Here is a 144179-nt window from a genome sequence, read left to right as displayed (position 1 = left end):
GTGGCTCGGTCAGTAGGCAGCCGGTTGGCCAGGCAGCAGACTCAGACCTGGCAGGCCCTCCTGAAGTCGTTCCTTTGACAGTTTATGATTTGGCACATTTGCTTGTTTGGGGCAGCAGTGCCTAGGGCATAGTGATCTCCAAAAGCCACTTTGGCTGTTGAGGGAAACAAGTCGGTCTCCTCTACCCTTCTCTTCGTGCATTTCTTCTTCACCTGGGATGTGTGCGGGGCTCGTGTTTTCGCTCAAGGAACTCTTCCTACAACGAGCTTTAGAAAAAAGAAATCTTCAGTTCAAACTGAAGCGACTGATCCCAGGGAAATACCTGCAGGGAGGGGAAAGTAGGGCAGGTAACTTCTTAAGAAGGGTGCCTCGAGGCTGAGTCGTCATCCGGTTTGGGCCGGTGCAGGTGGGCTTCATTAGTTACTTCAAAGGTGAAGGCACTTTCCTTTCAAAGAGCATCTTATGCTTCTGGATTGACTCTCAGAGATTGTCAATCTAATCTTAACTGGCCACACCAGCATGGAAAGTATAGGCCTCCATTCATTTTTTTTTTTTTTGTAAGTTTATTTATTTAGTTTGAGAGAGAAAGAGAGAGCGTGAGCAGGGAAGGGGCAGAGAGAGGGGGAGAGAGAGAATCCTGTCAGCACAGAGCCCAACGCAGGGCTGGAGCCCGTGAACTGTGAGATCATGACCTGAGCCAAAGTCAGACGCCCAACCGCCTGAGCCACCCAGGTGCCCTTCGAGGTCCGCATTTAAATGTGCATATATAAAAATATTTCTGAGTTACTAATTATTAATACGGTGTCATTTACCAGTCAGCTTCCTCTTCTAGACTTCTTTGCAGTCCGGATAATTTCTGTACGTTCAATTCCTCTCTTGGTGCCAGGCACATAAGCAAAGGGCACTCAAATCACTGCCGAATAAATAAATAAACTTCTAAAACTTACTTAGACTTCAATAAAGTCTTCAAAATTTTGGGTGACTAGCAACCTTTGACAAGAGTAACTTCAAAAATAGTTACAAGCGAACCACTGGACATTTCTGCAAATCTGCCCCTGCCAGCATTTAAACAGGAAGCGCTCGCCATAGGAGGCCCTGGTAAGAAGCCCTTACCTCATTCTCCCCAGTGACTAGAAGCACCAGGAAGAAATTCCGTGAGTTCTCCCTCCTGGACCCTAGTTTCAAACAAACAAACAAAACAAATAAAAACCTATAAAGTCACCAAGCAGCATGTGAAGTAAATGATGTAACCATTTTACATGTTTTATTTTTTTTTATTTACTTTTGAGAGAGAGAGTGAGAGAGAGAGACAAAGAGAGCAGAGAGAGCGCACACAAGCGAGGGAGGGGCAGAGAGAGAAAAGGAGACACAGAATCCCAAGCAGGCTCCGGGCTTTGAGCTGTCAGCACAGAGCCCAATGCAGGGCTCGAACCCACGAACTGCGAATTCATGACCTCACGAACTGCGAGATCATGACCTCACGAACTGCGAGATCGTGACCTGAGCCAAAGTCAGACCCTTAAACTACTGAGCCACCCGGGGAATCCCCATTGTATATATTTTCAAAGGACTTAATGGATTTTAATTTTATTTCAGAAAATGCAACAATTGAATGAAAGAAGGGAATCTAGGGGCGCCTGGGTGGCGCAGTCGGTTAAGCGTCCGACTTCAGCCAGGTCACGATCTCACGGTCTGTGAGTTCGAGCCCCGCGTCGGGCTCTGGGCTGATGGCTCAGAGCCTGGAGCCTGTTTCTGATTCTGTGTCTCCCTCTCTCTCTGCCCCTCCCCCGTTCATGCCCTGTCTCTCTGTGTCCCAAAAATAAATAAACGTTGAAAAAAAAAATTTAAAAAAAAAGAAGGGAATCTAACAAAATTTACTGCTTAGGCCTAATTCTGAAATCATTAGTTTAAATAAGCTCACCTGTGTTTCTCAGTCCCTTAACAGAGTTTCTCGGTACAATAAAAGAGGTGATGTGCATGATCGCCTCCACCTTCCCTCACACCCCCACAGACGGAAAAGAGTAAATAAACGCAGTCAGCAAGAAGTCACTTGCCCTAGTTATTAATAGAAATCATTTGTTAATAGTTAGATCATTTTCACTGAAAATTTGTTTGCTGCACCTAGAAAAGTGGAATGAATAGTCGCCAGGTGAAATAAGCTATTGCCTGTGCATTACATATGTTAAAATTCAATACCATTTTTTGTACTCATTGTCACCAACTTAAACATATATTGCCAAAGAGCCATTCTTTGTGAATAAAGCAGCTGACAGCTATAAGGTGTGTTTGCAAGGGCTTTCATGATTTACTTGAGACATGTGCTGAATACACATCACCTCCGCGCCCCTCCCAGCCCCCCCATTTCCTGGAGTTTAATGCAAGAGAAAGGAACTCCACTAAAGTGAAAAATCAATCATTTTGGAGGCAAAAAGTAACTTTCGTTGAGAGTATAAATAAATACTGCTCAGCACTCAAATGTGATGAAAAATCATTGTTCAGAATCAATGGCCATCTTTGTGGAGAATTATAGAAGCTTTGTAACTTGTTAATAGACCTGAAAGTCTACAGAAGTTTAAATTCCCCCTAATCACCATTTCTATAAACCTATGGAAATTACTAGCATGCGATTACTTTTCTCGGGTGTCTCTGGACTTCTTATGATCACTTATTCAGATTCTTTGGGCTTGTACAGATTTCAACCCTTCTTGAACATCAGAAATACTTACGGAATTTACTGAAAATGTACAGGTGCAGGTTCCATAGGAAGAAATGAATTCAGTAAGTCTGGTTTGAGGTCCTGTCTGTGAGCTGTAATTTTTTAATTTTTATTTTAAATTTCATTTATTTATTTTGAGAGCGAAAGTGAGGGCGCATGAATGGGGGAAAGGCAGAGAGAGAGAGAATCCCAAGCAGGCTCTGTGCTGTCAGTGTGGAGCTCAATGCAGGGCTTGAACTCACAAACCATGAGATTATGATCACTTCACGATAGGTACATATATCAAATCATTATGTTACACAACTAAAACCAATACAGTGTTACATGTCATTTATATCTCATTTTTTTAGAGATGGTAGGAATAAATAACTGAATTAAGGAATTAAAATAATAAGAAAAAAATTAAAGAGTAAAACTGAGAAGACGCTTGATTACTTACCGAGAAAAGTGTCTAGAGAAATTTGTTAAGAAGTGATAAATACAGTGAAGGAATGTAAAGCATTAAACAAAAAATTAGAGCTATTGTTAATAAAAAACTAAGCCAAAGGATCAAACTACGTAATAATTTAAGAAGAAGCTAAGCCCATCTTTTCGTCTTGACTGTATACTTGTCAATAGCAAGGACCAAGTTTCATTTATAGAAACTTGTGTAGAGCCAGGGCACCTGGGTGGCTCTGTTGGTTGCACATCTTACGCTTGATTTCGGTTCAGGTCATGATCCCAGGGTCTTGGGATCCAGCCCTGTGCCAGGCTCCATGCTGAGTGTGATGCCTGTTTAAGATTCTCTCTCTCTCTCTCTCTCTCTCTCTCTCTCTCTCTCTCATTCTAAAATAAAAAAAAAGAAAGAAAAAAATAGGGGCGCCTGGGTGGCTCAGTCGGTTGAGCATCCAACTTCGGCTCAGGTCATGATCTCGCGGTCCATGAGTTCAAGCCCTGCATTGGGCTCTGTGCTGACAGCTCAGAGCCTGGAGCCTCTTTCGGATTCTGTGTCTCCCTCTCTCTCAGCCCCTCCCCTGCTCACGCTCTGCCTCTCTGTCTCTGAGAAATGAATAAACCTTAAAAAAATTTTTTTTAAAAGAAAAAAATAAAGAAACTTGTGTAGAGCCTAGCATAGAGCCTGGCCATATGTTGGTGGATGGGTGGAAGCATGAACAAATGAATGAATTACTGATAGATGAATTACTGATAGAGGACTTGGTTGGACCGCTTTTTTAATATACTGACTTCTTGCCTGCTGACATGACTTCAACGATTTGTTTTAAAGGACATGGTACACTCAAAATAATTTTGTCATCTTGCTTACTCCACTGCCAACACTGTTATTGTATGTTCAAAAGAGAAAAATTGTGGTGTGTGTGTGCGTGCGTGTGTGTGTGTGTGTGTGTGTGTGTTACTGGAAAGCCATATATCACCTATCACCTTACAAAAAAATCGCATTTACGTTCAATAATATAACCTCAAACTTCTTGGCACTTATGAATGTTGTATAAAGCCTAGGAAAATAAGATAATAGCAATATCATAAATAAGACCCGGGCTATTCAAATATAGTCAAATCTGTATCATTTTCACAAATGGATTCAAATTACTAATACATGTTTGCATGTGGTCTTTCAAGCACACAATAAAATGTTAGTATAAATACCACACTAATTTTAATAAATACAATTAGTTTAGATTCTGGATTATGTTATAAAATCAGTAAGAATTTGTTGAGCTAATTAAAATTATAAACTAGAATTGAATGCACTTAAATTGTCCATGTAAAAGTGTTAGTATCTGCTTTCAACAAAGCGAAATGTGAATTCTTTATTCTGAAGATATATCATCAAATATAATTTGAGTATAGATGCAATGCTTTGCACCTTCCAGGATTCAAATTACTAATTTTAGTTTTAATGTTCCTGTGATTCAGGAACTATATCCTTGCACAAATAACTAGATATGCTAGAATATTATTGCTATAGTCCCCTATGAAGTTAGGGTTATCTTTGACCTAATGTGATTAAATGTCAATCTCTTCACTTTCAGGTGCACGATAACACAGTATTCTAAAATCATAATAGGCTCACCCTGCTTGGAGCCCCCGGTTCTATTCCTACTAATGTTCAATTTTAAAATGATCCTTGTTCTGAACCTTTACTCACCAAGGACTCTTTGGATAAGATTTGGCTTTCCTTTACACCAGTCTGCTTTCTAACAAACTCTAATTTGTAAGTTACAATAACAATGGTAAATGTCACAAGGATCAGCATGTCTGTATCTGCACAACTCTTACTGATACGTATTTTAGTAGGTGTGACAGTTCTAGGTTTAATTGTCCACTGGTGAATTGGCATTCTGCTTTTCAAAAAATAAATTACTTTCTCCTTTGCCTTTGTTCATCTTGCCGTGAAACCACCTGGAGCGAGGATCATCTTGCAGCAAGCGATAGCGACATTGTTCCTTGCGGGCAGGGGCAATTAAGGACACGGATAAAAATTAGGTGGCTGGGGGCAAGCAAAATAGGAGCAATTAAGGTGTTGGAAGACACTCCCATCGGGAAACAATGAAAGACAGCATGGTTCTCACCATTCTGAAGAACCCAGGAGAGCTAACTCCAAATCAAACTCCAAAGTCAAGTAATCTTCAAACACAAAACAAAAAACCCGATTCCCCAAGACTTCCTCAATGGCTCCTTTTCACAGTCATTTCTTTGCTTCGGTTTATCCACAGCAAACCTTGCTTTCGAGTTTCTGACAGCGGTGCCGAAAGGACAAGTTCTCCTCTACCCTCTTAGGGTCTCTGGCTGGACCTAAGAATTAAACTGATGAAAGACGGAGTGATCGGAAGAAAGCATAGAGACTTCATTAAATTTTTACATGTCGATGAGAGCTTTCACAAGAGAATGAGGCCAGGAAGAAGTGACCAGAGCAGGCAGCGTTCACCTTTTAGACAAGGAAACGATACATCTGTCAAGAATTGACAAGCAAGAGCACAGGGTTGGGCTGGAGACAATAAATAGTGGGGAAGTGACTGGGAGACATGCGGGGGCAGGACAACTAGTGAAGATAAGGGTTCTTTTAGTAAACGTACAGATCCATTTCAGCATCGCTTTCCAGTCTGGTGATAAGGATGTTCTCTTCCTGGGCACAGGGAGGGCACCTCTCCCATGGGAAGAATTTATGGCCTGTTTTAAGGTAGAAAAGGGTAGGTCAGAGAGTCCTGCCCGCATCTGTTGCTCCTAAACACCTGCCGTTTCGGCTCAAAATGATCAACATGCCCAAGTGTCATGTTTGGGGGTGACAAGTCCTGAACTTCAGTAGCAGCAGAGATGTTATTAAGATTGACAGCTCTCCTAGCTGTAGTTTACAGACTGTCAAATCCCTTCGAAAACACAAGTGCTACCTACCTCTATTTAAAGATACACTGGAGGGGCACCTGGGTGGCTCAGTCGGTTAAGCGTCTGACTTCAGCTCAGGTCATGATCTCGCGGTCCGTGAGTTCGAGCCCCGTATAGGGCTCTGTGCTGACAGCTCAGAGCCTGGAGCCTGTTTCAGATTCTGTGTCTCCCTCTCTCTGACCCTCTCCTGTTCATGCTCTCTCTGTCTCAAAAATAAATAAACGTTAAAAAAAATTTTTTTATAAAAATAAAGAGAGGCTCGCCGCAATTAAGTCTGGGTGGGCTCGGTCAATTAAGCCTCTGCCCCTTGATTTCGGCGCAGGTCCTGATCTCACAGTCATGAGATTGAGCCCCGAGTCTGGCTCCACATGCGTGGAGCCTGCTTAAGATTCTCTGTCTCTCCCTCTCTGGCCCTCTTCCCCCCATGTTCATTCTCTCCCTCTCTCAAAATAAATAAATAAACATTTTAAAAAAGAAAAATTAAAAAGAAAAGTAATAAAGAAAGACTGGAAAAAGTTCTTTATATCAGTCAAAAAGGGCAATCACTTTCTAGGATGGAGAAGGATGCAGTGACTTGGCAGAAATACTGGCCAGCTTTTGCATTCACCAGAATCAGCTCCCGATCACTTGGAATGGATTCCTAATACTTCAAACACTGTCCCACTCAAATATCAACGCATTATCAAAACAATCGCCTAGGCCAAAAGTAGTTTAAATTGTTATTCATGTTTCCAATCTTCTCTAGTAAGAAAACAACCAACCACTATTGTTCCCACACAATCTCTCACGTAGGTTGTGAGCTCGAGGTAGTGCCATGTAGCAGGAAGGATGGGATACTGATCATAATCATAGCTGTGGAGGTCAACATTTATTAAATGCCTGTGTTTTATTATTATTTCCTCATTTTACAAAAGATGAAACAGAGGGAAAAAGATTACAGAACTTGTGCCAGGTCACAACAATGTAAGGTGAGTGGCGAAGGTAGGATTTGAACCCAGGCTGTTTACAGGTTTGTGCTCTGAATTATCGTGCTACACATACTAAAATGAAAAAATAAAGGAAGGGGGTTTGCGGACACCTGGGTGGCTCAATCGGTTCAACAGTCGACTTCGGCTCAAGTCACGATCTCGCGATTCACGGGTTCGAGCCTAGTGTCAGACTCCGTGCTGACAACTCAGAGCCCGGAGCCTGCTTCGGATTCTGTGTCTCCCTCTCTCTCTGTCTCTGTCTCTGTCTCTCAAAAATAAATAAATATTAAAACATGTTTTTAATTTAAAAGAAGCAAGGGGGGTTGGGAGGGAATGAGAGGTACAGAAATACTAATCCTCATTCTTCTGGCTTCTGTGACTTTGGACAAGCACTTCAGTTCTTTAGGCTCTTAATATACGGTTTTGCCAACAGCAGTACGTGCATCACGTGGGAGCTTGCTAGAACCACAGAATCATCATCTGCATGTTAACAAGATACGACTGCTAAATTTTGAGAAGCACAGCTCTAGGCCTTCTCAGTAAAATTTGCAAGTTGGCCTGGATGGCATTAGCTGTCTCTTTCACCCTAAAAGTCTAACCTAAAACCTAACTTTTCAACCTAAAAGTCTGTACCGTACAGGTACACGTGACTTCAAATACACAGGTGTTTACCATGCTCAAAATCAGATGCCGGATGTTGTCCACAGTGAGGAGAGAGAAGTTGCAAACCCATCATAGTTTCCTGGTTCACGGTTTGTCAGGGTTGGATTACATGTCCTGTGCTGATGGAAGCTACTAATTTTAAAACAAGTGAAAAGGTATTTGAAGTTTGAAGTCTGAATTTTATGTTGATGGTTTTTCAGAGACTCCGATTCAACCAACATTTCAAAGTTGACTACAACTGTAATTCACTCATAAGTAGAACTTAAATAATTGTCTCTAAAAGGAGCATTAGCAAAATGTTGACTCATTTCTGAATTGTTTTTTCTATTGAAGACTTTAATTGGTATTCTCGTCTTTCAGTAAAATATACAGTCAATGCCCCATTTTGTTCTTTCTTCAACCCATTAATCACATATGTTTTTCCATTTTGCACTAATGACAATTAACTTCTGGAGGTTATCGAATTTTAAAAATGACCACGAGGAAATAAACAACTAGGCGATAACATCACTATCCATTCTGATATTTTAATAAGTAGATGTATTTTAATTATTTATGATACTTCATAACATGCCAGTAAATGCTTTCTAATGCTTTTTGTAAAGGCAGTGAAGTCTCGATAATTTTATATCCGACTATCATTCTTTACTATTAGATTGTTCACTGGAAATGTAAGGAGATACTGTTGATGGGATTATAAAAATTAGATTTGGGGATTAGGGTAGTTTGAGCCATGGCATGGCTACAATTTCTGTAATTAATTATCCCAGAAAGAACTTCCTTTTGTTATATGCTGATGTCACTGCTTTTACATCGCTCCTTGGAATGACTTCGGTGAACATGTTGATCATCAGTAAAAACCAATCGCCTATTTTTATGTCTGTCCAATAACTGGTTCATTCGGAAGAAATACTCTCAATCTACCAGTGACCACTTGTGTGACTTTGGACAACTGATGGCAATCTTCTAGGCTCTTGTTATGCAAATTCTTATCCACTTCTAGGTTCTTGCTTGCGTCTGGTACCAAGTCCCCAAACCGCCGAATGCCCCGAGAACAGCTGGCCTTCCTGACTCCCCGTCTGACCATAAAGATCCCTGTGATTGTGGATTTCCTCCGTGTTCATCCGGGTGTCCCTGGCTTGTACTCCTGGATCTATCACTGGACTCTCTGCCTCTTTGGATTAATGCGCTTACATGCCGTGCCCATTGTTAAGTTCATTTTCTCTGCTGGGCCCTGCCTACCTCATCAGCCTTTTCAGTCTCACACACTCCTCCGGGCTTCTGCTTTGTGTGTGGGAGGAGGATCAGATGGAAAATAATCTTTGGATTGTATTTGATTTATTCTTTACCGTCTTAGTCCCTTTGGCCTGCTATAACAGAATACCATACACTGCATGTCTTATAAACAACAGAAATCTATTTCTCATGATTCTGGAGGCAGGGAAGTCCAAGATTAAAGAGCCACCAAATTTGATGTCTAGTGGGAGCCCACTTCCTGGTTCACAGACAGTGGTTTCCTTTCTGTGTCCTCACTCGACGGAAAGGGTTACGGATCTCTCCGGGGTCTCTTTTATAAGAACACTAATCTCATTCATGAAAGCCCCACTCTCGTGACCTAATCACCACCCAAAGGCCCCACCTCCTAACACCATGACATTGGAGATTAGGTTTTAACATATGAATTTTGGAGGGCACACACACATTCCGTCTATGGCATTTACATTCGAGTATAAGACTTTTAAAACTTTATACTGACAAGTAAAAATAAAATACAAAAAGACCACAAAAGGGAGACTCCTAAGCATTTTTTAAACAGCTAGTACTTCATTAAATTTAAATTAATTAAAATGAAATGAAATTTAAAATTCAGTTTCTTGGTTGTCCTAGCAACTTCCCAAGTGCTTAATAACCATATGAGGCTAGCGTCTACCACATTGGTCAGAGCAGATAGAACATTTACATCGTCAAAGAGAGTTCCACACTGCACACTGACCAGGAGTGTTCTCGGTATTTTATATAACTTTTTCATTTACTCCAAAAAGCAATCTTATGAGGTAAAACATTATCCTGACGTTTATAGGCGAGGACTCAGAGATTCGGAGGGACTCAGGAGGCTCAGCCAGCCATTAAGTGAAAGAGACAAAGAATGGAATCAGAATTTAAGTCTTTCATACTCAAGATTTAAGTACAGATCTGTCTGACTCTCACTTTCTACTCTACTAGATTCTAGACTCCTGACTGTGTGTGGCCTGAGCATGCAGCTTAGATATAATTTTGTAATTAATTACCTGTTTCAATCTCTTGCTTTATAGTCCCAATACCAGTAAATGAAAAAGTCCTAATATTTCACAATATTGCTTCCCATAGCGCAACATCTCCCCTTACTTGGACCTAATCTGATGATAAAATGGTAGGGAAAACAAGAGAATAGGAAGTAATATTTACCGAGTCTTAACCTCTGCTAAATACTGTGTTGGTTCTGGAATGCTGTGAAGTAGGTATTACCCTCATTTTGCAAATAAGGAAACAAGCATAGGGACTATGTCATAGATTAATTCCCTTCAATGACTTATATTTTGAGCAGTGATTTGCCCTATCATCAGGATCGGTTATTTTGAACTTGATCCTACTTCCTTTGTCATCATTTTCCTACATGTGTTTACTGAATCCCTTATACTCTGCCTTGATTTCTTGCATAGTATGACAGTGGGCTAATCCCTACAACATCTACAGTCTTATCATTTTTAGTGTTATCCAAAAGAAGGTGGCTTTTTATAGAGGTGACATTGACCTTATGATTTAGCTGTCATCATAATCCCTGGCAATACTGAGACGCCATTTTGAGGGATGCAACATACACATACTCTAGGCTTGCAACCTAAACGTATTGCCATTTCTTTAATGGTTAGAATATAAGGAATCTGGAAAACCATCTGGGCAGGTGGAAATGGTGCTTCTCATGAATATATGTAATGATTCACTTGCAAAGTCACTGATTTCTGGCTGCGATTTTAAACTGTATTGATTTAAGAGTTTGGTACTCCAAAGAGGAGTACATCTTTCTAGAAGACAAATAAGGATTCTATTTATTAGGGTAGGAGGAGAGAGGCAGATCATGGTTTTTGCTGGGTTATTTTTTATAGCAGGGGGGGAAATAAGGTTGCTGCTTTCTCATGGGATGTAGGAGACTAGATGTAGGATATAGAAGCTAAGGAACCCCGACAGGGCATCTCCATCAACTATGATGCCAATGGTAAAGATTTAGAAGACCACAATGATCTTAGACATGCAGAATCAAAAGGAATTTTAGGGAATGAACTTTCCTCTGGTTCCAGTCTCCCTTTCTCTAAATTGAGAGGGGGAGAAATGGGTCAGGGAGGGAGGAGATAGGTTTCAGTAGACCAGTAGTTCTCAAACTTAGGCCATGGTCAGGATCACCTGAAGGGGTCATTAAAACACAGATTGCTGAGCTTGATCACAGTTCCTGATTCAGCAAATCTGGAATAGGGTCTGATAATTTGCATTTCCACCAAGTTCCCAGGTGATACTGATCACTGCTAATCCTGGGACTGTAATAACCACTGCTTTAGGACCACCTCCTCCAAAAATTCAAAATATGAACATAAAAAGATCCATTCTACCCTCATCATCCTAGCCAATCGATATGAAGCCTCCCTTTTTCTGGATTTTGGTCTGAGAGAAGAAAAGCTAGGCAACTCATGTTTCATCCCATGTTTTCCTCGAATATGTCTGTCTCCCTCACAATACCTGCGGCCAAAAAGAGCATTTAAATCCCCCCTCCCCAGCTGTGGTAGGCTTGTCCTCTATATTATAGAAGAAATTCTAAGACTTAGAGGCTACTATGCTATTGATATGCTGATGGTAGATAAAGGAATCTAGAAATCTCTACTGTCTCTCTGTAGTGCCTAGTCTCTGGATTACTATCTAGATGGAAAGGTCAATCAAATCAGTTTTCCGACACAAATCCAATCTGTGATTCTGGTTGGCACCCAAATCCACCTTGCCTTTGGGCAGTTAGGTTCTGCTTGGCCTTGACTTAAGATTTAAGAGAGAAGTTAGAAAAATCAGCTTAATTCTCACATAATATCATGCCATTTATATCCGAAAGTAGGAGACGGTTGAGTGTGCTTGTGTGAGTACACATATGCACAAGCAAGTGCAGATACATCGGCAGCTAAGGGGTGGAATGTGGTGAACAGTTCAGGGCCCGGCACCTCCTCTGGGAGTAAACTGCATATTACACACATAGTGGGGCCTCAGTAGCTATGTCATCGGCAGGTATATGTCCTTCTGGTCCAAGCTGATTGATCTACACCTGACCCAAGACACATTCATTGGAGTCTCTCCCTTGAGAACTTAAACATAGCAGACGGACAACTGCTGAAACTGAATGTCTTTCATGTAGCTTCTTAGAGAAAATAGTCACGGAATCCTACTGCTGAAAACCTCAGCATGCCCTCGTATGTTCCCTGCCCAACAAGTTAGTAATACCTTCAATTCTGAAGGAGACAGACAGAAACGGTTAAGAATCTGATTTTATCTAAAGCAAGCCAGAAGTAGTTTCTTTTCTTACAACCAAAAATATATTAGCCAATATACAGGCCCTATGCCAAATACTTTAGAATAATTAGTACACGAAATCTTGACTTAACAATTCCCCGTGATGCAGGAATCACCCTCTTTTCATAAATGGGGACATAAACAAAGTTCTCAAATTTATATAGCTAGAGAATAAGCAGCCAACAGAGATTTGGCCTCAGGTTTGATAGACTTCAACGTTCATTTTTTTTTGACTACCTTACTCCTGAAGGAAGTGGAGCTGGGACCACAATGCCATCTAGGTGTCGAATTTGAAGACACCTGATAGCCAGGTGAATGAGCATATGTGTAAGGTCAGTCAGAACACTGGAACAGGTTCCGAAAGACCTTTAAGAGTCCGTGCCTCTTCACAGTGCTTAAAGTATCATGGGGAAATGATTTTTTAAAAGAGAAAAAGAAAGAAAACACACCAACACCGAAATAGTATCTCACACTGTATTAGAGGTCAATCAACTTGCATAATTTCTGAATTGTAAACTTTTTAGTGAAGTAGTGTCATGTCCAAGTACATATTAGAATTTGAATGAGGCCAAGAAACAATGCTTGGAAAAGCTCATAGTCTACTCGTGAGTAGAAAAATTTATAATAGCAAAAAGAGTATTCAAAGGGAAAATCTCTCATTACATGCAATTACTCTGTAAAAAGTAAACTAGATGCTTCTAAAATTGCTAAAAATAGTTTGTTCTCGTACATAATTAAGGAACTTATGTTACAGCTTTATTTACTAAATCTTTTCTAAGTCCTTAAGTAACATGCTGGTAACCATCGACCCAGGGCCTGATCAAATTATTATAAATTCCAGATTAATCTGATTTGAGGAGGCTTTATTATAAGTTCAGCTTTTCCTTAGCTGGCTCTTCGCAGACATCTCTGGACACTAACACTTGAAGTCCTTGAAATTTATTACCACATCGTAACTATCTTCTGATCTTCAGCCCAGCAATCCTGAAATGAAGCGAACAGAGAGAAACCAAGAACACAAAATCATCTTCAAAATGTGTAAGAAGTCGAAACAAAAATGTGTAAGTTGTCTGCAAGGACACAGAGATGTTCTCCAAGTGCTATCTGAATGCCCTGTGTTGTCGATAAGTTGAAGACATGCACAGATAAAATTTGGAGCTACAAGATCACAATAAACAAACCATTATCATTGCTGTTTGGTTAAACATATGCCACATGATTAAAATATTTCCCTCTTCTAATTACAATTCATTTTAAATTTAATTTTGAAGCCTTATGCCGTTCTCTAATTGTTTCATCTGTTTTTGGTTTTCTGTAAGTAGATTATAAGCTCTTTAAAGAATTATGTTTCATACTCATGTTTCCCTGTAATACCTTGAACAATGTTGAGTAAATAACAGATTAGGGATGACAAATAAGTCTTATTTCCTATCTCCACATTAGTGGTAGTGTCTGCTTCGGGAAGCACACTGGGAAAGATTATGAATTCACGACTGCACTCCACCAAGAGAGACTGCAGATGATTGATTAGTAATGTCTGCTCTGAGCTTAAGAGGGGGAAGTAGCAGCATGCATGCCATCTATTTTTCCATTTCACCAGTAGACATTCATTTCATACTAGTTAAATGAATTAAAATGTAAACAGGAAGAAAAGGATGATGCCACTTAAATTTTCCCATTGAGTGTTCATTCACCTTCAGCAAAAATTATACCATATGTAAGTTCGTTATTAAGCATGAAATCAATACATTTTGAAATTTAAAGGAAAGGCAACTAGTTTAAAATAGCATGGGAGATATTTTGTGTTCATATCGGATCTATACTTTCAGATTTTTTATTTAAAACTAACTCGTTTAACGTCTTCTCACCTCTATCTAGAAACTAAAAGCCAAGGATTCTCAGAGTTAAATACGTATACACAGAAGTGTACACACTGAGGCCAGATCAAGGATAAAACACTTGTGCATCTGGACACAGGGTGGCATCACCGTAACCAAAAGCTATTCCAGTGGTACTGCCTTGAAAAGGCAGAGACTGGGATAATGTTTCCCAGCCTCAAACAAGCTTTGGAGTCCTTCTTGCCTCAGTAGCTGGTGGTAGTTCTAGTAATTACACATATCCCCCACCACACACACCATACACACATTTACCCTGACTTGTACACCCCTAAGCCACATCCGTGTAAACCTGCCTATCTCTGTGATGTATAGAAGTTTCGAGAAAAGTCAAGTTTCCCATTATTAGTAGCTCTTTGAATATCCTATTTAATAAGATAAGGTGGAACTAGATATTGCCCTTGTTTGCATTACATATTATGGAGAAGGGGAATTCGGGACTTAGTATTTGAGGCAACTTTTCACTTAAAACAGCTTAGCAAAAATGTTTATCCATCCAGTAGCAGCTTTCAAATAAGGGAAAGTTTTAGGAGCTCCTAATCCTACATTGTAGTCCACTTCAACATCTCACAAAACCCTAATACTCACACAAGTGGTAAAGGGTTCTATCTAGTGAGGTGTATTTAAATTCAAATAGTAGGTAGAAGCAAGTAGGGATTAATTATCCTAGTGATAGTGATATAAAACTCTCATGGTGTTTAGGCTAAGAAATACAGCAAGTTAAAAAAAAAAAAAGGATGGATGTCTCTTTCAGAAAATGATTAAAAAACATGAGTTTGGTTCTAGCTGCCCATCCATAGCACCTGCTACCTGACACCCTAAGCGAGGTGGGTGGCCAAAAGCATCCACAAGGCCATTGGGTTTGACCCCAATTATCTTTTATTGTAAATAGGCCATATGTCAAATTCCAAGATAAATTGGAAACATTTGATCTATCTCCTGCTCCTAGATTAATTTTAAAGATTCATTTTCTATTCTTACAGATCCTTTATTTGAGCCACTTTGCTCTTCTGTTTTAAAGAAAAGACGTCTTATATTTGCCTTTCTAGATTCAAGAGGATTCTATGTTTAAGGATATTTTTGGAAGCAGGGATTTTAATAGTCGGAACATGATTGAGAGGAAAATGGCAGGAAATAAGCCTGCTCAAAATGTGAGATATGACCAATACTATCCACTGAATTTCTTCATAGGAATTCATGTTCACTAAGGAGAAGAAGAAAACTAAGAAAACATTCATTACCATGCTTAACAGAGATGAATGCTTTAACAAATCTCCTCATTTCCCCACGCAAATCATTGCTATAGCCATGCAAACCAACACAAACAAATATATCACACATGAAAAGTAATAGTCCTATGAGCCTTTGAGGTTTATGTGGAACAATGCTGCCTTAAGACAGACTATTAACCACTGAAAAGATCCTGATTTATTCAGAAATGAAAATAATATTAATGTAAACCAACATGACCTACATCCAAATAGATTCTGCATGAGTGAGTCAGGACAATGTGATTTTCATAAAGCAATTTGGCATTAAAACTAAACAGCACTAAAAAAAAGCATTAAAAAAAAAACTAAACAGCATAGCAAAATAGAATCCACATTCCCCACCCCCCTCCCAAATACTCACAGTCCTGAACAACTTAATATATACTTCTGAATTTTGCACACAAATAACCTGCTGGAGGAAGAAGTTCTGTAGGAACCAGTGTTTTTCTCCTCAAATTGATCAGAACAGAATGAGATTTTTAACGAGTCTAATTTTGAATGGTGTGTCTATTTCGTAAAACATCCCTGACATTAGAGAATTTATTGGTAGAAAGTACGTTTATTCTGTTCTTTTTCTTTCCTTTCCTTTCTTTTCTCTTCCTTTGAAAGATTATTCCATGGGTGTTTGCCTGTCAGATTAATTGCCCTTCAAACCATGGATATAGCCACTTTTGTGCTCACTCGTATGTGACCAGGGTTCCAGTTCTAAAATCAGAGTTATTGTGTCCGCTCCACAGACAACACAAACAATAGCTTGAAGCAATGGAAAGATGAAATGGAGCTGAAAAGGGGAAGAGCAAAGGAAAGCAATAAAGGGCTGAGTGAAGGAAAGAAGATCTTACTGTGATGGAAAGAAAACAGCATCCTCTTCTCATCCTGTTTGACCTTGGTTGCTACTTAATTTTGAATTTTTTGTAATGATACTGAAGAAGTGACGAGAGGTCACCGGTGAGGTAATGGCCTCACATGGCCCTCGGGTTGCTCTCAGGTCTCACCCACATATCCACTGGGCATCCCTTCTCACTGTCCCCTGCCCCTTTCCCGCCCATGACCCAAGGCTCCCCTCTCGCGGTTCAGTTTCTCTACCCAACACCATCATTTATTCCTTTTACGTCTACAAAACAGCACCTTTGTATGTTGAGAAAACAGCTTAGAAAGAAAATTTATCAACATTGCGCTTAGTCTTAAAAAAATACACACACACACACACACACACACACGTACATATGATCTAATGAACTTTCCACCCTTCCACAATAAAGCATTAATAAGAACGAAGTGAGATCCTCACGGTATCAGTGGTCATTAATGATGCATTCATTACCAATAAGTGTTAGTATCACATCGATGATGCATCTATATAGACACCTAATTATAATATTAAATGGCCAGCATGCATGATTAATTTATTTTCCCAAGCAAGTGTACACTTTTATTAAGAACTTGTTTCAAGACAACTTTTCATAAGTCTCTTCTTGTTACACTAATCGACAGGCTGTAGCCTGTTCATCATACACCTTACATTAATCTTTAAAAAAGAAAAGATATTCCAAATATTTACTGTTCTTAAGATAACTGAGAAGAACCGACCATCCTCAGGAGATAGAAAAAAACAAAGGATCGCTAGACTTCTATTTATGTATTCAGCCAAGCTTCAGTTTTTCCATATATTCTGAATACTATAATGTATGAGAGGTGGTTCTCCGGATCTTCAGGGCGAGCACAGGCTCTGAGGGCAAAGTCACTCTGCTTCCATCGTCAACGTGTGAGCTCAGAGAAAAAAGTAAGAACGTGGGCATTCGGGGTGATCTAACTTGGGCAGCAGAAGGATGCACGTCATGCGTGGTCTTTGATGAGCTCTCTCCATTCTGGGCTTAAACCAGACTATTCAGGGAAGCGTCATTTGGAGAGCTACCCTGACTCAGAGTTAGAAATTACTGCCCACCCAGGTACCTGTCTGTGACACTCCAGCAATGCCACCAGATACACACGGGACTGTGGATAAGTCACTCAATTTCATGGGTCACTTTTTGCGCAACCACAAAATGAAGAGCTCTAATATTCCTGACTTCTAAAGAAATATTCCTGGGGCGCCTGGGTGGCTCAGTCGGTTAAGCGTCCGACTTCGGCTCAGGTCATGATCTCACAGTCCGTGAGTTTGAGCCCCGCGTCGGGCTCTGTGCTGACAGCTCGGAGCCTGGAGCCTGCTTCAGATTCTGTGTCTCCCTTGCTCTCTGACCCTCCCCCATTCATGCTCTGCCTCTCTGTCTTAAAAAAATAAATAAAAACATTTAAAAAAAATTTTTAAAGAAATATTCCTCAATGGAAATTAGGAAAATTAGTCAAAACATTTTTTAAAATGTAAGCTAATGTTAATAATCAACTTGACCAGTATCTGAATGTCCAGTTTTTATCATACTGATGATCTTTGTTTCTGCCATGATTTCGAATGGTCTTTTATAATTGTATATTTACCTCGCCCTAAGGGGAGAAGAGATTAAATTCTGAAACACTACATTCCACCATTCGAACTCCTACAATGTTTAATGTACAAGAGCAGTTGAAGCTAAATGTTCTAACATGAGATTTGGAGATTCAGCACTCCCCTTCTCTGTGTTTTTGCCTCATCTATTGGAGGACATTTAAAATTTTATTTGCAAATATTGCATTTCTTAAGTGATCAAAGCACATATCAAGCATGATCTAATCAATAATTTTGACTTCCTCATAAAAGAAACAGAGTAGATGTCTATATATTGCAGTTTAAAAAAAGAAAACTGAATGATTAGAGTAACAACACATTCCAGAGTAATACATTCCTTCAACGGTTCATGTTTCCCTACAAATGTGTTCAAATCTATAAAGGTATTTAAAACAAGAAAAAAATTATTAGAAACTGAAGGTTCTACTTTATTTTTACCCGAGCTTTGAGGTAAAACCTTTCCTTCACTCTGATGAGGGACATATGCCCTCATAGTATCTTTCAAAACCCATTTTTAAATGTTAATGAGTCTGGGGATGCTTGGGTGGCTCCGTTGGCTGAGCCTCTGACTTCCAGCTCAGGTCATGATCTGATTCCGTGATTCGTGGGTTCCAGCCCCGTATCAGGCTCTGTGCTGACAGCTTGGAGCCTGGAGTCTGCTTTGGATTCTGTAGCTCCTTCTCTGTCTGCACCTCCCCTGCTCGTGCTCTATCTCTGTCTTTCAAAAATAAATAAATGTTAAATAAATAAATAAATAAATAAATAAATAAATAAATGTTAATCAGTCTGTAAAAAGAACTTCTAAAACTTTTACTTTTTTCATTGCTGTTTTTTATGTCTTAAAAAAACAAACAAAAACAAAAAAGACTGTATTATCCATCCACTATGACACAGCTATTTCCATCTTAGCTTAAAACACAAATGGACTTGTTGAGTGTTGAGTGCCTATGGCGCTCTGAGAAGTAATCCAGGCACCATGCAGTTTACAGAGGCGAACCACTTTTAAAATTTTTTTTAATGTTTTTATTTATTTTTGAGAGCGAGGGAAACAGAGTGTGAGTTGGGGAGGGGCAGAGAGAAAGGGAGACACAGAATCTGAAGCAGGTTCCAGGCTCCGGGCTGTCAGCACAGAGACCAACCCGGGGCTCAAACTCATGTACTGCAAGATCATGACCTGAGCCAAAGTCAGACACTTAGCTGACTGAGCCACCTGGGCGCCCCCAGAGATGAACCATTTAATCCGAGAGAAACACAGCACGCAGTTGATTTTGAAGGGAGCATTGGGTGCACGAAATATCATGGTGGAAGAAAAGAGGGAAAAGTAGGCTGGGGCTAAAGCCTGAAAGAACTTAGAATTTGTGAAAATAAGTTGGAAATTTTATGAGAAAAAGGAGAATTATCAAAGGGGTGTGTGTGTATGTGTGTGTACGTGTGGTTTTGCTGTGGCTGTTTGCCTAGGAGAAGCATGATTAGATCTGAGCAGCAGGGGGATGGGTTGGACATCCCCACAGAGGAGGAAATGAAAGTAGGAGTGAGTGATGGTAGAGAGGACAGTTGAGGCATACTGAAGGCACAAACTAAGACAATAGCAGCATAAATGGGGAGGAAGGGAACCAGAGTGAAGCCAGTCTTGGAAATATAATCTTCTGAACTCGGCTGTGGTTTGGATGTGGGGGTGATAAAGGAGGCACTGAAAATAACACCTTGGTTTTGAGCTCCGGGGAGCAGGTAAAGGCGAATACCTTAGCTGAGATAGGGGTTTTTTCTGGGAAAATGGATTGGGGAACAACCGAAGAGTTCCAATTAAACATGTTGAACTTAAGGTTTCTGGGGCATTCTAGTACAGATGTGAGGCGGGAATCTGGAAATGAAAAGCCGGAGCTCAGGAGAGATAGAAACTAGAAATGCCATTCAAAGTCCTAAAATTGACATAAATGAGTTAATGGTGAATTATTAGAGGGAGAAATATGAGAAGAAATAGGGGTAGGGAAATTAAAGATAGCTTGGATGTCCTGTTAATCATACACATGGAAGTCAACTTATTCCAAAGCCCACTGATCCTTCTTTCCTCTTCCTCACCCTATTTAATTATCCTTCTTCACCCCCAAATGTATGCTTCCTTCTGCCACCTCTTATACTGGCCTCCTTATTTATATTCTCAGCCAAGAAAGAACTCTTGTAAGTAACCTTTGGCTTTCCTTGTTCCTCAAATCCGATGGATCCTTCTCCTTGGAAATCTCTTCTGTCTGGCACTCTTTTTGCCAATCAGTTCATGAATTTGGGGTCCTCCTTATGTCTGACATAAGTCCCTCCCTGTTCTGGTCCATTCTCCAAATTACCTCTGCGAAGTGTCTTTCTAAGAGAGCAAATTGATTACATCCCCACCTTATGTTGAAACCTCTGTTGGCCTCCTTTGTACAGAATGACATCAGTATTGGTGTGGCTTACAACGCCCCTGTCTACCTGTGGCTTACAATGCCCATCTCTACCTGTAGAAAGGCTGATGGACAGATACCAGCTCTTCTGTGACTTTTCCTATTTGGCCCCTTCCTTAGCACTCTGCAGAACTCTCGATGAAACACATGAACAGTTTTTGTGCTATCTGCTATAGTCACAGCCACTGTGAAGGAGTAATGAGAGAGGTGAAGGAATCATAAGGTCAGTGCTTGAGAACAATCAATGAAATGGATGTTAGGGTCCTTGAGAATAATGGTGAGACTGGACAATGGTAACCCAATATGATAAAGGCCAAGATCCTCAGGGTGGCTCCAAAGGCTTGATAACCTCACCTCAGCCCACCTCTTCAGACTCATCTCAAACCATTCCCCTTGCTTTCTGCAGTCAGATCTCATGGGTCTTTTTCCAACATGACCAAGGTCCCCTTTTATGTCCTGCTCTCTCCGGCAGAACCACTTTTGCTTGTCTCTGACCCGCTGACCTAGGTCCAATCTCTATTCCCGTTTCATTCACACAGGGATTGGGGACTGACTCCCAGACTAAGTCAGCTGCCTTGTCTATGTTCTTCTTAAGCCCTGGAATTTTCCTTCACAAACACACCTCATTCTGGCAGATCTTAATAGTCAAAGTATTATCACATCTAGTTCATCTCTGTGTGTTATTAAAAACATGACTAACCATTTCATTCTGAAATGCGGTCCTTAAAAAGCCCAAAGATGGACAGAACCACGTATTATCTATGACCAAGTACAGCTTTCGGAAGGTAAACGCAGATTTTCAAACGTGTGCCGCTCTACAGACTCAAAAATCCACATAGTTCTTACAAACAGTCAAGACCTGTCATTGTCAACACTTACACATTAAATCTGTTTCTCACCATCAGGGAACACTTGCGTGTGCACAGGCTGGGGTGATCATGGGAAGGTCATGACCCGCTGAATCCAGGAGAGAGAATGCAGATACGGACGAGTGAACAATAGACACTGCTGACTCATAGAGCAGGGGGTGCGACCACCATCTTTTCTCTGGCCCTATCACAGCAGACCTGCAAAAAATATTTGTTAAATGAAAGAAGGGGCTAACGTCCTTGAGAAATGAGCACGGCTTAGCCTTTGGCAGATGAGATGTATGGGAAAAAGTGTGGCACAACTGCACGGCGTAGACTTCCCAGGATCACCATGAGCAATTGTGGTCAAACAATAGTCTGGAAACCAGAGTGGGGAGAAGGAAGATTTCAACAGTAGGGAGCAGCACTGTTGAGCCCGTTAAGAATAAGACAGGAAGAGGTCGAGTTGTGTTTCGATGGGAAACTGAGGTTGAATCTGGAGGGCGGGGCTAAGCCTCCCTCCTTTTCTTTCAACCCAGAGGTAGACAGAGGCTTCAAGTTTTCCACAGTGACATGAGGGTGCTGTACATGTGTCCCTAACATTGGGAGACCTTCAAGATACTATTTACACCACGGTTCGTTCATTTTGCCCCCAGAGAACAGCCAACGCTGTGAAGGATTGCCGAGATTACTTGGCAGACCTATTACCACCTAAATCTTCCAGTGTGACCAGTTGAGCATGGCTCATTTTCTGAAAAGTGCCATTGAGTTGATGTCTAGCAGGAGCTTAACATCTATTAGGTCTTTAGACATGCCTGAGTGAAAGGCGCTATATACTAAAATGATTGACTTTCACCATATGCTCCCAGTTGCTCACAGAGGTGAGAAACAGCTGGTTCATCTTGGAGAGGCAAAAACTCAAGTCCCCTGAACGAACAGCTTTTAGACGTTATATTACCAGTTGCGGAATCCATTTCTGATTCGTACTCGCAGTAGCCGTTTAGTCTAGATATTTACTTATCCACACATAACTATTTCATTCTCTAATTGCATCTAAATTCTTTGGGGGGGGGCGGAAACTGTTATAAAACATGCCCTTGTTACATAAGGGAGCTATATACATACAGCTTGATGGCATACTAATTTATCAATATCCAGAATTATTATAAAGAAGCTGTTTGAAAGTACCAGAACAGTACCAAAGTTTCATTCATTCATGAAATGATTGATTGCATATACTCTGTAGAAATGGATTCATATTTCTGAATACATGTTACTTTATATCCCTCAAAGAGAAAAATACATTTGCACTCAATATGCATTTATAGGATAATATGACACAGGTGTGGTGATATTAGAAAAGAGAAAGCCAACTATAAAGAAGAAAAATAAAAGCTTTACTGGGGAAGAAACTCAGATTTCAGAATGGAGCTGCAGATTTGGAAACAGGAAAATAGCCAAACGTGAAAGATGTTTTTCATATTACAGGGAAGCTCAGTCAACCGAAAATCTCACCAGCAAAGGTCTTAGGAGGGCACGTTATAAGACAAAATCAAGTTTATGACAACTGAGATGTTGATTTAAGCCACCGAGGCCCTGAAGACGGGCTGCGCGGGACCTTGCTACCCAGCATGGAGCTAACATGAAAAAGCCGTGCAGGAGAGACAACATAAAGTAGTCTGACACCCACCCCCTGCAGGGTTTCATGTTGCTGCTGTGTTAAGTGACGTGCTCCTGTTGTTGAAGAAGCATTCAGCACTGATACACAATTTTAAATGTGTCAGTCTTGATGGTGAGCGCTCCCTTTTACATAGCGGCACATGTATGCACCTTCTTATTGCCAACTCCATTTCACATTAATTTTGTAAACTGGTTTCATACATTCTCAAGATCTATTCATCCTTAGTCCTAATTTTAGGAATTTATGACATGAAAAAAAAATAAGTTGTGCCAGACATTAAATTTTTACAATTGACTGGAACGGCTCTTTCATGACGCGGCTTAGAAATGATACATATCAAAGGACCTGTTACTGAAGAGCCTCGTGGTCAGGAAGGCCAGAGAGAAATTTTTGAATTAGGGACAACTGCATACTTCTGAATGGACCTCATGAGGATTTAAAGCAAAAGATAATCTGGAGTCTGCGTATTTTAAATACACTCTAGCAGCCAAGTTAAAAGTTAAATAATCATAATGGTGATAATAATGATAATAACAACAACAACTCATCTGCTAGTTAAGTGCCAAGCACAGTGGCTTTAAATAAATCACCCCATTTAAAAGACAACGTCATTTACATGGATTTTCTATTTAATCACCATCACAAACCCACCAGGTAGATACACTGAGACATTTGTTCGGAGAAGTTAGCTTTGTGGTTAAACGGTGAAGAGTGTAGACACAGGAGGGAACCTGGGCTGGTACCGGCTACAGGCCGAATTAACTGCACGACCTCAAGGGAGTTACTAACTTCTCGGTGATTTGTGATCCTCATCAAAGAAATAGGAAGGCTAATGAAAACCCACTGCAATATTAAAGAGTCCAGATACATATTAAAAGCCCCCAAAGGGTAACTGTTATGATTATCCCCGTTTTAAAGATGAGTAAACTGAGGCCAAGACGGTCAGAAACTTGCAAAAGCCACATAGCTAATAAGCGGCAGATCTAGGATTTGAACTCCAGGAGCGTGACTTCAGAGCACAACCTTTTAGCCATATGCCATCATGGACACAAAATTTTGAGTATCATTGACAAAGAAAGAATTTGACGTTTGGATTTTATAGAAGGTACATGTGTTAAAATTATTCTTAAATTCCTATCCATATTAGCATATGGTTATATAATTACGATCTATATTTAGAATGCAGTCATCCCTTTCCTTCAATTAGTCATAGAGCCTCGCTAGAATTTTAACCCATTCTTAGTTCACACGACTAGTTCCCATTGTCCTGTATTTAAGTCTCCCAGTTTAAACACACCTTGTTTTTTTACTAAGACAAAATTAAGAAGGGAAGATATTGTATGAACTGATACGAATTTTGTAAATCATAAACACGGATTTTTAAGTATTTTTAAGATAAAACTTTAAAATCACAAATCTAATTCAAATTTGCATCCTTTTAAAATTTCAACTTAAAGTTTTAAATACCAAAGACTTAAAATTTCACGAAAACTAATACTGAGGATATTTAAAGACTTTAGTAAGTAAGGGTAGTATGAGTTTTGAAACACTTTCTTTGTTTTCTCTGGCCTATTTTTTTTAATCACCAAATCCTAAAGAGTCTCGAAAGAACTTAAAATCACTAGAGTGTACTTGGTATCGTTTCAACGTACTGGCCTTTAGATATTTGGATGCAATATACCACAAGACAGAAAAATTATGGCTTTGCAAGCGTTTGAGAACATTAATTGTAAGAAAATACCTTGCAAACGACAATGCAGAATCACTTCTCAGGGCTAAATAGACACCTAAGAGAAGAATAGGTCGCCCCAAGTTAGGGACAACTGGCAAACAAATGGCTTGTGGACTGGCCACCCGAAAAATTGTTCCCACTCGGGGTAACTGCTTATCCCCCTTTAGCCTGCTGATTCCCGCCTCACCCACATGGCCCAAATTCAACCCAGGTGAGTCTCCAGGGAATAAGCTGGAAAAACAAAATCCTGAAAGGTTAAATACTGAATCATTCCATTTCTATGACATTTTCAAATGACAAAATTGTATTAACAGGAATGCACTGGTGATTAAAGGGTCCTCCCTCCGAGGGATATACAATAATGACAGTAGGGGTTTTTGATGATGGAAATGTCCGGTATCTTGATTGTGGTGTCGGATATACAAACCTACACATGTGATAAGTCACACGGAACTGAACGCACACCCGCCACCATCACCACACACAAATGAGATTAGGTAAAATGGGAGATCTGAATAAGACCAGTGGAGCATTTCAATGTCAATCGCCCGGGGGGATGCTACACTATGGTTTTGCAAAATGTTAGCACGGGGGAAGCTGGGTAAAGTATTCATGAGATCTCCGTCTTATTTCTTACAACTGCAGGTAAATCTGCACTAATTCCATCACAAGTTTATTGAAATTGAAAGAACAAACGAGGTCTGCAGTGGCAGAAAATGAAAGCGAAAATGAGTGGGGAAAGGTGAAGGAAAGGAAGGCCCAAGGCCACCCGTCTCTCCCCACCTGAGTCGGGCTAACTTTGCTCAGCCCCTCTGTTTCTGGACATGAGCGCATTTGGCTCTCTGCTCTGCTTTCCAATCCCCGCAAGTCTCCCTGTCTTCTAACCTACAGACTCCCGGCCTCCCCGCCCACCTCAGGGGAAGGAGCGGCCACGAACCCTGCCGTCCGTGGCGCCAGAGCAACCACGTGGAGCTCCCTCTGCAGTCCTTCTCCAAACACCTAGTCCTGAGCTAGGGACGTAATCCCCAGCAGCCTTCGATGGGCCTTTTTCATCTATAAAATGTGGCTACTCACTGCCTTTGGGGCTGTTGAGGACTAACAACAATAGATTTCAGGCACCGAGAAATAGACCGCTACTCACACATGTCCAACATCTGTGTGTGGAGATTGTATTTCCCTCGGTAGGTCTTCATGGAAAAAGAGAAGATTCAGGCAGCCCAGAGGGGACTCTACCAGGCCCCGGGTTGGTAACTCAGAGCAGAACCCCTGAGAAGGTCTGTGAGCAGGTTCCGGGCCGAGAAAGTGGTAGAGAAGCAATGGGATGCGTTCGATAGAAAGTGGGCGGAAGCGGAGGCAGGTGGACAGAAAAGAGGTTGGCTCACAAACAGGAAATGGAGTCGTCTTCCAGAAAGTGTTGGGGCACGAAGGACCAGCGAGGAGGGAGAGTCCAAAATCTAATAAGAAACAACCCCCGGTTTTCAGAAGAGCTTACAGCCTCAGGTTTGGGCGTGGGGTGGGACAGGGGTAGGAAACCTACAAACACTACTGTCAGCTCAAAAGGGCGGAGATGGACGTATAGAGCGCACATGTGAAAGGAACGCAGATACACAGCTGAATCCGGCCGGAGGGAGGCAGGAAGACTTCCCGGGGAGGTGGCTTTCGAACTGCCCTCTAAAGGAATAATAGGAAGACAGGGAAGATGGGGACGGAGGAAGCAGGAAGAGGCGACAGCACAGCACAAGGAGGGCGCTTAGGTGTGAAATGTCCTGACGTAAGTCACATGGTGGAGCAGGCCTTGAACGGGGGGTGGGAAGATGGGGGACGCCAGACCATGAGGTGAGAGTGGATCAAAAGGCCCTCCAGGAAGGGCCCACAAGGAACTTCATCCTAAAGGACAAATGGAGCCCATCGCGGGATTTTAAGTAGGTGGATTCATCATCAGATCTGTGTTTTAGAAAGGTCAGCCTGCTGCTAAGAAATGAGGACAAACTGATGGTCACGAGAATTTTTTAACTGAGTTCTCTTCATTCAATTCTATATTTTTGAAAACCTGTATGCTCTGAGAAACACAATCACTGAACAGGGGAGGGAGCCTTCTTGGGACTGTTTTAGAAAAGCCCATGTGAGGATGCCACGGAATCCCTGCCTTCCATGCACTTCCTGAACTGAATCTGAGTCCCTTTCCCACGGCCCCTTTGCAAATCTCAGTGCCCACAATCTCTGCTTACGGCAAGTCTCTCTGGGACAATGTCTGAGGTGTCCTAAATACATTCAGCAAACTCCATCCCCTTTTAGCGGCACAGGGAACCCTCCCACCCCCACCTCGTGGCCTACAGGGTGGGTTCCTATGGCCGAGGGACTCTGGGCTACAGAGGGCTGAAGGAAACAGCTGTTGTGTGAGGCAAGGGGATAGGGAACAAGGAGCTACAGAGTGTAGGGTGCTGCCTTCTGCATTCGCTCCCAGGGCTAGTGCTGGGTTCTAGGTTGTTTGGGGTTAGGTCACCGCCTTTCCAAGCCTTTGGACCACTCCGGATGCTGTGCTGAGACTCACAAAGGAGGGACACGGGGGCCAAATTTGCCTGCAACAGACCTATGTCATTTGGCAAACAGGTGTTCTAATATCAAGGAACTGATTGCCAACATGTAACCATTGGGGGACTTCACATAAATATGCACATCTCAAGATCCTTTTGTAGTTTGGGGGCGGGGAGGGAATGGAAGATCTGGCAAAAATGGGCTCTCCCTAAGGCAATAATATGGAGTGTTGCCCAGCAACTTGTGAGGATACTGACATTGGAGGCACGGATTTAGAATATCAATTTTCTAAAATACAGGGTTTAAGTGGACAACAGAGTGGCTGCTCATTCTTAGCAGTGACTTGAACAGCTCTGCTCCCTTTGTGTGGGAGGCCCTCTCTGGTCTCTCACCACATTCCCTCTAGTGACAGGCTGTACATATTTCCGGTATCACCTCCCATGGGAAGGACTGTTGGTTCCCTCCAGAGCACTCTGTTTTGCCACCAACACACTGGCTTCCCATTATAGCACAGAGACCCACAGCTCAGAACTGCATGAGAGAATTGCTCTCCCTCTAGACAGAGCTTGCTGAGCACAAATACCATTTTCTATTCATTATTGTACCAGAAGCATCTTACATGGTACCTAGTAAATAGTAGACAAACGATGAGGAGGAGGAGGAGGAGAAGGATGGTGGTGGTAGTAGTGGTGGTGGTGGTGGTGGGGGGGATATAATATAAGGAAAAGAGCAGTGTATGGGCCTTGAAGTTAGACTTTGCTTCAGATTTCAGCTCTTCTTCACTATTACAGGCAAATGACTTAATCTCTCTGAGCTTTGTTCTTTTCCTATAAAATGGGCATACATGATTAATGTGAGAATTAAATCACACAATGAAATAATTCTAACATGACACCTAGATTAATGAGGTCAACAGATATGAGTTACCTCACTCTTTGCATGCTGGTGGGATAAATATCTATGTAAATAGACAGCAGCCCATCATGTTTATTACCTAAAGGTTTCTATAAGGGTTTTGACCTAGGAGCATTTTTCTGAGGAGCGTGGATATCTGGGGGAGAGAGCATTTCAAGTAGAGACTAGAGTGAATTCAAGGCCCCGAGGCCAGATTGTCCCTGGAATGTTTGAGGAAGCACAAGAGAAAAGTGAGGAAGGGACAGGAAGGGAAAGAGTGGTAGGAGATGAGGAGAGAAAAATAAGGGTACAGGGAGGCAGGTCATGGAGACCTGTAGGGAAGTCCTTGCCTCTTTATCTTTGTAAATCTCCAAGTGAGATAGAAAACCATTGAAGAGTTTTGAGCAGAGGAGTGAAAACATCTGACACCATGTAGCAGGATCACTTTGGACGCTGTGCTGGGAACAGACTGAAACAGGACAGGGGTGGGACCTGGAGGAGCAGGAGGGTGATCTCCATCTCCAGAGAGGCAGGGAGGTGGCTTGGACCTGGGTGGAAACAGGGGCGGCGGGGAGAAATGGCTGGGTTCTGGATTATTTAGAAAGCAGAGCCAACATAATTTACTAATGGATTAGATATAGGGCGTGGGGGGAAAGAGGAGTGGAAAATGACTACAAAGTTTGTAACTTGAGCAACTGGAAGAATGGAGTTGCTATTTCCTGAGAGTATAGGCGTGGGGGTTGCAAAAATCTCTCCAGGCCACTTGGAAGCCACTGGCAAGCTGCAAAGCTCAAATGGTGGAGAATTCAAATTCAAAGTGTCCAATGCAAAAATCATGGCCCTTTCCCTCCTGTCCTGCTATGTCCATCACAATATGTTGTAGAGGCAGAATAGATCATTCTGTCTGGGGTATTAAGACAGACTTCAGGAAAGGTGCAGTATCTGAGCAAGGGACAGAGCGGGGAGACCACAGGGCCATTTTGACATGAACAAGAGCAACAACAAAGGTTGGGAGACCTGAAGGTGTTTGCCATGTATTCTGGTGTGTCCTCAACTGTACATAAGGTACATACAGAGTATAGTGTGGGAGAGAAACCTAAAAGGATATGTCACATAATGGAAGATATTGAACGCCATGCTTGGGAGCTAAAATTTAACCATTTGGGCAATGAGAAGCTGTCGAAAAGAAGTAAGAAGTGAGACGGCTTGGGGGCGCCTGGGTGGCTCAGGCAGTTAAGCGTCTGACTCCCGATTTTGGCTCAGGTCATGATCTCATGGTTCCTGAGACTGAGCCCCACCTCAGGCTCTGCACTGACAGCATGGAGCCTGCTTGGGCTTCTCCCTCTGCCCCTCCCCCACCCCCACCCCCACTCATGCACTCGTTCTCTCCCTCCCTCTCTCAAAAAGAAATAAACTTAAAAAAATATAAGTGAGAGGGCGCGGATTATGTTTTAAGAAAATAACTTTCGAATCAATAAAAATGATTTGGGGAAGCAAGAAATTAGAATCTAGGAGACTAATGTATAATCCAAACCCTCATTACAGTAATGCTATAAAAACAGAAAAGGTATAATTTAAGACACACTTGGTTGTGAACTTGACAATACTTTGGATTGATCAGGTGAGAGTGAAGGTGGGGAACACGTCAAAGAGATGCAGCTTCTCCAGCTGTAAGATCGATGTAATTAACAAAGATGAGGAGGGGCGCCTGGGTGGCGCAGTCGGTTAAGCGTCCGACTTCAGCCAGGTCACGATCTCGCGGTCCGTGAGTTCGAGCCCCGCGTCGGGCTCTGGGCTGATGGCTCAGAGCCTGGAGCCTGTTTCCGATTCTGTGTCTCCCTCTCTCTCTGCCCCTCCCCTGTTCATGCTCTGTCTCTCTCTGTCCCAAAAATAAATAAACGTTGAAAAAATAAATAAATAAATAAATAAATAAATAAATAAATAAAAACAAAGATGAGGAATGCAGGCAAAGAAGCACATTTAGGTGGGAATATAAATTGGGAGGATAAATTGCATGTAGGTGCCGCCGAGTTCACAGAGCCCACGTGCATAGCCACATGCAGATTTTTTTCAATAGTCTTCAGTCATCAGTAGAGAAACGAGGGCTAGAAATTCAGATTTGGGAGTCATTAGCTTAGACGCGATATCAAGAGATTTGGATTTAAATGACACGACCCAGGAGAAAATATTGTCTAACAGGAAGATCAGTCACAGAACCTTGAGAAACCCTTGCCTTTGAGGGGCAAATGGGAGAGGAGCCCGGAGAAGTCGCTAAAGGACAAGAGGACAAGAGGACAAGAGGTAAGAGGAGGGCGTCAACCATGTCAGGTTTAATACGAAGTCAATTAACATGAGAAAGAAACTGCAACAGTATTTGATCATAGGAAGCCCCTGGTAACCTTCAGGAGAGCAGTTTTTCTAGAAGAAAGCAGGATTTAGTGGAAGAAGTAACACCTTAGAAATATGTAGCCTCGTCTCATAAGAAGTCTGGACATCCAAGAAATCAGAAATGACCACAGCACGCCTAGGAAGATTTTTCCTTGTGGCTGTTTGCTTGTTTTGTTTGTTTTTAATCTTTGTTTTGATTAAAACATGAGGAAACAAGATGTTTATAAACAGAAGGAAAGGATAAGCCAGGGGTGGGGCTGGGGAGGGAAGCATTGCTGATACAAAAAAGGGAAATTTGATGGTGCTGGGGAATACAGCGACATCTGGAAATGTCACGGAGGAGAGCGGGGTCACAAGCACCCTACGCAGCAAGTCAGATTTCAGAGACAACAGGGGAGCCGAAGGAGAGGGGGAAAGGCATCACGGGAGAAAAACAGAGGCGAGGAAGAATGGAGCTGGGTCCATCCAGTGTTCGTGCCGAAAGAAAGAGCATTTAAGCTCTGATCCTTTGGGGGATGTCATGGGAAGGCACTGAACGGAACAGTCACAAAATCACTTTTTATCTAGATCCATTCCCCCCAGATCAAGAACAGGAGGAGCTGAGATTGCTTCCCGGGGTGAGGCTCCTGGCGAAACAGGAACTGCACATCTGCTTTGACTCCCTTCAAACTCAGCATGATTTAAAATGAAAAGCTGATACGGTATTTACTTGAGGGGCCAAAGTCAGATGGAAAAATTCTCAATTATGAAATTCCAGCCAAGCCAGAAGAAATCAAAGCCCTGAGGACGACCATAAAGGCCAGTCCAGGCCCACAGTAAGACCGGGATAAAATGGGGATGTGGTTCCTAGTTTAGTTTGTATGTCTTTCCACGTTTCTGCAACAAATAATTTGGGAAGGAAAAAAGTAGGTCTTTCCTTAAGAGAAAAAAAAAAAAAAAGTGTTCTTTTGAAGGCAGCCAAGACCAGGGCAATATGTCCATAAAACCAGATTTGCCTTATTTTAGGGTTGAAGGTGTTAGGAGGTAACACAGAATGGTGGATTTATAGATCCATTGACATTAGTAACATCTCCAGGAAAACATCAATTTTCCCTCCAGAGAGATACACTAATCTTCAGAAATCTGGGCACTCAGGGGTGTGGTGTTTTGCTTTATTTTGTTCGTTGAAGTGTAGTTGACACATAACGTTATGTTAATTTCAAGTGTACAACGTAGTAAGTCCCCAAGTCTATACATTATGCCACCATCTGTGACTGTACAGCACTATTACAATACCATTGACTATAGTCCCCATGCTGTAGATTTTGTCCCCTTGACTTATTCATTCCGTACCTGGAAGCCTGTATCTCCCACGCCCCTTCACCTATTTTGCCCATCACCACCCCCCCCCAACAACCCCCCCAACAACCAACAATGCATTCATTCTCTTTCTCCTTTCTGTTTGTCCATTTGATTGTTCATTTGGTTTTTGGATCCCAAGTGTTCAGTAAAAAAGCTGTAGCTTCTTGCATCAGAAATCCCATTTGCCTCCCGGGACAAAGTCTGTGGTGTCTCAGTTCACTGTTTTCTGTTCTGTTATATGCTAAAGTGATTGAGGGGTGAGTTCATCCAGAATTGTTTTTGCAACGGCAGGGTATGGTTTTATTTCAGACCTACTTGCCTCTTACCTGTTTTACTGATACCTAACACTTTATCTTCTACCCACAAGGAAGGAGTTGTTCTTTGCAAAACTATCTCCACTCACCATCCCTGGATTTAACATTGCCTTCCTTGGAATCTCCATGGCACTTCGCTGTTATATCTCTTAACGGCATGTCTCTCCAAGCGCTTTGTATAGTAGTTATCAGCGCCCTTGGGATATGCCCTTCAGTGCCCTCCCACAAGATCTGGGCACAGAGGTGGGAAGCCCTTACTCACCTTTGCATTCCCTGAAGCACCTGGCCCCTTTGTAATCAATCAGTACTGAAGTGATGAAATTAGGAACGAAACCAGAGTAACAGTAGACAGCATGAGTTCACCATCACGTATGGCTTACGGGCAACTGGATGTGCCCTTTACCCTGGAACCGGGATCATCTTATGCATGAAATGACATCTCAGGAGTATACAAGGATGCTAATAATTTTATAGTTACTGCCAATCATACCCCGAGAACTTCTCTGCCTATTTTTCCAAATACCAAATAGAAGGTCCTGAACAAAACAGGTCTAGAGTGCCAGTCTGTGTAGTCCAAATGTGTAGAGTAATGAGACCCTGTAAAACCCTGCTTCATCTGGTGCCAAGACATCTGACCAGCGTGCACCATTATTAAAAGGCTTCCCACCATCCTCAGTCACAATTCAGAGACTTAAATTTCACAAGTAGAACTGCAGCCTGGGAAAGGCATTCTTTACTGCTAAGGCAACCAGTTTTAGCTCAGCTAGGCAGAGTCTGAGATGACATGGGAGATTCTTGTGTGTTGAGTTTATTTTTTTAATGGGCATTTATAATAGTTTTGTTTAAAGCACATATCACAGGGGCACCTGAGTGGCTCAGTCGGTTAAGCATCTGACTCTCCATCTTGGCTCAGGTCATGGGCTCGTGGTTCGGGAGTTCGAGCCCCTTGTTGGGCTCTGCGCTGACAGTACAGAGCCTGCTTGGGATTCTCTCTCTCTCTCTCTCTCTCTCTCTCTCTCTCTCTCTCTGTCTCAAAATAAATAAGTAAACTTTTGAAAAATAAAAAATTTAAATTAAAAAAATTAAAAATAAAAAAACATGTATCCCAGAAATGAAAAGAATAGCTTCTGAAATACATTCTGTTCATGACCCAGGGAGAGTGGATTCACCCAGAGGATCACGGAACTAAGGGAAAGATGTTCTCTGTAAAGCACACCTGTAACTCAGTTTGGACAGCTGAACTATACAGGATTATACCAAAGCCCTGCCAGGAGATAATGGAAATTACTAATTATTGTAATAATTTATCCAGTGCCAGTGCCTGCTCTTGGCCAGACACTGTGTTAGATACCTTGTGTATCTAATGTTGACTTTATCTCTACAAGATGAGCACTTTCCTCTCAACCCAAAAGGTGAGGACACGAAGGCTTAATGAGGTTCAGTAACTTGCCCCAGATTTCTACCCCTATCAAATGCACTAGCTGGGATTTGAAGACAATCTCATTTCGGAGTCCCGTGGACTTTACCCTCTACACGTCATCGAATTTCCTCTGTGAAACACAGATTCTGAAACGGGAAGGGTCATCTTGAGAAAACATGACATTCATTCATTAAAACAAAGTCCACAAAATGTAAGCATACACAATTACCTGACATTGGGTGATCATAAGTATGCATGTAGCAGAGAAGCCCCGAAATACTCTCCAGCTCCATCACATAGTGAGGAACCGGAATTCTGAGTCAGGCCAAACCCAAGTCGCAGTGCCACGCTTTATTAGCTGTGCCAGGCAAGCACATCGCTTAAGTCTATTCTTCAAGTCACATCACTCTAAGAACTGAATGACGTAATCCATATAAAGCAGTAGACTGGGTTTTGGTGCAGAGTGAGTTCTTCATGATTTTATTAATCTCTAGTCACCCATAAACTAGTGCTGCTTCTTTCATCCCCAGGGAAATCGGTTCCCTGACCTGGTGAGCAAAGTCCTTTCAGATCAGGTGTGTGGCCTTCAGCAGCCACATTTATTGACTCTCTAAATGTAGCTCAAACCACCCGGAACAACCTCCTGTCTTTCTCCACCCCAACATTCTAGTCTACAGTCCTCCGCTCTACCAGCTGAGTTATCGAAGGGTGCACTCTCCACCCCAACATTCTAGATCCATGTAACCCACCCCCGGGGAAAAGTACTCAAATCTCGCCTCCTTCCAGAGGTGGCTCTGTTCAGGCATCTGCAATAGTACCATTGGCAGCCTCCTGTGGATACCTTTGTCAAGGGTTATCTTTCAGCAGAAAAATGTCGTCGGACATTCGGACGAGAAGTCACCCTAAATTCTCACCTCACCATGAGGCTCCAGCACAGGTCAGCTGAACCTCAGCTGCCTCGGGTGGTGACACCAGGACAGTCTATTTGAGAATGACATCCTGCACCCCACCCACCACATTTGCCTGCCCCACCCACCATTCCCTGGTGCGGAAAGTACATTTCTGTTTTCAAATAAATTAGTGCCATAGCTGACTGGATCCAAGTGGTTCTTCAGGGAATATCTGGGGGGGCAATTCTGTTGCTTTTGTTAATAGCCAAACGTTCTGATTCTCAGAAGGCAAATGTCTTTCTTTTGAGTCTTCTCAGCTGTGGGAAGATAGAGGGTATAGTATGAGAGAGACATAGGGAATAAAAGTGAGAACTCGGGCAGGACGGCCACACGAGAGAGGCAACAGTTGTACCGAATGTTAGAAAGTGAACGGTAGCTCAAGAAAATAACTTGCAGAGGGATTTCACTCAGTTCTGGACGGCTTCGTTATATGAGACGTGGACAGTTAGGAAAGATGTAAGGTGAGATCACAGCCTTTGGTCACCACGTCAAGTCTGGTATCATTGTGTTGTTCACCCCCCCTGGAGTGAGCCACACATAACCCCTTGTGTCCCTTGTGAAAAGCAAGAGTAGAGTAAACTATCTTGATCCTGGTCAACCTGCATTGTGGCTTCTCTCCCACAAAGTCCCCAGGCTAGTGAAGTATTGAGGATCACTCTTTCGTTACCTCCCAGCATCCAGTACAGTGTCCCTGGAACAGATTAGGTGTTTAATAAATATGGATTGGGTTGATCCAGACCACTGCTGAGTCACTTCAGGAATCCTAAGGCAGCTGGAGGCCACCCTCCAAAATTCCAAACAGGTATCATCAGACTGACATTCATATTAACCACTGCTTTTTAACATTTCACTTTATGGTGCCAGAAGGCATCAATTCCTTACAAACACTTTAATTTTTATACATACTTAAATTTGAGTATTGCTGGATTTTACTGGTCCTAAGTGGGATTCACCAAGAGAAGTTGAACTTAGCAATTGTATGACTACTTCGAAGCTCACAGCCTTACAGTGGCAGCGGTAAGAAGCATATTACAAGCCCCTTCCCTGAAGATAAGACAGCATTCTTAACGAGGTCACTGTGTCAGCAGCACTGGAGTACTTGAATGGGTATTAATAACTACCCATTTGCATAGTAAGAGCAAAGAAGAAGAGGGTATCCAGGCTGCGCGTGCAGGCTGATCAAATCACAAGTGAATCTATTTTACAGGATACCCAACAGCAGATGTCCCTAAATATGGTGATGAAGAGATACCCACAAAAGCAACCACATAAGGATGCCCAAGCTGTTCCCAAGGCATGCGTCCACGGAATCATCTGTTTATGAAGCACGCTGGTCAGAGAAATAGGATCGTCATTCCAGACAGTAGTTATGCTTCCCAGAGCACATTCAGGAGGTGGTCACATGAACACTCTGGCTGGAAGCCATGTCTGGGGCCTAAAATTAGCTCTGATATTAGAAAGGGAACTTAGCATAGGCCTGGATATTGGGCCAAAAGAGGCAAAGACACCTACTTATCTATGAGAATGGACCAAGAAGCTGTGGCTAGGAAGCCCTTCCCGTTATAGAACTACTCTAGAGGATAAACCTGTCAATCCTGGAAGGCTCCCCTTCAAAACACCTTGACTTCAAACACACTGACACAGATGTCATACTGACCCAAAAGATCTGTCACTTATTTTGTTTGTTCCCTTTTGGGCTTGTGTGCTCTGAAAGCACACTTCTCTAAGTCTGGTCTTCCAGTTAGCGTGCCCATGCCCACTAAAGCTACATTCTTCTTTGTAGCACTCAATAGAACTTTCAGTGGGCAGCGAACTTGTCAATTAGAATGTAAGCCCTATGAGGGCAAGGGCCAGGTTCATCTCGTTCACCACCACATCCCCAGGACCCAAAAGCCTGCCTGGAGTCAGACCCCCAATAGAAGTTTGTCGAAGGAGTGTGGGCACATAAGAACACGCAGCACCCGCCATGTGCTGAGAACTACGCTAAGTGTCAATTCGACAAACAAAAAGAAGTCAGAAGCCATCAGAGCCACGCTCGCTAGATCGGTTAGGAGCAATATCTACCCACTGGATTAAAGAGCTGAAAAACTCTAAAACAAACAAGAGCTAAGTCTGGATGCCTCTTTTCTCTCCTCCCCTTCCCAAGCCACATTTCATACCACAGTTACAGTCCGGCCCCTGGCAGAGTTTTGCCAATTCAGTTGTTGTCACAGGGGCCAGGGTAGTGTGAAGTGCAGAGAGCAGTTGGTCAGCCATGTGCCATGTCGCCGTGGCAAGGAGCGTCAGTAAAGTTGTTTTCAGGCTAAGGAACGACCACGGGGTTGATGAAATACATTCTCTACGACCACCAGGTGCTGGCTCTTTAGAGGCACCTCCCAAAGATTCATCACATTCTCCAAGCCAAGAGCACGTAGTAACTGGGGAGGCTCAGTCGCCTGTCCGGGCCTGTTGGTCACTCACGAGTATAAAGGACATCCCCACAGAGACGGAGTCTGGTTGGGTAAAAGCTGGCTGTCTCCTATAACGGTGTGGTGTGGGGGCTGCTGCGTCACCTATGGTGTCGTTAAAAACATTCCATCTCAGGGGCGCCTGGGTGGCTCAGTCGGTTAAGCGTCCGACTTCAGCTCAGGTCACGATCTCGCGGTCCGCCAGTTCGAGCCCTGCGTCGGGCTCTGGGCTGATGGCTCAGAGCCTTGAGCCTGCTTCCGATTCTGTGTCTCCCTCTCTCTCTGCCCCTCCCCCGTTCATGCTGTGTCTCTCTCTCTGTCTCAAAAATAAATAAACATTAAAAAAAAATTAAAAAAAAAAACAAAAAAAAAACCATTCCGTCTCCATCCTGGATCTTCAGAATGAGACTTCATCGAGGAGAGCCCATCAATCTTTATTTTTTCACGATACTCTGATTTTTAAATGCATTCTATTTGAATGCCATGGTTTCTCATGATTTTGTAGGGAACTAGCATAGAGAAGTTTCTCTAGCAATAAGGGGCTGTGCTATAGAGGGTCTGTGAATCCCTTGTTTGTGTGACTTTGGCCTAAGAAACATGCCTGCAGAAGCCTGAAAAAAAAAAAAAAAGAAGAAGAAGAAGAAGCTGGGGAGTGTGGGGATAAATTTAAAAACAAGGGTATCTTCACCCAGCAGTCAAACAGTAAAAAGAAGTACAGGTCTGTAGAAGAAAACAAGTAGGTCATGTTATTCAAATACATAGAGCACATCATGAATTTGGCTTCTGCCAGCTTCCCAGCACTTTTAGGCTGAAGTCTTGGGCTAATTATTTTCTATAACTAATTATAGTTAATTTAATTATTGACCGATGATCTTACCTCTTACAGGAGCCCCCACATTAAAACTTTTAAAACATCCAGCTCTGATTAGGGCATGGAGAATTGGGGGCTCCCATACACTCTTAGGGGAAATCAAACATTGAAGTAGGCTTTTTGGAGAAGAAGTTGCTAGTAATTACCAACTAAAAAATTCATTTTCCTTTTAACTCAGCAGTTTCACTACTAAGCATTAACCCTTATTACACCAGCCATATTACACCTGTCAATACGTGCCAGTAATATGCGTACTGCTAACGTCAAGACCCCCTACTAAGAAACGTGGTAGCACTCATCTCATTTGCTTTTCGTTCTTTATAAATTTAGTGTACTACTTGTGTAATATAATATTAATAATGTACTATATGTAATAATATCATAATTACTAACAACATAATATAACATCACTAGCATCAAGAAGGCAATTAACACTCAATGAGTCCCGACCGTGCCAAGCATTTTCCTGGGACTTGAGCATAACCTCTTCAACAAGCCTACAATTTGGATACGATTTTTCCCCCCATTTTTCCGGAAAACTAAGCCTCAAAGGGGGTAGGCAACTGGTGCAGGGTCATGGCTGATAAATGCAGAATCAAACTCCGAGACTTTTCCTCGAAACCAGCTCTCTTTTAGACTACACCGCCAGGAAAAAGAACATCCAAGAGCGTTAATACTTCGAGAAACATCAGCACTATAGGGTTTCTGAATAAACTTACCTCGCTTCAATGTAACACTTTTAAAAATCAAGAAAGATCAGGAACTCTTATGTAGAAGGAGCCATTAGAACCAAAAAAAAATCACTTTCAATATTTTAAGCCAATTTTAATGACTTAAAAGAGTGGAAAAACACTCATGATGCTTTTTCTACCTCTTTTCAGCTGCTTTCCTCTTGGCTCACAAACTCCCATCACTGTCTCACAGCAGTGGAAGAATTATTTTTATCTCACAGAGGACTTGGAGATTTCTTCCTAATAGCTCTGTTCAATTCTTGGGTAAATAGGAATAATTCCACTGCCTCTTTAAAACTTTGTCGCTTGTGTGCATTATACGGGATGCTGGGGAATGTGTGGAAATGTGCGGCTGGGCTCAGATTCACAGCCTGAGGTTACAAGGCTCCACGCCAAGTTTTCACCTACATGGAATCATTCGGCAGGCTTAACCACTCTGCCTCTACCCTAAGGAAAATACTAACATGATTTAACTGCAGTTAAGAATTCCAGTAGGTACTTACTAAATGTGGCATAATCTTTTCCATGCGTAGAGAAAAGGAAATCATTTTGCTAATCTTTGCCTCACTCAAAACAATCACGTTTCAGAGCTCAATTCTCCATCAAAGCTGGAACAATTTAATAAACTTCCAATGGATTTGGTATAAAAGATGTCATTATGGGAAATCCAACAAATTCGTGGGTACAAGAGCTTTACAAAAAAGGTGTACGTGGCTAAAATACATCTAAAACATTAAATGGTTTTCTTTGATACAATCGCTTTCACCCTCTGCTCGGAACTTCTCTTAGCACTATTCTCTTCATTATTTAAGATCGTTTTGGGGATGTGATGTGGGTGCAGGGGAATACACTAGTCAGTCACATGGAGAGAAGGGAGAAATTCACAATGCAAATGATAGGAGAGTGAACCTCCCAGAGAGGAGAACTACATGAAAGGGGATAGCATCTGGAAGAGAAAGTATTTCTGGCCAAACCTGTGGGACCGCAGGCAATGTGGTTATACCTCTGTTTGTAGTTTCCCTGTGATCTCTTGCCAAGGGCAGATAATTTAGCAACGGTAAGAATAAAGGAATGATTTACCTTATAGCTGATGTGGCAGGAAAATCACTTTAGAGTATTTTTTCACAGGCAATGGGATAGTAAAGACAACAGCCCGGGTTTACAATGAAAAGGTAGCACCATCTATAATGAAAAGCCAGTTCAGAGACCCTTCTAAGGAGTGAAGACCACAAATTTGAAATGAAAATCCAAGTCAAAAGCCAGGTCCATGTTCAAATACGTTTATTTAGAAATTCACAGGCAAATATTTCAGTTAAAAGGACGAACTTAGCTGTTGCTGCTTCTACCAAGATGGCTTAGCAATTTGTGACTTTCTATGGGCACAGCAGTGGTCTAGAGGCTTCATAAAGATCTGGTGGGGGTGGTGGAACAGGTGGCTGTGATCAGTTTGATTGCCTCTTGGGGAGGACGGTGTAAACCATGTTGCAAGCTAAAGAGTAAACCATATGAGTAATTTTAAGGAGGTGTTTAATGCCCAAGGTTGTTAGATGAGATATTTTACCAGTAGGAATGAGTTTAAACACAAATGGCCCTAGCGAAGAGAAATGTGTCAGAAATAGCTGGGGCTAGGGGCACCTGGGTGGCTCAGTCGGTTAAGCGTCCAACTTTGGCTCAGGTGGTGATCTCACGATTTGTGAGTTCGAGCCCTGTGTGGGGCTCTGTGCTGACAGCTCAGAGCCTGGAGCCCGCTTAGGATTCTGTGTCTCCCTTTCTCTACTCCCTCCTCCCCTGCTCACGCTCTGTCTCTCTCTCTCTCCTTCAAAAATAATAAACGTTCAAAAAAATTAAGAAAGAAAGAAAGAAAGAAAGAAAGATAGAAAGAAAGAAAGAAAGAAATAGCTGGGGCTACACAAAACTGAAGAGTTTATGGTGAGACCTCCTAGTCCCATAGAAACATGTTCTTCAGTGAAGACGGAAGAAAAGACAAATGAAAAACTTCTTCCTGAAGTTTAGGAGTTGATGCTATCTTATAAGGTATTTCTCTAATTGGGGAATTTCGATATTTGTTATGATAGATAAGGACAGTGCAGAGCTACTAATAGCTCTCCAATGGCCAATTTATTCTCCCCTTCCAGGAGAACCCCATTTTTTTTCAGGACTGCAATGTACTCATTTACAAAGAACTAAAGAAATGACTGTGTTTTCCAGCCTCCTTTAGTTAGGAGCGCTCACAACTGTAGTTCAAGAAATGAAGTGGAAGCAAAAGGGACTGGACAGCCTTTAAAAAATTGTCAAAGGCTATTGACGCAACTGGGACATGCTCCTTCTGCCCTTTTCCTTCTTCCCCCTGATATGTGCACAGGTTGGCTTGGACTCAGATGCCATCTTAGGAGCATAATGACAAGAGACACATCCTGAGAGTGGCAAAGGGGAAGCCCAAATTCTTGATTTGCCAGGAAGCTGCCACCTCAGACCTGAACTACCTAACTCCATTCTTCCTTTGCATTAGCTAAAAATGACCCCTAATTTATTTAAGCATTGGGGGGTTTTGAGGAGGAGAGGATAAAGGGTGGGGTGGGGGGGGGGGTCCCTATTACTTACAGCAATGCCACAACTCACTTACAGAGACTAAGATGCATATTAGACATTTTCTGTCCCGTTCGACTGCTAGAGAACCATTCCTCTGGTCTACCAAGCTCAGATGTTTCAAATGCAAAATTTCCATCTTAACTTATCTAGAAGTAAATTACTGTCTGGTCCCTTTACTCCCAACACTAACCGTTTATCCAGTGGAAGGGATGAGAATTCTAACTTTAAGAGCACTGTGGGGGTGCCTGGGTGGCTTAGTTGGTTAAGCGACTCTCGATTTCAGCTCAGGTCATGATCTTGCGGTCGTGAGATTGAGCTTCATGCTAGGCATGGAGGCTGCTTGAGATTCTCTCTCTCCCTCTCCCTCTGCCCCTCCCTGCTCGCTCGCTCTCTCTCTCTCTCAAAAAAAAAAAAAAACAAAAACAAAAAAAACCAAAGAGCACGGTGGAGGTCATTCCACAGTGAGGCTAAGTAGAGGTGACGGGGCACGCTGGGGCATGCACATCATTTCCCACCACTCAGAGATTTCTACTAATCTTTTTGATTGCCGCTCAAAACTCCATCCAATGTTTTAGAGAAATCAACCAACTAAAAATCTAACTCTTTCCAATATCTCTACCTTCCTTATAATCACATTCAGAAAAAAGTAAAATTATGTTTAAAAATAGCTGTAGATAGACAAAACTGAAGAGTTTACTGTTAGTGCTCCCAACCCCACGGAACCATGTTCTGTAATCGGAATAGATAGAAGAAAAGAGAAATGGACAACATTTTTTGTTGGGACTTTAGGAGTATCTTAAGGCTTTAAGGAGCATTTAAAAAATTTTTTAGGTTTATTTATTTTGAGAGTGAGAGCAGGGGAGTGGCAGAAAGGGAGGTACAGAGAGAATCCCAAGCAGACTCTGCACTGTCAGCACAGAGTTCGATGTGGGGCTCGAACTCACAAACTGTGAGATCATGACCTGAGCCAAAATCAAGAGATGCTTAACTGGCTGAGCCACCCAGGTGCCCCTCAAGGACATTTTAAGCATGAATTTCCAGGCAGACTTCAAATAAGAGAACTTAAAATGAAAAGTGATTGTAAAATAATTAAATGATTTTTTTTAATTCCCCAAGTTTCCATTTTGAGAATCATTTACCTCTAGAAATGAGGAAGATAGAGGCAGCTGTAATTCACTGTTCTAGGTATCTCAGACCATCTGCAGACTCAAAATGTAAATAATGAATTGGTTGGGGTTGGCCAAATCTGCTCTATCCAGCTTACGGTGCCACTGACAGACGGGTGTAGGAGGACCTTCCAGTTCAAGAAAGACCAGGATGTACAGGAGAGATGGGCTGGGGTGGAGGAAAGAGCCCACCTACTGCCTTGCTCCTCCTCTTCCGACCCCACCCACTCTGTGGAACCCTTCAAGGATCTTGACAACAGAAAGCAAATCCAGCCCTTTAATGGTGACCATGACGGTGAGACGCAGGGGCTTGTTCTTTGTCCAGCATGGATCGATCGGCTTGTGTATGAATCCAATGTTAGCCCCACACAGTGGGGGACACCATCCTCCCCACTCGAAGACCTGGAGGTTAAGTGGACAGTTAGGGCCAGTTATAGCGGAAGGTAGAGATTTTTACAGCAGTGATGGGTCTCCAGAGGCCAAGTTCCACGTGGCTTCATCCTACAACCTCTTAGGGATGAGCTTCCTATTTTAAAATGTGGATGAAAAGAAGGAAAGGGAAGTGTAAAGCAGCTCGTGTTTATTCTCAAAATGGAGAGCGGTGACATATGCAGATGAGATAGAGGGTGACTTTGGAAGCAAATGTAGCACAAACTCTGGGGTGACAGACCTGGGTTTAAATTCCAGACTTACGATTACATGAAAAGTGGAGGTGATAGGAGGCACTCTTACTGTCCAGTGACCTACTTTCCAAGAAACCAGTCCCAACTTCCCTTAAAGAACGGTTTGCAAGGAGTTGGAATCACATACTGAGCACCAGCTACCCTGAACGAAACATGCTCCAGGACTCCCAGAAAAGCTTCCTGGTTGGAGTCTTGAGTTTGTAAACATACACTTTTGCTTTAGACTTTGTTACTTTGATAAAAATAGCCACATTTTCTTTTTAATTTTTTTTAATGTTTATTTATTTTTGAGAGAGACAGAAATGGAGTGTGAGCAGGGAAGGGGCAGAGAACAAGGGAGACAGAATCCAGAACAGGCTCCAGGCTCTGAGCTGTCAGCACAGAGCCCGACGCGGGGCCCGAACTCACGAACCGTGAGATCATGACCCTAGCCGTAGTAGGACGCTTAACGACTGAGCCACCCAGGCGCCCCTAAAATAGCCAAGTTTTCTAAAGATGAGTCCATGTGCAAGTTTTGATAATATTAAGAGACACCGTATCTTATCGTATCATACTAATCCCATATCTTATTATAAGAGAAACAGTAATGATGTCAAAAAAAAATTTTTTTTTACTGCTACTGTTATTACTGTATGACTTGGAGGCAGCAGGAGAGTTTGGGGGAGCTTCCTGGTGCTTCCACTGGGAAGGAGGAGGACCGTCCTGCTTTAGAAGACGTAAGAGCTTTTACTGCTGTGGTGAAACAGGGGCCTTGCCCCATGTTGGGAAAGTGGGAGCTCAGGTGAAGAAAGGGCCAGTGATGTGAGCTGCCGAGGCAGAGATGGGCCCCTGGCTGCCTCGGGAGAGCATCCGAGGTGGGCAAAGAGAGAGGGGGGCTGCCCCAGACCCTGGCAGGGAGAGCTTGAGAGGCCAGTGGTCCCTCGGTGGGGATTCAGATCAGAACGCGGTGGGGTGATGCAGTCAGGGCCGCGCATGCCCGAACATGCGGTGGGCGGATGGCTGTGAAAGTTGGGGAAGCGAGGGTTGGTGGCACAATATATGTTTTGAATTTATTTCCCGATTTCTGTGCCAGAGGCTTTTTTTTTTCCACATGGCTTTTTTTTTTTTTTTTTCAGACTTATGGTCAAGTTTTCCATCAGGTTCCATCCTAGCGACCACAAACGAGACTTACATTTCTGGGTTTGGAGTTGCTCGTGTGGGCAAAACCCAGCACTTGTACAAGCAGAAGTGTACGTGAAGAAGGAGTTCTCAGTCCCACTTCGCTGTGGAAAAACCCAGCCCACACCACCGACATCCACACAGCAGTCGACGCTGGTACTGAAGGGTCTGCGCCATATTGCCTCGGGCCACAGGCCAAGAGCAGGTGCTGTTTCCCTCAAAAGCATGCTAGTGCATTCTGGAGCCAGAACTGGACCTCTAAAGAATTGTCTCAGGCAACATCTCAAACTACATGTATGTGGGAGGCGGCCCCAAGTGGGACTACAGTCTCAGGTGACTGCCCTGTCCCTACTTCAAGCTAGCTGCTAATAATCCCAAAAAATGAGAACGGCGCTTTTAGCAGAAAAAGCATTCTCTAACTGCCAAAATATATTTTTCTCTCAAAAGGGAAACAATCCGGCGCAAGAAAACCTTTTAGCTGCTTGTTGACCTGACGTCATCCTCTACAGCTCTATGCTAATTACCTCTCTGTTAATTAAAATCTAGAGTACTCATAACACCTGTAGCCCAGCTTGGACACACTTGTGATTCATGACCTTCAACTTCAAAAATCAATTTCAAAAAGATACTCCTACAATTTTTCTTGCCTGGTGGGACCCCAGGAGTCTCTCCACAAAAATCCTTGATTTGTTTCCAGAACTTACCTCATGACTCCCGTTGTCTCTGGGAAGTGGTATCGTTCTAATGGGATCTCAGCGAACTGTTAGATCAGCCAGTTCAGCCCGATTCCCAAGCCAGGAAACAGCCCTTAGCAACCTTCAGTATGTCTGCATCCTTTGAAATGGATATTTTAAAGGTAAAGATAAATTATTTCTGAGTCTGAAGAAGACTTTAGATATTGTCAAAGGAACCCTTTTTCCTGCATGTGAACATTTTTCTAGAAGTTGAAGAAGCCACGCTTCCCACAAGTGTATCTTTAGAAAGCTGCATTCACTGTAATTATACGTGACTTATAAAGCACATTAGGCAACTGTGTGTGTAAGTAAATGAGGATCCTCAGCTGTGTGACTCCCAAAGTGCCTGGTAAAGATTACAAAGTTCCAAATAGGTAATAAGCACTTTGTGGAGGGCAAAATAACAGAGTTCAGTTTTCATATTAGCAGGGTGAGTCTCAGATTTGTGAGAAATGAGGGCGTTTTGCAAACTGTAGCAACACTACTGTTCCAGTTCAGGCCACTTATACCAATGTGACTTGTTACCCTTTCTGACAGGGCTTGCTCACAGGCTCTTAGTCTACTTCATCATCATTAGAAACAATGAGTTGTACTCTGAAACTTCAGAATTCCCAAGCAAGATGCAGTATATTAAACTCTTGTAGCCATCTGTGTTACGAACCATTTCATACACACATGCATGCATACACATGTGTATAGACCTACGTTCGTATACACATATGTATCAACATACAAATATATATATATATATGTATACACATACTTATACATATCATCATTTTGCACTCTGAGAAGAGATCTCTCTTGTGCTACAGGATGATCCTCATTGACTTTAAAAATGATCAGGGATGGGGCGCCTGGGTGGCTCGGTTGGTTAAGCGTCGGACTCTTGATTTCAGCTCAGGTCATGATCTCGCGGTTCATGAGTTCGAGCCCACATCCAGCTCTGCACTGACAATGCAAAGCCCTGCTTGGGATTCCCTCTCTCTTCCTCTCTCTGTGCCCCTCCCACATGCTCTCTCTCTCTCTCTCAAAATAAAGTTTAAAAAAATGATCAGGGAGGGTGATAATCTTAGATATGGCAGGTCTTTTCTCATACAGATCCCTATTTATTGGGGATTAAAGAGAGTCACTTATTACTACTAGGAAAATGGCTCTCCTCAGAAAATCCTATGGATTTTATGGGGCAACTGGGTGGCTCAGTCAGTTAAGCCTCCGGCTCTTGGTTTCGGCTCAGGTCATGATCTCACGGTTTCATGAGTTCGAGCCCTGTGTCAGGCTCTGCGCTGGCAACATGGATCCTGCTTGGGATTCTCTCTCTCCCTCGCTCTCTGCCCCTCCCCCACTTGCACTGTCTCTGTCTCTCTCAAAATAAATAAACTTAAAAAAGAAAGAAAGAAAATCCTATGGATTTTAATGTGCTGTTGAGTATTTTCCACAGGCACTTTTTTCATCCTTCTCACAGAGCCTCATCATCTCCTAAACTAGTTCTCCCACAGGGGCGATTTCTGCCCCCAGCGGACATTTGGCAATGTGTGAAAACATTTTTGGTTGTCACAATTGGTGTGGGGGGGGGGGTTGGAGGGGGAAATGCTGCTGGAACCCAGTGAGTAGAGGCCAGAGATGCCTGCTGAGCCCCCTGCAAAGCACAGGACAGCCCCCACAACACCTGCACAATAACGAGTCACCAGGCCCAAAATATCAGTAGTGCCGGAGCAGAAAAATTCCATTCATTAAAAGTCCCTCCCTCACTCAGCATTTATGCTGCCCTTCCAACTTTCAAAACTGAGTTAACTCTGATTACCTAGAAGACTCCTCTCAATAATCAACCAAAAGCATGTTGACGTGCTGATAACTATTCACCCTTGAACGCCAGAATCATTCATAGCCCAGGTACTTAGCTCTAGAAATACACCTGTCCTCTCTCAGATGCAAAAGTTGGTTAAATCTAGTTAATGTATCCATCGGGACATGGTATATAATGAAAGTTAGGGGTAAAAAAAGAGTATGTGTACGAGCTTCCTAGGGCCGCTACAACAAATTACCACAAACTGGGGGAGGGAGGAGTGCTTAAAACAGTTTATTCTCTCAGAGCTTTGGAGGCCAGAAGTATGAAATCAAGGGGTCAGCAGGGCTGTGCTCCCTCTGCCATCTCCGGGGGACAATCCTCCCTGTTTTTTCTGGTTTCTGGTGGCTCCAGGTATTCTTTGGCTTGTGGCCCCATCATTCCAGTCTCTGCCTCTGTTGTCACATGGCCTTCTGTCCTGTGTCTTCTCGTTTGTGTCTTATAAGAAACTTGTCACTGGATGTAGGGACCACCTGGGCAATCAATTAATTATATCTGCAAGGGCCATTTTCCTAAATAAGGTCACATTCACAGCTTCCAGGTAGATAGATCTTTTGAGGATCTATCTCCCAAGATATCAACCCAAGACAGGGTGTGTGTATTTACACAAAATTACAGTGACAAGGCTGTGCTCACAATAAGCAAAACGTTTTCTCAAAGTGTAAAACAAGGTTTAGCATATTTTTACTTGGATCAATAGTCTCCCTACAACTTCTGTCTTTTGAATTTAAAACTCCATCATCTCGGTCTATAAACTACATCAATTGTTTACAATAAAGACCAGGTATCAGAAAACCTGGTGGCTGGAGAGAACCTCAGAGAGAAAGTAGCAGGCTTACTTCTGGATACGTAGGATGTAGGACACAAAGCAGAAGAGGTGCAGCTTTAGAAGGTACACACTTCCACAATCCTTCTAAGTAGCTCTCCAGTGATTCATGGTTTCATCGGGAAAAGGCAAAAACAGAAGATCATGGAACGCAAAGGAACCTCTAAGAGAAAAAAGAAAGACCTTGAAAGACATTTTGTTAAAATCTCTTTATTTTAGACATTAGGAAACTAAGATCCCAAAGACTTTCATCTTTGGTTGCTTGCTCTCCCATGTCTTAACTGACGCAAGATTAGAAACTCAATTAGAAGCTCATCATTCTTGACCAATGTTCATTCTCTACATGATATCTAACCTACTCTCTTCCTACTATAAAGTAAACCCATTCTTCTGATCTTCTTTTAGTTGAAAGAGAGAGGAGGCCCCCATCCATAAGATGTATTCTCTTCTTACACTCTGTATAGTCAGGTCAGGCTACCATAACAAAATACCCTAGACCATATGTCTTAAACAACAGAAATCTATTTTCTTGCAGTTCTGGAAGGTGGAGGTGTGAGATCAGGATATCATCATGGTTGGGTTTTTGTGAGAGTGCTCTTCCTGGCTCACAGGTGACCGCCAACTCACTGGGACCTCACATGCCTTTCCTTCATGTTTGTGCAGAGAGAGAGAGAGAGAGAGAGAGAGAGAGAGAGATAAGGCCACTAATCCTATCAAATTAGGACCCCACCTTATCAACTCATTTGCCCTTAATTACTTCCAAATACAATCACATTGGGGGTTAGGTCCTCAATGTATGAATTTTGAGAGGACGATTCAGTCCATAGCACAGATCCTATCACCTTATGTCAATAAAAAGTATTATACTTGCAAAAAAAATTTTTCTATAACTTTGTGATTTGCTCCATTTAACAAATTGAGAAACTGAGGCTCAGAGAAGTCAATCGGTTGGCCCAAGTTCATACAGTGAATAAGATGCAATCCAGAACACAGCACATCTTTTATCTGGATTCTGGAGCTCTTTCCCAGTGTTCGGGATGACCTTGTGTACTGGTCACCTGTTAGTAGTTGTCCTTATAAAGCATCTACAAGCACTGTGAAAACAAATGGCTTCTAACAAGGCCCTTGGAGAGACCTATGGAAATCTAACATTGTAATTCTTGTACATGACCATCTGACACATTAGTGACTTAAACCCCGTAGAATGGAAACAGTTTAATATGTCATCTGTTCTCATGCGCACCAGGACTATGGCTCGAGAGAGGATTCAGCTGTTCCCACAGTAAGCCAACAACTCCTACAAAAAAAATTAAAAAAAAAATAGTAAAGGCATAAATGATTATTCACGGTGACAAAAGCACAAGTATTTCGAACAAGAAAACATTATGTTAAAGAATGTAAGAGGGGAAAAAACCACCCTGACACAGATTCATTCACTGAGTTTTTCAATGTAACTTCTAAGATGAAACACACAAGAAACGTTTTATGCCACTATATAGTATGAAGGTTTTACCAAATATAAACAGCAAAAATACCATCTGTTGATAGTGATACGTATTTCTAGATGATTCGGGGTATAAACATAGAAACGTAACATGTAAGATATTTTCAGGTAAAGTTAAAAAAAGCTTTTCCCACTTATGTTTGCTAGTAAAAATTATTAATTTTTATAGGTATGATGACACCGTTGTTACAGAAGAATTACTGTAGAGATTCAAATGGAAGTAAATATTGAGAAATGGAATGGGATAGGTTTTAGGTCTGTAATGAACTTTCAAATTAAAAAATGAAGCAAATAATGTATTAAATCTCATTTATGTATATGGTAGCTCATTACACTATTCTTTGAACTTTTATCTCTGATTTTATGTTTTGAGAGATTGTCTAAAAATTTACAGTAAGAACAAAAAGAATGAAGTTACCAAAATCTTAGAAGCAAAATATAAATAGTGTATTATTTAATAGAATATGACTACTCGGTATTGTATGAATGGCTCACATAAGAGGAACCCAAGAGAAAAGATGCATACACACACACACACACACACACACACACACACACACACACACACACCTGTTCAGAGAAACATACACATTTTTCCAATGTCTGTTACTAGGAGGACACATTGATCGGTAGATTTGAAGCAACCATAACTATTTTTAGAATTAAAGAAAATAATAATTTCATTTTGAGTAGGCTAGGCCTGTTTGAATTTTTTGACATACAAAAAAAAAAACTGTACACAATTAATGTATACAACTTGATGATTTGGGAGGTGAGGGTACACCCATGAAACCATGACCATCATCTATTCCATAGGCCTTTCCACCATCTCCCAAACTTTCCTCCCACCCTCTTATTTATTGTTATTTTTTGTGATAAGGACCCAACCTAAGACATACCCTCTTAGTAAACCTTTAAGTACACAATACAATATCATCAACACCAGGCACAATGCTATCCAGTGGACAGTTTGACCTTGATAGCCAGAATTCTTCATTTTCTGATCCGAAACAAATACAAAGACGCACCTTCAGGAGAACTGAATCCACACGCACCTACTATTAAAAGCAGAGTTTGTGTGGAAAGCACTCATGAGCACACACACATTCTCTTTAAGCTTCGATTTGAAAGACTTTTTGAAAGGTTAGAAACCTTCCCCCCTAGGGTATTCAAAAAGCCAGAAGTAGCTTTTTGTCACTTGCTCTGAATTTTTTCCCCCAAGACGAAATACAGGAAGCCAACTCAGAGTAGCTAGTAAATTCAGTCATTTTAAGGGCTCCATACTTCCCCCTCTTCTCTCCCTCTCAGACTCCATTCTTGCCCCTCCCCAGAAGTGCAGCGGCCAGATAGCAGACAGAGAGCACCTTGAGTGCAAGTGGAGCCTCCGGCCTACCTGAGGGGCTTTCATTCAAATAAAGCTTCCCATTTTGCCTCTCTCATGAATGGTGTATGTGTGAGAGCAGGAGGTAAATACGCCAGGAAGACAAATCTGGTCACACGCTCAGAGTCTCCTCACTCCCGTCTTTGGAGAGCACCATCTTGCCCCTGGAAGCCATTAGTCCCCATCACCTCCCAGTTTGCAGCTACCATAGTAAATTCATTATTTTATTTGACAAACAACTCTGCGTTTGACCTCACATGACTAGAGAATGTGGGAACGCGTGGGGTTAGGAAAGATGCTTAGCCAAGTTACAGGAAAGAAGACGAAACCTCACCTCATAGGAGGAAGACAAATGAAGTGTGCATAAGTGCAAAACACATCTGTGAGCCCTCGCACAACTTAGCCCTGGGAGTTTACAGGAGCAAATGCCACACCTCAAATACTGAGTGGCTGGAGACAAAGAAGCAGTGTGATCAGTTGACCGTCTCACAATTTTAGGAAAAGCTGAAATTGTAGATATAATATTTTCCCATTAACAAAGAAATAATTGTTTCTTTAAAAAATATTCACCTCTAACCCCATCCCTGGGAAATGGTATGCTATTAGCACCTTGATCCACAGACTTCCAGATGCTTAGAGAGGGTTTCCCTGCGAAATCTAGCTTAAAAAATGACCCAATCCATCACTATCGGCCCCACTGTGAACACTTTGGTAGCAAAGGTCAGAAAATCCACATCAGACTGGTTGACGCAAGGAGGGATATTAATCCAGAGGCTCAAATGAGGTCTCTCTCAGGTCTGCCGTCCTTCACAATGGCTTCATTTGCAGATGCCCTGTGATGAAAAGAGGGCCCAGCAGTAAAAGGCTATCTTCTCCCAGATTTAAATCCCTGAGGTCATAAACTCCCCTCCCTACCAGTTGCTTTTACAAAAGACCAAGTAATGGCTCCAGTTGCATTGTGTGGTCATCCATGAACCGACTACTTTGGTCAGGGGAACACAATGAACTCAGGAATGCTAAATGCCCGGGAAATAGAGAAATGAGGAAGAATGCCTTTTTTCTGTCTCTACGAGTGACCAATCAAGCAGTGTTGCCTATGCTATAGTGTTGCAGACTATACGAAGACTTCTTTAAATTTCTACTCACAGCCTCCTGAATGTACCAGGCCATACTCACAATGGTCATTTCATCGTCCCAACTAGTGACCAAATTTTGTTACTGACAAGCATCTCGCCTGGTTCCTTCTGCCCTCAGGTCAATGGTTCTCCTGGGTGGCTCCCAAGTCCCTTGGGATATAGACACCTGGCGTCTATATTCCAGCTGACTTTCAAATGAGAGTGTCCCACTCTGTCACCCATCTCTCTCTTTCTCTATCCCTGACTCTGTCTTGCTCTCTGGTTCTCTCTGCTTAAAACATCAAACTCTTCCTCTTTAGCACTGTGCAATGTTGTGTCTGTTCAGAGGGCCTTTTGAAAGACAGCATTTGGTTGACTTTCAGATCATTGTTTTATGTATATTGTGGAAGACAAGACACTAAAGAGAGATTTGGCTCCACCTGGAATATACGTAATTACATAAGAGAGCACAGACGTGATGGGTCAGATGGTACTGGGGGTTGGTGGGTAAGACTGGAACCCCACTCTGTCATGTTGCTGCCTCCTAGGGATGCTAACTCCGTCTTCATGGAGTAAAAGAGGTCTGGGGTAAATTATGAGTGGACCAGTTTCTAAAGCAATGCCTGAAGGCCTACATGTCATAATGGCCACTGTGATGGCAGGACTACCTCTGGTCTATGGAGATAAAGACAGAGTCCTCAAGGAAGACAGGGAAGAACACAGGGTCAGTCTGCTTTGGTCTGAATCCACAACTCTGCGACCGGCTACCTATGTAACCTTGAACACACTTTGAACAAGATAACCTTAAATAAATACAACCTTGACGTCTCTGTGCTTCATTTTTCTTGTATATAAAAAAGGAGATATATTAAGAGGTGCCTGGGTAGTGGAGTCGGGTTAAGTGTCTGACTTCAGCTCAGCTCATGATCTCACAGTTTGTGAGTTGAGTTCAAGGCCCACACTGGGCTCTGTGCCGATGGTGCAGAGCCTGCTTGGGATTATGTCTTTCCCTCTTTCTGCCCCTCCCCAGCTTGTTCGTTCTCTCTCTCTCTCTCTCTCTCTCTCTCTCAAAATAAATAAATAAACTTAAAAGGAGAGAGAGATTAAAACTACCTACCTCCAAGTGCCTGGATGGCTCAGTCAGTTAAGCATCCAGCTCTTGACTTCTGCTCAGGTCATGATCTCACAGGTTTGTGAGACTGAGCCCTGCATGGGACTCCATGCTGAGAATGAAGAACCTACTTGGGATTCTCTCTGAGAATCCCTTCACCTGCATGCTCGTTCTCTCTCTCTCCTTCTCAAAACAAACAAACAAACAAACAAACTTAAAAAACCTCTACCTACCTCATAGGATAATTCTGAGGATTAACTAGAACAACACACATGAAGGGCTTGCCACAATGTCTGGTACATAAGACCTCCATCAATGTTAACTGATGTAAATAGTATCACTACCATTCCCACTACTAGAAACTACATGGTGATTTAGGAACACGGATTTTGGAGCCAGACTACATGAGTTCAAACTCAATTCCATATCTTACTGTGTTATCTTGGGCAAGTTACTTAGACTCCACAAGATTTAGTTTACTTACCCATAGAATAAGAACCATAGCATACCTGCCTAACGGGCAGAAATAAGGATTCAGTTAAATAAATAGATCACTTGGCTCTCAGACGTTGTCTATCATTTTACGAATACAGTGTGACATTTGAAGTTTTCTGATAAGCCCTCTCCACCTCAGTACCTCCACAAAGAAACAAATATCCACAATTGCCATTTCTGTCCCAGGTACTTGGAATCTTAGAGTTGGAAAAGTACTCCTTCAGTTTAAAGGCCGTATTTGCCAGTAAATGTAAATGCCCTGAGGTGGCTGGGGAGGAGGTGTATCCAGCCAATAGCTCAGCATTTTTGGGAGTTTAGCAAATGCTTCCCAAAGTGACAATTTTAGAAAGAATGAGTGAGTAAGAACACTGGACAGAGGAGCCGTGAGTGATGTTAACGACACCTAGGGGAGCCCGGGAGTGGGAGAATGGCCCCAGAAGTGTAGACGAGTGCTCTCAAAAATGTTATTGACCTTCTCAATTTGGTCAAGGATTCATGTTAGACAGTCCCATTAGGCTCAGGGCCCAGCACGGGCTACAGAGCCCGGATTATTCTCTAGGTTCTGAGCCACAGCACCTCTACAAAAGACCAAGCCAACATCGAGATTCGCAAATGCTTTCTCTAGATTTTGGAAAAAGTGGAGCTTTTCTGAAGAAATGTCGAAGCTCCGTGGAGTGGCTGCTTGTAATCACTCGCCACAGCCCCAGCCTTCTAGTCTTTTCCAAACAGTATTTTGACGATGATACAATTCTCCTCTTCAGATGTGGAGAAACTGGAGAACTGAATCATTTCATAAGACCACAAAGCACAGAGGAGGCAAGGACTGTCTCAGAAGAATGAGATGAGCCTAACTCAAAGAAATCCTCACTTTATTAGCCAAGTTTTCCCATGTGGAGAGCGCTCCCGAAGGAAACTTGGGGCACTCTCATCCTTCCTGCAGCATGTTTTAAAACTCAACCAGACTCAGCGATAGGGACCACAGGAGACAATTCTGCCCTCGCCAGATGAAAGGGTATGGTCCAGCTCTCCTTTCTGTAGTGAATGATCCCAGTTACCTGGGTTGCCAGGCCGGGAGTGGAGGCAGAGAGAGCTGGTTGTTCACATCAGCTTTCGCTTGGAACGGGAGCAAGTCCGATCAGTTCTTCGGCTCGGCCCGCCTTTCAAGTCTCTGGAAACATCTCCAGGGAGAAAATAACACTAAGAAACACAGAAATCTTCTCTCTTCCCCGCAGGCCTTTGTCACCGTGCCAGTTCCTAAGCGCGCACACTTTTGGCAGACCGAATCACTCTGATACACTTTTCCCAGGGTTCAAAAAGAAAAGATGAACAAAGAACTTGCGGCTTCCAGGGGGAGCAAAGGTAGCCAGGAGTCTGTGAGGTAGCTCATCTTCTTTCTGGCAAAGGGGGGAGGGAGTGGCAGTGAAAAGAAATCACCTTGTCAGTGGTTTCGGAGACCACAGGTTTGGTGCCCGAGGGCATTTCTGGGCTGGCTCACCCGGGTGGCTGCAATTTTCCACGGGTAAAGCAGAGGGCGGCTTGTGTCAGCAAAGGGTGACACTCCAAGGCTGTGTTGTGGTTGGCGCTTTTTTTTTAAGGCAAGGGAAAGTATTACTCCTTTAAAACTGGTTCTCAAAAGGTACACCGACTTCCTCGAGCAATATTTCTCAATGAATTCAGCCACACAGGAAAGTCAAAAATAGTTGATATTTTCTTTAGATTTTGAAAACAAACAGGATGTGTCTCTTTTCTTCTTGTCTTGGCCCCAACAACGTTAGCAGTTGGTTCAGTTCTTCTAGTGTAAGAATTTCTATAACCACGTTAAGATTCAAAGTGTTAAGTTACAAATGGCATGGAGATGAGAACGAGTGGAAATTTTCGCCGTATTTTTATTATGTGCTTTCACTTTCTATAGCTATCAGATACATTTCCTTAGCAGTCGGCCTCGTATCACCCCCACTGAATAAGACAGACTTTAAACAAACATAGTGACTATGTTTAGATAGTGTACTTCTCTGGATATTCGCCAAGAATTTGAGATGTGAGAAATAAAAATTCATCCTCAGCTTTTAATGGAATTGGACTAGAGCCAAGAAAATGTAGCACAAATCAAGTGTCTTCTCCAATGACGTGGTGCCAGTGACATCATAATTGGAGCTGAGATTATGAAACCTCACAGGACTTCAGCTGTTATACTCTCTAATTCCTTGGTCCATAGAATTACTCTCTTCCCACTCTCTGCCAATTTATGAAGAATCAGGACATTGCCTGGCCCGGTGGGAGTGAGGTAAAATATCTCTCTCTAGATGAAGAGTACAAGAAATTGAGGCTTAATTTCCCTGATGTAGTCTCTGGTTGCAAGGTGAGCCCGGTGGAAGAGGGATGCAAACAGTCCCAGCCTGACCCTGCTTGGCTGCATCTTGAAAATGTCCGTTGTCACCCACGCGGGGTCCAGCTCTGCAATGTTATATGGTTTTCTGTGGGTTCTTTTTTCCTATTGACCCAGAATGATGAACTTCTAAAAATTGACACTAGCCAAATACCTATGAGACTGATTCAAAACACCAATATATTCATTCCCAGTGAATGAATGTAACTCCCTAAGGCTCGAGGTGGTTCCTGAGTATGCTCAGATCATTCTTCCCTCTGGAGGAAAAGTTACAAGAGAATCTCACTTACATTTAGAAGATGGTTTAGTGAGTGCAGTGTTAATATGATGCTAATGGATACCATCAAGGGCTGATAACCTTGCCACCCGACTTCATCTCCAGAAAGATTTCTCAAAAACGACAGGAGGGACAGTATTTTGGTCAATGTTGGAACTCTAATAAATTAGCCTCTCAATCTTTTTTTTTTTTTAATTCAGGTAAATTTCCATCATCCCTAAATGATAGAGCAATATTCAGATTACAGCGGCAGCATCTGGCAATGACAACACCCTGATGGCTTTGGCAGGATCAGGAAGAAGGGTGAGAGCCCTTGACTGAGTTTGTGACACATCCTGTATCTCCTGTATGGCAATTTGCAAACGCACTAACTTTATTGGCAACACGCAATTAGACTCCGCCCAGGGGGCTTACGTTTGCACATGAGCAGACATCACGCTGACCCATCATGTTTTCTCTTCTTACACTTGCCTTAAGAAGTGACATTTTGGGGCGCCTGGGTGGCGCAGTCGGTTAAGCGTCCGACTTCAGCCAGGTCACGATCTCACGGTCCGTGAGTTCGAGCCCCGCGTCGGGCTCTGGGCTGATGGCTCAGAGCCTGGAGCCTGTTTCCGATTCTGTGTCTCCCTCTCTCTCTGCCCCTCCCCGTTCATGCTCTGTCTCTCTCTGTCCCAAAAATAAATAAACGTTGAAAAAAAAATTAAAAAAAAAAAGAAGTGACATTTTGTGACTTTGCTTCCAAATTTGGGACTGCGTTCTGCTGTGCCTGACTGCTGCGCGCCCTGCTTCCATGATACCAGCCAAGTGGCAAGGGTAGGATACCCGGCGGCCACAAATGCTTTTTGTGCTCACAGAACGTCTTTCCCATCAAAACAATTTTTGTTCAATAATAAAAGGAAAGAGGGGTTAGGGAACCTTCCATGTGTATCAAAGTAAAAGAGGTGCTCTAGCCCAGTATCTATCCAAGGGACGGCACAAAAGGGGACACACCATTAGCCACCGTATTCAAAATTATAAGTAAGAGTCACATTTAAGGAATAATTCTTTCAAGTCATGTGCATAATAATGGAAACTCTCTCAATTCCTTCGCCTTCTTTGTCAGGGTCTAAAAGATACTAGAATACGTGAACAAAGGAGGAATTAATTTTTTTTCTCCCTGAATGAATAAATTTGTTCATGGGTAATTGTTTCTTTCTACTCAATAATAATGATAGCAACGACTCCTATTTATTGAGCACTTAGTATTTTGCCCAAGATATTAGACCAAGAACTAAAAGAAGTCTTCTCAACTGTTTCATGAGTTAAGTACTATTATTAATTCTAACAGGCATCAGGGTGAGAAAATTGGACAAGTTGCTTTATTCCCGTATGTCTCAGGTTCATAAAGCTTGGAAGTGGCAGGGTACTGCTTAAGCCCAGGGAATTTGACCATAAAGCCTGCCTTCTTAACTACTAAGCAATGTGCCTTCTTAACATTTCAAACTATAAATTCTTGTGTAATTTGGCCTAACCCATTATATCCATTAGTATTGACTCTATAAACTTGATTACTATGCAGAAGCCGTTTCTTGTGCCTTTTTCCTTCATGAGAAATAAGGCACATGTAAAATTAGAACAACCTCCTGTTCTGTTTCTCAGTGAATGACTTTATTATCATCTCAGCCAATATTGAAATCCACATTTCAAAAAAAATCCCCACCACCCACATTACCTTCATTGTTAATATTTATAACATGTGGGGAAAGGGTTTAGAACTCAACTTCATTGTTCCAACAAAAATTCAAAATCTTCCAAATTGGCTAGGGGGTCCTACATCTAAAAGGTCGACTCCTCAAATGTGGGCCTTTTGCCAACGTGCCTGACAAAGTGAGTCTCAAAATCTGAGAGTTATCAGAGCATCGTTGGCAGGTTAAAGAGAGTTCCAAGTGTCAAATGGACTCCTAGGAAGGTATCTCCAAAAAATATAATTCTTTCACGTTTGTATATAAGAATTTAACCAGATGTTCATTATGAGGAGAAACAGCCAAGTTAACTAGGCTAGGATCTATTTATACTCTACTATGAAAATTACCAAGTTTAACATAACTCAGAGGAACTCAATTTACTCTCAGAAATATTTAGCAATAATTTTCCAACATTAGCATTTAACTTGCTGAACGTGGACCCCAAAACTTTATTTTTTGGTTAAAAAAGTGTGACCGCAAGTTCTTTCTGACTTCTTAACTTCTCTAAGATGTTTCATGACGCTGAAAATGCATCAATGTCACAGGGGATTAATCATTGTCCAATCATCACGTTACTGTAGGAAGTATCCTAGTCAGTCAGTAGAATCCTTTTCTGATCTGGTTTCTCTTAGTATCTCAAAGGAGAACATCAAAAGAGGGTTCTGTTTCAGGCATAAAAGTCCCCCCTTTCTTCTCCATTAATCTCTCAATGCCTAGATGCCCAGGAAACATGGCCTTTCTCCTTTCCTCCAATTTTCCAAAACCACACGCAAGAGAATCAAGCTGGTCTGCGACATAATCTCAGAAGACAATTCCACCTCGATACCCTTTGCTCAGTGTTCATTCCCTCCTGTTCTCCCATTTTCCTATCGCACTGAATTTGTACTTATCCTCTATCTTCAATGAATGATCCTATGCTTCAAATATCTTCCATCCATTTCAACTTCAGTCCTGGCGGGAGACACAGTCCCTTTAGAACAGCCAAAAAGCCCGTAAAACCCCTTCCCAGAAATAATCCCCAGCTTTTGGTTGAATAAGGGGGATACCAAACATTTACTTAATTTCTACCTTAAAGATTCAAATCTGTTCTCCTCTGGGTTTCCACTCGTTGTTTCTTAAATATTTCCTATTTGTGAGGCTGTGATGTTGTTACGTTATTATTGGAGTCCAAAGAAGAAAACCTTTCTTCTACTTGTACTATTGAAAATAAAAAGCAAGTCAAATACTTCAGCTCACCCAAATAAAGTACGAATCCCTGCTGAGGAAAACCTGATTGAGAAGCATCCTTTTCCTATTACAGCAATTTGTCTTGTCAGTCTCTCTTAGGCTATACCAATACAGCATTCTTAATTCAGAATATATGAATCCTCCCCACCAAAAAGTAATGAAAAATCTAAGCGGAATGACTCAACTCCTTATTTTAATTGAACAAACAATTATTGAGTATAAGGATATGGGCACTTACATCACCAATTACAATAATGAACTGCTTCCTGAAATCCCCATGGGACTTTACAAACCCAAAGCATCAGCCAGAGTGGCACCAGTGGCCACATTACTGATGGAGATGGCACCTTGATACAGATCCCAGGGCCTTCACCTTGTGCATCGGCGGGCCCGTGGTCATCTTCAGTCATCACGGCCATCAACGGCAATGCTGCTTTCAGAGACACTGGGGCCAGGCTGCTACCCAGTGTCATCAGAGAAAAGGGATGTCACCTGAGAGCAGACATGTCATCAGAGTAAGAATAAAAACCCAGCCCGTGCCACAAAGTGGCCAACCAAGCTGGTTCACAGATCAGATGCTGCAGGCATCCCTTAGAGAAATCTTATGAGAAGAATATGAGAGGAGTGGAACCACCACAAGGTAGTGAAGGCATAGCCAGAAGTACTAAGTTGAAACCGCAATTGTGATCAAATTTTTTACCTTCAGACTGGGAAATACACCAACCCTTTGTTCAGTCGTCTACTGCTGCAGAACAGTCTGCCCCATCCTTAATGGCGTAAAACACCAACTGCTTCGTCAGTTCTTGTGATTCTGTGGGTTGACCAGGCTCACCTGTGTGGTACTTCTGCTCCCTGTGACGTGGGCTGGGCTGCAATTGCCTGGGGCTCAGCTGGGTTGGCACGCCCAAGATGCTTCGCTCTCATGGCTGACAGTTGACATCGGTTCTCAGCCAGGAGCTTGGCTAAGAATGTTGAATAAAATGCTGTGAATGGAGCCTCTCCATGTGATTTGGGCCTCTTGTCGGTGTGGCAGTTGGGTTTGAAGAGGGACAAACCCAGAGTTAGTGATGCAAGAGAGGAGGAGCCTAAGGAGCCAATCCTTCCAAAGGCGGAGACTAAGAACTGACCCTGAATCATTTCTGACATATCCTGTTGATGAAAGCAGTCAGAGGTTCAGCCTGGCCCCGGGGGATAGGAAAGTAGGCACCCCCTTTTCATTTGTGGCCATGTTTCCTCAGCATAAGCTCTGTCCCTTGATTTCAAGTGAGGGTAGTGCAGCCAACAGAGATCTGGGTTGTCACCACAAACACCAGGGATGGTGGTGGAGCAAGAGAATCAACCAGAAACATCCTGGCTGTGGCTGCTCCCAGGCTTCCTTTACATGCCTTTTCAGAGTTGGTCTGCCCGGCCTCATTTATACTATCTTCTCCATTTCTTTATATTACACTGCTGAATGGGAAACACTTCTGTCTGGTCAGGAAACCACAAATCATTTTTATCTGTTTCACTTTGCACTTGATGTTTTACACTCCCCAATGGCAAGGCCAGAGGAACCAGGGCATGTGCAAACCTCAGAAGAGTCATTGACTTCACATCAGATTCACCTGGGGAAGGGTTGTTTTTTGTTTTGTTTTGTTTTGTTTTTTTAATCCCAGACTATCCGCCAGATCTGGTGAATCAGCGTCCCTGAGGACGGACAGACACACACACACACACACACACAGAAAAGCTCTCCAAGTGATTCAGATAGTCACCATTCGGGGGGGAACCACTCTTAAAATGGTCCTTGTTTAAAAGTTAATTTAGGGGGTGCCTGGGTGGCTCGGTCGGTTAAGCATCCGACTTCGGCTCAGGTCATGATCTCGCGGTCCGTGAGTTCGAGCCCCGCGTCGGGCTCTGTGCTGACCACTCAGAGCCTGGAGCCTGTTTCAGATTCTGTGTCTCCCTCTCTCTCTGCCCTTCCCCTGTTCATGCTCTGTCTCTCTCTGTCTCAAAAATAAATAAACGTTAAAATTTAAAAAAAAAGTTAATTTAGTATTTTTAAATTCTTTGGGGAAAGGCTCCTCCGTGGAAAACTAATACATATGCAATTTTCCTTATAACAGATCCATTCATCCAATTTGCTTGGTCCTACCCATGCCCTTGTGATTAAAACTGACTACAACCCATTCAAAATGTTTTATCTTTGCCACAACCTACCTTAAGTGTCACTGGACTGATGGTGATGGAAAACCAAAGCAGAGACAAAGCTGCCGTGTGCAGCTGCAATGGAACTGCAGACTCCCGGGTGTGGTGGCGGGGACGCTCCGGAGAGCCGCGGGCTGGTCTGAGCAGTCGCTTGGGACATGATTGCCACGCACTGGGGTCTGTGTCCAAGCATGCAAATTCTGGTAATGGCATCCCTTGGTGCAACCTGTGGAATCCCCACTCACGTGGCCACGGAACCTAGCCCAGCACCTTCAGAACGCCGAAGCAGCCAGGAAGTGGGCACCTGGCCAGCACTGTGTTTGCCAGAAGAAAGGAGGCAGAGGCCCGGAAGAGAAGGACAGATCTTCCTTCCCGATAAAGAGTGTCTGTCATACCTGGTCGACTGCCTGGCATAAGGAACGTTGAGTCGTCCCCAGAATCATGACTCCTAAGGGCTAATGTGACCATTACCTTTCTGGGCCTCAGCTGGCCCAGAAGCAAAATAATACCGAAAGCCTCGATTCCCCCTGGGGACGCTGTGACGCAACTGGTGATAACAATGCCTATGAACTCCCGTGAGGAGCGTTGCTCAGAGAGCCATATAAAGACGAAGTGTATCATTAAGACCCTTGCAGAGCAGGCCAACTGATGAGTCTCAAAGCCTTGCTCCAACTCATTGAGAGGATGTCAAGGAACAACACCTACGCAGCCTCTCTAACTATACACGCCAAATCTAAAGAGCAAGCTCACTCTACATGCTGACAAATCGGTTAAAACAAAACAAACTCAATCATTTCTGATGATCGGACACTGCACTTACTGGGCAGTGTCTATTTTCTGTGGCAGAAAGGCAGTAGCCAGCAAGGTTTCTTCCCCGGGCTGACAGCCGTTTCTATAAAGCCATGTGTTTTTTCAGAGCAGCCTATAGTGACATAGCAACCCAGACATATGGTGTCATTATTCAGCCGACACAAATTTGACACTTAAGTGAATTTATTATATTTTGCTTTGCTCCTGGTGCCTGAAAGGCTTTGCCACTGTCTCTTCATAGAGCTTGTCACAGATGTTGATGTATTTTCCTCCTCCATGGCCAGGTTTTACTGTGGAAACTGATACAACTTCACGATAGAATTTCTAGATGAATTATTCACGCATTGCATGCTTTCTGCACACAGGGGCTTGGAAGAAATCCATACTATTCAATAAATGGTCTTTCTAGTCCTCTTTAACAGGGCATTCTCCTCTGGTTTAAACTGTTTCTATTACCGCCTTTGTAATCATAATGTTTTGGATAAAGTATTCCAGAGTTGATAGTTTTGTTAAAGCATTCACAATATTTCACATTAACGTGCAACAAAATTGCCCAGGCACTGAGATGAAACAGATCCATTCTAGCAACAATAATGCATCGGGGCCAAATTCTCATCAGTTTAACTTTTATTCACACACACACACACACACACACACACACACACAACTGAAACTCTTTAGTCAACGCTACTTCCAATGATTTATAGAACAATTCTTGAAATATCTCAATATTTGTTATTTTAGACAGAATAGGCCTCTTCTAATGTTAATACCATCTGTAGAGATGAGTTTTTAATTGAAAAGAATTTTCAACTTGATGGAAAAGAGTCAGATGAACTCATCACTGGCCTCTGAGAAAAGATTAATGGAACAAAAACATATCAAGCTTCTTTAATACCTGGAGAAGCCATAAGGATACCTCGAGTGACATTATGGGCCATGGTATATGGGAGTGAATAACCTTAACATGACACAGTAAGCCTGTGGAAGAATTAAGAGCTATAATTACAGTTTTTAAAGTATAGTGACCTGTTGACCTTTAAGATTTAAGACTTTGCCGCAGGGTCATTTCTTGACCTAGTTTTTGTTTTGTTTTATTTTGTTTCATTGGGGTTTTTTTTGTTGTTGTTCCCCACCGAAATAATTTTTCATTTCTATTCTGTAAAATTCCAAGCGGTTGAAAAGTTCAGGTCTTCCTTATCTTTGTTTTATTTTTAACTTAGTTAAATGCTTGGGAAGTATATATTTTTAAATAAGAAATCTCTGCGTTTAGGATTTGCTTTCTACTCAAAGAGCACTAACATCCTGATTTTTTTCCTAGAACAGATGGCAAAGGAATTGCACAAAAGCACAAAGGCAGATGAAATTCTAGCTAATGATTATTATTATTTGAACAAATTCAGGCTAAGTGCAGTAGATTTCATTTACTAAGCTTTGAGGTCCATCCATGCATAACTTCCCCCATTTGTTGTCCATGGCAGCACACTTTCCCAGTCTCTCAAAACCTCCACACTAGGGTCATCTTTGGCCACAACTACGTACACCCCCATATCCACCCCCACCCCCAGTTCTAACAGTTCTTTCTTTCTTTGAAATATGTCCTCTGTTCAGATCTTAGTTTTTCTCTATCCTACTCAACCCCCCACTTCCTTATCCAGATATCCATGAAATCTGTCCCATCTTGTCTTCCAGCCTCCAGAAATTTCCCTCCTTCAAGTCTACCCTGTATATTATTACTAAAATGAACTTCCTCACCTATTATTTGAATATATCATTCCTGCCTAAGAACCCGTAATAGTTTCTATTACCTATGGAATGCTTTTTAAAAAATTTAATATATATACTAATGTGCTGGGCTTGTTTTAAGCACTTAAAAATATCCACTCATTTGGGGTGCCTGAGTAGCTCAGTCGGTTAAGTGGCAGACTCCTGATTTCAGCTCGGGTCATGATTTCAGGATTCATGAGATCAAGCCCACATCTGTCTCCGTGCTGACATTGCGCAAGGAGCCTGCTTCTGATTCTCTCTCTCCCTCTCTCTCTGCTCCTCCTCCACTTGCACTTGCTCTCTCTCAAAAATAAATAAATAGGGGCGCCTGGGTGGCTCAGTCGGTTAAGCGTCTGACCTCAGCTCAGGTCATGCTCTCACAGTCTGTGAGTTCAAGCCCTGCGTCGGGCTCTGTGCTGACAGCTCAGAGCCTGGAGCCTGCTTTGGATTCTGTGTCTCCCTCTCTCTCTGCCCCTCCCCTGCTCATGCTCTGTCTCCTTCTGTCTCAAAAATAAATAAAAACATTTTTAAAAAATTAAAAAATAAATAAAAATAAACTTTAAAAGAATTTTTTTAAAAATCATCTCATTTAATCGTCATAACAACCCTTGAGGTAGGAACTATCACTCGCCTCCACCTTTTATAGATGAAGACACTAAGGCACAGAGAGGATAAATAATTTGCCTAAGGTCACACAGCCAGAGAGTGACAGGGTCATGATTGGAATCTAGTCCATACACTTAACCAATATACTAATGCTGCCTCACCCTAGGATAACTAGCACTCACAGAATGTTTTATAAACAGCTTTTATTTCTCATTTCACCCAACTGTTGAGTCAGATGCTGTTTATTCTTAAATCCACCTAATTTTATCTCTTTCTAATAAAAGGACCTGCATTTAAGTGCCCCACTCTCATTCTGGGTACATATTCCCACCCCCTTACACCTTTGCCTGTGAGCATTTTCTTGCCTAGGCTCCTTTGCCATTTTTTATCTCTTTGACATGCAGATGTCAAATAATATAAATTATAGCTATTTATCGTTGTGATAAACTTCTTGCAAGAGGTGGCTCAGTTCTCAACAGAGGCTTCCTGCCCCCACATGAATCTCTTTTCTTCCTTACCCTCTTTCAGTGTGTGCATGCACGCCCAGCTTGGTTATACTTTCTTTCAAGAGATTCCTCAGACTCTGATTGTTCTCTAAAGCCGCTCTCCATTCTCACCAGCAGAATGTGTAGCTGCCTCAACAGTGTTCTCGTGACAATTCAGATGGGTGGCTCATCCATTGACTATCACCCCTCCTGTCGACCTGCCCTACACAAAAGCATCTGATTATGAGCTCTGCAGAGGCATATGCTACAAGACTTCTGCCTGTATCAGAACATAGTAGGGAGTCAATGTGTGTTGTTTAGTACGTTAACATTCAGTACCATTTTGCTTTCTGTTTGTAGTATGAGTATGCATACACACACCTCAGTTTTATTTTCCAACAATATTGTGAATCCAATGAAGACAGATCCTGCGTCTACTTTCCTTGCATTTCTCATCAAATCAAGTACAAGGCATTACCATCAATCCCCACTAAATGCTTGCTGTATGAATGGGTAAGTTATTAAAATTACCCCAGGAAATGAAGATCTTTGGCTTGAATTGCCACGTGTTAAAAATGGCACTACTCAAAAATATATAGTCAACCACACATTAAAAAGTACTAAGAATAACTCAATATTTCTTGTACGGAACAGTTGCATTTTCTTCTGAGAATCCATATGTTAAAGTCTCTCTCTGTATTTCCCACAAGAGCACTTAAATCCAGAACTCACAGTGTACCTGGCTTCAAACCAAGTACATTAGTTATTTTGGAATTGCAGAATTAATAGTCATTCTCCCACTTCCAGATCTACCTCAAATAAAATTGTATTTCATTTGGATTAAGAGTTATAACCCATAAACTCGGCTACAGCAAGCTGCACCAACACAATTCTTTAGCACTTACCCTATTGCTATGCCTCAAAATAATACTAGAAATTATAATTATTGGCTATGATAAATAAAGAATAAAAACCCCTTCGTTTGATGCGTAGAATGTGGATATGGAAGTACATATTTAACTTATACCAAAATTGTATGGTTCTATTGTGGTTTATAGGCCAAAGGTCAGAACTATGTACAAATTCAGGAAACCATTTTGGCAATTCAAAGGTAACACCCAGATACTTGAGAATGTAGTCATGATAATATAGTTACCAAATGTCTCATAACTGTTAAAAACAGAATCAAACAATAGACCCATTTGAGGTTAGGTTTATAAACCAGTAAAGATGCTGTATAGGAAATATCGTCTATCTTAGTGCTTTTGTTTTAAAACGTACTATTAGTTATATATTATTAATGGCTAGACTCCTATCATCTTAGAAATGAAAAAGGAATGGAGGAAATCAACATTTCAAGAACTCGGGAAGCTCAACCTTAAGCAGCGTATCGTAACAATGAATGGAAATCACAGATGCTGAGGATGCTGGACACAAGGGAGAAAGAAAAGAAATGCATTTCAAGCAGTCTTATCACTCAAATTAGGTATAAAAAAAGGCAAACTGTAGCAGTACTTTTACATAACAGCTGTAGATGAGATTCAAATAAATAACACCACATTTATACATCATAGAACTGCTGACTTCTCATTTTTTTCTGTCACTTCCATGCAGACAGAAGTGAGAGCCTCCCAATGCCATCTAGAATGGAAGAAGCCAATGGAGATGGGAATACATAATATCCCAGCAATATGGTCCATACTGAAAGGCTTACTGGAAAAGGACATTTGGTCCAAGTCTTGCAGAACAAGAGGATAACTTCATTTCCTGCACATGAGCGCTTTGGAGGTCAAATAAAATGGATGTAGAGGAGGTGGTTTTAGAGCATATGCCTTATCAGGAATTAAGACTGAGATTCGTTGTTAAGTATGTATTTCAGTACAAACACAATTTCACGGTTGTCCATTCCACTTGCCCTGTACTAAGGCACTGTAAAGAGTACAAAGAATAAGTGGCAATGTTTACCTTCAGGCACTCTATAATTTAATTAGACAATGAAAATCACATGCATGGCGGCTAAATAACAGGACAGAACAGTATTTGGTTATGTGCTAGGATCTCTAGCTTTTCCAAAGCCAAGTATGAATCACTTTCTATTCTTACCCAATCTTCTTTCCCATAATTTTTCCTCTTAATGATGTGTTTGTACAAGAGACAATACCCATGTATAATTCTTCTAAAGTTTTTTCCACTTGTTTGTATATAAATAAATATAACAACAGCAAGAACAAAGCAATTATCCTAATAGATTGGACACAGCAAGAAACCAAACTTGGGTTCACATTTCTCCATGTTTGTGGTAAATCCCATGTAGTCTTGCTTCACAGAGAAACAGACCTCAATTAGGGGCCATGTTCTTTCTCAGGACCGAAAAGTCATCTTCATAGCATTTATACAAAGTTAGATATGAGAATGAGTCAAGAGAATCAACCACAACTTGAAGATTTGCCAGATCAGAGAACTAGATTGATGATTCAGTCATGTGGCTGTTCCTCCACTGAATCATAGTTGCAATTTGACTCCTATGAACCTCAATTTTGCCATCTACCAGATGGGTAAAATGACACCTAATGAATCATTCCAGAGGTTACAGATTAGAGAGAAGGGACAATACGCATCCATGCTGAGAGTGGGTTAGGTCCCTGATTTGAAAATAATCATAGTCGAAATGGGGTGGCCACTTGGGGCGCCTGGGTGGCTCAGTCGGTTGAGCATCCGACTTGGGCTCAGGTCATGGTCTCACGGTTCATGAGGTCGAGCCCCGTGAGTTCGAGCCCCGCGTCGGGCTCGGTGCTGACAGCTCAGAGCCTGGAGCCTGTTTCAGATTCTGTGTCTCCCTCTCTCTCTGCCCCTCCCCTGCTCACACTGTCTCTCTTTCTCAACATAAATAAACATTAAAAAAGTAATTTAAAAAAAAGAAATGGGGTGGCCACACGGAGCAGACGTATATGCATGGAAGGGGCACAGCTGCCTGTAGTGCTATCCATATGAAAGCCTTGAGAATCCCAGCCTCCCTGCTCCACTATCCTTTCGGACTCAGGGTCCAGGAAGAAACTGTGCTAATAGTCTACACACTTGCATTTCAGGAGATGCTGATAGTCCCTCACACTTAATGGCCATTCAATAAGTAGTGATAACAATATTCTTTATTACGAGATAATAAGTTCTCGGGTTTTATTTCAGAAATACCAAATGATTCTAAAGCAAAACACCCACTTTTCCAGAAGCTACGTGAGCTGGAGGGGTACATGTAGGCGAACAAGTCACAAAACAGTTTCTTCTCTGGTGTCATTCTCTCTTCTGCGGTCCAGTTTTCCAGCTAACAGTCTGGAGTCCCTGCTGGATAGCTTCAAGGAACTCGCACGCCACCCCTCCTAACTCCCACATGGCTCGCTTCCTACTACTGCTTCTCCTACTACCGGCATTAAGTAATAGCCTCAGACTGCATCTGAGGCAACTACCTCTCCCAAACGGCCAAACTCTCAAGCTCTCCATGCCCCAAGGCGTGTACTACATCAAAGCCACATCCTGCAATCTCAAGGGCTCAGGATGTACCCCCCACCACCACCACACACACCAGTGTCTCCCTACTGAAGTGCAAAGAATTCCTTTTCTGAGGGCCCTTGACTGTGAGCCAGCACGCGATCAATCCCCACCCCAGAGCTGGGCCCTGCACACAAGCTGCTCAGCTGTGTGCAGAGACCTCGCTTCCTCCTACGCTCTGCTACCGGTTCACAAAATGGTGCCACGTTACACTACTGCCTCAGCCATTTTGGTGAAAAGGTGAAAAAATCTCTCTTACTGGCTTCTCTTCGAATCTCATACATGGGATCTGGCCCAATCCCCAAGAAAAATAAGGACACGTGGGAGACAAAGATGAGCAACACTCACGCAAAACGCCCCCCCTCGTCCATACAGGTCTTTGTTCCTCAACCTCTTCTCTGCTTTAGGATGACTGTTCCTAAGGATGACTCACTCCTTCTCAGGAGGCTCCTTGGACTTTTTTCAAACAGTCCCCAGACAAGCACATGACAAGCCAATTAGATATGCTGGGCTCTCAGAGAGTATATAGCTGGGGTTTAAGCGGAGGCCCTTGCTCTAGCCATAAGCTAAAGATTTATAACTCACAGTTTTGATGAATTACTTTCATGTAAAACACAGTGTTTGGAAATGGGAAAGAATTCTATTTTCCTAAAACTCTACTTATTCCTTCTCCTCACGTCTAGAAAGTATACACACACCAAGTCATACACCTAAATTTAGCCTCCTTCTCTTCTCATCGCCCTCACCAAAATTAAAATGTATGATATTAAGACCTTTGTCTCAGAAATTCCATTATTCTATAAACGTGCTAAGTTAAATATTCTTGCCTACAGAATTTTTGCTTACATTTCCCCATGAACAAAGCTTTCTGTTAGTCAGTGGATAAAATATACTGGTTGTATTTGTGTGAATAATATAACCCATCAAGAAAAGTTAATTAATACATGCTAATTTATGTTAATTATTAACTTCAAGGAAAATTCTTGACAACACACTAAATTATTCTTCAGGTTGCCATGTAACTTTCATACTTCAGAAGGCTGTTGGCAAGACATAAGGAATGAAGTCAGAATCTTGCAACGGCGAGAGAGGGTACTCCGACTTGTTTTAAGTCTAATGAGAAAAATTACATCGAAGTTAAATTTAAAGCATAATATTACAATATAATTTTCCTGCATACACAAATTTTAAAAAGGAGCAGTCCTACAGGGATTTAAGACTAGTCTTTAACAATCTTAGTTGGTTTCTAGGAGTGGCTTCATTAATCACTACTTCACTCAGATAATTTCTTTTTCATGCTGCTCCAGCAAATGCTCCCGTTGTCTTTAATCTTTCCCAGCATCTTCCATGATTGCTCCAGCTAGTACTTATCTCTGAGGCTGTTTTCTTACCCCTCCTGTCAGACACAAAGGAGCACACCAACTGAGTGATCCCAACAGCTGAAAGAAATACCTGGCAAGAAAGCACGGGTGAGACAAGAGTGGAAACACCGTCGAGAACAATGGAGAAATACTCTTTGGAAGAGATTTAACATACGCTCTGAGAGCTCCACTACACTGGGAACAGACAAAAATCTATGTATATGGCATGTGTGTGTGAGAAAGATTTCAAATAAATGACCCCTAGAGGCGTAATGCACATTCTGCTATGGCTCCGACAATATTTCCCAATTTGACTCACTCTCTGTGAGTTTTGCCATGAATTTTGACTCTTCTCAACTCACATTTTCAAGTTTTTCTTCTCACCCATAGGACTGGAGTCAGACAGTTAGATTTTTGCTTAGTCAAAATCATTTGAGTCATTTCTAAAGTAATTAGCATCTTCCAGGTCTACTAGAGTCTATTTTATTGTCAAAAAAATAATTTAAGTAAAAACCCACCCTACTTATTAATTTGGTTTTTTACATATCAGTATATATCAAAGAGAAACAAAATGTCAATGATACTTTTGGCATCTCATAATTAGATGCTTTACTGTGAGACAGTGATCCTGAGAAACAAAGAAAAATGATTATCCAAGAGGGGAAGAAGCTACGAAAGGACCTTACATAATGGCTACATTGAATGGCCAAAAGAAGTAGAGGGACTTAAGTTTTCTAGAGTCACATACAAGTGACCTAAAGTCAACAGCAATTCTTTGTTGCCACTCGAGGTGTTCATGTTTCAGAGATGAAATAACATACCGCTGCTGGATATCTGGTCTCCGGAATATCAAAAATGCCCAGGGTTTCTGGGTCCCTATTTCAGGCACCTCTCCTCTCAAGGCACAAGGAATTTTGCAAGTCTGACCAAGCCCTGAGGTCTTTTAGACCTCTGTAAAGACCTTGTAAACAAGCGTGAAGTTTTATAATATTCTTTCAAATGTCTAATTACAAAGAAGAACAAATACTGCCTCCTACTTTTAACCCAGAAGTGGAAAGTTTCAAGCACAGCTACTCCAGACTGCCTTCCCAAGCATGGGGTGCCTCGTATTAAGTCTTGGATTCTTCTATTTCCTCTGACCAAAATAGAAACAAAAGAAACCCTTTGTCTTCTTGTTATGCATTACTTCCTATAATCAGTGTCTGGTGTTCCATTCAACCACATAAGTGTCAGGGCACCAGAAGAACAATGAATTTTCCATGAATGATCCCAATTTGACTGCTTTTCTCCCGGGTTCTGAGTTCAACGATCCACATCACTTCGTCATCCAGATCTCAAGAGTGCTAATGCACAGAACCTCCTCAATATGTTTTCTACTCTAAATGGCTAACTCTGAAATACCTTGAAAAGTTGGGAGGCAGAGACACTTTATCAAAGTTGTTCAACATCAGCTCCTTTCAAAAAGACATTTATTTAATCAGTGTGGTGCTCCAGGAAGAAAGCAATGGCATAAATTCCAGGGCTTTGCACCAGGAGGCCCATTTGTCATATCTCACATCACAAATGACCTTGGGTTTAGACTTTGACTCGATTCCCCAAATGAAGATTTCCACAGAGTCATTGCACTGTATGTGTAAAAGGTGGATTTGTTAAATGTACACACTTAAAATACACTGGAAGCTTCCTGTAATCCTATTTGGAAGTCTATTTTAATATACTGGGAAGAAAGCACTTAGCGTGTATTAAATCACTTCATCTTCACAGCCATCCTGAGGTAAGGACTACTATTATCCCCATCTTCAGATGAGTAAACTAAAGCACAGAGAGATTAAGTAACTCATCCAAAGTCACACAGCTAATAAAGGACGGACCTCAGTTTTTAACGTTTATTTATTTTTGAGACAGAGAGAGATGCAGCATGAACGGGGGAGGGTCAGAGAGAGGGAGACACAGAATCCGAAACAGGCTCCAGGCTCTGAGCCATCAGCACAGAGCCCGACGCGGGGCTTGAACTCACGAACTGCGAGATCATGACCTGAGCTGAAGTCGGACGCCTAACCGACTGAGCCACCCAGGTGCCCCGGACCTCAGTTTTTAACCTAAACTATCTAGATCAGAAGTCCATGCTCTAAACCACTATACTCCCCACTAAGGAAGTGGCTGTGAGAGGTCCTGACAACCACCTGTCCTCCGATGCTTCACCCTGGCCCCATGGCAAGGTATTCTCATGGCTCAGGCATTTCCCCTTGCTGGATGTGGCCGTGAGCCACGCGATGCTAATGACCCTACTCGAAAGACGGTTTGATTATTGCTGGGCCCTATTTCTAGATTTTAGCATAAGCTGTCTCAAAGCATCATCTGGACAAGAAAGATGGTCAACATACATAGCAGCCACCCCTTGATTCTGTGGCTCCGTTCTTTCTCCCCAAGAGAAAGGGGAGATGGGGGACAGCCCATCTCACCCAAATGCTAGGACATCAGATGGAGGCACTTTTTCTCATTGGCTTATTTTCTCCTCAGACCCAAAGAAGTTAGAGTCTAATTAGCATCAGTTCTACTGTTTTACCTTATTTAGGGAGATACATTAGAGTAAATACGTGGGAATTTAAAAATATGCTTGATAGATATTATCGACCCAGTACTAAATTATCTCCGATCTCTGATACATTTTAAGCCAAAACACACTTTCTAAACCCAAACATTTTCTGTCTTTTACTTCTTTCCCAAAGTGTGAAATTTGTAACTTGTTCTTTAGAAAATCACCAAACACAGGCTGACACTTGGTCTCCTTTTTCCTCATTTCCTCACGGCAAAATAATTGCAAACAGAACTTGAAGAAATCTTGTACGCATTGGGAACTTGGTCTTTCTTTTTGGTATCAGCTCATTCAGAGGTTATTCCCTCTGAGAAAAGCTAGTGTTTCTCTTGATACAAGCAATTCCAAATCGTTCCCTTTATCCGGACTATGACATTGTCATTGAATACAGTTTGGGACCACCATGTCAGCAAGTCGTTTTAAACCGTTTTTAACATATCCTGTGACTGATGAGGAGTCAAACTTCATATATCAAGCAGTATTAAAAATACAGCTATTTCCACTTGACATGTATCAAGAGATTTTTCTATGTTCATACCCTTTGACCAAATAATTCCACTGTGGGGACTCTATCCTAGGGAAATAACCTGAAATAACAGAAAAAAAAACTTTCTGCACAAAGACAGTAACCCAACTACCTAAACATCCTCCAAATATGGGAATGGCTAATAAACTATCCACTTAAAGGAACATTTTATAGCCCTTGAAATATAGTTATGAAAATTTTATGACATGGAATATTTTTTCTCATGTTAAATGAAAAAGTAAGACAAAAATTATAGGTACAAGTGAATCACCCTTATGTAAAAATCAGGAACCCTGCTGAGCAAAAAAATAATGAAACAAAACACCAACTCCCAGAGAAAGGGATTTGGAGCCCAGTCTTAAAGACTAGAAAGACTCCATCAAAAAGGAAAGAAATAAATGCAATAGTCCCAGGCCAAAGGGCTTTGGAAAAGCCTTTGGTCTTTCCCATTCTCTTATATAAGGTTGGACTCAATAAATACTTGTTAAGTCAATAAAGAGTGAGAGCATAGATGTTCACTATTACCTAGTATATTGCAGCATATGAAGTTGCCAATATCTAACCATTGTGACCAATAAAAATAGCAATTTCTTATGGCTCAGCCAAATACAGTCCATGAACCGCTACCACCATGTGTCACTCAAGATCGGGATGAAATAATCTGCACCTCCCAATAGTCCCTCCTTCCTTCTCTCTCTCTTACCCTCACTTTCACTTTCCCTCCCTTCCATCCCTTCGTGGTCAAATAATCAGCGTGAAGAAAATGCAAGTGGGTAATTGACATGATATTCCAAAAAAGTAAAAATACCTGTAGCTGACTTTTTCCCATGTTGCTGTCATCACGTAAATATATCTTAAGGCTTCAACAGGAGAAGTTTGTGATTTTTAAACTTTCTTTGTATATCATGTCATGAAATCCAGCAACAATAGTCACTAGATAATCAGTTGTTTCCAACACCTGGCCACCTAAAGAGAAACCTACCAGATGATTTAAGCGTTATAGTGATTTTTCTATTAAAATAACCAGTGATCCCTTTTCAATATCCTGAGATCAATTATTGGGGTCTTCCAATTTATTTCCTTTCATATACATAGTCTGTAAAATATTGAACGGAAGTTCCCTATTTTCCAAAGAAAACATTTTTATTTCTATCCCTTTTCTTCATCACAATTCCTTCCCCACTCCCAGGCAATTAATAAACAATAAACACCATAGGTAACCTAGCCAGGGATCAACATCAGGAGGCTTGGCATGGATTCAAAACAGTCAAGCAATATTTCTAATATTACAGGCAGCTCTTTGGCAAAAATCTAGGGACAAACATTTTCTGGCAAATAATCTACTTTTTCTTATTTCCTCTTCCTTTTTTAGTCCCTTTACTACAAAGAATAAATATATAACTGTATTTAAGCACTTTTGTAAAATTCTCACTTCCACCTTGGCCCTTTTCACAGGTACAGTTATTAAAATTAATATCCAGAAAAGGCTCCTCATCTCATTCACTATTTAATTCTTTATTTTATTTGTGTGTGTGTGTGTTCGTGTGTGTATGTGTGTAGAGATCATCTTTATTTTTTTATTTATTTAAATTTTAGTTAACGTATAGTGCATTACTGGTTTGGGGAGAAGAATTCAGTGATTCATCACCCACATGGAATACCCAGTGCTCAGCACAAGTGCCCTCTTTAGTATTCATCACCCATGTACCCCATCTCCCACCCACCTCCCTCCATCAACCCTCAGTATGCTCTCTATAGTTAAGAGTCTCTTGTGGTTTGTTTTCTTCTCTTCTCTCTTTTTTTTTAAAGTTTATTTATTTATTTTGAGAGACACAGAACGTGAGCAGGGCAGGGGCAGAAAGAGAGAGAGAGAATCCCAAGCAGGCACTGCGCTGTCAGCATAGAGCCTGAAGTGGGGCTCGATCTTATGAACCATGAGCTTATGATCTGAGCCTAAATCAAGAGTTGGAAGCTAAACCAACTGAGCCACCTAGGCTCCCTTTCTTCTCTTCACCCCACTATTCCCATATTTTCATCTGTTTTGTTTCTTAAATTCCGCATATGAGCAAAATCGTATGGTATTTGTCGTTCTCTGACTTATTTCGCTTAGCATAATACATTCTAGCTCCATCCACATTGTTTCAAATGGCAAGATTTCATTCTTTTTGATAGCTGAGTTATATATATATATATATATATATATATATATATATATATATATATATATATATCACATCTTCTTTACCCATTCATCAGTTGATGGACATTTGGGCTCTCTCCATAGTTTGGCTATTGTTGATAATGCAGCTATAAACATTGCAGCTATAAACCCCTTTAAATCTGTATTTTTGTATTCTTTGGGTAAATACCTAGAAGTGCAATTGTTGGATCACAGGGTAGTTCTATTTTTAATTTTTTGAGGAACCTCCATACTGTTCTCTAGAGTGACTGTACCAGCCTGCATTTCCACCAATGGTACAAGAGGGTTCCCTTTTCTCTGCATCCTTGTCAACACCTGTTGTTCCCTGTGTTGTTAATGTTAGCCATTACGACAGGTGTGAGGTGGTATCTCATCATGGTTTTAATTTGAATTTACCTGATGATGAACAATGTTGAACATCTTTTCATGTGTCTGTTAGCCATCTGGATGTCTTCTTTGGAAAGGGTCTATTCATGTCTTCTGCCCAGAAATGAACTGAATTATTTGTGTTTTAGGTGTTGGGTTTGAGAAGTTCTTTATAGATTTTGGATACCAACCCTTTACCAGAAATGTCATTTGCAAACATCTTCTCCCATTCTGCAGGCTGTCTTTTAGTTTTGTTGATTGTTTCCCTTTACTGTGCAGAAGCTTTTTCTTTTGATGAGGTACTGATAGTTCATGGTTCCTTGTTTTCCTTGCCTTCAGTGACAAGTCTAGTAAGAAGCTGCCACAGCCGAGGTCAAAGAGGTTTCTGTCTGTGGCCTCTTCTAGGATTTTGATGGTTTCCTGTCACAATTAGATGTTTCATCTATTTTGAGTTTATTTTTGTGTATGGTGTAAGAAAGTGGTCCAGGTTCGTTCTGCATTTTTTTGTCTAGTCTTCCCGACACTATTTGTTGAAAAGATTGTCTTTTTTTCCATTGGATATTCTTTCTTGCTTTGTCAAACATTAGTTGATCATATAGTTATGGGTACCTTTCTGGGTTTTCTTTTCTGTTCCATTGATCTAGTGTCTGTTTTTGTGCCAGTACCATACTGTCTTGATGACTACAGCTTTGTAATAGAGCTTGAAATCCGGAATCGTGATGCCTCCAGTTTTGTTCTTTTTCAAGGACTGCCTTGGCTACTTGGGGTCTTTTGTGGCTCCATACAGATTTTAAGATTATTTGTCTAGCTCTGTGAAGAACGCTGGTGGTATTTTGAAAGGGACTGCATTAAATGTGTATGTAGATGGCTTGGGGTAGTATAGACATGTTAACAATGTTTGTTCTTCTAATCCATGAGCATGGAATGTTTCTCCATTTCTTTGTGTCTTAATTTCTTTCATAAGTCTTCTATAGTTTTCAGAGGGTAAATGTTTTACCTCTTTAGTTAAGTTTACCTCTAGATATCTTATTGCTTTTGGTACAATTGTAAATGGGATTGATTCTTGATTTCTTTTTCTGCTGCTTCATTATTTTTGCTTCATATGCAACTGATTTCTTATATTGATTTTACATCCTGCAACTTTGCTGAAGTCATGTATTAGTTCTCGCAATTTTTGGTGGAGTCTTGTGGGTTTTCCACATAGAGTATTATGTCATCTGCAAATAATGAAAGTTTGACATTTTCCGTGCCGATTTGCATGCCCTTCATTTCTTTCTGTTGTCTGATTGCTGAGGCTAAGCCTTCCAGTATTGTGTTAAATAGTGGTGGTGAGAGAGGGTATCCTTGTCTCCTTCCTGACCACAGAGGAAGAGCTCTCAGTTTTTCCCCTTTGAGGATGATATTAGCTGGAGGTCTTTTGTATATGGCCTTTATGATGGTGAGGTATGTTCCATCCATCCTTGCTTTGTTGAGGGTTTTTATCAAGAATGATACCAAATTTGTCAAATGTTTTTTCTGCATCTATTGACAGGATCATATGGTTCTTTCCTTTTTTTTAATTAATGTGGTATGCCACGTTGATTGATTTGCAAATACTGAACAAGCCCTGCAGCCCAGGAATAAATTCCACTTGATCATAGTGAATAATTCTTTTAATATTCTGTTGAGTTTGACTTGCTAGTATCTTTTTGAGAATTCTTGTGTCCCGGTTCATCAGGGATATTGGCCTGTAATTCTTCTTTTTTTTGTGGGGTCTTTGTCTGGTTTGGGAATCAAGGTAATGCTGGGTTTATAGAATGAGTTTGGAAGTTTCCTTCCATTTCTTTCTTTTTTCTTTTCTTTTTTTTTTTTTTTTTTTTTTTTTTTTTTTTTTTGGACAGTTTGAGAGGAATAGGTATTAACTCTTCTCTAAATGTCTGGTGGAATTCCCCTGGGGAGCCATCTGGCCCAGGACTCTTGTTTGTTGGGAGATTTTTGATAATTGATTAAATTTCTTTGCTGGTGATGGGTCTGTTCAAATTTTCTATTTCTTCCTATTTCAATTTTGGTAGTTTGTGAGTTTCTAAAAATTTCTCCATTTCTTCCTGATTATCTAGTTTCTTGGCATATAATTTTTCATAGTATTCTCTAATAATTGTATTTCTGTGGTATTGGTTGTGATCTCTCCTCTTTCATTTGTGAGTTTATCTATTTGGATCCTTTATCTTTTCTTTTTGATAAGTCTAAGGGTTTATCCATTTTGTTTATTCTTTAAAGAACCAGCTCTTGGTTTCATTGATCTGTTCTAGTGGGGTTTTTTTGTTTCTGTATCATTGATTTCTGCTCTAATCTTTATTTCCCTTCTACTGTTGGCTTTAGGCTTTATTTATTGTTCCTTTTCTAGGTCCTTTAGGTGTAAGGTTAGATTATGTATTTGGGACCTTTCTTGTTTCTTGGGATAGGACTGCGTTGCAATATACTTTCCTCTTAGGAATGCCTTTGCTGAATTCCAAAGAGTTTGGACTGTCATGGTTTCATTTTCATTTGCTTCCATGTATTCTTTTATTTCTTTTTTAATTTCCTGATTGACCCATTCATTCTTTAGCATGTTCTTTAACCACCATGTATTTGAGGGCTTTTCAAATTTTTTCTTGTGGTTGACTTTAAGTTTCATAGCATTGTGATCCAAAATTACACATGGTATAATCTCGATCTTTTTGTACTTTTTGGGGGCCGATTTGTGACCCAGTATGTGATCTATTCTGGAGAATGTTCCATATGCACTCAAGAAGATTGTAAATTCTGCTGATTTAGGATGAAATGTTCTAAATATATCTGTTAAGTCCATCCAGTCTAGTGCATCATTCAAAGCCATTGTTTCCTTGTTGATTTTCTGCTTAATCTGTCCATTGTTGTAAGTGGGGTGCTAAAGTCCTGCACTATTATTGTGTTATTTTCAATGAGTTTCTTTATATTTGTTATTGATTTATATATCTGGGTGCTTTAAGTTGGAGGCATAAATATTTACAATTGTTAGATATTCCTGATGGATACATCCCTTAATTACAAAATAATGCCCTTCTTCATTTCTTATTACAGTCTCTGTTTTAAAATCTAGTTTTTCAGATGTAAGTATGGCTACTCCGGTTTTCCTTTGAAGTCCATTAGCATGATAGATGGTTCTCCGCCCCCTCACTTTCAATTTGCAGGTGTCTTTAGGTCTAAAATGAGTCTCTTGTAGGCAGCATATAGATGGATGTTTTCTTTTTTGTTTTTAATCCATTCTGATTCCCTATGTCTTTTAATTGGAGCATTTAGTCCATTTACATTCAGAGTGACTATTGAAAGATATGAATTTAGTGGCATTGTGCTACCTGTAGAGTTGGTGTTTCTGGTGATTTGATGACCTGATGATTTGGTCTTTTTTTTTTTTTCTCCACTCGAAGAAGGTTTTCTCTTGCAGGACTGGTTTAGTGCTCATGAACTCCTTTAGCTTTTGTTTGTCTGGGAAACTCTTTATCTCCCCTCCTATTCTGAATGACAGCCTTGCTGGATAAAGAATTCTTGGCTGCATGTTTTTCCCATGAAGCACATTGAGTATTTCCCATCACTCCCTTCTGGCCTAAGTTTCAGTGGACAGGTCTGCTACTACCCTTATGCGTCTACCCTTGGAGGTTAATGACCTTTTGTCCCTAGCTGCTTTCAGAATTCTCTTTTGTCTTTGTATTCTGCAAGTTTCACTGATATGTCTTGGTGTTGACATGTTTTGTTGATTTTGAGGGGAGTTCTCTGTGCCTCTTAGACTGGAATGCCTGTTTCCTTTCCCAGATTAGAGAAGTTCTCAGCTTTAGTTTGTTCAAATAAACCTTCTGCCCCTTTTCCCCACTCTTCTCCTAATATGGATATTGTTTTGCTTGATGGAATCACTGAATTCCCTAAGTCTCCCTTTGTAAGCTAATAGTTTTCTTTCCCTCTTCTTTTCAGCTTCATGATTTTCCATATTTTACCTTCTATATCACCTATTCTTTCCTCTCTTCTTCAGTCCCCATTGTGACTATATCCAGTCAGTTTTGCATCTCAGTTACAGAATTTTTTAATTTTTTATTTCAGCCTGACTAGGTCAAAGTCTTTGATCTCTGCAGCAGGGATTTCTCTGGTGTCATCTATGCTTCTTTCAAGCCCAGCTAGGAGTCTTATGCCTGTTGTTCTAAATTCTTGTTCAGATACATTGCTTATATCGATTTTGAGCAAGTCCGTGGCCATGATTTCTTCTTGACCTTTCTTTTGGGGAGAATTCCTGCATCTTGTCATTTTGCCTAAATTTCTGTCTTTTGCATGATTTCAAAGCTTGGTATGTTTCCTGCACCCAAGAGTATTACTATATTAAATAGGAGTCATACACTGTCTAGGGCCTGGCACTCCAGAAAGTGTTTCTGGTGTGTGCTGTGGGCACTCTGCTGTTGCCTATTGGCTGCCTTTTCCCACTGGTCAGTCCTCTGCAGAGCTCCTACTGGTTTGCAGTGGGGAGTTTTGGGACCTTTAACTCAGTGTGCTTTCAGCTGTTTGTTAAAATAATCCTGGAAAAAAAGAAAAAAGAAAAGAAAAGCCTGATTCAAAAGGAGAGAGAGAGAGAGAGAGAGAGAGAGAGAGAAGGAAAAGTAATGAAAAACAATAAAAATAAAAAGACAATCAAAAAACTATAAGCCTGATTCCAAAGGGGAAAAAGGGGAAAAAAGAAAGAAAAAGAAACAAAAAAGAAGACTGATCCAAAAAAACAAAAAAGAGAAATGAAAAACAAAAACAAAACAAAAACAAAACAAAACAAAAAACCCAACCTATCAAACAAAAAAACTATGAGCCTGATTCCAAAAGAAGAAAAGAAGAAAGAAAAAAAAAGTAAGCTTGGTTCTATTTCCACCAGAACTGCAGGTGACACTTTGAGGTACTTTATTTTCAGTGTACTCGGTGCATGTGGGATGTTGCCCCTGTACTGGCCTTCTGGAGGAGGGGTCTGCTGTGTTGACTCAGTCTTGCTCCAGTAAATAAGCAGTAGCCAGGCACAAAGGGGTGGGATTTGGTGCCAGTGGTCTGTCTCCACTGGGGGCTGCTATGTTGCTCTCTGAAGTCCCACCGCGTTGGTGTTGGGGCGGGGGTGGGGGGAGTTGCACCACCCCAACCTCTCACCCCCAGACCTGGGATCGCACACCTCCTCTGCTGTTCAGGAAGCCCTCGCTGAATAGCAAGAGTAGTCGGCACAATTCGCCTATGTGGTTTGGTTTTGTCTGGTTTTGTTGTGTTTTTGTTTTTGTTTTTGTTTTTGTTTTGGGGGTGTTTTTTTTTTGTTTTTTTGTTTTTTGTTTTTTTTTTTACTTTGACACACAGCTGGGATTCAAAATTCAACATCTTAAAAAAACCTGGCACCACGCAGACCCGCCCCCCTCCTCCAGAGTAGAGCTGTGTCTGAAATCCTGTGTCCCAGGAAAACAGTCCCACGCCTGCACAGTGTGTGGAATTTATGGTGTAGCACCGCTAAAAAGCAGCAGCAAGGTTTATGCCTCTGCATACACTTCTGTCCTCTGACAATGAGTAGCCTTTTGCTGGCACCTACAGGGACTTTTGTCCTTGGAGAGCCAATATACCTCTTCCAAAAGCATTCCAGGAAGGGAAATGTTCTCCCCCAGTGCACCCTGAGATCACTACACCATGCTATGTCCACTGGGGCCAGCTTCCTCCTTCTCCCCAGGAGGATACACCGCAGTTCCACCTCTGGAGAAAGTCACACACTTCCAAAACCTCAGAGTTTGAGTTCCAAATGCTGTTTGCAAAAATAAATCTGTAACACTCAGAACTTTTTGCTCCCCAGTCCATGGTCCAGAGAGTTTTTCCTCTTCTGCAAACCCGATGCTACATTCTCTCAACCCTTCTTTCTCTCTCCCTTTTGTATCTCCATGGAAAGGGTTCCCTCCCCTCCATGGCACCACCATTTTTCTCTCCCCCAATTCACTTTTCACACCTCGCATCTGCACCCACACTGCCTACCTCCAACCATGGAGATCCTTCTGCCAGTCCACAGATCAATTTCCTGGGTGATGTAACCTCAATACAGTGGTGTTTAGGCGATGAGGAAAGCCCAGGGTCACCATGTAAATGTCTCTCTCATTCACTTTTTAAAATTGGAAGTGAGCTGCTCTCTCTCTCTCTTGCTCTCTCAAAGAAAGAAAGAAAGAAAGAAAGAAAGAAAGAAAGAAAGAGGAAGAGAAAGAGGAAGAGGAAGAGAAATAAAGGAAAGGAGAGGAAAGGTTTAAAATAAAGAAATAAATAGGAAGTGAGATCATCGCCTGATGATTTGTCACTGTAAAGTCACCAACTCAAAATGTCTTACTCCATAATTCATTTTATAGCAAGAGGATTCACTAAATCTTGTCCAATGTTTTTCAAAAGGAATTTATTCAAACCTAGTGAGAGGCATTTTCTCAGCAATTAGGTATCTACATTTTATTATTAATTTGATGATATTAAATACATGACTTACAAAATCACTGGAAATCTTTTGAGATGTGCACTGGAACAGGACTCATGATTCCCAAGGGCTGGTTCCCACATTTTACCACAGGGACTCTCTAGCCCTCCAAATGCATAAAATAAAAGCATCTTGTTACATGCGTACTAAGTTTGCTTCTGCTTCACCCTGTAGTCATTTGGCATATTTGAACTTCAGTTTCCTAACCATAAAGTGAAAATTATAATAAAACCAAATGAATTCTGGAGCACCTAGGTGGCTCAGCAGTTGAGCATCCAACTTTGGCTCAGGTCATGATCTTATAGTTCATGAGTTCAAGCCCCACATTGGGCTCACTGCTGTCCGTGCAGACCCTGCTTCGGATCCTCTGTCCCCTTCTCTCTCTGCCCCTCCTAGCTTACACACTCTCTCAAAAATAAAATAAACATTTTTAAAACATGAATCCTAAGTTGACTTCTAAAAATATTACTATAATTACATTGTCATCCAGGGGTATTATTATTTTTGTTGTAATGGTTTTCTTTCTTTTTTTTTAAATTTTAGTTAGCTAACATACAGTGTAATATTGGCTTCAGGAGTAGAATTCAGTGATTATCCAGGGCTCTCATGAATGCATAGCAATCTACAAGTTCCAAAAGATATGACAGAACGTCAGAGGTTAAGAATAGAATCAGAAAAAGTCACCTCTTGGAACTGACACTAAAATAAGACAAAACAGATACAATTCATCATCAGTCTAGTAACTTATATTATGAGGTAGTTTTCCTATGTGGTGTTCCCAGGGTTATCAGTAACACAACTAATGCAATGAAAGATGGGATCTCATCTGACAGTTGGAGAAAATTACATATCACCACAAGTTTGAACTATCTGGTGGTTAGAAAAAGTTCAGAATCATTGTGCTTACAGTACCATCCAAGGAAGAGGATGCTCCAATTATGAAAGCCAGCGACAGATATGTAGAAAGATAAATTTGGGTTCCACTAACATTTATTGAACACCAGTACACCATCCATTATGATTAGATCTCTCATGTGTGAGCTCATTTAGTTCTCACAAAACTCTATGTGATAATATTATCCCAATATTACAGTATCCCAGTATCCCAGGGACTGGCCCAAATCACCTACCTAGAGTTTGACACCTCTGACCTCAAATCCCAATGTTTCTGCATTCTATTATGTTTAGTCTTCAGTGAATGGAACAAAGCAAGTTTTTTTCTAACTACCCTAGACATGGAGAAAAGTAATGGATTTCCCTTTGTCCTAAGTTCCTGCTTATAAACAACTTAATATGTTCTTCGGTTTGGAGCAATCGCAAATGATACTCCCTGTGCACCTATTTGTATTTTTCAAACTTCTGCCTCTATGGTTTCATATTATTTTGTCCACGTAGATTACACGATTTGAAAATTTGTAGTTTTGGGTGACCAAAGAAGTTATATTAAGTAATGTGCGCTCTGCTAGAAAATCTAAGTTTTACCCAAAGAGCCGAAAACAGCAAGTGCTCACAGTAATATTAGGAGGTCATATAAATTACTAATACAGCTATGATGCTAATATGCAATTAATTTAAGTAAGCAGTTAGACACTTATGTTTACTGCTACTGGGCCCTTAATTTTGGCTACCACATTGTATCTTGTCAAAGTTGGTCAAATAATGGATGGGTGTATTCAAATCAGAAAGTGACAGGTGCCTCTACTAATGGTATATGCTACAGCAACCATGCGTCAAAATGCCTAGGACTTCAACATCAGAATGCCTCAGCAACACAGAATCACTTACAAGTTTGACCAAAAGAAATGAAACTCACTATGCTTATTAACATCTTACCTTAAATCCAGAACACATAAGACAAGTGAGATTTGCAGAAATACCTGCTACAGCTTATGAGCCCTTTTTAGGTAATTTTAGACACCTACACATCAAGTAGAAAACCAGTATGCTAGCAAACTTTCTGTTTAAGGTTAATACATTGGTATCCTGTTCAAAAGTCATTATCCTGGTTTATAGGTCAGTTGTGTGCATTTAATTAGCACCTGTTAGTTCTTTACGGTATACGTTGATGGTTTAACTTTGACAGGCTCTCTCTAGATAATTCTCTGTGAGCAGTGATAGCAATGTTTTAATATATTCATATAAAAACCATTTTTCAATATTCTATGACTCAGCATTCTTCCAGTTATTTATGCTGAAAAGTAGAATCCCTGAAAATAATGGAAAACTATCCAGTTGCCCAACAATGAGGAATTGTTTAAAATATAGTACATTGTTCAACAAATAATTAAGGGCTACTATGTGCTAGGTGATAAAGACTGAGTAGTGAACAAGACATATGGTCATTACATTTATAGAGTTGGAAAGATGTATGCTCCAGCCACTATTACTGCATAACAAGCTACTCCAGTATTTTGTGGCTTAAAATAGCAACTCTTTTATTATGCTTACAGATTCTGTGAGTGAGAAATTTGGACAGAGCATGAAGAAATGGTGTAACCCTTCTCCACAATGTCTGGGGCTTCAGCTGGGAAGACTTGAAAGCTAGAGGTGATGACTCTACCACAGGAGGATGGAATTGCCTAGGGCTCCCTCATTCACGTGCCTGGGCCTGAATGAATCAAACACTAGAACAGTCAACCAGAGCACCTACATGTAGCTTCTCCGTGTGATTTGGCTTCCCCCCAGCATGGTGGCCTCAAAATAATCAGACCTCTTACGTATCATCTCAGGGCTCCAAGCCTGAGTGTTCCAGCAAGTGACGTCACTTTTCATGACTATACCTTGGAAGTCCTACTGTAATCTGTGAGCCAAAGCAGTCATAGACCTACCCGTATTCAAGAAAAGAGGAATTAGAGTCTCCTCTTGATGTGAGGAATAGCAAAGTCTCATTGTGGAAAAACAGGTGAGATGGGAGGAAAACACAATGTGCTACAAGGTAGTAGTATGCTACTATTAATAGTTCTGAAATTATTTTTAATGATGGATAACATTTGTTGAGTACTTTTTCTGAGTTCCAGGGACTATTTATTCCAAGACTTTAAATACATGGACTCACTTAACCTTCAAAGTAGTCCTGGGAGGTAATATTATCATTGCTTTCTAACAAATCAAGAATCACTACACAGAGAAATTACATAACTGGGGCAAGTTTGCACTTGTGGTGGGGGAGTTTGGATTTGAACCCACACAGTCTGGTTCCCTCATTTGTAATGGTTATTAGTAGCCACAATAATCCTAAGAAATAATATTATAGGTTATTTTTCTAGCTGTTTCTCTTTGCTTATTGATATTTCTAAAATGGGAGGAGGCTTTCCTGTAGGTTTCTACATGCAGTGTTTCCCAAAGTGGATAGATCTGAAGAATCATCTGACATAACTGTTAAAAAGACAGATTTGGATCCCCACTCCAGACCTGCTGACTTAGGTCTTCAGGGAAGTGGCCTAGGCAATTGTATTTTTGTAAACACTTATAAAAGCAAAGTTAGGAATAACTACTACATGGTATATTAATAGTTGGAGTTCTCACAAATTTGTTTGACTTTTCTTTTTCCTTCTCTTTGCTGCAGCTGTCAGGAACCACTCAAAAGAAACCACTCAACCGTATAACGAGTGATTTTATGTAATGAGGAAGTACTTGCCTCTTCAAGGCTGGTAAACATTTGATAGCTGAACGAGTTCCTGGCAGCCTTAAAACATAATTTAGCATCTTGCAGTTGTAGTAACTTCAGTAGTGTTTTCAGATGAGGCAGGATACATGGGGGGTGGGAGATGGTGGGGTGGGGGTGGTATCTTTTGGAAAAGACAATGTAGCAGAACGGGGAGGCAAATATCAGTGAACTCTACAGGCCAAAGGAAGCAAATACTCACTATGAATTTACTACTTAAAAAAAAATAACTTTAAATAGGACCTAATATCCAGAGTTATGATGAAAAAAATCAGTTAGAAATGTGAATTGGCTGTGCGATTTCATTTTCTAAACATTTTATAACATTTTTTTAATATTAAAATGTAAAATCTGTAACATTTTTATTCGGGTTGGAAAAAAATGTGAAAGGAATTCAACGACCCCCCTCAAGGATATCATTTATCTTAAAATTGTCTTATTTGGAAGAAGCATTTGGATATCCATCACTAAGTATATTCAATTCAATATAATCTAAATAGCATCTCATCTGGGAGAATTTGCTATATGCCAAGGACTGTGCATCACCTCATTCAGTCCTTACAACTCTCATATGAGCGTTCTTCATCGTCTTACAGGTGAGGGCACTGACTATAGTCATTTGCCCAAAACTTCACAGCTAAGGCATTTCAGAACTCAAGTATGAACCCAGCACAGCATTAAAAAACTGAATGATACAAAGTGATCTTCATACTAGTAAAGGCCACGTACTCATTATGTTCTTCACATTCATATACATAATATTTAATAGCAGAGGAATTTAAATTCAAAATACATTCAAAATGTATCGTATTCAGGTAGGTAGATATTCTGCCTATGCACAAGCGATTTAGAGACACTATTAAAAAAATTACTAAAAATCATACAACATCATCAAAAAGACAAGAGATAAATGCTGGAAAATGTAGAGAAAAGGGAACCCTTGTGCACTGTCAATGGGGTTGTATGTTGGTGCGGCCACCGTAGAAAACAGTGTGGGGTGTCCTCAAAAAAAATTAAAACTAAGTGCAGAGTTGGGGGCGGGGGTGGGCTCAGTCAGTTAAGCATCCAGCTCTTGACTTCAGATCAGGTCATGATCTCACAGTTCATGGGTTTGAGCCCCACATTGGGCTCTACACTGGTAGTGCAGAACCTCCTTAGGATTGTCTCTCTCCCCGTCTCTCTCTGCCCCTGCCCCACTCATGTGCGTGCTCTCTCTCTCTGTCACTCTCTCTTGCAAAATAAATAAAAAGTAAAAAAATAAAATAAGATAAAACTAGAAATGCCATATGCTCCAGCAATTCCACTTCCGGGAATATATCCAAAGGAAATGAAAACATTAACTCAAAAATGTATCTGCACCGCCATGTTCACATAGGCTGTGTGAACATAACAGTGCAGATACACACACACACACACACACACACACACACACACACACACACACACAATGGAATACTACTCAGCCATAAAAAACCAAGGCAATCCTATCACTTGTGACAACATGGATAAACTCTGAAGGTATTATGCTAAGTGAAATAAGTCAAACAGAGAAAGACAAATACTGTATAATCTCACTTATATGTGGAACATAAAAAAAAAATCATAGAAAAAGAAATCAGACTTGTGGTTAACAGAGCCAGAAGGTGGGAAGAGAGGGAATTGGAGGAAAGTGGTCAAAAAACATAAACTTTCAGACATAAGATAAATAAGCACTAGAGATGTAATGTAAAACATGATGACTATAGCTAACACTGCTGTACTATATACAGGGAAATTCTTAAGAGAGTAAATCCTAAGAGTTATCATTGCAAGGAAATTTTTTTTCCTTTTTTTTTTCTTTTCTTTTTATTGTATCTATATGAGAAGACTGATGCTAGCTAAACCTATTGTGGTAATTTCACAATATATGTAAACCAAACCATGTTCTATGACTTAAACTATCAAAGAGAAGAAGTTGCTATTTTATCAAGAAAGTAGGCATAGTCTTAATATCAGGCAATCATTATAACATTTTTCATTAAATTAGGGAAATGAGGACTTCATCCAAAGAGAGCTAAGATTTAACCTACAAGGTCATTCTAAAGCATAAGCTTCAAAAACAATGTTATAACAAGGCTTCGATACATTTAGAATCCAAAATCTTTAAAAAGTTACTTGGGGATCATTAAAATATTTGCTTGAGTTCTCTTTCCTCTCCATCTCCAACCACTTATACAAAGATCAGATGTTTAAATTGCCTCTTTGCCTTTACTGTGCATTCCCATATTATTCTTAGACTACATTTTCAAGTAGACTGATCATCAGATTCCCAAATTTGGAAAAATGAACCACCAGCTTAGTCTAAATCCTGAGCAACCAAATGCTGTAGGTTGAAGATTTCCAAAGTTTCATCTGTTCATACTTCCTGAGATCACACCATGGGGCAGTGAAAGTGCTAGAACAGACCCTGAACTTGAAGGCCACTTTCCCTACATTTTGAAGCAAATTCTCTTGAGTGTTCGTTTCCTCAACTTTGAATTGATGATATTCCCTGCCCCACTCAGCAGTCGTGCAACCCAGTGAATATGAAACAACACACACTGTGAACTGGAGAGGACTCTATGGAGGTAGGAGATTATTACTGTACTACAGAAACAAAATCCTCTCTTTCCCCAGAAAAGCCCAGGAAACCCAAGCTGGTTTACTCATTTTTCTTCATCAGTCTATTAAGAAGGCATCGCTACTCAAGATGCCATGCACACGGCCTGTCCTGCCAACATTTTTAAGTCTGCAGAACAAATATAAATGGATACGTGGAGGGATTCCTGGCCTCAATCCTATATAAATACAAATGCATTTTATTCATGATGATTTATATATAACCAAAACATCCCACACATTTCCTTATAAGAAGGGTTAATTGTAGGTGATTAAAGATACACAAATGATCAAGTCGTCTACATCACTCTACTCTGGGGTTGAAGAGAGCTCCACAAAGTCACATTTGGCAATGTTGATTTAACACCTCATAAAAAATTCAGCTCTTTAGAAGAGCACTCTGGTCTTCAGGCTGGGGACATAGTGAGAAGAGTTTTGTCATTTAGCCAACTTTTTTGAAATCTAAAAGCTTGTCCAGAGCATGATACAACAGACTTTTAAATGTTCAAAGCGAGCTGTGAGTACTCTGTCAGTGCACCAAGATGACTAGTGACTTTTGTCAGCAAAATACGTTTTCGTTCCATAGTTTTTATATGTTTTACGGGAGAATGGGGTCATGTTTTCAATTGCCGGGTTTCCTTAAATAAAACTTTTCAAATGTGCCTACCCGAAAGTAGAAAAATAATTTTAGGATGTCTTCCCTCTATTGGCAATCTTATTTTTTCAAAACAGTTTTCTATTATTAAGTTAGACAACTCTGAAACATCATTTCTGTCCAGAGAGACTCTAGAACACGGTATTACGTTAAGAACTTATACCCTCCACTTGGGATTACACACTTTGGCAAGCCAGAAAACTGAGAGTTTCATTATGTTAATAAGTAAATAAAACCCACATTGAACATAGTTGGTAATCTGTTAATGTCTTCAAAATTAATTTCCTTCAGTACACTTCCAAAGACTACATGAACCAAAAAGCAGCTGAAATGTTTGTTCCGTTAAATCTTATATCTGGCTCTTGAGGAATTAGAGCAATAGTAAATATATCAAAGTAACTGAATATTTTCCATTAGAAACCTGATTTCCTTTAAAGAAATATTTTTGCATTTCCTAATCCTTGGAACCAAAGACCGAATTTTATCCTAGCCTCTAACACCATAAGAACCTATTCCTCCTGCTCACCAAACAGCTCATCTGGTGACCTGCAGACCAACAGATCTGGTGGGGAGGACTTAGTAAGGAGGCGCCCTAGTCAGCATGGCCAGAGGATCATGGATTAATGGAAATCTTGAAGGTTATGGTTGCCTAGAGACAAGGTTGATGCTTTAATACTGTCATAAATACTTCAAATTCTTCCCTTTCCCTCTCTTCTTTCTCTCTTAACTCTTGAATATATCCTTAGTTGCTGCAAACATAAAGAGCTCTAGTCCTAGCTCTATGAATCATTAACTGCATAGGGTTACATAAGTTAACTTCCCTGATACTTAGATGCTTTGTCTGTAAACAGAGAGACATAGGTCTTCCCACCTCTGACATCCATAGCTATCTCAAGGAGCTCCAAATTCAAGAACTACTTACCCGAGATCTTCTAAATGGTGCTTTGTTAAGACCATCCTTCCCCAAAATATATTCATGTCATAAAGTATTGAATATTCAGGAATCTCCACTGGAATAAGAAAATCATGGGAATCAAATAAGAATTTAAAATGTTGATGAATGACGCATAAAGATGACCTCTCCTTGATTACCTTAAGAACCACACTCTCTGGGGCGCCTGGGTGGCGCAGTCGGTTAAGCGTCCGACTTCAGCCAGGTCACGATCTCGCGGTCCGTGAGTTCGAGCCCCGCGTTGCGCTCTGAGCTGATGGCTCAGAGCCTGGGGCCTGTTTCCGATTCTGTGTCTCCCTCTCTCTCTGCCCCTCCCCCATTCATGCTCTGTCTCTCTCTGTCCCAAAAAAAATAAATAAACATTGAAAAAAAAAATTAAAAAAAAAAAAAAAAAAAAGAACCACACTCTCAATTCTACTAATCCCAATAACTGGGAGAAAAAAAAAAGTTACCAATGTCTTAGGTGGAGCCATATAAAATTGCCAGTATTTAACCAATTTGATGTACAATAATGATTTTAATAATGCAAAACCCCAAACGTAAGAATATTCAGATTAAATATCAAATTTTGAGCTAATAAATTAGACTTCCCCTACTAAGTAAATTAAGTTTCTAAATGGTTTTTAAACAAAAAATAGTATTAAAAAGACATTTTCAATGTTGTGACATGCTTCTTTCATTTCTGGTTCTAGTAAGAGCAACAGCGACAATTTTGAGTGGTTCTTTTTTGATGGAATTTCCTGTATTTTACTATCACTGATACGAAATCACGGGGAGATTCTTAAATTTCAGGTAGGTCACATTCCACAGAACAGGCAGACTTTCACAACACTCAAACTACCCCCACCAAAAGGGAGAGGCAGATCACACGTTGAACAATAAATATAGTTAAAAAAAGAAAAAGAGAAAAACTTCTCTGCTAATGGCAAAACAGGTTAAGGAAACACTGCTTATGTAATTAAGTATTTATTTGGTGCTCAGAAAGAGGCAATTTGCTGTGTACAGGCAAATAACTCCAACATGTTTGCCAATTTCATTCTCTGTGCTAATAGCACACTGTCCTCCCACTTCTGCATTCACAGAACACATTGTGCATGCTTCCTTCCATTGTAACACTTGTCACACAGTAACTTGCTTCCTTCTGTCCCCTCTCTTGGGTTGGAGGGCAGCTATTTTGTAGCCTTTGCCCAATGCCTGACACATAGTAGGTGCTCAGTAATTGTTGAAAAGTCTCAATTATTACCATAGAAATAGAATTGGAAAACACGGATTTCAAAAAGCTTTTAGAAACAGACACAAGACTTGGAAAGCCCTTGAAAGTAGGGAATAAGGGACAGGGAAAAGCCAAGGATAAGTCAGATTTCCAGTTTGGTAAGGCATAAGTTTGAGGATAGTTTGGAGGCAGGGACACAGTTTGGACAAATTAAGTTTGAAATATTGGTAGGCCAACCAGAAGAAAAATAACTAGCAAGGAGATGGAAAAATAGGTCTGGTGCTTGGAAGAGAAGTCAAGACTGCACAGATTAGATTTTTGGCATCTCCCAAGCAGCAGTCACTGTTGAGTGCATGGATAGAAATGAGATCACCCGGGAGGAAAGCAGAGGACGAGAAGAGGAGAGGGCTAAGGACAAGAACTTAAGGCAATGCATGTGCTGAGTGAGTGAACCAGACCGGAGAGGTAGGAGAAACTCAGAAGGCATAGAAGGACATAGCATAATGAATGTGAAGGCTGACTTGGGGAGCGAGATCAAACAAGATGAAGAAGGCAGGCAACACAAAAGAATCAAGTGAAGACAGAGTTAACTTACAAGAGACGACTCACAATGTTTAAAGGACTTATTTCAGTAGAAGAGAGCAAGCAGGTATATTGCAGTTGAATAAGAAATGAACATGAGTTTCAGAAGTCAAGCTTAAAAGTAAGGACATTTGGATGTGAACAGACCAACAAGAGGCTTTCTTCCATAAGGGAAACTTGCATTTGTTTGTGAGGTTAATGAGAAGAAGATAACAGAGGACGATGAAGTCTTTCACTTTGATTTTGAATGTCTAGGTCAATTTTTCACAGTATCTTATATGGTGCTTTATTGAATGCATAAAAAAGACAGCTTTTAATTCAGAACAATTTTTAAAACATGCTTAAGAACATTTATAAAGAAACACTCAAATGTAGGTTGTCTTAGTTTAAGGTATGATGAGTGTTGAAAGGATGAAAATTTCATAGACTAAGTTTAGTTCATTGGTGAAGTTTTTGGTCTAGCAATAATCAATTATGTAGCTATCATTCACCAGTGAACTGGGAGTTAGTCCTTTGATAGCTCTTGTCTATTTTATTTACTTTATTAATGTTTATTTATTTTGAGAGAGATAAAGAGAGAGAGAGAGAGAGAGAGAGAACCTCAAGCAGGCTCCACGCTATCAGCACTAGCCGACAATGGGCTCAGGGCTCCACCCCAGGAACCATGAGATCATGACCTGAGCAGAAATCAAGAGTCAGACACTTAACCAACTGAGCCACCCCGGCACCCCTTGTCTGTTTTGGAGCTAATCAGCAAGCTAGGGGATTTCCTCTCTAGACAGTGCCTGTGTTGAGGGTAGTGGTTAATACAGGAGCTCTGGAATCAACAACCTGCCTGTGTGACCTTGGGGCAAATTGATTAAGGCCTCTTTGCTTCAATTTCCTTGTGAATAGAATAGGGCTATTAAAAAGTACCTACTTCAAAGGACTATTATGAAGACTGAATAAGTTAATACCTATAAAAATGTTAGAACACTAGTGGAGAGGTAGAAAATGCTCAATAAAAATTAGCTATTGTTTTCCATACATTTCGATACACACACAGAAATTTGATTTTTAGAATAATCCTCTTGGTTTCCACTCTCTCCTATTTGTACAAGCCACCTTAGTGAAAATGATATTTGTTGACAGAGGTGACACTACTGAATTAATTCAACACAGTTCATGGACTTTAAATTATTCTTCCAGGGGCAATAAAGAATTTTCTGTGAGCCCCATCCTCTCTCAAGTGGTCCTCCTTTTGAACATGGCCATTGTTGGGAAATCAAGAAGCTAGGCAGTGTTAGCCTTCAAAACAACCGGGGCCATATGGGAACTGAACCTTGGCCTCATTAGCGCCGTATTTCCAACCAGCTCAGTTAACTAAGCCGGGCATGCAGCACCTTGCAGGTTTTGAACTCTCTGAAAAATGCCAATTCGTCAAATCACTGCAAAAGGGTGTTAAGAACTACGGAAGGTAAGCATTGTTTCCACCAGTCCAGGAATTAGACCAAGGCAAGTCCTGAGAAACCTAGTCCTGACTTAAAACTTTATCTTGGGTTTATACTGGCGCATGGTTTAGTATTCAGTAAATGCCCTCTGGGTTGACTGATCGCTGGAGCTAAATTCCTAAGCATGTATAATAAAAATAGTAACCTGCCTAAAGATCAAAATAACAGTAAGTAGAAGGTATGTCAGTATTTTATATGACTTTGCCTGACCAGTTAAGAACCAGGTGCTCAGAGCTTTAACTATTACTCTATATACGGTTCAGGACAGGTTTTTATATATGCTTCCCCGAAGGTAAAGCACTTAGCCTTCTGAGTTCAACTTTATAGCCCCTTTCTGCTTTCACCTTAATGGATAACATCCGTCCACAAATTTGTAACGTCAGTGAGTTCTAATAACGACTGGTGAGAATTCCGTTCCTATTCGAAGGTTAAGACATTTTAAACTTCATTTCAGAGTGTGGTTTAATTTAAAAGTTAATCAACCTCAACCTTAGAGATTTAACAAAAACGTTAAAAAAAAAAATAGCCCTGAGATCAACCTGTGTTCTTCTAAAGACTCTCAGGGAAAGTGAAGAGGTTGATCTCTTTATTGGATCCAGCACGGAAAGGCGGCCCCTCAGCCGACCTGCAGGTGTGAACCTCCAGCAGCCGCATCAGGGAGGAAAGTTTCTCAGGCAGCCTCCTGCATGGCTTGTGAAGGAATAAAGACCAAAATCCTGAACGTTTTGGTCTTCCTGACACCAATAGATCAACCCTTTCAGTAAACACTAGATTTCCCTACGGTTCCAGGTCAGGCTTTTTTTCCTGCTTTGACTCCTGAACAAAGACGCTGGTGAATGATTTCCAAGTATTTCACTAAAGGTCTACAAAGCTCAGGCTCTCTTGACCAATCAGATTCTTCCATATTTGTCCCATCCATAAATTATTTATTGACAGCACCTGGAGGTATAGAGCGTCACTGAAAAAGGCGGCATTTCTCACTTGGATCTAACGTAGGGAAAAAATCCCGATAGAGATACAGATGTAAAAGTAGAGATAGATATATATACATATACATATATACAAATATATAATATAAATATAAATATAATATATATATAAATCAATATTATATATATATATAATTTTTAGGAAGTAGGTGCAAAGGGAAAGCACTGGGCCTTTACCAAAATAATTTAGGTATTCAACAGACTTGAAATCGACCAGCTACTATTCTGTAGTGAGAGAGCAGATATGAAGAGCCCCTTCCTCTTGGGTAGTGGTCACACTATGTGGAATGTAGCTGTCAGTCACAGAGCTGAATGACCTTCAGCTTTTTCTCTTTTTGTTCCTGAACTACAGTATTTGGTGGGGCCATTTAATCTCATCTTGTGTTTAAGCGGGTATGTTTTGATTCGAATACGGGACCTGAGACTTGCAAAGATGTTCTTCCAAGAAAATATTTTAGGATCACCATCTCCTCCCTCAATTTTATTCATAAAAGGGCTAACGTGTGTCATCTTTCGTGGGTTATTTTTTAATTCAGAAAATTATCTTTTTTCCTCTGCTCTTATTGTCTAACAAATACTTTCTCATCCTTGCTCATTTTGGCTAATTTTTATACCTTTACGGCTTTGCTCCTTTTGAAACACTGATTACCTACTTTGTGCCAAGCCATGTGCCAGAGCTGGGAAATCAAATATTTCCTGCCATGCTCTCTGCCTCCATAAAACTCATTTCCTACCTCTGAGATAATGTGTTGCCTCTGTTATTTATAACCTGGGTTTCTCCGCTTGCTCTCTTTATCCCTTTGGAAGCTCCCATAGATTCTCCATTAGGTATGTGTTTCAGAATTGGTTCCTGCCTGCCACAATTTCTTTGACCCTCACACAATTTTAGGATGGGTATCCAATGTCTGTATTGCACCACATCTTCCTCTTGGAGAACCATTTCTCCCCAGATCATTAGATTTGGGCATCAACTTCTTTTTCCAATCCTTTACATTTCTTGGGAATTTTATAAAAGCCATCTTTATGCCAATGTTCCAGAACACTTCAGCTTCCATTTTTGAGTACGCATGCCTGCCTTTTTCTGGATAAAAACCTTTACTCTTCTCCCCCACTTCCCATGCTGTCTGTAAGTCTTTCCATTACTAATTGTCCTTCACTTCTAGATGCAAGAAATTGACACAAGAAAACTTAAACTTTGATGCAGGTGCTCACCCATGCCCATCACAAAATTCGAGGATCAGAGAGATCAATTTCAATTACTTTGAAAGCAAAGTAAGTTTTTACAAAAACTACCAGCTTGAGATTTCTCAAAACCAAGTGTGTGTTTAGTTCACACATCCAATACCATAAGCATACATCCACCCAAACAAAAACAAACCATGCTGCAGAGAACTTTTGGAAAACTCAAGAGTTTCCATTATTTGAATGACCAGGCCCCACTACCAAGAGGCGCTTAAGTTCAATCCATTGCCAAGTCACATCAATACCAAGTCAAGGCAGAGGTACCTGATCATCCAGGAGGTCTTCCCATTACCCCTTCCTTGGGAGCACCCGGATCAGACCCAAGTTCCCTGAAATCCAAAGGATACACTAGGGAGTCTCTCAATTCTGACCCTTTGGGAATATAAGGTCTATTTTGGTGTGTCAGAGCTATCTGCTAAACTAGAATACCCCCCTTAGAGCTGAGATTGCTTTCTGAACACTCCAGAGCCTGCCTTCTGGATTATCACCTGTTGGTATGGGTGACAGGTGCCTGCCCCTCTCCCTCCATCACCCACTCCATATCCCACCTTGCTCTCAATCCCTAAGTTCTCTCAGAGATGGTGAGCTGGACTAATACCAAGTGAATCCAAGGAATTCAAACAAAAAACAAAACAGCACTGAAAGTGTCATAAATTTTCTATTGTGAGCTGGTTAGCAATTCAAAATGTTAACACTGGAAGATATATTTAGATGTGTTTACCTAAAATGTACACATATATTAATGATCTCCCACATAGAATCCCATCGTTCCTGCATATTTTATGGGAGCCATAAAACGCATACCTACTCCATACCATTCATTCTTCATGCTGACTTTTTCTGTTCCCTGGCATCCACCTAAACTGAAATGCCAAAATTCCACATAAAACACTTACTAAAAGGCCATGCGTAAGGCCACACAAATTACATTGATGGTTTCCTGATAGTTCGTCGATCTCTCGTAAGTGCAGCTATGCCAGCATAACGCTAGGTTCAGAGTATACCTGTAACACGTAGTCATTAATTAATTACAAAGCTCTCCCAGAATTGTACATCTAAAAATTAAGAGGTTTCATTAAGCAAAAGTTAGGCATTTAGGAGTTTAACAGATATGTGCTTTCTCTTCAGGAAACTGAGAGCCGCTGGCATTCCATTAATTATATCTACACACATCTTTAATTTTCAGAACTTTCTCAGCCAATGGTTATATGACTAGAAAACAAAGGGCATCTGACCAATGACTGCTCATGCATTTAATAGACATCGGATTTCAACCTTCCCCCAAATTCCCTGTTTAATTGTTAATGCCATTACGAAATGTATTACTGATGGTGGAAATGACCTCCATAAATTACTTGAGGCTTGACTAATTGAAATATATGACTGGGGTATCATATCTGTAATGTATTTGATTCAAGAAGGGTAGCTGTGTTTTGTATCAAACTGGATTTGGCAGGGCACCTAGGGCTTACAAATCTCTGGTGTCAGACTTGTGCTAAAGCGCCATTTGTTTAGGGAAGATTTGAAGAACATGAGTGAGTAGGAAAGAGTAGGTCCAGATGTTCTGCTTAAACCCAGGTGTGGCTCAGTTAGCCTGTTTTGTGATGAGGGATTTTCCAGAGCACAGGAAGCAGCACCTGTATGAGATTACACACAGATTTAAACTCTTTACCAAGTTGACTGCCTTCTGTCTGATCTCTTCCTAATTGTAGTGACTTACACAGATCTCAGATGGCAATGGCCAAACGTACAGACTTTGTTTGCTACTACACACGTTGGAAAATAAGGGCTCAGCTGCAATTTGCTCTCCTTAAATAAGGGAGATCTACTGCCAATGTAAGGGAGTCAAATTTGAGAGAACCGAAAAGACGGAAGCTCCCCAAATCAACAATTAACCCAGGCCTTTTTATTGTTATTATATCCTTTCCCTCGAGGAGAGGAGAGGAGAGGAGAGGAGAGGAGAGGAGAGGAGAGGAGAGGAGAGGAGAGGAGAGGAGAGGAGAGGAGAGGAGAGGAGAGGAGAGGAGAGGAGAGGAGAGGAGAGGAGAGGAGAGAAGAGAAAAGAAAAGAAAAGAAAAGAAAAGAAAAGAAAAGAAAAAAAGAAAAGAAAAGAAAAAAGAAATTTCCTATACAAATCCAATACCAAACCAGGGAAAAACTGGGGGTGGGGGCGGGTAGTAGGAGTGGGTTTCTAAGCATCCATGATGCTGTGTTGGTATTCAACAGGTTTTGGCTGTAAATTGGTTTGGTATGTGTAGATGACTTTTGGCTGCCTTATTAAAGGAAAAATCTTCCAGTAAAAATACACAGCACTCTTTTTTATATAGTAAACAGATGTCAGCCTTTCATTGTAAAGTATGTTTGATTCACTAAGATGTCAAATATTACTTTAACAGACAGTTCCTGTCTACAAAGAATACTTAACGTTTGTAAGATAAAATAGTCATTCAAAAGATTTTTTAACAGCTGATGAGGCACCATCGAAACAAATGTCTTTAACAATCTGCTCTTACGCTTTCATTTAAAGATGACCTCTATGAATTGAAATTTCTCCCATGCATGATTTTACAGTCAGTGATAAAAACGTCGCAGTTACAGCTGCTTACCCAAAATTCTGCCCTCCCTTAAGTCTGTTGTGCTTTAGTTACCTGCTGCTTCCTCTTTTTTTTTTTACTACAATTCTCTCTCTAGAGCTATGTTCTGAGGCCAAAAGTATGTGCCAAGGACTGCAGGAGAAATAGTCTTTTCATTATCCAACATCTTACCATTAGATGTTCTTTGATAGTGTACGTGTCCATGCACATTATGAAGAAATCCTCCCACCTCGATGTCATTTGCTTCATACCAAAAGTGTTGTTAACTCGAGTGGCATAATACAAACCTGGATGGTTTCACGGACTTGGAAGCATCTTTGCAGTATGCTCCCCCAAAAGTGAACCACTCTGCAAGTTGTCACTCCCCTCTCACAGCATCAAACTCCTCTGCCCATATTTGTGAATCACTCCTCAGTTTGCAAAGTGAGTCACATGCTATTTTGTCCTCCTGCCATCCAAAGCCAGCAGCTCCTATGACCGAGGAAGGAGCTGAGCCTGAGCCAGAGGAGAGACCAGCCTGCAACTGACAAGCAGTGGCCCGGGTCTCAAATCCAGGGTCTTTGAATGTAGAGAAATGCCAACATCTTTCTTAGTCCCTGAACAGGCGTTTTCTTGAACCATTCCTTATGTTAAAAATTACACGTGTAATATATTTAAACATTTGCTGTATCTTACAGTTGTTGAGCATAATCCTTCTTCAAGGTAGCCTGTGTAGGGAAGATGATTGTAGTGGATTGAACGGTGGCCCCAAAAAAGATATGTTCATGTCCTGACCCCTGGAGACTGTGAATATGACCTTATTTGGAAAAAGGGTCCTTGCAGACAAAATTAAATTAAGGACCTCGAAATGAGATTACCCTGTATTATCCAAGTGGGCCTTAAATCCAATGACAAGTGTCTTTATGAAAGATAGACATATACACACATACACACAGAGGAAGACCACGGGAAGACAAGGGATATATTGGAGTCACGTAGCCATAAGCCAGGAATGCCTGGAGCCATCAGAAGCTGGAAAAGGCAAGAAAGGATTCTTCCTGGAGCCTTTAGAGGGAGGATGACCCTGGTAACATTTTCATTTCAGACTTCCGGCCCCCAGAACTGTGAGAGAATAAATTTCTGTTGATGACAGCCACCCAGTTCGTGGCACTTTGATTTTATAGTATGTTCTCATTTTTAAAATGCAAACTAGGGGCTCCCAGGTGGCTCAGTTGGTTGAGTGTCCGACTCTTGCTTTCTGCTCAGGTCATGATCCCGGGATCGTGGGATGAGTCCATGTTGGGGCCCACGCTGAGCATGGAATCTGCTTAAGATTCTGTTTCTCCCTCTGCCCCTCTCCCCCACTCATGATCACTTGCTCTCTCTCTCTCTCTCTCTGTAATGAAAAATATGTGAACTAAATTAAATGCTTTTTAGTTATTTCAGCCAAGAAGATATTTAGGCTTCCTTTTGAGAAAGGTTCTAGATGAACCTCAAGGTGAAAAGATATTTTTCTCATTATGCTTGGAACATTGACATGGCTTGTGCTGCTAATGGACTCATGGAAACTCCAGAGTCACAGATAAAGAGCATCTCACCCCCCCCCCCACCTCCATCCTTCTCCCAAACGGGAGAGCAATATTGGATGTGAACCAAGACTAGAATAAAATTGGTTCATTGTATTTTTTTAAGTAAGGTCGACACCCAGTGTGGGACTTGACCTCACGACCCTGAGATCGAGAGTCCTATGCTCTAACAGCTAAGCCAGCCAGGCACCCTGGTTCATTGTATCAACACACAGAGTTTCAGTGGCATGAGTATGGTAAGACTGTATAGGGTAGACATCTTTTTCTCCTGTTAAGTTTTTCAAACTCCTTGGGTTTATGCCCTCACCATTGGTCCCAACTTAGATTCAGTACAGTGGTTAAACACTCAGGTTCTGAATGTTGACTGCTTGAGCTCTAACCATGGGTAAGTCACTTGGTTTCTCTGTGTCTCCCTTGTTTCACCTGAACCATTGGACAGAATGGTATTTACCTCAAAGAGGAGTTTTGTGAGGACTACATGAGAAAACACCCATTAAAGGCTTAGTGGGATGCCCGGCACTCCATAAAAACTCAGTAAGAGTTAGTTGTTGATACAGGATTTAAAGGGCTGAACTAAGGTAAGAGCTAAATAGGTCATTCAGCCTGTTTTTAGGGTAAACCTTAAGTCACAGATACAAAAGCAGTGTTTGTGATTCACCCGGGTGCATCTCGGCCAATCGTGGCTGGAATTTGAACAAAACAGCTTAGAGCCAAGGCCTTACGGCAGTAAACAGTGTGCTCTTCCTTGGAATGTCCCCCCTCCCCTTCCTTGGGACCCTGTATTAGCAGGACATAGCTGATAAAGGATTAGACGATTCTAGCCATTTCATTCTTTCTGCCTATCCTCCTGCCCAAGCTTTTTCCCTCCCTCCCTGTCCAACTTCCAGTCTCTCTCTTTATCTGTCTTTCTCTCCATCTCTTTATCTTTGCTTCTTCATGTGACTCACTGTAGAACTTGCACTAAAGCTATAAAGTCCTTGAGGGCAGAATTCAAGCCTTAATCAGCTGAAGCCCCACACAGCGCCCCCGCACAGGGAGGGCAACAGCACCATAAATCCTTAATTCAATTTCTTATTGCTAGTTAAGGATATTTTTGTTTTCTTTGTACAACAGTAACCAATGTAAAAGGAGAACAAGGTCACCCCCAAAGTAGAGGGGCAAGTATATATGAAACCACAACCCAAATTTTATATGAAGTCCTCACCGAAAGACTTTGAGATGTGAAAAATACACTGCTACCCAGCTGTGAAATATGTAAAAGAATTGTATCTGATCAAATTTAGTCCAAATTAGATTTTTCCATCAAGGTGTTGGCAAACTTAGTTCTCCCCATACTGCTGGTTACATGTTTAAAATACCCATGATGAGACAGGCCGACCAAGTCGGTCTTAGCTCCCTATTTCTCTGCCTTCCAGAACAACACAAACAAAACAAACAATATACATTTGTTCTTAAAATGGACACGACAGGGGCGCCTGGGTGGCGCAGTCGGTTAAGCGTCCGACTTCAGCCAGGTCATGATCTCGCGGTCCGTGAGTTCAAGTCCCGCGTCGGGCTCTGGGCTGATGGCTCAGAGCCTGGAGCCTGTTTCCGATTCTGTGTCTCCCTCTCTCTCTGCCCCTCCCCTGTTCATGCTTTGTCTCTCTCTGTCCCAAAAATAAATAAACGTTGGGAAAAAAAAATTAAAAAAAAATAATAAAATGGACACGACAGCAGTGTTAGCTGATGCCACTGCCATAAGTTTACGCGATGAAATTCGGTCTTTACATCAACCAAGTAGTTCAACTTCACTACATATCATATTGTGAAAAATTCACTTTTAGTTTATCTAAACTCCCCCAAATACAATCTGGATGTATGAGTAGAATGCAATAATCAAGACTTTCTCTTCTCAGGGCTTCTATGATTTTTTTTTGTCTTTTTTTTTTATTATACCAGTAATAAAATTCAACAGTGTTTGAACGGAGAGTAAATTAAAGCTGAAGCATGAGAGAGGCCTTGTAGACAACCATGGAGTAGCGTCTGTTACTGTGCGTTTATAAGCAATTGTCAAGCTCCCATCGTTTCTAAGGGAAATGGTAGTGGAAAAATTATGCCCTTGCTCTCGGGGACTGAAAATCACATAAACTGTCTCCTATAAATCATATTTTGCTCGTCTAAGTGGATCAGACGAGGCAGAAGGAGAGGGGGCTCTCCATAGCAAGGAGCTTTGATCATTTTGATCAAACACAGACCACCTATCAGCCTTCCAAGTGCCACCATGCGTCATACACGTTTTCAATATTGTGTCATAATAGCTACCAGTCATTGTAGTTGAGATAAAAAAGCGATTGTAATTAAACATATGATTGGATCCAGACATTTTAATCATGCCCTCTCTCTATTTTGCAAAGCAGGCCTGCTGCCTTTCCAGCAGTCCCCTGGAACCGCCCTAGGATGACAATTTGCATGCTAACTGAAGTCATGTACCGTGTAGATTACGCGAGGACATCTGTTGCTGATTGTGTGGGTCCTCTGCTTTTCAGACTCCAGTATGAAAATACAGAAAGTAAAAGGCAAATGACGGAGCCTGGGGCAAGAGAGCAGACCAATTGTTCGATTTCTCTCTCTCACGATGCCTCTAGAGGACACTGTCACAGAAACTAAAACTGTCCCCCATTTGCAGCTGCCCCCCCACCCTTACAATAAAATCAGTGTCCATGAAACGATGATGTCTTCCAGCTGCTTCTTGTCTTAGTCTTATTCACGTTGGCCAGAAAAAGACCCCACTCCCAGCTCGAAGGTCTCCAAACACAAGAGAGTAGGCAAGGGGAAGGGATGTCCTGACCCTGGAACGCGGGCGGGAGAAAGGGACGCTGCCCAGAACGTCCTATGTGGCACAGAGAAGCTGACCAATCGGCTTGGCAAATACCCTTCCCGCCCAGTAAAGGCTGGGCAAGGTAAAATATCCGAGGGCAAAGGAATTGTATCGCGTAAACATGTAACGGGTCATTACAGACAAGGCTTTCTCAAGAGGGTCCATGTTACCACACCCTGAGGAGGTGGCATTGCTCAGGTGCACAAGCCGGGTCACTTCCTCGGCTTTATTCAGGGCAAAGGCTAGGTATAGAATTGAAATTCAAAAAAGATGTCTTTTTTTTTAATAATTGTTTTTAGGGGCACCTGGGTGGCTCAGTCATTTGAGTGTCCATCTTCGGCTCAGGTCATGATCTCGCTCGCAGTTCGTGGGTTCAAGCTCTGCCTCAGGTTCTGTGCTGACAGCTCGGAGCCTGGAGCCTGCTTCAGATTCTGTGTCTCCCTCTCTCTCTGCCCCTCCCTTTCTTGTTCGTTCTCTCTCTCTCTCTCTCTCTCTCTCTCTCTCTCTCTCTCTCAAAAATAAATAAACGTTCCAAAAAAATTTTTAATATTTTTTTTAGTTTATTTATTGATTTATTTTTTGAGAGAGAAAGAGAGCAAGCAGGGGAGGGGCAGAGAAAGGGAGAGAGAAAATCCCAAGCAGGCTACACACCGTCACTGCAGAACCCGATGTGGGGGTTGAACCCACAAACCGTGAGATCATGACCTGAGCCGAAATCAAGAGTAGGACGCTTAACCAACTGAGCCACTCAGGCGCCCCAGAAAATATTTCTTATCGGCTGTCATGTGCCTGGCACCATTATGGATGTTTTCACCTACATTTTTCTCCAATCCTCCCAATACCCAGAGGTGGAGAATCATCCCCCTTTGGAAATGAAGAAGCTACAATTCAGAAAAACTCGATAACTTGCTAAGGTCACCCAGCTAGGTTACAGACCAGGGCTGATTCAACTCCAGGTCTTTTCCCTGTGAATGCCGGATGCTTTTCATTACGCCACGGCGCTCCCCGCTAGCTCGGGCTGCACGATCCACTTTTCTACCCTCCGCACTGCACAAAATTTATAACTCGGAGAAAACCTATCCCTTTTGTCTTTTGAGGGATGTACTTAGCTCTTGCCTCAACAGAAGACAGGCAAAGTATCTGCTTCATTGTTCAAATAAGTCCAAGTTGAGAACTCACCTTTCCAGGGAACTTCCAGCTGCGTGGATGCCAGAGCGGAACATTTGGACCACAAGGGTTGCCTGAGTGAGCCAGGGTCACCATGAGAGTCAACGCGACTACTGTCCCCCTCACTCTCTGCCCCCTCCATTCAGCTCCCCATTTAAATCCAAGTTCAAGTACTATCTTCTGAGCACTGACTATATGTCAGGCATACACACTTATATTAATTTGCTTTGCAGCCTTGCAGCTCCCTCATGGGATAGGTGACTCAGACCCACTAGCACACGTAAGCCTGAGGAAGTGAGGCTCGGGGTCAGGATGCGGATAGCTGTTGCTGACTGACATGAGCTCAGACTTGGTCTTGACTACAGGCCATTGCCTGCCCCCGCACCTGTCCCCACCACCCCACACCTGTTTCCCATTCTGCTCACCAGAACCGCATCTCTCATACTGTTGACTAGCTCAGAGTCTTATCCACCTGCCATCCTCTCCCCCCAACATGGAAGCTCCCTTAGCCCGTCCCCGAACTCCACATGCAACTCCTTGGTCTCCCGACAGCAAGGGTTCGTGAACTTTCTTGTGCTTAAAAATCACCCGAAGAGCTTGTTCGGTATCCTATGCCCATTCCCAGATACTCCGATTCAGTAGATCAGGGTGGGACCTGAGACTCTGCTCTGTTGACAGGCTCACAAGCGATGTCGGTGCTGCTGGTTTGGAGGCCACCCTTTGAGAACCACCGCCAGCCTGATTTCTAGGCTCCCGGCTCCTCTCCCACGAGTGGAGACCCTTCTCCTCACCGGCAGGCAAAGAGCTGAGTCATTCGGGGCCCGTCAGCCTTGCCCTCGGGACTGCCCCGGGACTGCCAGGGTGTGGCAGTGTTCTGGATGTGTTCTGACCCTCTGAACTGGCTTCCTCTCTACTCTAGAAAGGAACGTGGAGTCGCCCTACTGAAGAGCATGTTCCCAGGGTGGCATGGTAGAAGTTCTAAGGACCTTACGGTCAGACTTCCACTACTGGAGGTAGCCTTGAGGAAATTACACGACCCCTGTCCGCCTCTGCTTCATCACTCTCGAAACTGGCATTAAAAGATTTGCCTCGTGAGATGGTCAAGACCAAAGGAAAGAGCACAGCAATATTCCTCATGCCATGCCCGGTCCAGAATAGACGCCCAGCACAAATCCATTCTCTTACCCCTTCTTCCTTCTCTTGGGCCGGGTACAGCTCAGTGTCAGACCCCACGTGCTGCATGGGCGGTTGAATGCAGTCGCAAACACTGCCAAGACAGTGAAGAAAGACGGCAAACGCGTAACGGCCGTGTTCAAGGCGTTCTTCAGAAACTGCGAGTGTGCCTTCCTCCCTCCCATTTGCTTTATCACGCGTGCGTGGAGGAAGGGGAATTTGATTCTGCCACACCATGTGCTGGACATTTTTAGTGGGAGACAGGAGGCAAGACCCTTACCACGAGGTGAGCTGGAGAGGCCAGAGCTTTGCCCTTTGTCCTTAGGCCGCCCTGCTGAGGACAGGTCGGGACCTCAAGCCGGGGGGGGGGCCTCAGCTTAGCCCGTAAAAATGAGCACTGAACCCAAGACTTATTTAGGCCTTTTAATTTTGTTCTTTTAAAATAGCCTATTCTCTGGGGCGCCTGGGCGGCTCAGTCGGTTAAGCGTCCAACTTCGGCTCAGGTCATGATCTCACAGTCTGTGGGTTCAAGCCCCGCATCGGGCTCCGTGCTGACAGCTCGGAGCCTGGAGCCTGCTTCCGATTCTGTGTCTCCCTCTCTCTCTGCCCCTCCCCTGCTCATGCTCTCTCTCTGTTGCAAAAATAAATAAAAACATTAAAAAATATATAAATTAATAAATAAAATAGCCTATTCTCTTAAATTTTGTAAATACTTATATGTGTTAGTACATTTTCTTAATCTTTTAATTTCTGCTTTGTACTGTTTTGCGAAATATTTATTTTCTCTGTTTTCTTTGTCTTAGTTTTTACCATATGGACTAATCTCACTGCCTTTTTATTTCTATACGGTCTGCTTATTTTAATTTCATGTATTTCATGGGCAGTTTTTCTTACAATTTTCATTACATATACAGCATAAGGTAATATCAGAGAAATCACATATTACAAATAAGCAAAATGAATAATTTTAAAAAACTATACCCCTACTCGCCCAAGGATCATCACATACTACACCTATGTGTACATTGCCAGACGATTTTCCTGACACAATATTCTAAATTTCATCTTAGTTTGTCTACCTTGATCCTTCTTAACTGTGTATATTTTTATTTTGTTATTTTTCCAATTCTCTGGTTTCGCTGTCTCACCTCTGACCTCTTTGGTTTTCCTTAACCTGACATACTGTTACCCCTCTAATAGTTTTCCCATACCATTTATGTTTATCCCAGCTTTTAAACACAGTCCTTGTTATTATTTTAATTAAGTTTTTCACTAACTTTGCTTATTTTTGTTCAGAGAGTTTTCATTTCAATTCTTTTCATTCTGAGTCTATGAATGTCCCACAGAAAGGCTCCCCAAACAGAAATGATTGAGGACTCACAGCACAAGAGTCCTTCAAGCTCTTCATAATAGAGATCATACCCTCCCCCCTCCTCACTGCTGAATCACTATAAATCATTAAAATTTATTTGAAAAAGTAAGGAAAGCCATAGGTTGAATTCCAACCCAGGATTATGATAATTTTACCCAGGCAGGCAACATGGTTGGGTAGGGCTTCCAGCCACCACATCTCCTCCAGCCCCACATGATGGAAGTGATATGACCCAACCGCAACAGCAGATATCATCACAGAAAGAGCTGACTGCTTCACAACAGGATGCAGAGGAGAGAGACGGAGGTTCCATGCACGGAGGACTCTTAGGGTAAAGTCTCTCGGATTTGAACAAGGACCCTGATGCTATTGAACTCTCCAACGATACTCCATGAACAGATCCATTATTACCGGCTCCTCAACCAAGACTTTGGAATCCCCCATCCACTCGTCTCCAAGCAACTATCAACAATATGAGCTATCATTTATTTAAGCAGAATTCCCAGAGAACCCTCTTGGTGTATGAGTCTCCCCAACTCCACCCCTTTATTAAGAAGACCAAAGATAGGTTAATGTGGGCACGAATGTCCCTTGTAGGGTTTAGAGCCTACAACAATGACTCCTTTATGGTTTGTTGTTGTTGTTGCTGTTGTTCTTTTTAATATAAATCTGTTTTCTACCCCAAAATCCTTCGAGATACAGAGAAGCAGACCATTTTCTTACCTTAGAGCTAGACGCCATTTTGGATTGGCTTGGGTCCCTACAAAATAATCTGATTAATCTAGTCTGATTCCCCTGATTTAATATTTATTTCCCTTTCTATATTTCATGTGTAGGCCAGTTAGAGGCCTATCCAAGAAAGAAATTCAGTCTTTTAGATGTAATTGTCTCAATGACATCCCATCTACCAACCAGATATCTACCATAGTGCCCTCCCCCACCCTTTGTCCTGCTAAGGGTGTGAGTTCCTGAGACATCCCTCATAAATGTCAGTCTCTACTCTCCCCATTTTGCATTAACTATCCTTAGCCATTGCATTCTTCACTTAGCCGCCTAATTCTTTCTCCCCTCTAGGTTTAATTATTTGGTCCGAAAGGCCTAAAAGCTCTCATATCAAAAGAACATATCCGTTCCATACTTTTATCTGCCTAAATTAGACTGCTCCTTTCAGTCAAATCATGCAACTAACAACACCCAAACTCGCTATATTCTCTGAGGAGCCCCCTCTTACAAACAACATTCTTCCTGAGTGTGGATTGTGGCTGAATAAAATCCTAAATGTAAAGATCCAAAGCCGACACCTTTTCATCTGGAGGTTAGGAAGGACACCGTCCTGGCAGTTGTAAGAAGAAACTATCCGCACAACACTGAGGATGGACCGGCCTTCCAATCTCAGACCCTGATAGACCTCAGATACTGAACTTCTAGACTGGGGGAAGGAGAACCTCTTCCTTCTCACCTTGATTTTTTCTCTAATAAGATGTACAGAATATGCCTGGATGTTCATCCTCGATTGGAAGCCAAGAATTCCCCACTTGTTTACTGAAAACGCCCCCCAGTTTCCACTCCTAGATGTGGATAAGAATTTTATTTTATTTTTTTTGCAGTTCATGAAATTGTAAATAACGCCACTTACTTCAGAAATCATCTAGGTCAGTCCTTCTGTTTTACAGATGAAGAAGGCCCAGAAAATGAAATGAATTTCCCAAAACCACAGGGGTAAGAGCAGAATAAAGTCAAGAATCCAGGCCTTGGTGTTTTCAGGGCGGAGATTTTTCCCAGCTGCAGATACAATTCTTCCCGCCCAGCCAGCCTTCACCACCTGCCCACCCAGACAGAGCGCCAGGAACTGCCTGCATCTCACTAAATGCAGCCCATCAGTTCCCTGCCAACTTACTTGGATCCAGCTTCACAACTGCTCACGCGGTTCAAGCCAGGACGTCTTCTGTGGCAGAGCTAGAAATCGCCACCTACGTCCTATTAAAGAAAGGGGACAGCACAGAAGTAAGATTCTCACAAACTGTTGCACTCGTTTCTACCAGCGTCTGGTAAGGAACTGCTTACGAGTCTATCTCCCAACTAAACCGTAAGCCTTTCAAAGGCAGCACCTCTGTCTTCTTGCACAATTATGTGTCTTTCCGCTTTAGTCAAAAAGACTGTTTCCACCCCAAACCAAACATTATTAAAATAATGTCCTTTGGGGCGCCTGGGTGGCTCTGTCAGTTAAGCGTCCGACTTTGGCTCAGGTTATGATCTTACAGTTTGTGGGTTCAAGCCCAGCATTGGGCTTCATGCTGACAGCTTGGGACTTGCTTGGGATTCTCTCTCTCTTTCTTTCTCTCTCTCTAAATAAGGAAAACTTTAAGGAAGTAAATAAATAAATAAAATAATGTCCTTTATGTCACATACTTTCTCTCTATGGAGGCAAATGAATTGCTAATAAGTTCCCTGTGTGTGGCCACATGATCTGTTCTTGTTAACCGGGATACCGAAGTCCATTGGCCATCGCGTCTCAGAGTGGCAGCACATTCCCAGCCCTCTTAGGGATTATACAGAAATCACTCAATATCTGATTATATGTCCTTGCCTCCAACAACTCTCCTACAACTCTCTTCCTAGTATGAAAAGGATGTTCATGTTTGATAGCATGGTCCTTCACGGGCCAACACTACTGGCCTGATTTCCTACCCACCCTTTCCTGCACCCTCCCCTCCCCAAAGGTCAAGTGCATTTATGCTGTGTTTCCTTTGCAGTGTATTGTTTTCTCTACCCATGATGACCTTCCTCATCTTCATCCAGTGAACCCATCAGACTTCAAAATCATGTTATGTATCTTCTCCCCCGTACATACATCATGCTCCCTTCTCTGAGTTTCCATAAAGTTTTGTAATGTTATTTGCTTACAAGTTTCATCTCTGAAGAAACACCTCTGAGGGTATTCATTGTTGGGAAGGTCGGAGGCCTAATAACCTAGTTATTGTACCAAGTCTGCGGGTCCTCAGAAATGCAAATCACCCACTTTAGGCGCAGTTGATAACTTTCTTCTCCTTTTCTACATCTTCCATTTAGACACAGGGGACATCTGTACTCATTTACTCAACCAGGATGTATCAAGTGCCCACCACGTGCTCCTGTGCTGGGGATAGAGCAGTAAGTCAAGGGCCCCCAGCCTGATAGAGAAAATTACAAGGAGCCTTTCTTTACAGTCCCCTTAGCAAAACATCAGCAGGGGTTAGTTAGGTCTTAACCCCACTACTTTATCAGAGAATTTGCGGGAAAGTGACCAACAAACACGCTGAAAAAAAGAACCAAAACCAATCTGAGCCAGGAAAATACTATCCTCTCCTCCTCTAACTGCCCCACTCAGTTAAACGACATGTATCACGGTTACAGCTAAAGGAGGAATTGTTGAAAAATTGCTCACGGTCTCACAAGATTTTTTTTTCCCCCTCCTCTTTCCTTTGTGAGCAGTTGCCTTTGAAGCTTCCTGCTGCGAGACCTTTATGTTATACAGGAGAGTATCAGGCCAATGACTTCTAAAGCCCAGATGAAAACGCCAAGCATTTTATAGAGTTTCTGAGCATTGATTCCCTGAATGACCCCCAAATAAGCCCTGTGCGAAAGATACCGCATTCAAAACACGGCAATGCTTTTTCGAAGCACCAGACAGGACTTGAGCATGATGTGCTCGCTAACTTGAAAATTGCTAAAAAGGTTTGCTTTGAAGGACGTCGCCAAGCACAGCACATGGGTGCCAAATGTCATCCCCTACAGCTGACAGAACTGGTGCCAAAGGGAGACCCGCGCCCCACGACACCCTCTTCTTGGGATGGATTAACGCCGTCCTCAATGGAGAGTTCATCTCCTGCTGCCCCGGGGAGGAGCAGCGTCATTGCCCCAAGTGCAAAGAAGTTTCCGTGTGAAATGGCACCCGAGTGGTGCGGCAAGCAAATCAGACCGCTCACTGGGGCTTTGTTCTAGTTTCTACTTTCCTGCCTGCGTCTTCCTGCGGAGGTGCTCAGGACCCGGAATTGCACATCCTCATTTATGTCTCAGAGCATGAGCTCAACATCTCCACTTAGGGGTTCCTTCCATGGTTACAAAGCTTCACCCGATTGCCTCTATAAAGGCCAGCACATTTCTTTATTGCAGTTACAATAATATCAATAAGAAAGAGTAAAAGGGAGACCGTATAAAACAGAAGTTGCCCGTTTGATGCAAATCCTTCACATTTTATTTTATCTTTTTTATTTATTTTTTAACGTTTATTTATTTTTGAGAGAGGGAGAGACAGAGTACGAGTGGGGGAGGGACAGAGAGAGAGGGAGACACAGAATCCGAAGCAGGCTCCAGGCTCTGAGCTGTCAGCACACAGCCCAACATGAACTGCGAGATCATGACCTGAGCTGAAGTCGGACGCTTAACCGACTGAGCCACCCAGGCGCCCCTATTTTATTTGTAATGTTTATTTATTTTTGAGAGAAAAAGAGAGTGCAAAAGGGGGAGGTGCAGAGAGGGGTGGGGACAGAGGATCCAAAGCAGGCTCCAGGCTGACAGCAGAGAGGCTGATGCAAGGCTCAAAATCGTGAACCATTGTGAGATCAAGACCTGATCCAAAGTCCAATGCTCACAGACTGAGCCACCCAGGCGCCCCTCCCTCACCTTTCATTCCAGACCATTTCACATAAATTTACTTGAAGATACAACAAACGGAATTAGAAAGCTAATTTTGTATGCTGTCACTAGGAAGACAATATACTGAAAGCCAAAATAAATAAATACAATTTGAATTATGTTTTAAAAAGCCAAAATCTTACCAGAACTTTAGCCCTTATTTAGACATTAAATTAAGTTAAAATCAGTTAAAACAAACTCCTACCAAGTATAATGGGCCCACTCCTTGTAAACTATTGTCCACCACACTCTTCCGGGCATTGGCATAGCAGCGTGACTTCTGGCACAGCCTATCAGGACACGATAAAATTTACTAAAATGACAAGGAATTCCTTATGGGGTATCCCAGTGAGCTGAAAAACGTAGTGGAATTCTTAGGGCCTCATGATATACAGTATTCGGTTAGAGAATCTGATTTGGTGTCATATCTATGTTTTCTTAAACATTTGAAATGCTCTGCTAAATGTTTACACATTTATATTTGACATCTGGACATGGAAACCCAAACTGAGACCAACTTAAAAAAACTTTTTTTTAATGTTTGACCGGGGGGGGGGGGGGGGGGGGGGGGGGCGGGGAGACAGAACACGAGCGGGGGAGGGGCAGAGAGAGAGGGAGACAGAATCCCAAGCAGGCCCCAGGCTCCCAGCTGTCAGCACAGAGCCCGACACGGGGCTCGAACCCATGAGCTATGAGATCATGACCTGAGCTAAACTTAGACACTTAACTGGCTGAGCCACCCAGGCGCCCCTAACACCAACTTTTTAAAATTGATCTCGTATATTTTCTGAACACCAGTTAAAAAACTGCTGAGGGTTTGCTCATATTAGGAAAGCTTGAAACCACAGAACAAGATACATGGTTAATTTTTTAAGTTTCTCTAGGACGCCCTGCCTCTTTTGTAACATTAACAACAACCATAATACCACACGTTTGCTTACCCCTTTACAATTTGCAAAGTGGTTTTACATACACCCTACTCTCCACAGGGCTGTCGGTGCCACCAAGGCAGGACCAAGTTGTCGTATTCGGGGCTGTACCCTTCATGCCTGGTGCAGTTAAATGCTAAGTAACTTTATTTTTATATAATGAGCAATTTCATTCAAGTAAGCATACCAGGTATAAGTATCCTTAGTCTAGAGATCAGAGAAGTCAAATGATATGTACGTACACAGAAGCAAAATAAGTGGTCAGGCTGATATCAGAGCCAGACCCTCTGGTCCCAAGCCCGGTTTTTTTTAATGTTTTATTTATTTATTTTGAGAGAGAGAGAGAGAGAACATGAGTGGGGGATGGACAGAGAGAGAGGGAGAGAGAGAATCCCAAGCAGGCTCCACACTCAGTGCAAAGCCTGACGTGGGGCTCAGTTCCAGCACCTTGAGATCATGACCTGAGCCGAACTCAAGAGTCAGACGCTTCACCGACTGAGCCACCCGGGTGCCCCCAAGCCCGTCTCTCTTGCCACTGACAACAGCACGTCATGCGTATTTTTTAAGTAGTTGTTAATCCACAAACTGTCAGGTTTCTTATGGTGTCACTCGATCCATGTGATGACCTCGTGAGAAGAGTATGGGGCACAGCTCTCCCCTTTTGTTGATGTGAAAAATGAGACTCAGCAGGGGTCCCAGTCACCCCGCCACTAAGCGGCAGAGGTGGAACCGCAGCTGAGATCGTCAGAATCTGTGTCCAGGGCCCTTCTCTCCGCGATTGCTCGTCACTTATTCTTCCCAACCCCTCAAGAGGTAGCTGTCTCATTCCTGCATTTAATTGCTCTACGTCTGCCCGGGGCAGGCAGTGCGCAGGGCTCCTTGCACAGACACCGGGCTGACGGCACAGCCCCCGGCTCCCGAGGACTCCTCTTCCCACGGCAGGTTCAGACATGCGCACACCTGCCCACATGCTAAACCCCATCTGGATACAGAGATCGGGCCACAAGGAAGGCAGAAAGTTCAAGTCCAGCAAGAAACGAAGGCATCTAGGGCCGCAAAGTACAATCCTGATTCTGACCCCAATTTACTTTTTAATCATGAATGAAACATCAACTTTTGATTTGTTAGCCTATATAAAAAAGGGGGAAAAATATACAAGAGGGTGCATTTTATGTAATCCAGTGGATTTTTTTTAGAATATCTCCTTTCCAGCTTAACTTTATTTTTTTAAGTTTATTTATTTTGAAAGAGAGAGAGAGAGAAGGGGAGGGTCAGAGAGAGAGAGAGAGAGAGAGAGAGAGAGAGAGAGAGAGAGATGGAGAGAGTCCCAAGCAAGCTCTGCACTGTGAGCACAGAGCCCAACGCAGGGCTCGAACTCCCAAACCGTGAGCTCATGACCTGAGCTGAAGTCAGACGCTTAACCGACTGAGCCACCCAGGCACCCTCCAGCTTAAATTTAAGTAAATTAAAAATTCTTTAATTTCTTGACAGATGTCCCCTAGATTTATTGTGGTGATTGTGTTTTTTGCCATGTAGACGAACCCTGAATCATTATGCTGTATACCTGAAATGAATATAATGTGATATGTCAATTATACTTCAATTTAAAAAGTTATTTTCCCACCTTTAGTCAGGTCTGTGTCCTTGTGATACAGGCCACTTCATCTACCCCTCAGTAACGGAACCCTCAGCGTGTTCAGAGGCAACGTGCCCAGTTCCCGTGTGCCTCCCATTTGTCGAAGTGGTGGGTCTCTGCATGGCTGTGCATTAGAATCACCTTGGTGCTTTTAAAAAACACTTAATGCCTTGTCCCTGCCCACATCAACTGTATTGAAAACTCTGCCCATTTCTTTTACTCAACAGCATGAGAGAGACAGCTAGGGTTTAATTCATTTAATAATGATAAATAATTTCATCTCTATAACTTTCTTCTAGTGAATGAAGGCATTCCAAGTTTCCCTATCTAGAGTCAATTAACAACTGTCTATAGAGAATTTCTACCTTAATGTGAAATAACCTAAAATTTCTTCACAACTTTTTTTTTTTTTTGCATTCAGAACAGCTAGAACTTTAATGGGTTCTCAGCTGAAGACAGTTCACTTCTCAGCTGAAGACAGTTTTCCGAGGGGTTCAGGCTGGCAGTGTTTGCTACCCCTCTGGATAGTGAGGGGCAGGGTGAACAGGGTAAGGAAGGGGTGTAGTGCCTTTTTAGGTGGATAAACTGTGCACAAAATTCAGTGAACACTAAAAATAAAATCAACATCACCTTTTTTCTTGGAAGAGAGTTAGTAAAAAAAAGAATGAAAGATAAACTGGTTCACTTTAGTAGATGATGATGTTTAATGAGAGAAAATTAAAATGCCATGTTCTGGGGAAAACTGAAATGCTTATTAGCAGCTACCAATATAAGCTACTGCAGTGACATGTATAGATTTTGTAAAATACATAACAGGAAGTGAATGCAGTGGCTATTTTTAAAACCATGTTTTGGGGGGTGGTTTACAGTGCCACTCCCTAAAACAAAGGAGCGCTGGAGTTTGAAACTGACCTCATCGTTCACGACATTACTTTGACAGTTTCAATGGACTGAATTTGTAAATGACATGAAACAGCTACTACAAGAACAAAATTGTCTGATTCCTGTTACTTTGTGGTTGCTCTGTGTCTCAGTGACGAAGACATTTTCTAGAAGTCACTGAGAATCATGTATGAACACATTAAGTTGTTTTCCACCATGAAAAACAGATCAAAAGGACTCCCCGAAGCCATGTCTGTCCTTTATTTCTGCTAGTATAATTACTAATCTGCTTGGTAGAATACTGGTATTTTACTTTTTTCTAGGTTCAGGATTATATTACTTTTCTTATCCTCCTGCCTAAAATGCCAGCAGTAGACTGGAATAGCTCAGTGACTTTAGTCATCATAAAAATTTTAAATTAAGAGTGACATACACCTCTCATGGTATGGTAGAAACAAGAAAAGGACTCGGAGCTGGCTCATTTATGTATGAGCTAGAGCAAGTTGCGAACAACCTTACTGGGCTGCAGTATCTGTAAATAATGAAATAAAAGAAACAGTGATCTTTGGGGAAAATCCTTAAAATTAAAAAAAAAAAGTTTCTCACTCTGACACCATTGAATGTAGTCTATTTTATCAGAATTATATTGTTGTGGGGTGTCTGGGTGGGGCTCAGACGGTTGAGCATCCAACTTCGGCTCAGGTCATGATCTCGAGGTTTGTGAGTTTGAGCCCACGTCAGGCTCTATGCTGGCAGCTCAGAGCCTGGAGCCTGCTTCAAATTCTGTGTCTCCCTCTCATTCTCTCTCTCTCTCTCTCTCTCTCTCTCTCTCTCTCTCTCTCTCCCTCTCTCTCTTTCAAAAATAAAATTTAAAAAAAACTTACAAAAAGAATTATATTGTTGTATCAGTATTCTTCATTTTCGTGAGTACTCCCTAACCCTTGGGAACTCCCATAGGACTCCCATAGGACTAACTATGAGAAAAAGAACTCTTTTGGAGTCTGAAGTCTAGAGTGCTTCTGTAATGCTACGTCACTGGAGATACAGCATCTCGGATTTGGTGACTGTTGTTTAATCCAACATTTTTTTAATTGAAAATAACTTAGTAATAAATAATGTAGACTCTTAACAGGGATTTAATGATGATGGGAGGGGTGGAATTATTGCTCACTAAATGAATTAAAACATATTTCCTAAATTCCACTTTGAGCAACAATCCCAACCAATCCCCATCCAAAGGTGCACACATCCAAAGGTACCAACTGCAGAATGCTGTGACATTGTATTGTATTTGTTTCTGATGTGGGAGACAATCCATTTTGTCTTCTCATTTAAATCATTGTATAGAGAAGCAGCACACAAGATGGAATGATAAAAACTATCAGGAAATTAAAATATACTCAACTAATAAAAAAAATAGATATCAAACTTTCAGGTCCTAATAATTTTTCTTGAACTTGCAACAAAGCACACATGAGTAACGGATAACCCATATACTTCATATCTTAATTTCACATCTGAAGCGGAGAAACCCAGTCTATTGCTACAATTTGAACAAATATTCCTTAATGTCTTCCCAGGAGAATACACAAAGAGACATTCTAGCTATGACATGATTTTTATAACACCCCCACTAGTTTTAGGATTAACTATTAGAAGATACAAAAGCAAGAAAAATAATTCATTCAAACGATTTTTTACAGGACTTCCATGTTTCTAGAAGGGGTTTTCTACATACTTGACATATTTCAGTGAACAACAAAAAGAGACAAAAAAATGTGCCTCCATGCTATTTAAGAGAAACAATAAGAACAGTTTAAGAAGTAAATTATGCAGTATATAAGATTGTGATTACTGCTGTGGAAAAATAGGGCAGAGTAAGAGGTTTGGGAGCGAGAGGATGGGGAGGCAGGTTCCAATGTAAATAGGATTATCAGGATAGTCTCAAATAAGACGGTAAAGATTTGAGCACAGACTTGAAGGAGGCAAGGTCATTGCAAAACATACTTATGGAAAGAGTGTCCCACACAACAAGAAAGGCTCGTTGGTATAAGGAACACAGAGGCCAACACTTAGGGAAGCCCAAAGTCAAAGAGGACATCAAAGTAAGTATGTGAAGCCTCTATCACCTGAAACTAAAAAAAAAAATTAAATATAGCCCAGCTCCTAACTAGGTTAACATAAAGCCTTACCCTACAGGTCTGTTTACCTCACTTCCTATTGCAAAATGAAATGCCATAAATTACACAAACTGTAAATGAAGAATGACTTTGATGGGCTCATCAGTAAAATAGATACAGTAGAGGGAAGAACAAATGAGATCCTTTAAGAAAACAGTGGAAATAGTTCACTGGAAGTGCTATTCACAAGAGCCAAAAGGCTCAAACAACACAAATGTCTACAACAGATCAATGGGTAAACAAAATGTGGCATATATCTAGAAGAAAATATTACTCAGCCTCAAAAAGGAGTGGAGTGCTGATACATGCTGTAACCAAATGAATCTCAAAAGTATGCTAAGTGAAAGAAGCCAGACATAAAAGGTCACAAAGCTTCTGATTCCATTTATATAAAATACCTAGAATAGATAAGTCCAAAGAGACAGAAATTAAATTAGTAGTTAGCAAAAGCTTATAGGAGAGGGAAGTGGGGAGTAACTGCTTACCGAATAAGTAGTTTTCTTTTGAGGTGATTAAAATATTTGGGAACTAGATATAGATGGTGTTACACTATACTGTGAACATACTAAAAGCCACTGAATCATGCCCTTTAAAATGGTTACATTTATGTTTGTGAATTTCACCTAAATAAAGATGTATCACTAGACATTTCCCAAACTAAAATATAAAGAGAAAAACAAAATGAAAAAGAAAAGTAGAGAACATATAAGAACTGAGAGACAATTTCAGATATATATATATATATATATATATATATATATATATATATATATATAAAATTGGATACAATTGGAATACCAGAAGGAGAAGATAGAATGTAACAGAACGTGTAAAATAATAATGGCTAATAATTTTCCAAAATTAATGACAGACACCAAACAACAGATACAGAAAACTCATATAACACCAAGCAAGTTAAATGTCAAAACTCTACCCTCAATACATCTTATTCAAACTGCATACAACCAAAGACAAAGATAAAATCTTGAAAGAAGCCACAGGTTAAAAAACACCAACAACAAATACCTTACATACAAAAGAATAAGAATTACACCAGAAACCATGCAAGTAAAAACAGAGCAAGTAAAATAGTTAAAGTGTTTTTTTTTAAGTCACCAGCCTAGAATTCTATACCCAGAAAAAGTATCCATCAACATTGAAGGAGAAATAAAGACTTTCTCAGATAAGTAAAACCTGAAGGACTTCCTCGGTGGGAGACCTGACCTATAAGAAATGTTAAAAGAATTTCTCAAGGAGAAGAAAATGATATAGGTCAGAAAGTTGGATCAATGTAAAGAAAGGAAGTGTGTTGTGGAAAGATAAAAGAAGTTAAAATAAAATCTAATTTTCTTAATTTTTCTAAAACATAACTGTTTAAAGTAATAATGATAGCAATGTTTTGGGTAATTATAGGATATGGATAAGTGAAATGAATGATAGCACTGTCATGGGGATGGGAAGGAGAAACTGAGAATACTTTTTTATAAGTTAGCTGTACTACATGTGAAGTGTATAATGTTACTTGGACTTAGATCAATTAAAAATAATAATTAAAAATATATAAAATTATTCACCTAAGGTTGTTGAAATATAATTCAATAAAAGAATGGCAAGACAGAAGTAAACTATATAAGATCTTGTCAAAGAAAAATCAGGTATATTCTTCATTGCTCCTGAGGGCATAAATGGTACAAATAATTAAGAGCTAAAGAAAAGTAAATTTAAATTAATAAAAAGATAATTGTTCTAGTCATTATTGCTGTCCAATTATGGAATCGACTGCCTAGAAGGTAGTGATCCCCCCAACAGTAGAATTTCTCAAGCACAGGCTAGAAGATTACCAGAAAGTATATTGTATACTGAATCTTGCATTGGACCAGTGAAGGAGAGGTAGGAAAAAAATGGTCTTAAAAATCACTTGTAACTTTACTATTCTAGGATTATACCTTTCATTTAAGGGGGAAAAATTTGCATCCTAGACAAATCTTATGAAACTTGGAGTTCTTCATCATCGGTACAGTAAAGACGGCAACGAAGCAACTGAATTTTAAATACATTTTAACATGTTTAGGGTTTGGATTCCTTGGCTGCAGGCATCTCAAGAGGACTCGGGCCAACGTGGGATATTTGGGAAAGAAAATTAGAGAAATCACAGACTTGGACGAAGGCTAGAGAACCAGCTTTGGCAACAACATTCCTCACGGGAGCTCCAGACAGGTAGGAAATGGGAACAGACTCACCACCAAAAGAGAAAAGTCAATCTCCCCCTGCGGTGATGAACATACTCCAACTATTACTTATTTTCAGCCTTCTCGAGACCCAAAACCTCCAATAAAAAGGGTTTGTTGGCTTAGTTCATGGACACACTGGCTGTGAGGGGGAGGAGAAGGACAGCCTGGACTCCAGGGTTTGTGACCTTTATTGGGAGGTGGACACTAGCTCTCTCTAGCTCAGTCAGAGTCACTCAGGAAAACAGAAGCCACGCCAGGTATGTTAGCAGAGATTTTAACATAGGCAATCGGAGGACTGAAAAATCAAATAAAAATGCCGAAGAAACACAGAGGGAATAACTGCAGGAAGCATTTACCATCCCAGGGCTGCCAGAACAAAGGAAGAAAATGGGTTGTCAGAATCTAAAAGCTTGGAAAAACTCTGCACTGCTGAAATCCAACCTCTAAGAAAGATGGTGGAGCCCAGCTGCTGCCGGTCTCTTAAGAGCTCAAAGGAAAGGTTTGCACATCTCGACTTGGACTCCTGAGGAGGCGGTGCTCCGCCAGGCTCGTGCTGGTATGCTTAAGCCTAGTTCAAGAGGTGTTGCAAGAAGCCGGACACTAGAATGAACAGCAGCTGCAGGGAGGAAACACCATCACTGGGGCACTGAAGACAGGAACAGCAAGTAAACCGGAAGGAGCAAGTCCTTTCTCCCTCCTCCTGCCTCCTAGTCTCCACCTAGTGCCCTCTATAAACAGGGAGTCAGCTAGCAAAGGACACACGGTAACTTGCATAATCCCAGCGCCAATGTCACAAGCCAGGTATAGCAGAGTGAATGAGAGCCAGTAGACAATTGCTTAATGGTTGGTACGTCATTCCACCCAGACCATCATTGAAGTAATCATCCAGAGGAAATTGGGTTGCTTGGAAAAAAGCAAGGTGTTTTGGTTGCTGGGCAGCCAAACATGGAAACATAGGAACTCCAGAAGACTAGGAGTAGGCACCTCCTAGGTATCTAATAAAAGACGGCTACCTTTCAGTTTCTAAAAAGGTGGCAAAACTCTCCTGACTTTTTTTATGTAAGAGGTTGGCTCAGTAATGGCTTTGGGGGGAAAGTTTAAAAATGATACAATGCTTTATCCACTCAGGTTGGCTCCAGGTATATGGAACACAGAGATCAAAGAGCAAGCATAAATTTGCAGAATTAAACGCTAGGAGAGAACATTCCTAAGTAACTGGTGATGGACATTTTGCAGAGCACATGAGAATAAAGCAAAACCTCCTTAGAAATAGTCATTGGAGGGGCGCCTGGGTGGCTCAGTCGGTTGAGCGTCCAACTTCACTCAGGTCATTATCTCGCGGTCTGTGAGTTTGAGTCCCGCGTCGGGCTCTGTGCTGACAGCTCAGAGCCTGGAGCCTGCTTGGGATTCTGTGTCTCCCTCTCTCTCTTTGCCCCTCCCCCACTCATGCTCTGTCTCTCTCTCTCTGTCAAAAATAAATAAACATTAAAAATTTTTTAAAAAAAGAAAGAAATAGTCATTGGAGGGGCACCTGGGTGGCTCAGTTGGTTGAGCGTCCGACTTCGGCTCAGGTCATGATCTCACAGTTCGTGAGTTCAAGCCCCGGGTGGGGCTCTGTGCTGACAGCTCAGAGCCTGGAGCCTGCTTTGGGTTCTATAAAATAACTCCCACTCTCTCTGCCCCTCCCCTGCTCATGCTCTGTCTCTCCTTGTCTCAAAAATAAATAAAAACATTAAGAAAATTAAAAAAAATAGTCATTGGAATTCTGTACTTAAAAAAAATTGTCTTTGAGGCAATTATAGACTAAGGTACCAAGAGTCTTCTGCAATTAATGTCAGAGGCTCTGATAAAGGACGCAGCAAACGCAGAGCACACAGGGACATGAGAACTTGGGGCACATGGAAAAGTTGAAAATGATGGAGACAACCAAATCTAATGAGGACAAAAGTAATTCCTTTACATCAGGGTAAGCATTCTACCAATCACGATAGAAGAAGAATCATAAGTATCAAATTCAAAAAATAAATAAATAAAAATGGAAAGTATACATATTAACCTAAAAAAAGTGAAAATCAAGACTCCATAGTATATTACTGGCAGTTGTTAATATTTGTTTAAATTAAGTATGTTGCAGTGCCTCCCAAGCTAGTGTTGGACAGATGTGGTTTTAGGAGGTGCACATAGCTCTAAGATGTACTCCATGGAAGAAAAGTATCCTGCTTCAGGATTCACATTCACATATTGAAGGGCTTGAGAACCTTGCTGTAAAGAGAAATGCTTACCTCTAACCCGGTGTATCCTCAGTTTATTTAAACCAAGAAGCCTGGTTTCAATAAGCATCTCCCTGAATGGGTTTTTTTCAGAACAGAGTTTCCAATCCTTTGCTATATATTGTTTGTTAAAAGCATATAATTCCCCATTTCATAGAAGAAACTCATTTTGTTTCATCCATTGTTGTCTTAGTAAAATCAAACTGCAAAACTCCTCTAGATCTGTCCAGATCTGATAGTTCAAACTCTTACTTGCAGGAGAAATTCTGGTGCTACAGACAGGCCAGTTAAGTAACAGTCCCCTTAGCATGCTGCCTTATTGGGTCCTTGGCACTTCCGATGGGACCCACCCACCCCACATGGAATATTTCCCTTTGGTGAGACTCGATACAAGTGCTCATAGGCAGCTTTGCTGTTCCTATGGGTAGATTGTACTCTTCCTTCCCCAAATTCCAAAATTAGTGACGAGTAGGGGGAAAAAACAGGAAAAAATAAGGATTTACTAAATCATATTTTCTTATCTCCCAACCCAAATATAATTTGACTGAAATAAAAAAAATGGACTTCTTCCAAGGAGATGAAATACCTATTGGCATATTATGAAATTCAATAAGCACACCTCTCAGTGATGGCAATTTTAACATATTCCAAGGTAACTGTATTTCACCTGGTTGTTCAAGGAAAGAGGGGTCTCTCTGCACACCTATTTTGAAAGCAAACTATACATTACTCCAAGTTTCCGAAAGTTCCCAGATGGTGCTTTGTAAATGCATAAAATGTTTGTTCTCTCTGCCTCCCTCCTTTCCTCTCTTCTTCCCTTCCTGTCTCTCTCTCTCTTCCCAAACTTGCTCTTGGCTATTATCACACTCTGTTAAAGGTTTGGAAAGCAAAAGTGCAATTTCGGTCAAAATGGAATGTGGTTTCATAGAACTGAACTAAAGTGGCGAAGTTTTAGGAAATATTAAATGGCAGAATAACATTTCAGAAATCTTGAAAGCCCAAATTAGTTAAGAATGACAAATATAATTCTGCTTTTATGGAATGCAGGCAAGCCAAATTTCATTCCAAAAAGGTATAAATTCTTTCTCTTTTGTAAGATTTTATTAAAATAAATGAATTCCAGTTCCCTACTTTAATTTCCAGATGCTGCCTCAAGTCTCCGACATCATTGGAAGGCTGATCACCCTGTTTTCACGTGATGGGAAAAGCACTACGTGATGTGAGAATTTATGTCAGAGATAAGACCTCTGCTATAAGAAATGTGTAAAGGAGAGTTGTTAAAATTAGAATAACTAGCATTAATACAGCAATTTACAGTTTAGAAAATATTTTCAGTGACATCATTTCACTTGGTTATCCAAATAACCCATAACAGAAGTTAAGCAGGTACTATTATTATTTTCTCTGTTTTGCACTGCAAGGCATAGACACTGGGAGAGGTTATATGGCTTGTCCTGGAACACGCGGGGATAAGAGACAAGGATGACCTAACTCCAGGGCATCTAACTCCAGATTCTGTGTTCTTTGCTCATTCATTTTGCTGTCCCACCTGGGGGTCTGCTAAGGCTCAGATTTACAACCAACTACTATCAACAGCTCAGCAAGTGAAGTCTTAGCTAGACACCTAGAAAAAGGAGTCATGACACTTTTAAGACTAAAGAATCATAAAATAGCATTTCTATGCTGAAAATTTTTTGTAAAGAATTTTATCATATTAAAAGATATTAAACCCATTCAAGATACTCCTTGCATAACAAACTGCTAAGTTAAATACAATTCATTAAGTTAATTTATCTTTTTTAAAGTTTATTGATTTATTTTCAGAGAGAGAGGAAAGAGCTCAGGAGAGGGTAGAGAAAAAGAGAGAGAGAGAGAGAGAGAGAGAGAGAGAGAGAGACAGAATCCCAAGTAAGCTCCACACTGTCAGTGAGGGCTCTACACAGGGCTCTATCCCACAAGCCGTGAGATCATTACTTGAGCTGAAATCAAGAGTCGAATGCTTAACCAAATGAGCCACCCCAAGTTAATTTACCTTTAAAAAGAGCAAACAATATAAATCATATCTCAGTAAGTTGGTTTTTAAAAAGAGCAAACATCAATGGTAGATTAGTTTATATATATAAATATATCATATAATTGATGTAAATAATTTGGAGAGTTTCATGCTTTGTTTCTCACACTCTGCTCCAGCTCTCAATAAAATGCTAGTTTCCATATAAAATCTAAATTCAGTTAGATTGCTCAAGAATATGCATCAATCATTTGCCATTTTCTTTTTTTTTTTCAATATATGAAATTTATTGTCAAATTGGTTTCCATACAACATCCAGTGCTCATCCCAAAAGGTGCCCTCCTCAGTACCCATCACCCACCCTCCCCTCCCTCCCACCCCCCATCAACCCTCAGTTTGTTCTCAGTTTTTAAGAGTCTCTTATGCTTTGGCTCTCTCCCACTCTAACCTCTTTTTTTTTTCTTCCTCTCCCCCATGGGGGAGTTTCTCAGGATCCACATAAGAGTGAAAACATATGGTATCTGTCTTTCTCTGTATGGCTTATTTCACTTAGCATAACACTCTCCAGTTCCATCCACGTTGCTACAAAGGGCCATATTTCATTCTTTCTCATTGCCATGTAGTACTCCATTGTGTATATAAACCACAATGTCTTTATTCATTCATCAGTTGATGGACATTTAGGCTCTTTCCACAATCATTTGCCATTTTCAACACTACTGATTTGAGGTTTTAACAATTGTCAATGGCGGAAAGTCACCCAAGCATGCAACAAAGTGGTTCCAACACTTGTAATCTATAAATTTGCTAAAGCTTATAGATACTACTTAATTTCTTCAGCTACAAAACCCCATGAAACACTGGGGCAAGCTTGAATCGTTAGGAGAGAGAAAGGGAGAATAGATGGTGTTCTTTAATTATCTCCACCTATTTAAGAACGCGCAATTCATTTATTTGACAAGTATATCTTGTGTTGACTGTTAAAGATGCTGGTGAAAAGAGAAGAGTTAAGTGATAGAAACAATGCAAAGACATGTTTACTGCGCATGTGTTATACGTGGCGCTAAAAATATGTGAGTTAAGCTACTCCTTTCTCTGTGGGGATGGCAGTTTGGCAAAAGACAAAATAACTCACATAAAAGATGTAGAAATTACTTAAGCCAAGTTTAAAACTCAGTTCAGGCGGCACAATTTAGGGATCATTACCTCTAAAACAGAAACTACATGTAAATCATGGCCAGAGCAGGCGTTGAAATCCAGTCCAAGACAGACACTTTCTAGATTTGTACCTGAAATTCAACAAATCAGTATCCAATATAGCCTGTAATCTATAAGGCTAGACCAAGTACACTAAGGTTGTGGGCAACAAACTAGGATGAGAAAGAAAACACCTCGATATAATAAAAGTCATATATAAAAAGACCACAGCTTATATCATACTCAATGGCGAAAGACTGCAAGCTTTGTCCTTTAAGATCAGAACAAGGCAAGGATACTATTGCTACTGCTGTTCAACATAGTGCTGGAAATCCTATTCAGAACAATTAGACAAGAGAAAGAAGTTGCAAAAGAAGCAAAACTGTCTCTCTTCACAGAAGACACGATTTTACAAGTGGAAAACGCTTAAAACCCTACCAGAAAAGTGTTAGAAATAAGAAATGATTTTAATAAAGTTTCAGAATATAAAAATCAACACAGAAAAATCAGTTGTCTATCTAAAACACTAAAAATGATCAATCCAGAAAGGAAATTAAGAAAACAACCTCATTTGCTATAGCATTAACACACACACACACACACACACTCACACATACTTAAGAATAAACCTAACCAGGGACTCCTGGGTGGCTCAGTCGGTTAAATGTCTGACTTCAGCTCAGGTCATGATCTCATGGTTCGTGGGTTCAAGCCGCACATAGGGCTCTATACTAACAGCTCAGAGCCTGGAGCCTGCTTTGGATTCTGTGTCTCCCTCTGTCTTTCTCTCTCTCTGCTCCTCCCCCAGCTCGTGCGCCCTCTTTCTCTCTCTCTCTCTCTCTCTCTCTCTCTCCCTCCCTCAAAAATAAATAAATAAACTTTAAAAAATAGAATAAACCTAACCAGGGGTGGCTGGGTGGCTCAGTTGGTTAAGTGACCAACTCTTAACTTCAGCTCAGGTAATGATCATACAGGTCATGAGTTCAAGGCCCCAATCAGATTCTGCACTGACAGCCTGCCTGGGATCCTCTGTCTTCTCTCTCTCTGCCCCTCCCCTGCTCGTTCTATCTCTCTCTCTCTCTCAAAAAAAAAATACAACTTTATTTTTAAAAAATAATAAACTTAACCGATGAGGTAAAAATCTAAAGACTACAGAACATTTGCACTATTTCTTGCTACTTTAAAAAAAATTAAAGAATATACAAATAAATGCACTCATGGATTAGAAGCCTTAGTATTGTTAAAATATTCGTATTACCCAAAGCGATGTACAAATTCAGTGCAATCCCTATCAAAATTCCAATGGCATTTTGTTCAGAAGTAAAAAAAAAAAAATCCTAAAATTCACATGGAATTTCAAGGGATCTCAAAAAGCCAGAACAACCTTGAAAAAGAACAAAGCTAAAGGCCTCACACTTCTTGATTTCAAAACAAGAGTCAGATATGAAGGAAACCAGTGTTTAATTCCACAGAAGTATCTTTCTTGTCCTCATCACATACAACAGGCTCTGTGCCCACGCAATGACTCCAGCACCATATATAAAGATGCTGTTCAATATTGACCAACCCAAGGGTAATTAACATGCTTTCTTTGAAAGGATGTTATTGTTTCTTATTGTTTGTTTATTTCTTACCGTGCATGGAGGAATTTTAGAATGTTCCTGGTTTGTGATAGTCAGGGATAATTTTCTTAAAGAACAGACATCTTCTCAAGAAAATGGAAGTTTTTTATATTAAAAGAGTACAGTAAGTACTACAGAAATCCATGATAGGGGCTCATTGCCCAGCAGGGTCTCACAGGAGGTGGGTGAGAATTAAGGCTCCCTTCTCTATGCCTCCTTTGCATGCTATAGGTTGGTGGTCTAGAATTTAGACTCCACCTGGGACTGCCTGAAGTTAAATCTATCTCTTATTAACTGAGTTTCTTCTATCATTTCTTCTATCATTTCTTCTATCATTTTATCATCTATCAGAGGCACTAATGAAGTGAAGTGTTTAAAAAAATACCCAGAATGGAGTAATCTCAGTATTTTGGATAGTTTCTTTATCTATAGTGTATTTTTCTCTACTTATTAAGTAGCTTCTACTTGACCCAACAAGATGGCTGCCCTCTCTGCCCACTTTCTATTCAAAAGTTTGCTGTCTGCAAACCTCTGTCTCCCAGTTTGAATTATTGAGAGACAAAAGTTGATTCACTGCCAGCTAGGTTCTACAACATGCCAAGATGCCCCTTGGAATAGACAGGTCGAGGAACAAAGCATGTCTAGTACACAGAAATTGCATTTTGCCTCCCCTTACATATATGAGATCTATACCATTTCACTAGACAGAGTGAAAAAGTTTTCAGCAGAGCATAACTCCAAGTCCATTATATACAGTGGGAAAAAGGATTTATAATGCACTTCCTAGTGCTCCTCAAAGTTGGTGTTTCTGTTGCTATTTTATGGATGAGGAAATGAAGGCAAAGAAAGATGGAGATGTCCGTGCTTCAATGAGAGTAAATTGCAGAACATGCACTTCATTTTATTTCTGTTAACTCCAGAATCACTATTTTCTCCTTATTGTCTCCCTATGAATTACTTAACATGAGTTCGCTTTTCCATAAATTTTGCAAATTCTGCTGTGACCTGAATTATTATTTGGTCTGTAATGTATTTTGTTTGCTACTTGATATAAAGAATTTCTCCCATAGTAGCTACTTTCCCTCTCTAATCTTTTGATTGCCTATCTACTAGACTTCAATATTAATATTACTGTAAAATTAGCATCAGCTTAACAAAATGTCTATTTGGGAACAAGAATTATAGATTATTTCGTTGTTTTCTTTTAAATTTTTTTTAACGTTTTATTTATTTTTGAGACAGGGAGAGACAGAGCATGAATGGGGGAGGGTCAGAGAGAGAGGGAGACATAGCATCCGAAACAGGCTCCAGGCTCTGAGCTGTCAGCACAGAGCCCAACGCGGGGCTCAAACTCACGGACCGCGAGATCATGACCTGAGCCGAAGTCGGCCGCTCAACCGACTGAGCCACCCAGGCGCCCCAATTTTCATTGTTTTTATTTCCTTTTTTACATGATATTTGTGCATGCTGTCTCCCATGTTCTCAGCAAAGGCATAAAATGACTGCTTTAAAAAAAGGGGGGGGGGGGCTGGCATTCTTACCAGATTCATCCTTGGTGTTATATCTTTCAATTCTCTACAGAGAAGCAATTTGGACAGAAAAAATGGAGGGGTGTGAGAGAGAAAGAAAAAGAAACACTTAGTTCCCTCACATAATTCATTCTTAGAGGTTCTCGTCGCTTCTTGAAAATATAGCTCTCAGAATTGTGAGAATTATTTGTTCAAACACAATGTACAAGGATTGTCCATTTCAGCCTTGTTCGTGATAATAGAAAGTTAGATGCAATCTACAGCCCATTTTGGGGACACCACTCAAGTGTTACTTGCTTAATCAGATCCCTGCAAAAGCTATCCAATCTGAGCACTAATGAAAGCAATCTCAGCTCCAGCTCATAGCAGTCCTAGAATTTTAAAGTCCAAGAGTTCAAAAATAACACTTTCAAGAGTGTCTAAATAACACTCTTCACTTTATAACTGAGGAAACTTGGGCCAGGTAATATTAAGAGATTTGCTCAAGTCCACCTAGTTAGGAATCGGATAAAATAGAAGTCCTCTTATTCACTGGAAACACAACAAGTAGTTGGTTGGTAAATAGAAAAAGCTAATTAAAATATATAATCATAATAAAATAATTACATTTATACTATTTTTTCTTAAAATATCTAAATCTCTGCAAATTCACATCTTTTTTGCCATTGTGGGACCAAGGGTTTCTCTGAGAATGGGCCCACTTATTGGAGTTCCAAATCTTCCCTCTCATATAACCACATCTATAATGCATTTATACTTTGCCTGTGATTTGCCACTGCAATTTCTTCAAGTGAACACCGAATGAATCTTGCAAAGCGATCTAAGGCAGAATCCTTCTATATCACCTATTTTCAGTGTTTTTATAATTGTCTCATGTCTAATTCAACAGCAATTTCTTTCAGCAAACCCTTTTATTGAGCTTTTTGAAAGCATTCAACTTGGTCCCTGTGGTTCCATTTCATTGGCTTACATAATGTTTACTTAAATAGCATAATAACAATAACACTACAACTGGCATGTAGCGACTTCAGATAAACTAATGTGGCTCCAGGTAAACACACAACTCACCTAAAGGAAGTTGACGTCCCCGGTGTACCAGGAAGAAGCATGCTACCAATAGCTAGTTTTCAGTGTATCGGATGCAACAGTGAGTATTATTTATTTGTGAAGGTAATGGCAAGCTTCCACTAATCCAGAGAATCAAGTAAGTAGAGATTGTCCAAGAGAGCTTCTGCTGTAGTTGAACTTAAGTAAGTTTTTTCAACTCAAGAGTCCCTTCACCATATTCAAATTAATCTCTAGCCAAGTATGTGATAATAAATCCAATGATATCTTTAAAGACTCCACGTCTTAAAGGCAGATGCCTACATTTTCGTATCCAATGACATTTGCAGAAGGAGGTTGAAGGAAAAGAGAGAGCAACACTGGAACGTGCCATTAACAGCTCAGTGTATGCAGTAATTATCATTCTCTTTTTAATCTTTCTATAGGAGAACTGAATGCTAATGAGAATGAATCAAAACGTTGTATCTTATCAGTCAGGGTTTCCGGGATAGTTGGCTCATGTGATTGTGGAGGCTGGCAAATTCAAAATCTCTACACTAGCCTGGCAGGCTACCAGGCTGGGAACTTCAGGCAGGACTTCTATGTTACAGGTGAGAGCAGAAGGCAGAATCCTTCTTTGGGGATGGGGGGAGAGGCAAGAGGGGCTTCTAAAGCCTTCAACTGATGAGACCCACCCATGTTATTGAGGCTAATGTCCTTTACTTCAAGTCAACTGAGTGTAAATGTTAATACCATCTACAAAACACACTTATAGCAACAACTACTATTTGGCCAAACAACTATTTGGCCATAGCACCATAACCTAGCTAAGCTGATACATAAAAATAAGCACCACTATTTCCTATAAGGGCAGAGCACATAGGATGATTTTAAAGCAAAATTGGAATCATTGATTAAGATTTTCAGTCATTTCCATTTTCCATAGAGGCAAACATTTTCTAAACAATCTCTTTTATTCTATTTCAGGCCTCTGTGCTTCTTACCCAGTTGGCTTATAGATGGAGGCAGTTTATGCTTTAATAATACATATGCTATACCTTGATTAAAACAAAAAGGTGCCCTTGGAAAGAGGTCTCATTGGTGTTATATCAGAGGAAGGTGGGATGCTTTCTCTACAATCATCTCAGAAGCTCTAGCAAACTAGAGAAGGCCCACCAAGAATCTATTTCAAGATCTATTGCACTCTCCAGCAGAAATAGGAAAGAAAATTTAGGAGCTTGGAAACTAGAGGAAACAGCTATCTCTAAGGAAGAAGGGGAGCGGATGCTAGGCATAGAAAAGTTCTTTAGCCAAAACTTGAGAGAAATTCGCACACGTTCCTCAAGAGAGAAGATTTTAACAAAATTTTTAAAATTAGCTTACTCTGAGGCACCTGGGTGGCTCAGTCAGTTAAGCGTTTGACTCTTGATTTGGGCTCAGGTCCCGATCTCACGGTTTCTGGGACTGAGCCCCACATCAGGCTCCATACTGTGGCTCTCCCTCTCTCCCTGCCCCTCCGCCACTTGCGTGTGTGTGTATGCGCGCGCACCTGTGTGCCGCCTCTAACTAACTAACTAAATAAATATTAGCTTACTCTTTGGAGAATCTAAGAAAATAATTGTGACACAAGTGACAATAGAGCCTTCACTCATTTCAGTGAGTATGACATCCATAGCCCTCTGGATGAGAAGAATTCGGCTGGTCTTTAGCTCCCTGGTTCTTGGGAGGTAACCTCTAAATCCTTAGACTTTACCAAGTGATGGGAATGTTTTTGTTATTTATGGTTAGCCCCAAGGACTATACCTGAGTTCTGGGGCCTGGTCATGCCAGAAAAACCAACCGTATATACACAATGAAATCCCAGTGGAAATTCTGGGCATCTCAAGCTCAGGTGAGTTTCCTGGCTGGCGATCCACATTAATTTGCCAGAAAGATGGCACATGTTGAAGAAACAGAAGTTTCATGCTTGGGACCACCCCAGAACTCACACTATACATCCCTTTATTTGGCTGGTCCTGATACATGCCCTCTGTGATAAAATTATAACCATAATTATCACAGTTTCTTGAATTCTAGGAGTCTTTCTGGTGAACTATCAAATCTGACAGGGGTAGTGGGAACCCCCATATTTGTAGCCAGTTGGCCAGAAGTACAGATGGTCTAGAAAGCCCCAGGTTTGTGGCTGGTGTCAGAAGTGGGAGCAATCTTGTTGGAAAGCGCCCTTAACCTGTGAAATCTGAGCTGAGTCTGGGTAGTTAGCATCAGAATTGCGTTACGCTCTCAAAGTAGAGATCACCAGAACACTACCAGGCAAGTGAGAGAGCTGAAGGCACAGGCAACTTTTAGGAATTTCAGAACTCAGGAAATACACTTCACACCATATTCAACATACTCAAGTGTTCTCATATCCCCCAATCAAATATCATTTTTCTTTGAGAAGCCGAAAGGCTTTTTATACTCTTGTTTTTCAAACAATTTTATAATTTTTTAAAAATTATCTATCAACAGCTCATTTATGATTAATTACACCTCAGCAATCATTGTGATACTTGGGAAATCTTGAGAAGAGAGAAAAATCCCACTTATAAATTATTTTCACATGTAGTAAAGCTGTTACGGATTTTAAATTTAGCATTTAAGGAAGTTGACACGATGTTACATTTTACAGACCTTTCATTAAACTTGTTATTAATTTCTTATTTGACACCAATTAATATATTTTTCAGTTCTCAACTTTGTCATAGGCTCTTAAGCCCGTGGTAAGTCCCACATTATACTTCAGGTGACTAATGTATAAAATGGCTCTGCTTGGCATCCCAGTGATTCTGTGCGGGGATTTGAAATGATTGGGTGAGGAGAGAAAGGGGAAAGCAATTGGCTTCAAAGGACTGAGACAGAGAGAGCTCACAGGACAAAGAAGACCGCAGAGATGACCAGATCCCACCAGAAGATGGCAAGATTTCAGAGGCGATGACGGTGACAGCAGGCAAATGCCCCCCATCCCCCTTGATCTGTAGGCAGCCAAGATGCCTACCTTTGAAGCCACATGAGGGTTTGAACGATTGCAATAGCAGTAGCAACAATGACAGACCAAAGATCAGCGGCCCTCCCATTTCTCTGGGCACCAACCACATAAGCTTTCCAAATTCTTGGCATGTCCAGGAAAGAGAAGGGAGCCCCCAGAATGACTGAGTTTCAATGCCCTAGCATGGCAGGGCAGGACAGCCACTTAGAACACAGAGGCAGTTTCAGATATGTAAAGATTAACGTGGTATTTCTTACACAACAAAGGTTGTAGCATAAGCTTCGCTTTTCCTGGAGATAAAGGTATCCTCACTTTGTTCCCAACATGATTATTATCCAGGCCTTGGATGGCCTTCACCCTAGCTATGTGACCTAGTGGGCAGGGACTACATTCATGTCCACTTAAGTATCAAGAAGTCCATTCATTCATGAAAATATATATATAAAGCACCTACTATGTGCAGAGAACTATGTGCTCGTGCTTGGGGGAAATTTAACGGGCATAATGCCAGCCAGCATGGCATCTACCCAGAAGCACAACCATTAAATAAGAAATTACAATAATACGTGACACATGAAGTGATGATACAGGAAGTCAGAGGGTCAGGAGGAGACCTTGAAGAGCAATCACAGGAAGTGGTCAAGATCAAAAGAATGAACAAGAAGTAGCCAAGCCAAAAGGAAGAAGGAAGACTAGTCCAGAAAAGAGGGAAGAATTCTACTTACTGAAGGACCAGTCGCCAAACACTTCAGGATCATCTACTTCAGCTACACACTCAGCATAGGAACCCTCTCCATAGTAGACGGGTACACCGCGGTCCACACTTTGCTGAAGAAATGTGGCCCCTGCCTGACTCACAACGAGGGCATTCACCACTTCACACTTGAGGACTTAAACTAGAAGAGGTGACGGTGGCTGTTGGATATAGCAACAGTGGATGACAGATAAGTGAAAGCTAATAGCCTGACACGGGGGCTGTCATGCAGACATAGAATTGTACTGACACAAAGAACGGTAAGTCTTAATAATGATATCACATACGTAGAAATACTCCCTTAGAAAATGTTCTCTTAAAAATAATGAAAACATAGGGACACCTTGGTGGCTCAGTTGGTTAAGCGTCCTACTTCTGTTCAGGTCATGATCTCTTGGTCCATGGGTTTGAGCCTCATATTGGGCTCTGTGCTGACAGCTCGGAGCCTGGAGCCTGTTTCGGATTCTGTGTCTCCCTCTCTCTCTCTCTGCCCCTCCTCTCTCTCTCTCTCTCTCTGTCTCTCAAAAATAAACATTAAAAATTTTTTTAATTAAAAAAATAATTAAAACATAAAAGTCCAGATACCACAATTGCATACAAAATTCACATTTAAAATATCTTACTCCTAGTAGTGCTAGGTTATAAGAGAGCCATATTCTATATAACCATAAAAAATATGAAAAGGGAGAAAGGAGAATTTGGGAAAATAGCTTTCATCAAAATAAATGAACTTACAAAAGCCAGTGGATATGTGGCCCTCTTTCATGGTCCCCAGTCTCATCTCACAGTCAAATCCCAAAGATGCCAAAGAGACAGAAGGCACCGTATCTGTCCCATCTTAATTCAGCCCACGTGGTTCTGGTCTGCCTTTTCTAATGAGTTCATCTTGAAGAGGGAAAATCGTTTCAATCTACATTTAGTAAACTTTGTCATCAGTATGGCTATCTTATTGACATGATTTTGCTGACCTGTCATTCCTGCTCCTATCACACTATTAAAAAAAAATAAAAACTTTTTTAAGTGGGCATAAATTACTAGCTTTACTTACGATGAGCTGAGCTGGGTTTATGCTTTTTTCACTTAGCTAATACTTATTTTAGAAGCTTAATTTTATGAGTTTATCTTACACATTTTCACCACTTAACTCTTCTTATTGGAAGTTAAACTCTGGCCTGCCAAAAGGAATATGGTCATAAACTGGTACTCAATGCCAAAAGCAAGCAGCCTTATGAAATTGTACCCTTAAGTCCTAGCTTTACATGTTTTTAATCTTGAACTCTGGCTATTAAAGTATGTGTAACGTGGGAGTACCTTTCCCTCTGACATATTGGGGAAACACCAGTCCCTGATTCTCCATTGGGAAAGAAAGAATGAGAGAAATAAAAAACAAGAGATGTCCTTCACTTCGTGTGCTTCTGGGGCTATTGACGCGTGTGGCTTTACCAGAACAGGACTCAAGCACGGTGACTCGCGCACACAGGAAGTTTGTCCCTTAGACTGCAGACTACAGCCCGACTCGGTTATTAAACCAGTCTCTTGTTAAGGCTTGGCCTTTCCACGATGTAGAGGTCTCAGTGCGGTGACTCCAAACAAGCCTCGGTGTCCCCTTCTTGAATAAACCGTTGCCTGGCATTCATGGCTCTGCCAGGATTATTTTGAACTTCAAGTCATCCTAATAGCATTTCTTCCACCTAATAGTTCACACGCCCTCGCACGCGGTCAGTGCACCTGTCCACACCAAGCTTCCAAACCCGGCCAACTTCACCCATAACTCCCATAGTATTAGAGAGGACACTTATTGATGAATGCCTGCCCGTTCCCACTTCCTGACTTGAGTCTCCACCAAATTATACTTTCCACAGCACCCTCTCTGTTCTTCCCAGCAACAGCAGCGGAATGAAAGAGCCTCTCTTGCCAAATGAAAACAGCCGAGTCACAGGCAGGGCTCCTATTGGTCAGGCGTGGGTCTCTCTGTCTGGGGACCGTGGCCAGACGGCTGCAGAACTCCGGTGGGCAAGTCTAGGTCATGTGTCTATGTCTAGAGAAACCCAAATGCATGCAGCAAAAATGTGCTGTTACCCAAAAGGAAACTCTGGATGGTATTTGTGGAAGGGGAAATAGATGCTGGACCCGCAACCACAAATATTTTCTACAATAGCTCCTAAGCTATTTATATCCCAAGATATAAATAAAATTACATTTACTTTAACATATCTTTTGAAACCACATATTTATTTGTTAAAGGTCATATAAATAAATAAGGAAAAGATAATAGGGGTGCCTGGGTGGTTCAGTCAGTTAAGCACCAGACTTTGGCTCAGGTCATGATCTCTCATTTTGTGGGTTCCAGCCCGGCGTCAGGCTCTGTGCCCACAGCTCAGAGCCTGGAGCCTGCTTGGGATTCTGTGTCTCCCTCTCTCTCTGCCCCTCCCCTGCTTGTGCTCTGTCTCTCTCTCAAAAATAAGTAAATAAACAAACATTTTTTAAAAAAAGAAAAAGATGGGACGCCTGGGTGGTTCAGTCAGTTAAGCTCAGACTTCAGCTCAGGTCATGACCTCGTGGTTCTTGGGTTCGAGCCCCGTGTCGGGCTCAGTGCTGACCGCTCAGAGCCTGGAGCCTATTTCAGATTCTGTGTCTCCCTCTCTCTCTCTCTGCCCCTTCCCTGCTCACACTTTGTCTCTCTCTGTCTCAAAAATACACAAACATTAAAAATTTTTTAAAGAAAGAGAAAGATAAATAACCTAATAGAAAAATAGGCAAAATACACAAACATGGAGTAGATGCTGAAAAAGACAAATATCGGAAGAGCTGATCAACCGTGCTCATGAGAAAATCAAAATGACAAAGAGATAATGATCTTCACTTATCAACAGTATAAATCACAAGATGCCATTTTTTTAATCTTGAAAATGCTTATGGTTGAAAGATACTTGGTACATGCAAAGATACAGAGAAGTCCTTTAGGAGAAGTGTTATGTTGGTATACATTGGTGGAGAAATATCTAGCAAAGAACTATCAAAACTAAAATGCATGACTCAGCAACCCTATGTTAGGAATTTACTTACTGGTACTCTCCAAGATGCAGAAATTCTCCAAGACATAAGTACAGAATTATTCACTAAAGCATAATGAAATTGCAAACGAAACAACTAAAACTGAAAACAACCCTGTGTCCATCAATAACTAACAGGACAAATTAAATATGATACATCTGTTTAGTGGAACACTAGGAGAACATGGAAGAGAATTCAGTAGCTCTATACGCAGAAAAGCTTCCAGATATGAAAGTGAAGAAAAACAACTACAGGACAGTATGCCTTGTATGAAATCTTATGCGTGAACAGAAAAAAGGTCTATCAATATAGGTGGAAATATACACTTTTCTGAAAATAATCAAACATTTAAGAGGGATTACCTTGCAAAAAGAAAAAACAGTTTTCTCATGTTCCCTAGGTATACACTTCTCTACAAGCTGATGTTTCTAACCTTACAAATGCGTTATTTTGTTTTTTAAAACATCAACAGGGATTGAGTGGGAAGGAAACATAATTTTTCTGTTTTCTTCTTTGTGCTTTTCTGATTTATTGAGAGACTAATGTGTGTTACACATTTCCAAGTGTATAGTTAAAAGAGGACTAACTTGACAGTATATTGGTATGAAGTGATGGTAGATGAGAAAATAAAACAGAATACACACAACATAACAACTGGGAGTTTACTGTGTAATAGGCAATACACTAAGCACCTTACATATGTAGGTAGGTATATGATATTATTTAAGCCTCATTAGGAGGATTGGGATTCTGAGATGAGTACTTTCATTATCCCCATTTTATAATGAAAATAATGAGGCTGAGGGAAGCTCAGTAAATTGCCCACGGCTCCTTACGGATAGAGCGAGATTGAAAGCCAGCCACTGTGAGTCTAGCCCTGGTGTACTTCTGAGGAGTCATTTCCAATGCAAATGGAAAGAGGGCCACAGGAACTGTCTTTCCATGGGGCTAGACTGTGGAAGAATAGGCGTTGCCCTCTATGTTACTAAGTCTTTAAATTAACTGGTAACATCCCTTTTAAGTTCCCTGCCCTAACTGAAGTTATAGAATTCAGGTGGTACTAAAGCCTGCCTTCCCCAGGATGGAGGAAATCAGAAAGGAGATTAAATACATAATATTCTTTTAAAAGTCGTGATACGGGGGCGCCTGGGTGGCGCAGTCGGTTAAGCGTCCGACTTCAGCCAGGTCACGATCTCGCGGTCCGTGAGTTCGAGCCCCGCGTCGGGCTCTGGGCTGATGGCTCAGAGCCTGGAGCCTGTTTCCGATTCTGTGTCTCCCTCTCTCTCTGCCCTTCCCCCGTTCATGCTCTGTCTCTCTCTGTCCCAAAAATAAATAAACGTTGAAAAAAAAATTTTAAAAAGATAAAAATAAAAAATAAAAGTCATAATACGCTCCTCAAATAGAAGGTATTGTTAGTATAGAATAAGCCTCCCAAAGGACTGCGGGCTGACAGAGTTCCTAATTGCGCTTCTGAGCCGAGGGAAGGCCTTCACACTGCAGCACAAGGCTAGTTTTCGCAGCCTTCACCTGGGGAGCTCACTGGGCTTCGGCTCCTTATTTGAGCCTTGAGCCCAGACTATGAGGTAATGGTCTGATTCTCATTTTGAAACACATAAAACCCAAGGAGGTTAACTAATTTCCCTAAGGTCACACAGAAGTCACTGGTGCAGTTGGAATTGAAACAGAAGTTTCTTAATTCCGAGCCACTGTAAGGCTCTCAAGGCAGAGCGCTTGTTGAGTAATTGCACAATGACACGAGGGCACTTTACAATTCCACGGAGAGGAGTCCCCAGACGCAAAATACTTCATTTTAAAATTGAAAACTCTCAACTTCCAAAAGACGGATGTCGTCTCCAGCCGCCAAGTTAAGCATCTCAAAGAATCTCTCGGGAAAGCCTCCTAAATATTCTACATAGTACACTTGGCCCTGGGAACTTACCTGAAAGGCTGGCCCCGCAAATGTGTAAGGATCTGTGTACAAGGTTTCTCCCGGAAAGCACCTACGTGTGCATGAACGTAAAGGACTAGTATACAATTGCGTAGAGCTGTAGGAGGAGCCTCAGGACCCTCCCTGAATTGAAATGAACCTGAGGGGAAAGCCTACAAAAGTCCGCTCAAGGTTAGCAGTTCTTTCTTAAAGGGTCACTAACCTCAGACCCCCAAATAATAAGACGATTTTACAAACCATTAAAATAAGTGTTTCGATGGGAAATAATGCAAAGGAGTTTAGCACAGGTCCACCGTAGACAATCTGCATCAAACAAAGATAATGTTGGCTAAAAACCAGACATCAGCAGGGTAACCTTCGGCCAACACACAGGTGGAATGGGAAGGAAGGAACTGTTCACACCTGCGTAGCTACTCGGTGGGTAGACTAACCCTTCCCATCCCTAACCCCAGCTCTCCTGAAAGACCAAAGAAAGAACTAGGAGGCGTCTCTCCCTTTGGTGCAAACACATACCCCAGGCCACACTAGCTGGGATGAAGTTAAGAGCTCTGAGTTGTCCTCGTATAATCCAAACGTGGCCAGGAAGCCTGCACGGCTCTCAGGACTGTGTTTGCAAGAGGAAAACTCCCCCCTCGCTCCAAAAGCACAGAAGGTTCTATGGATTTTTCCCAAGGTTGTGGATACACAGAGGATGATCTCACACTTTGGTCTTTAAACCTCTATCTCTTTCCCCAGATTTCCACTTTCACAGCCGTTGCTCCAACTCTTCCCCCAAAGAAAGGCCTCCGGGCAAGCTCTCCTTCGCTCCTCTGGGCTCTTTCTCAGCTTCTTCGCCTGCCTTGGTTCTTGTCTTTGCATTCCCACCCCACTGCATCACAGAACTTCCCCACTCGTCGCTGTGATCCAGTAAGTCAGCCAGCAAAGGGGAGCAGGCAGAGCCAGGGCCTGGAGGGAGGAGCGGGGCCGGGATCCAAGTCAGCGAGAGAGCAGACCCTCATGAGCTGGAAAGACTGGAGGCCGAGGTAGGACTCACCCTGGTCAGCATGTAAATCTGCCCACGGAGGTAGCGCTTCTGCCTCCCGTCCCCAGCTTCCCGGCATGGAAATAATAATAATGTAATGGACTCGAAACAATAATAGCATAAATTAAATTAGTTGATATGAATAAAGTGCTTAGTGCAGAGCTTAACATTTAGTGAGTGCCCAGTGAGTGCCCACTATGATCGTTGTTCTCCCACACCCTGAACCTCCTCCGTCCCCGTATCAAAGTCCAATGTAGTTGACGGGAGGAAAATGCTAAAAAGCATGAGTTGGCTGCAGTGGTTCTCATGCTGTGGCCAAGGACTAATCTTATTTTCAGTTTCCAATCTGTCCTGGTCCTTCTGCACACGTCTAGAATGCAGCTCCTGCCCACAGGCAACTTACTGTGTGAACTTGACAGGTTAAACCCCGTTAACGAGATGCGCTCACCAATCATGAGTTCATCGCATTTGGATGTCACAGCAATATCGTGTTGTTAAGAATGTTTCTAAACACTTGTTCTCAATTTCTGTCACGGACTAGTAACGAGAGTTCTCAGACCACACTCAGCGTGGCGGGTAGTGATTAGCCGGGGCCCGTGAGCTGAGCTCCATCGGGCTGAACTCCTCTGAGCTCCAGCAATCTGAGAGTGTACTTAGCCTTAGAGAAAACTGATACGCCTCTTCCCACGTATCCAAGGAACCAGAGGTATGCTTACAGTCCCAAACTCCACGACCCTGTCTCCAACCCAGGTCTTCGGCTGAACAATCTGTGTTGGGGTCAGGGTCCCCCCTATGCTCCTTCCGGTGGCTAGTCCCTGTATCTTTTTTTTTATTTTTTTTCCAACGTTTTTTTATTTATTTTTGGGACAGAGAGAGACAGAGCATGAACGGGGGAGGGGCAGAGAGAGAGGGAGACACAGAATCGGAAACAGGCTCCAGGCTCTGAGCCATCAGCCCAGAGCCTGATGCGGGGCTCGAACTCATGGACCACGAGATCGTGACCTGGCTGAAGTCGGACGCTTAACCGACTGCACCACCCAGGCGCCCCGGCTAGTCCCTGTATCTTTCCACTCTTTCTCCCCAGCCCAACCTGGCACAGAGATGCACAAAAGAAAAACCTACTTGCATGGGATAACCATTTGATAAACTAATTCATGCTACCATGTTAGAGATTTGATGGGGGAGGGGAGGGGCTTAAGAAGGCATTTGAGTTACAAAATAGTAGTAAAGGGAGGATAATCATCCCTATAAAGAAACATCAGACAGTTGCAAGTTTTGGTGAGAATGTGAAGGAACTGGAATCTTCATACACTGCTAGTGGGAACATAAAATAGTGTAGCTCTTCAGAAAACGGCCTGGCGTTTCTTCAAAACGTTAAACAGAGAGTTTCCGTAGGACCTAGAAATTCTATTTTGAAGTATCTACCCAAGAGAAATAAAAACATCAGTATACACACACACACACACGCACACACACACACACACAAAGCCTGTACGTGAATGTTTACAGCACCATTATTCATAACAGCCAAAAAGTAGAAACAACCCAAATGTCCATTCAAAGGCGAATGGAAAAATAAGATGTGGTGTAGTCATAAAATGGAATACTATTCAGCAATAAAAAGAACTGAGGTACTGATCCATGCCACAAAATGAATGAAACTTGAAAACACGCAAAGCGAAAAATGACAGGCAGAAAAGGCCACGTATCGTATGATCCCATTTATATAAAATGTGCAGCAGAGGCAAGTCCACAGAGATTGAAAGAGGATTAGTGGTTGCCTACAGCCGGGGGAAACGAGGAGTGACTACTACCAGGCATGGGCTTTTTGTTTTTGGAAAGACAAAAATTATCAAAAATTAAATTGTGATGGGGGCGCCTGGGGGGCTCAGTCAGTTGAACGTCCGACTTCAGCTCAGGTCATGATCTCGCAGTTCGTGGGTTCAAGCCCTGCCTCAGGTTCTGTGCTGACAGCTCAGAGCCTGGAGCCTGCTTCGGATTCTGTGCCTCCCTCTCTCCCTGTCCCTCCCCTGCTTGTGCTCTGTGTCTCTCTGTCTCAAAAATAAATAAATAAATAAATACATACATACATACATACATACATAAATACACATTAAGAAAAATTAAATTGGGATGGAAAACAATTGAATTGTGATGATGATTCCATAACCCTGTGAATACAGTAGAAAACACTGAACTGTATACTTTAAATGAATAAATTATGTTTGTTAATGATATCTCAAGAAAGCTTTTCAGAGTAAGGATATTAACACTTAATTATATATGTTATTATACATGATGAGATGTTTCAGTTCAGCAATAGTTTGGGGAAAACTACTTCCAGAAGCACCACACCACATAGGGATAATCCATATGCAGACTATACATAAAAAAAAAATTTAATGTTTATTTGTTTTGAGAGAGAGAGAAAGTGTGTGTGTGTGTGCGCGCGCGCGCGCGCGCGCGCAGGCGCACAAGCAGGGGAAGGAGGAAAGAGAGAGGAGAGAGAGAATCCCAAGCAGGCTCCACACTGTCAGCACAGACCCTGATGTTGGGCTTGATCCCTCGAATCATGAGATCATGACCTAAGCCAAAATCAAGAGTCGGTCACTTAACTGACTGGGTCCCCCAAACCCCCTTACGTAAAAATTTTAAACTGCATCGACAAAAAGACTGGAGCAACCCCCTTACAATATGAAGAGCAAGCATTGCCTTCGTTCTGTGGAAGTAATTATTTTTTTCCTCAAACCAATTCTTCTTTATTTAAAATGTTTTCCTGTATTTTTGGTGTTTCATTTTATAATAAAAAAAAACACGACCCCAAAACGTATAGGGAGGTGCTCTTTTTTCAATATTTTTTACAATTTTTTTTTTAGTTTATTCATTTGTTTTGAGAGACACAAAGAGAGCGAGCGGGGTAGGGACAGAGAGAGAGGGCGAGAGAATCCCAAGCAGGCTCCGCACTGTCAGCATTGAGCCTGATGAGGGGCTCGAACCCACAAACCATGAGATCATGGCCTGAGCTGAAAACAAGAGTCGGACGCTTAACCGACCGAGTCACCCAGGCGCCCCTGGAAAGTGCTCTGTATATATAACCCGAGTCGATCCGTATGTGTTGACCCATGTTGACATGAAAATCTAGCCCTTGGGAAGTGTTGAAGACACATTGCTGTAGCAGACAGGGATTGTGTTATCTTCCCTTCCGGAGGTGCTCACGAGGGTGGGCACTGGGAAGCCCTACAGAGAGAAAAGAAACACCCCGTGATGTTCCAGAGACCCCTGTACTGGAGCCAGGACGTGGCTGCCATTTACTCTTCTGAGACAGCTTGTACTGACATTTGGGTTTATAATTCTAGGTCCTCTTAACCTGCCAAGCGAGAGACTTGGAGGGAGCGTTCATTTGGGATTCATCTGGGGGTGGCCTTTTAAGTGTCTGCCCTGGCAAAGGGAGATTCTGCTGCAGGTTTGCGTTTGTTTGCTTTTTCGTGGCACTCCTCTCCCTTCCAAACTTACTTTTCTCATCTTCCTTGAATCTAGTGTCCTCAAACAAATAACGAATTGCAGGTACACATAACTGCTTAGCTATTTACAGAGCATTTGCAGTGTAAATACAATGAGCTCAAGAGTATTCTTGTGTAAAGTGCTGACAAATATTTGTTCTGCTGAGGAGAGCCCCAGCCCTCCCAGGCTGGGATGGCTCTGGGGCCGGCCAAGAACAGCCTTGGTGCAGGCCCCAGGCCACTAGCTCGGTGCTCCCCTCACACTTCGGCAGCCAAGGCAGCTGACCTCCTAACTCAGCGAAATTAAAAAAACACTCAGTCACAAATGGATGTTTAAACAGTCTCATTCCTTGGCTTATCTCAGAGTCTGTGTTTCTGAAACAGAACTTAGTTTGGGAATAAAATTGTACTTTCCTTCCTGCGCTTGCCAGGTCAGAGTGGCCCATACCTGAAGCTGTCACTGTTTGCCGAGCCCTCCAGACCCTCTCCCGAACCCACAGTGTTGGAGACATCCCGGGGCGGGGGGGGGGGGGGGGGGGAGGGGGGTGGCGGTAAAGGTGCCACTGAAAGCCACAAAGAAATCTCAGGACGAAAACTCATAACAGAGTTACTTTCCTGAATGACATCAGTCTGGGTGCAGAGAGAAGAGAAGGGGTAGAAAGAAAGTGAAGGGAGAGCTTTTCCACAAGGGAAATGCCAAAGTTCCAGAACCTTTCAATGGCTTCCCATTGCTCGAAAGATAAAGCTCACGTTTGTCCTCGAAGGCTGTGGGACCAGTCCGCCATACTTCTCCATCTTGCTCACTTCCCCCTGCTCTCTGTAATCCAGCCGTGCTCACCATACCCCCTCCCTGAACCAGGTCTTTGCTGTCTTCTGCTGCCACCTCGCTCTCCTTCCCATCTCTGCTAGATAATACCGTGCCATCCCTCAGGGTTCAGGCCAGGAGTCAAGTCAGTTCCTCAGGAGATGCTTCCCTGACGTCCTGTCCAGTTCAAATCCCCTGAGCATAGGCGCTCTGGGTGTCCTGCACCTCCCCTGTCAAGGTTACAGTTTTTGCAGCCATATTGGTGTTTGATTGTTTCTCTCCCTTGACCAAACAGTAAGCCTGTAAGATCAAGAGTCGGAAATATTTTGACTCTTATGGCTTCAACAATGTCTCGGGCATAATAGGCATTTAGTAAGTATTGAATGAATGAGAGAATGAATGAAGCCAGGCCTTAACTCAAGTCTTTCCCCTCGAAAGCACGTTTCCTTTTTTTTTTTTAATATTTTTTTTAATGTTTGTTTATTTTTGAGACAGACAGAGACAGAATGCAAGTGGGTTAGGGGCAGAGAGAGAGGGGGAGACACAGAATCCAAAGCAGGCTCCAGGCTCCAAGCTGGCAGCAAGAGCCTGATGCGGGGCTCGAACCCACAAGCTGCGGGATCATGACCTGAGCCGAAGTCAGACGCTCAACTGACTGAGCCACCCAGGTGCCCCAGAAAGCACGTTTTCTTAAAATAACATTTACTGGATGGAGCACCTGGGTGGCTCAGTCGGTTGAACATCCGACTTCGGCTCAGGCCATGGTCTCCCAGTCTGTGAGTTCAAGCCCCATGTGGGGCTCTGTGCTGACGGCTCGGAGCCTGGAGCCTGCTTCAGATTCTGTGCCTCCTTCTCTCTCTGCTCCTCCCCCACTCGTACTCTATATTTCTCACACACATACAAAAGTAAATAAACATTTTTTAAACATTTAAAAGAACATTTACCGGAAAGGGAAAAGCCTAATCACATAAAAAGGTAGGAAAAGAACACTCAAGGTAGAGACTACCAAGTACAAAGACTCAATGTTCCAGAAAGAGAAAGGCAGCTGGGAGGTAGAGTGAGCGAAGGAGGTGTGATCACAGGCCATAGAGCCTCTCCTCTTCCCATCTCTCTGAGACTGATGACCTCCCAACCCTATTGGGGTATATTTACAAATACACTGGTGTGACCCTGACATTGCCCCCACCTCATCTCCACCACATCCCCCAACACTCCTCCCCCCCGCCACACACACACACACACACACACACACACACACACACACACACGCACACACACACAGAAAGAGAGAGAGAGAGAGAGCTGGCCACTGCCCTAAAATAAATTCTAAAAGAGGGGAAAACATCCTCATTTCACTTTGCAGAGGTGTTTTTAACTTTAATACCTCACCTATCTAGAACTTCAAAGTTTCTCTGTACCTGCAATGAAGGGGGGGGGGGGGGGGAAGCGGACTAACAGAGAAAGCATCAATAAGAAAAACGGTGCATTTGGCAATGGTGCAAAAGCATACTGCCTGAGGCTACTACTCAGGAAAATACACTAAAAAGAGATCCCAGAAAAGCCTTCAACTACGAGGGGAAAAGGTACAAGTTCTATTTTTTCAAATTTGTTAATGTTCGAGGGAAAATTGTTTTTAATTTAAATATGATGGAGACATCCCAGCCCAAGCATGTTTCTGGGGCATGCTAGCAGCTGTTGATCAATTCAGAGAATAGATGGTCAATATTCCATATCCTTTTGCTTCATTTAAATAGCCAGGCGCAGCAAAAACCTCAATTTCAAGCTCATGGATTTTCCCATTTGCTGCTCTAAGAGCCCATAAACATATGTATCTTTGGAAAACTATCATGTGTTTTCAACTTCCTGAAGAATTCTTGTAAAATATAACCGAACCACATTACCCTTTGTCCTGAGCTTTTATTCCACTAATGGACAAATTGGGAGGAGGCTGAGAACAAATGTGCTATTAATTACCCAGATGGCTTTTTAATAGAACCTTGGAT

At 41.6% G+C, this 144179-nt stretch overlaps 1 long non-coding RNA gene across 5 annotated transcripts; it reads right to left on the bottom strand.

Annotated features, from left to right (window-relative positions):
• Positions 1-46938: 46938 nt before the first annotated feature.
• On the bottom strand, positions 46939-137099 carry LOC111558555. Of its 5 annotated transcripts, XR_006592510.1 has the most exons (7): positions 52664-52724; positions 51041-51264; positions 50766-50935; positions 49621-49700; positions 48790-48843; positions 47560-47709; positions 46939-47193 (listed from the first exon to the last, which is right to left on the bottom strand). It is a non-coding gene; the product is annotated as an uncharacterized LOC111558555 (long non-coding RNA). The 5 variants fall into 5 exon arrangements; XR_006592507.1 differs by lacking the exons at positions 49621-49700; positions 50766-50935; positions 51041-51264; positions 52664-52724 and adding exons at positions 89591-89678; positions 107762-107841; positions 136842-137099; XR_006592508.1 differs by lacking the exon at positions 52664-52724 and having other exon boundaries at positions 51041-52497.
• Positions 137100-144179: the final 7080 nt, after the last annotated feature.

Source organism: Felis catus, chromosome F2 (genome assembly GCF_018350175.1).
Source record: "Felis catus isolate Fca126 chromosome F2, F.catus_Fca126_mat1.0, whole genome shotgun sequence".
NCBI lineage: Eukaryota > Metazoa > Chordata > Mammalia > Carnivora > Felidae > Felis > Felis catus.
This window is presented reverse-complemented; position numbering and strand designations above follow the sequence as displayed.